The 144,179-nt window shown below is 40.1% G+C and overlaps 3 long non-coding RNA genes and 1 pseudogene across 3 annotated transcripts in view; 2 read left to right on the plus strand and 2 right to left on the minus strand.

The window, feature by feature from the left end:
• Window positions 1–20,600: 20,600 nt before the first annotated feature.
• On the minus strand, window positions 20,601–105,001 carry LOC111093387. The gene is made up of 3 exons (XR_005381368.1): window positions 104,783–105,001; window positions 98,468–98,550; window positions 20,601–21,191 (listed from the first exon to the last, which is right to left on the minus strand). It is a non-coding gene; the product is annotated as an uncharacterized LOC111093387 (long non-coding RNA).
• LOC111093388 lies at window positions 86,425–106,417 on the plus strand. Its single transcript, XR_005381369.1, has 3 exons — window positions 86,425–86,541; window positions 103,372–103,427; window positions 106,125–106,417. It is a non-coding gene; the product is annotated as an uncharacterized LOC111093388 (long non-coding RNA).
• Window positions 106,418–113,865: 7,448 nt separating this feature from the next.
• On the plus strand, window positions 113,866–114,854 carry LOC106558079 (annotated as a pseudogene).
• A 24,134-nt stretch (window positions 114,855–138,988) lies between these two features.
• The window catches only part of LOC119866904, a 5,212-nt gene continuing 21 nt past the window's right edge, over window positions 138,989–144,179 (minus strand). The window contains exons 1-3 of the long non-coding RNA XR_005381723.1: window positions 143,995–144,179; window positions 139,931–140,032; window positions 138,989–139,085 (exon numbers count right to left, since the gene is read on the minus strand). The exon at window positions 143,995–144,179 is cut by the window's right edge and continues 21 nt beyond it. This is a non-coding gene — a long non-coding RNA (uncharacterized LOC119866904). The remainder of the gene's footprint in view (window positions 139,086–139,930; window positions 140,033–143,994) is intronic.

A 144,179-nucleotide genomic window follows, 5' to 3' on the forward strand; every position in this document is an offset into this window, starting at 1 on the left:
AAATAAATAAAACTTTTGGGAAAACACTTAAAATTTAGGGGTAACAACTTGTAAAAAAATAGAAAACTTACTATTTATCATGCAAAAAAGCAGAAATAGGTAAGAAAACAAAAGATAGGTTGAAAGATTTTTCACAGACCTATAAGAGAGAAAACACAATATAAAAAAAATATGATAGAAGTAAAGTGAAATTACCAGTAAATATAAATGGACTCACTTCACAAAGAAAACAACTTTGAGAATGGATTACAAAGGAAATCTAAATTTTATGTCATACATGACAGACACCCTTAATGAAAGGGATTCAGAAAGTTTGAAAACAAAGGATGAGTAAAATATACCAGGTGAATATACCAGGTGAATGCACACACAAACAAGTTAATCATCTTAATGTCAGACAAGACTGGATATAGGATGAAGAATATTAAATGAGTCAAAAATGGGTTTTTTATTTTGTTAGCCTAAAATTTAACCTGAACCCAGTAAAAATACCAATTGAATTTATCTTGACATGAGACAAACTGCCACACTGTTGTAGAAATTAATTAGCAAGTTTAGCTAGGAAAAATCTATTAAGTAAGAGTAAGGAGGAACTAGCCCAAAGAAATAAGGAAATGTCTCATAATACTCTAATGACTTAAACAGTGTATCACATAAATAAAGAGAAATGGCACAGAATTGAAGGTCCAGAGACTGACATACATTCAGGTTTGCCTGCATTCAGGTTTGCATGCATTATAGAATCAAATCTAGCATATGATAAAAATGCTACCTCCAATCCGTGTGGAAAAGAGAGCTTGGGATCCCTGGGTGGTGCAGCGGTTTGGCGCCTGCCTTTGGCCCAGGGTGCGATCCTGGAGACCCGGGATCGAGTCCCACGTCGGGCTCCCTGCATGGAGCCTGCTTCTCCCTCTGCCTGTGTCTCTGTATCTCTCTCTCTCTCTCTCTCTGTGACTATCATGAATAAATAAATAAAATCTTTAAAAAAAAAAAAAAGAAAAGAGAGCTTACTCAGTAAATAGAGGAATAACTAGGTTGTCATATGGAAGCAAAGTTAGATCTATACCTTACACCTTACATTAGAATAAACTCAAAATTGATCAAATATGTAAATATAAAAAATAAAGGTTTAAGAGTTCTAGAACAAGAAAATTATTTTGTAATTTAACAGCAAGGAAGATCTTTATAATTATGACACCAAACTCAGAAAGCCATAAAAGATACTGGATTAGACAACATAAGAAAAAAAAAAGAACATCACCAACAAGCTTCTGAAAGTTAAAATTTACCATAAGCAAGGTCAAAGAACAAACTGGTAAAATAGTATTTGTAACTCAAATTACAAAAGACTGATTTCCCTTGTATAAAATGACTTCCTACAAATCAGTAAGAAGGCCAACAACTCAACAGAAAAATAGACAAAGAATATGAATGGATAACAGAAAAGAAAATAATAAATACTTGAAAAGGTACAAGACATTACTCTTGAGAGCTATGTGAAACAAAATTACATTGAAATATTTTTTCCTATAATTTGGGAAAGATCAGAAAGCTCAATGGGGCTCCTGGGTGGCACAGTGGACTAAGTGTACGACTGACTCTTGGTTTCAGCTTAGGTCGTGATCTCAGGGTTTTGAGATTGAGCTCCATGGCAGTCTCCATGCTCATTGCAGAGTCTGCTTAAGATTCACTTATTTATTTTTACTCTTTAAATGTAGCTACTAGAAAATTTAAAATGGCATAGATGGAATGCTTGACATTATTGTTGGGCAAACGAACTTAGGGAGAGCAGAGGTCATGCTCTATACACATCCATGTCTATAACAAACCACAATAGCAGAACTCAATAAAATTTTGCAGATGCTAAATACATTTTGTTAAGAAGTAAGTTACTAATTCTTTCAAATCATTAGGCATTGAGTGGGCACAGTACATGGGTAAAGATATTGCTTAAGATATTTTTCAGTAAAGTCACAAAAGGAAATAGAATGAAAACATTCACTGTGAGTTTCTTTACTCAACACTGTATTCAAAGATTAGGCTGACTCCAAGAATACTTTATCCAGCAAGGCTCTCATTCAGAATAGAAGGAGAGATAAAGAGCTTCCAAGATAGGCAGAAACTGAAAGAATATGTGACCACCAAACCAGATCTGCAAGAAATATTAAGGGGGACTCTGTAAAAGAAAGAGGAAGTCCAAGGAAACAATCCACAAAAACAGGGACTGAATAGGTATCACGATGACACTAAATTCATATCTTTCAATAGTAATTCTTAACATGAATGGGCTTAATGATCCCATCAAAAGATGCAGGGTTTCAGACTGGATAAAAAAGCAAGACCCATCTATTTGCTGTCTACAAGAGACTCATTTTAGATGTAGGGACACCTACAGCCTGAAAATATAAGGTTGGAGAACCATTTACCATTCAAATGGTCCTCAAAAGAAAGCAGGGGTAGCCATCCTTATGTCAGATAAATTAAAGTTTATCCCAAAGACTTTAGTAAGAGATGAAGAGGGACACTGTATCATACTTAAAGGATCTATCCAACAAGAGAACCTAACAATCATGAATATTTATGCCCCGAATGCGGGAGCTGCCAAGTATATCAATTAATAACCGAAGTTAAGACATACTTAGATAATAATACACTTATACTTAGAGACTTGAAGACAGCACTTTCTACAATCGTTAGATCTTCTAAGCACAACATCTCCAAACAAACAAGAGCTTTAAATGATACACTGGACCAGATGGATTTCACAAATATTTACAGAACTTTACATCCAAAAGCAACTGAATACACATTCTTCTCAAGTGCACATGGAACTTTCTCCAATAGACCACATACTGGGTCACAAATCAGGTCTTAACCGATACTAAAAGACTGGGATCTTACCCTGCATATTTTCAGACAATAATGCTTTGAAACTAGAACTAAACCACAAGAAGAAGTTTGGAAGGATTTCAAACACGTGGAGGTTAAGGACCATCCAGCTAAAAGATGAAAGGGTCAACCAGGAAATTAGAGAAGAATTATAAAGATTCATGGAAACTAACAAGATTGAAGATACAACCATTCAAAATCTTTGGGATACAGCAAAAGCAGTCCTGAGGGGAAAATACATAGCAATACAAGCGACCATCCAAAAACTGGAAAGAACCAAATATAAAAGCTAACCGTGCACCTAAAGGAGCTGGAAAAGGAACAGCAAATGAAACCTTCACTCAGCAGAAGAAGACAATAAAGATGCGAGCAGAACTCAATGAAATAGAGACCAGAAGAACTGTGGTCAACAAAGAACTGTGATCAACAAAACCAGGAGTTGGTTCTTTGAAAGAATTAATAAGATAGATAAACCGTTAGCCAGCCTTATTAAAAACAAAAGACTCAAATTAATAAAATCAGGAATGAGAAAAAAGAGATCACCACCAATACCAAGAAAATACAAACGGTTTTAAAAACTTATTATGAGCAGCTATACGCCAATAAATTAGACAATCTAGAAGAAATGGATGCATTTCTGGAAAACCACAAACTACCAAAAGGGGAACAGGAAGAAACAGAAAACCTGAACAGGCCAATAACCAGGGAGGAAATTGAAGCAGTCATCAAAAACCTCCCAAGAGGGGATCCCTGGGTGGCTCAGCAGTTTGGCGCCTGCCTTTGGCCCAGGGCGTGATCCTGGAGTCCCAGGATCGAGTCCCGCGTCGCTCCCGGCATGGAGCCTGTGTCTCTGCATCTCTCTCACTCTCTCTCATGAATAAATAAATAAATCTTTTTTTAAAAAAAAAAAACTCTCAAGACACAAAGGTCCAGGTCCAGATGGCTTCCCAGGGGAATTCTATCAAACATTTAAGGAAGAAACCTTACCTATTCTACTAAAGCTGTTTGGAAAGATAGAAAGAGATGGAGGACTTCCAAATTCGTTCTATGAGGCCAGCATCACCTTAATTCCAAAACCAGACAAAGACCCCACCAAAAAAGGAGAATTATAGACTAATATCCCTGATGAACACAGATGCAAAAATTCTCAACAAGATACTAGCCAATAGGATCCAACAGTACATTAAGAAGATTATTCACCATGACCAAGGGGGATTTATCCCTGGGATGCAAGGCTGGTTCAACACTCGTAAAGCAAATCAATGTGATTGATCATATCAACAAGAGAAAAAACAAGAACCATATGATCCTCTCAATAGATGTAGAGAAAAAGCATTTGACAAAATACAGCAGCCATTCCTGATCAAAACTCTTCAGAGTGTAGGGATAGAGGGAACATTCCTCAGCATCTTAAAAGCCATCTACGAAAAGCCCACAGCAAATATCATTCTCAATGGGGAAACACTGAGAGCCTTTCCCCTAAGATCAGGAACAAGACAGGGATGTCCACTCTCACCACTGCTATTCAATATAGTACTAGAAGTGCTAGCCTCAGCAATCAGACAACAAAAAGAAATAAAAGGCATTCAAATTGGCAAAGAAGAAGTCAAACTCTCCCTCTTCGCAGATGACATGATACTGTACATAGAAAACCCAAAAGACTACACCCCAAGTTGCTAGAACTCATACAGCAATTTGGCAGTGTGGCAGGATACAAAATCAAAGCCCAAAAGTGAGTGGCATTTCTACACACTAACAATGAGACTGAAGAAAGAGAAATTAAGGAGTCAATCCCATTTACAATTGCACCCCAAAGCATAAGATACCTAGGAATAAACCTAACCAAAGAGGTAAAGGATCTATACCCTAAAAACTACAGAACACTTCTGAAATAAATTGAGGAAGACATAAAGAGATGGAAAAATATTCCATGCTCATGGATTAGAAGAATTAATATTGTGAAAATGTCAATATTACCCAGGGCAATTTACACATTTAATGCAATCCCTATCAAAATACCATGGACTTTCTTCACAGAGTTGGAACAAATCATCTTAAGATTTGTGTGGAATCAGAAAAGATCCCGAATAGCCAGAGGAATATTGAAAAAGAAAACCAGAGCCAGGGGCATCACAATGCCAGGTTGTGGCATTGTCAGGTTGTACTACAAAGCTGTGGTCATCAAGACAGTGTGGTACTGACACAAAAACAGACACATAGATCAATGGAACAGAATAGAGAATCCAGAAGTGGACCCTCAACTGTATGTTCAACTAATATTCAACAAAGCAGGAAAGACTATCCACTGGAAAAGAGACAGTCTCTTCAATAAATGGTGCTGGGAAAATTGGACAGCCACGTGCAGAAGAATGAAACCAGACCATTCTCTTACACCATACACAAAGATAAACTCAAAATGGATGAAAGATCTAAATGTGAGACAAGATTCCATCAAAATCCTAAAGAAGAACACAGGCAACACCCTTTTTGAACTTGGCCACAGCAACTTCTTGCAAGATACATCTATGAAGCCCAGGGAAACAAAAGCAAAAATGAATTATTGGGACTTAATGAAGATGAGAAGCTTCTGCACAGCAAAAGAAACAGTCAACAAAACTCAAAGACAACCTACAGAATGGGAGAAGATATTTGCAAATGACCTATCAGATAAAGGGCTAGTTTCCAAGATCTATAAAGAACTTATTAAACTCAACACCAAAGAAACAGACAATCCAATCATGAAATGGGCAAAAGACATGAAGAGAGAAGAAGACATGAAGAGCCCAGAAGTGAGTGGCATTTCTACACACTAACAATGAGAGGTGACAAACATTGAACTGACAAACAGTGAGGGTGACAAACATGAGAGACACCTAACTCTGGGAAATGAATAAGGGGTAGTAGAAAGGGAGGTGGGCAGGGGTTGGGGTGACTGGGTGATGGGCACTGAGGGGGGCACTTGGTGGGATGAGCACTGGGTGTTATGCTATATGCTGGCAAATTGAACTCCAATAAAAAAATTAAAAAAATAAAAATAAATAGATAAAATTTTTTTGCTCTAAATAAAACGATTAGGCTGACTCTATGCACTATAATTAAATGTTTTCAAAATCACTTTAGGGGTTCCTATATAGAAATTAGGGAGGAGTATTTGGCCATTCTCGATATGAATCATTGTTACCATATGTGATTTGATTAAAGATTACTCTGACAGCTATAAATTTAAAGCCCCATGTAAATCTGAAAATATTTTCAAGATTAAAAAGGAGAAATCTACTTAAACTTTCATATACATCTGTCTTGGGTTAATATGAATTTCTAAGAAAATTAATGGATAAGGCCGTATCTGCAGTATTATTTGAAAGAACAGAATTTTTCTTTTTAAAACAGATAAAATTCTTCTTCTTCTTCTTCTTCTTTTTTAATGTAGGCTCCATGTCCAGTACAGAGCCCAACATGAGCCCAAAGTCATGATCATAAGATCGAGACTTGAGCTGAGATCAAGAGTCAGAAGCTCAACAGACTGAGCTACCTATCTCACTGCCCCAACAGATAAAATTCTTTAAAATATACAACCTATTTCTAATTTCAGTGTTTTATATCAGTTGAAATAAAGTCGCCACATCCAATTTGATAACATAAATTTAACATTTTTCTCATTCGGAAGATATATGCTTTACCTTTTTCATAACTTCTTTTTTTATGGAAAATATGATTTCAATAAATAAAAAGTATAAACATCAAAAAAAGAAGAAGAAAGGAAGGAAAGAAGATTAAAAGGCAAAAAGGAGAGAGGAATGGGTGGGAAAGAGGATGGTTTCCAAACGTTCATCCATTCTCATTTCAGTCCAGTCTAGAAGAGACCTAAATTATGCCCTATCATAAGGTTGGCAATACATATAAAAGCCAGCAAAACAACATGATTTGACTTACATCATGTCTATTAGCATATAAGCAAATGAAGTAATTACTAAATATGAACCCCTAAAGCAAAGTAAATGAGTAGATATTAAATCCAGAATTTGAATTGTCTTTGAATTCTCACTGGTACCATACAGTTTGTGCATTTAAAAATTTAAATAAGAACTTGCATTTTAGGCTTTGAAAGTGCATGACACTGGGCGTATGTAGAATGCCACGCTGCTTCGTATACTTTCATGTATCTTTTTTCCATTATCTCTAGTAATTTTAGAAAATCTTTTATAGCCATCTCTAACTTGATGGTTCTCAACTGGGGATAATTTTGTCATCCCTTGAAGGGCATTTGGCAATGTCTGGGGATATTTTTGGCTGTCACAGATAGGGTGGGAGTGCCACTGGCATTTAGTTGGTGGAGGATGGGGATACTTGTTAACATTCTATGGTGCATGGACAGCCAGCCTATCAAAACAAAGAATTATCAGGGCACCTGGGTGGCTCAGTCCATTAAGTGTGTCCAAACTCTTGATCTTGGCTCAGGTCTTGATCTCAAGGTCATGAATTTGAGCCTGGGCATGGAGCCTACTCAAAAATAAAAGCAAAGAATTATCTCAGTCAAAATGTCAATAATTTTGAGATTAAGAAATTTTGTTCTAATCTGAAAGAGATGTTATTTTTTGTTCAAGGCAATTTTCCCTTTGGCAGCATCCTTCAGGAGGTAAACTGAGCTGGCAAATTTCAAAGAGCTGGCTTCAATTCTCTAAGTCTCCATCACCATGGCTACATATATTCATTTATTCACACATCACTCAACACTTCCTAGCTTTAATAGAATTAAAAGCATATCATATGTAGGTAAAAAAATAATTTATTGTCCAAACTCGGACACTATTGAGGTTTGTTAATAATTACACTGGACAATAGGAGTAAATCAAGAATGTTCTGGGTAAATCAGATCATGTGGTCACCTTAATTTTATGGCTGTATGCAATATCCAAAATAATAAATAAGACACGGAGGAATTTCTAATGACAGCTAATGAGAATGGTGTTTGGGCCCTGGAACTAGGCATCAAGGCTGAGGTCTAAGATCATCCCTCCTTTATGTGTTGAGGAGACCATGACATTAAAAAGGCCAGTGTGAAACCATCACCACTATAATAGGGTTTGGTTTTAGAAAGGAAAAAATAAGCATAAAACCCAGGACATACAAAGGATAAAAATCCCGCTAGAGGCATTATAAAGGACACTTATAAGAAAAGCAGTTATATACAATGCTTGTGCATAGTAGGTACTCAACAGATGTTCGCTGAAGAATAAATCTACACGGTCTGATCTGACACATGAAGAAACTGTTTCTATTTAAAATATATGTCATTTTAAATCAAGTGGTTTCCTAAACGTATGTCTAAGACGCACAAAGTAGTGTTACTACCCCTTCTGCGCCACAACAAAAATTTACAAATTTTGGATTTGTCAAAATACAACGGAACTGTTCAGGCAAGATAAATAATTACAAGTGCCAGCAAAGTCACTTTCCTGTTTTCCTTTTGATCTGTAAGGTTACTAGTGGATGAGATAATCTTTTATTTATATTGCATGTGGTAAAATTTTGAAGCAGGATTTTTGCACCCACCATACTCTCCTTCCATAATTAAGCCTGTAGGGCTGGCTGGCTGATATTTTTTAATGCAGAGCTTGTCAATTTCTGTTAACACTAATTTAGAGTTCATAGCTCCATATATCATGGAAACGTGAGGGCAAAACAATTTGTATAAAAAATATTTTGAGAGGAGTTGAACAAATTGAAGACCATTTCTGCACGGACTACCGAGCATTTCTGTTCTGATTACAGCACCAATTTCGACAGCAGTGCAGGAAGCTCACCTTTCGTGGCACACACATTTGATTTTCCCAGGTCCCTTTGCTTTGCCCTCCCTTTCCTTTCATACATGCGCTCCTGCTATAAATAAACGCCTTTCCCCCCTCCTGCTCTTTGCCATGTGTCGTCTTTTTAATTATGCCCCAAACTCTAATATAGTCAGCCCAGATCTTGTTCGGCCATTAACTTGGGAAGAAAAGAGGCTGCCTCCTGCATTTCACACGAAACATTACAAGGGCAGACCAGGGGCTTTCATCTCTTCCCACCTTCAGCAGCCAGAACAATAGGCAGCTATCATCTTGTGACATCCACGACTAATTTATCCAACCAGAAGACAGGTAGCACTCTGCACTGCCGCTCCTGTCTGAATAGGTGCAGTAAATACTCAGCTTAATAGTAGCTTCTCAGGCAGGAGGGCAACATATCACAGCGTGGCATTTTTATAATCTTCCTGGCATGCCGACAGCCAGGAGCACAGGCCAGCGCGTGTTCCTCCTCGGTAAGGCTTAGGATGCATGTAAGTGTTAGATGGTGACACACTGTGCCTTTAAGCAAGTTTAACTGTTTTATATCCCCTCTGATCTGCAGCTTTGTACATCTGTTAAGCTGCCTCTTAAACTTCTGTGGGCACATCTGTGGAGCAGTTACTTGAAGCTTGCTGTGCGTTGTGGGCCTGGCGTGGGGTTTCTTTGTGATTGCCTCCTGTTTATCTGTGAGGAGTTTCTCTGTTATGCTGCAAGGCCATAGTTAAATACATCATCTTGGCCAAAAAAGATAATAATAACCTTGTGACAGCCAGAAGGAACATACTTAGCAAAGGCTGAACAAAAATCTTGTCTGGAGAAGCACTGATTAAAAAACAAATGGAAAAAAAGCCCAACTTTTAAAAAACATTTATTTCTCCTATGTCTGTGGGTCATTTGGGCTTCAGCTGATTTGTCTCTAAGTCTCTGGTCCTCCAGAGAAACAGAACCGATAGAATAGATATAGGAGAGAAGAATTACGATGGGAATTGGCTCATGCATTTATGGAGGCTGAGAAGTTCCATGATACGTGGTCTGTTTTGCAAGCTGGAGAAGCAGGAAAGCCAGTGGTATAATTCACTTCAAGTCTTAAGGCCCAAGGATCTGGATCTCTGATGACTGAGGGCAGGAAAGGTAGACATCCTGGATCCAGAAGAGAGAGTTTGAATGCATCCTTCCTTCACCTTTTTGTTCTTTTTGGGTTCTCAATGGATCGGAGGCTACCCACCCACATTGGTGAGGGCCCATATTCTTTACTTAGCTTACTGGTTCAAATGCCAATTTCTTCCAGAAACACCCTCAAAGATGCATCCAGAAATAACATTTTACCAGCACCGGGGCATCCCTTAGCCAAGTTACATAAAATGAACAATCAAAAGCCGTAGGTTGGATTAAGTTCTGCTCCATGTATCTCATTGTCCTTAAACAAGAGGTTACTCAAGGCACTTTCTTTCTATGGTGAAATGCAACTTGTTTCAAGTCTTGTATCTTCATCCAATTTCCCACTGGCAAATCACATGGATGGCTAAGCCCAAGTCAAGAGACAGAGTGGTACACTCTGCTTATCATGAGACCATAGCAAGTCATAGAGTCAAGCTCAGCATCAAAGGGGCAGCATAATATATTCTTTCCAGGAAACTGAAAGTGAAGGAGGAAGTAAATATTTGCCAAATAATAGTCTAATCTACAACCCTGTCCCTGTCTATAAAATGAAGAAAAGACAGTTATTTGCTAGATAGTGGGATTACTGAGTCCATCAGTGTTGGTTCCATTTTTGAAAGACGCCAAGAAAAGACAGTTATTTGCTAGATAGTGGGATTACTGAGTCCATCAGTGTTGGTTCCATTTTTGAAAGACGCCAAGAACACCATGAAAAGATGAGTAACCACATAATCTTGACCATGATAAAGAAGTGACCTCTATGACCTGTCACAAAGACTCACTAGAGGATTTTGAGAGCTTGGTTCTGACTCTGCAAGTCTTAGTGAAATATTCCATGGTGTGAAAGTTCACCTGTAAGGAGAAAGGAAGGGAGGCCCTGGCTGAGATACTGTCATTTAATATTTGTCTCTTCTTTTGATATTGTATACTTCATTTGCTCAACAGACCTATATTCTGCTCTTTTAGCAATTCTGGCATCTAAATACTTAAAGAAAATAAATACGTGTAAAGGTACTTGGGGTTTATATCAGGCTTGATATACCTTTGCACACACCAGGAAGGCATACAGCTGGCCTCCGTTCTAAGTGGCTGAGTGATCATTTGGAAAGGTTGGTGCCCTTACCAAACAGTTAAATATTTTGAATATCACCAGTGACTGGATATATTTATAGTTCTGTGACTTGGCTCTTAGTTAGGCATATAAATTATGATTTTGGATCTGCTCATCAATTCTTCTCAGGGAAATTGTCGCCCCCACAGCTTTGACAGAACATCAACTTTTGGTTGAATTACAAAGCCCCACATCCCAACCACCCTCTCCCCTGTAGCCACAGCTGACTGGACCATGAATGGGCACTTGAAACAAAGACAGCTAATGGCTACATTTGGGTCTACTAGGTAGCCTGTTATTAGGTCCCTCTTTAGAGGCATTGGACTAATTAAATTTTTCTATTGTAGACTAACGAATTAGGAAACATGGAATAAATCAGATGCTATCAGTGGCTAAAAGTTCATCTAGAATGACATTTGTCTCTATGCTTTAAAATTAATTTGTTAGAGTCTATCTGTCTTAGTTATTCATTGTAGCATAACAAGTTATCCCCAAACTCAGTGGCTTTAAACAACAACAAATAATACTTCTTCTTATAGTTCCAGGCATGACTTCACTGGGTCCTCTCGTGAGATTGCAGTCTAGGTATTGGTGGAGGCCATAGTCATCCCAAGGCTCATCTGGGGCAGGATCCGCTTCTCAGCTCACTCATGCTTGCAGGATTCAGTTCTTATGGGCTGTTGGACTGTGGACCTCAGTTCCTTGCTGGCTCTCGGCTAGAGACCACTCTCAGTTCCTTGCAGTTGGCCCCTTCCATCAGAAAAAGTATGTGAGAAGGGTCAGGGACAGAGGGCAAGCAAGAGGAAAGTCAGTTTTCATAAATTAGTCTCTGAAGTGGCATCTGTGTCAGTCAGGGTTCAACCAGGGAAGCAGAACCAGTAGAAGACATATGTTAAGAGACTCATCACAAGGAAGTGCTTATGGGGTTGTGGGAGCTGGAAATGCAAGAGGTATAGGGCAGGGCATCATGATGGATAGGCTGGACTCTTGGGTGTGGGCTGAGCTGCAATCCACAGGCTGACCTTCTTCAGGGAAGCCTCAGCTCTGCTGAAGGCCTTTCAACAGATTGAATATCATCTCTCCAGATTATGTAGGGTAATCTCTTCTACTTAAAATCAACTGGTTATGGACTTTAATCACATTTAATACTTTCACTGCAACAGCTAGATTAGTATCTGATTCAATAATTGGGGACTGTAGCTAACCCAAGTCCACACAGCAAAAAATCCCATTACAACATCTTTTCACTTTTGCCACATTGTATTCATTACAAGTAGGTCACTGGGTCTAGACGATACTCAAAGGAAGGGTATTACACAGAGGAAGCTGAGGTCACTGGGAACCATTTTACAAGGCTATCTACTAGAGTTGCTTTTCAATTTTCTCACAAAATAACTTTTTTGCAAGGGCAATTGCCTTTAAAAATGTTCCTAACTCTCGAGAAATTTGCAAAGCCACTTGTAGTTTTTGACTTAATTATAGTTAAATGAATGAGGTCTTGTTCATTGGTTAATTACACAGGTTTGGTGAGTAAACATAGTTTGTAACTTCAAGTGAACAATTCAATTCTGTACAACAAACAGTCTAATAAATGTGGTTTTTCCTAACAAATATTTATAGCCTCAAGGTTATAAGTTGGTGTTCCTCAGAACTACTAAAGCAGGGGATCCCTGGGTGGCGCAGCGGTTTGGCGCCTGCCTTTGGCCCAGGGCGCGATCCTGGAGACCCGGGATCGAATCCCACGTCCGGCTCCTGGTGCATGGAGCCTGCTTCTCCCTCTGCCTGTGTCTCTGCCTCTCTCTCTCTCTGTGAGACTATCATAAATAAATAAAAATTAAAAAAAAAGAACTACTAAAGCAAACCTCTGAATATTACAACAAAGTCCTTTGGTCTTCTCAGTTAAAAAAATATAGATCAAAACTTCTAAAATTACAAAATATAGAAAATAAGTACAGATTTAGCTTAAATTTTATGAGAATTAATATGTAAATATTGACCTGTCTTCTTATTTTTTAAACAAAAGATAATGGCTATTGCAGCACTTTGCATTCTGAAAATCTCTTGTGTCAACCAGTTCCTCACTTAAAGTACTCTGCTAAAGATCATTATAAGCAATGGCAAATGGATTCTACTATCATTTTAACCAAGGTGGAATTAAAGAATTTGGTGCTTAAAATGCTCTACTTCTCCAGTCTAGAGGTTAGAAGAGCCAGTGGTCATTCTGGACCATGAAGGTCCAAAGTTACAAGGAAACTAAAGCCATGAATGAGCAGAAGCTCTGAGATGGAATAAAAAACTAATAGAAAAGAGGCAAGCAAGCACACCAAGATGGAGACAAGGAGAGGAGAAGGTAGATAACAGTAAGGCACCAGAGGGGAATATCCTCGACCTCTCACTGCTAAGGCCATCTTGGGTTCACTTCCTGTCTCCACCATTTCTGTCCTGGTCTCCTCCTCTCAGATACTCATTACATCTCCCTCCATCCCCTCATCCCATTGATGTTACTTGCTTGAGGGAATCTCTGTTCTTGTCTTCAGGAAAATGGATGCTTCACATCCATAAAATTGGCACAATTTTATGATTCTAACTCAAGTTACCCAAAACCAAAGTTTTAAAAAAACCTGTGGTAAAATACACATACCATAAAGTTTATCACCTTAACCCCTTCTTAAGTATGCAGTTCAGTGGCATTAAGCACATTGTCACTGTTGTGCAACCATCACCACCATCCATCTCCACAATGTTCCCATCTTAGTCTAACTAAGACTCTATATCCATTACAGCAGTAACTCCCCTGACCCTAATAACCAATCTACTTTCCATCTCTATAAATTTGACTCCCCTACGTACTTCACAGAGGTGGAATCAGATAATATTCATCTCTTTGTGACTGGCGTATTTCAACTAGAAAATGTCTTCAAGGTTGTAGCATATGTCAGAGTTTCCTTCCTTTTTAGCTGAGTAAAATGTTCCATGTATGTGTAGAACACATTTTGTTGATCCATTCATCTGCAGAAGGACACTTGGATTGTTTCCACCTTTGGCTATTGTCAATAATGCTGCTATAAACAGGGTGTATGAGTATCTTTTCTCTGCTTTCACCTCTTTTGTGTATAAATTCAGAAGTGGAATTGATGGATCATACAGTAATTCTATGTTTAATTTTTGGAGAAACTGACATACTATTTTTCATGCTAGTTGTAGCATTTTAGTGTTTTCTTTTCTTTCTTTTTTCTTTCTTTCTCTTTCTTCTTTCTTTCTTTCTTTCTTTCTTTCTTTCTTTCTTTCTTTCTTTCTTTCTTCTTTCTTTCTTTCTTTCTTTCTTTCTTTCTTAATTAGGCTCTATACCCAATGTGGGGCTTGAACTCATGACCCTGAGATTAAGAGTCATGTACTCTACCAATAGAACCAGGCAGGTGACCCAGTGGTTCTATCATTTTAAATTCACATCGGCATCCCAATATTCCTATATCCTCCCCAACATCTGTTGTTTTCTTTCTTTTTTTAAAAAAAAACATAGCAGCCATACTAATAAGTGTGAGTTCTGGAATTAAATTGGAACTGAAACTAGAAATGACAGGATTCTAAAGGATCAGTTTCTGGCTGCCTTGGCATCTGCTTCTTTCTCAGCCTTACTTAGTTTTCCTTATTGTACTGACTGGCTTTCTTTGCCCTCTTATCACTTTGAGCCACATGGCTCATGGCTACTCTAGTCCACCCAAATGCTGTCACTTCTCAAACATTTCTTCAGCTTTAATACCCACTGACACCCACTTAGGACTCTTTTTTCCCTATCTAAATGACAGGGAACTGATTATCCTGACTCATCATTTTGATCATGGACTTGCCCAATAATGGGCTAACCTAGAGTTAGATGACCAACTCTGGTCTGGTCAACTATGACCAGAAGGGTAGGATCACTTTGAGAAATGACTAATGAAACATTAAGGACAGGAGGTGGGACAGATCCCCTAGAAGGAAGGGTGTGTGTGTGTGTGTGTGTGTGTGTGTGTGTGTGTGTGTGCATATAACAGGCAATGGTTGGCATATACTGAGTGATGTCTTCATAAGATTTCCCATCATCAGCTCATTCATCAATCAGTATACAATCAGTGCATGCTTATTATATGAGAGGTGTTGGGCTAGGCACTATTAGCTGATAGTCAACATTTATTAGATATTTATAATGCTCCAAGCACTGATCTAAGAGAGCACTATAACTATGGGGCACCACAAAATGATAACGGCCTTCTCAAGAATTTTGCAATCTAGTTAGATGAGATGCCTACCCCCACAAAACTGTAAGTGGCAAAATAAAACACAAACACAAATAGTAAAGATGCTGTAAGTAATTTCCTGACCAATTTCCTAATGAGTGATGTACACTATAAGTGCTATGCATTTTGAGGCACTGCTACACTGTGACATTATTTGAGAAGTCTTTATGGAGGACTTGATCAGGGATTTTAAGGATGGGCAGATTTCAGATAGGCTGGAGAAAGCAACTGATCAGTCAACAAATATTGCATGCTTAATCACAATCAGGGGCTAAAGACACAAAAGAGAACAAGACATCTCTCTAATGGAGTTTATAATCTAGAAATGGACAAACAGAAAAGAACAGCTGTAGGCATCAAGATGGCAAATGATGAGCCATCATTTTTATTTGATTTTTTTTAAGTTTTTATTTATTTATGATAGTCACAGAGAGAGAGAGAGAGGCGCAGAGACACAGGCAGAGGGAGAAGCAGGCTCCATGCACTGGGAGCCCGATGTGGGATTTGATCCCGGGTCTCCAGGATCGCGCCCTGGGCCAAAGGCAGGCGCCAAACCGCTGCGCCACCCAGGGATCCCTTTTATTTGATTTTTTAAAAAAGTCTAGCCTTTGTTATATTCATGAGAAGTCTACAAGACACAGTGTTCAGAAATTAAGGTCACCCTTGTAGGGGTTACTCTGGCTTGGGGAAAATGTGTCCTCTTCGAGCCTCACAGAAGTGCCCATCATCCCCTCAGGTCTGCCACTGCCCATTTCTGGGTGGGATAGAGAAGAGGCAGGCTGCTCTTGGGTTACCTTCTACAATACTTTTCCAAAGACCATGCAACACTACTACTTTCTAGAGGCTGCTGGCAGGGGCGCAAGCTCTTGGCTCTGACTAGGGAGACAATGCTAGTCAAAGTAGGAAGAAAGAGGCTGGAATACAGCCAGGAAGAATGGAGCTTCCCAATGGACAAAGGGTGCCAAGTCCACGGCAGTCCCATCTCTACCATGGAACAAACCTCGTGTTCTGATTTGCTTAATATTCTGTAATCAAAAAGCAACCCTGCAGAGGAGAGATGATAATAGACACTTACTATACAGACATTATGTTTTCTATTTGTTTTTAATTTATTTTTTTCTTTTCTAAACCATGAACTGTTGGTTTACTGTAACACTTAGTGTTAAAAAATGAATGGTTGCTTGCTCTATAGTCTAATGCTGAACAAGCATTCTCATTTCTAATAACCCAAGTTTTAATGACTCCAGAGGGCTTAGCAAACAAAAAACCTTTCGCTAATGCCACACAATAATATCATCAACAGGCAACAGTCCTCTGTTAGGAAGGTCCCGATGTTGCCTTTACATTCGATTACCTTCTTGCTCTCCATTCAGACTTTCTGAACATTTAGAACATAAATTTCTGGCCTGTTAAAAGGAGGGCTACTTAATTCAGAAGCAAAACAGGTCCTTCTTTGATACAGTCTCCACTTTTCTCCTGGCAGGCTCCAGGCTGTAGGGAGGTAGTTCCCGGGCACTCACGTGAGAGCAGCTTTAGAAGAAAGGAATCTGAACTTGATCCCATATAAGCTGGGGGACCAGGAAGGGGAACAGGGCAGATGCACTTATTTATTTCAGCGCCTTTACATAGTGATGAGGTCCTTATCTCTGCCTTCCTCTCAAGTCTCAGAAATCCCTACAAGGGCGCAGTGGGATCAGATCATACATTTAAATTATTTTCAAAGATGTCAAGCAATTCCAACTTCTTTATAATACAGCAACCTTCCGAAGGAGTGATAAATCTCCAAACTGAAGAGAGGCTTCTCCCTTTAAAATTTTAGCTGTGAAAGACTGATTATGTATTTAAGCTTTGGAGCTGTGTAAAGCTTTGTTAGGCAAATCAGCAACCAAACCATCTCTGCTAGCTCAAAATCTACAGCTCCTATTTATACATGATGAATTTATGAGGACTCTAAGAACTGATTTCTTAACATAGTCATCATCAGTCCTTTGCATATCATCCAAGGAGCCAGGGACTTGGTTGAGCTGATGGCAGACTTTTCACTTCAACAAGCCTCACTACTATAATGGAAATCCAAAGGCCTGGAAACAATGTACATAGCTTCCCTGACTAATTTTATTATGCAGACACACACTTAATGGCTCCTGTTACAGTCACATCCAGGGTGGGAAACAGTACTGGATTGTGACGATCACACTAAATCGACAAGGATTATCAGTCATTAAAAAGGAACCAAATTAGCATCAAGCAGTAATATTTTATACTTATCAAATCTTCTGCTGGTCAAGGTCCATTACTGAGCGACACCATAAAGGCAGGAACCATCAGCTCATTCTCCAGAACATTTAAATCTCTATTGTATTTGTGTAGGATATAATTTCTGGTAGCAATAAAGCCTAATAAAGGTTATACCCCAATGAATAAAGTGTTAATAAATTGACCCATGACATTTAAATGGATAATTATATTTGAGATAAAGGAAGAATCTCTTGTTTCAGTGAAGAAGGGTTTCAACTTGTGCCCAACCCAAATGACCCATCAGCTACAGAATGGTTCTATGTGGCTTGACAGTGATATAAAATGTTCATTTTGCTGGTACCATTGTATTAGATTAATTATTCCTCAGGTCCTTCCAACAGCTCCTGTCCATCAGAATCATCAAGACTAAATTTAAAATGTTTCTACACGATAAGCAATTGCATGGAAATGAATGATTACCTGTGTTTCCAAGCATGAGTTAGAAATGCTAGGTTTGTCTTCCCCTCAGCCCCCCTGCCACAGCATGTCTGCCTGTCATGAGACGTTATCTTCACTTGGCAGAGAAGTCTATGACAGAATCAGGAAGCTATTAGGAGACTGAAGGAGTTGTTACTGAACGTGATGTATTAGATCCAACTGGAATAGTTCAACATATGTTATGTACTGATGCCTCTCAGTTCTCATTAGGACTGTGCCACAGACAACTAACAAAACCTATCTGAGAAAAACAAAACAAAGCGGAAATGCTGCAGGGGTTGTGAGCATGGCTACCCTTCAGTCTCCTGGGTAAGGCTTCTCTTCTGTATTTCCTGAACTGCACTAGGCTCAGGAAAAAACAAAACTTTAGTGAAACACAACTAAGGCTAACTTGTTTCATTAATCAATTAATATTTAATTTGTGCATTCATTCAACAAACACTTATGCATTCATGTTACATAACTACTAGATTCTCTGAGAATATACTGGCTATATGTTCTCACATAAAGTAAATGCAGGAAACATTATTAATTCAGATAAGAAATCCCAGAGAACTCAGCCCCCAACACTGCCATCTTTTTCAAAGCAGAGACTGGGTTTTATTATTTTTTAAATGCTGGGTGCTTAGCAATAAATCTTAAGTGGGTAAATGAATATAATAGGTTTTTTGAGGAAATTTCCTTCCAACAATATGGTGGACTAGAAACCCCAAATAGAACTCCTTGGATAAACTATAAAAAACTCCTTTAGAAATCCATTATTGAGCTGGAAATAAAATAAGGAATCCTCAGATGACAAAAATATAGTGGAAGTAGGAGTCTGCAGAGCAATGAGGTCAACTTTCATTCTGGAGAGCTTCTGATGAATTCTGGTGACTTTGAGCTTCCATTTTAACAATTGTACAGGCAAAGGGAGACAGAAGATAAAACTTACAGCCCATGCAAGGTCAACAGTTGAGTAGGAGATCCCTGCATATATCTGGGATTCTTAAGAGTTATATCATAAGAGGAACAGTGAACTAAACACCTGCAGAGGGGGACAGAGGAGGACTAAAAGAAAATTGCCTTTCCTGACCTTGGCAATGGGAAGGGGGGAAACAAAACTTTTTATAACCACAGATAGGCCCACATACAGATTTTCACCACAAATCACACTTTCAGAATATTCTGAAAAAGTCAGGCCAAAAATTTAGTTTAACATGGTGTAAGGAATTTGGATGAGCAAATGCTAAACCCTCTAGAGAAGAACATACTCGGAACCAAGGCTTTCAAAATATCTATGAAATTGAAGTTCATAGTAAAATAATGATATCATTATCATCAGTAAAGAAACAAGATGTCACAGATAGCTATTGAAATATCAATCAGGAGAATATTGGAATTTCAGATGCAAAATAAAAATAATTATGTTTTAAACTATTTAATTCAAATAGAGGACCTGGAATCTTAAAAATGATAAATAGATTTGAAAAAGAACCAAATGGAGTATCTACAAATAAGATATCAAATAACTGGAATAAAAACTCAATGGAAAAAACACAGCTCAAGAGAGAACTAGCAGTGACAGAGCTGAAGAAATTATTCACAATGCCACACAGATCAAAAACAATTGAGAAGTGATGAAAATATTACAGAGAAGTTATATGGAATATGGAGTGAAGATGTCTTACTTATGTGTCACCAGGATTACAGAAAGAGGTGAAAGAAAACGTAAGAGAGATTCCGAAGATAACGGATGAGAAATTTCAGAACTGACAAATGACACTAATCTTCAATTCCAAGACCCCAAAACACCTTAAGCAGGAGAAATTCACCTTTGGACAACAAAATAAAATCCCAAAACACTGAGGAAAAGGAGATGATACTAAAAGCAGCTACAGAAAAAAGACGATTCATCTGTAAAGGAATGTCACTGGGGCTGACAGCTGATTTTTCTACAGCCACAATACAATCCAGAAGACAAGGAAACAACCTACTGTCCTGAGAGGAAAAAGATGATTTTTAAAATAGAATTTTATACCCAATAAAATTATCTTCCAGGAGCAAAGATACTTTCAGATGAGAAAAATCAGAGTTTTCCATCAAAATACCAGCATTAAAGGAAATTCTAAGTGATATTCTTCAGGCAGTCAGAGGAAAAATGAACACAAATGAAAGTTGGATGTTCCAGGAAAAAATGTGAGCACAGAAAATGATAAATATATAGGTAAAAGTAGGTGAAAACGTACTCTATAAAGTATAAATGTACTTACTTTTTATTTAAAAACATCAATTACTTATATGTTTAAGGAAGTCAGTAAAAACATAGCAAGTATAAAACTCCCAACTTTGGAGAGAGGGAAAAGAGAATTAGGGAAAAACAAATACAATCAAACCTGAAAGAAAGGCAGGAAAGGAGAAAAAAGATAAACACAATAGGAAGGACAAAGAAAAACACAAAATGAGGGAGCAATAAATGAACTCAAACATCTCACAAATCTTGATAAATTTAAAAGACTAAACTGTCCAGTTAAATTACAAAGATTTTCTGGGTAGATTAAAATATGGAAGTTACAAATAACTACAATAATTTTAATAACTATATTCTTAATAAAATGGCTTTCAAACACATAAAGTATAAATTGACAGAGCTACAAAGAGAAACTGAGAAAAATCCACCTGTATCTTTCTCAATTATTCATAAGACAGATAATTAGTAAGAGTATAGTAGATCTAAACATAATTAAGAAACTTCATCTGGTGGATAAATATGAAACACTGCACTCAACTGGAAAGCTCACATTCTTTTTGTATTAGTTTCCTATTGCTGCCATAACAAATTAACACCAACTTAGCAGCTTACACCAAACACAATTTATTATCTTACAGTTTTATAGGTCAGAAGTCTATATGGGTCTTACCAGGCTAAAACCAAGGTGGCAGGATTGCTATCCTTATTATGAAACTCTCGGGGAGAATGTGATCATGCATGTTATTGGCAGCATATAGTTCCATGCAGTTACAGGAGTGAGGTTCCCATTTCTTTGCTGGCTGTTGGGCTAGAGTTGTTCTCAGCTTCAAAAGGCCAGTCACTCCACATTTTTTGGATTGTGGGCCCCTTCATCTTCAAAGCCAGCAATGGTGGTGGAGTCTTCCTCATATCTCATCTCTTCTGCCTTCTTCCATCACATTTCTGACTAAGAGGAGAAATCTGTCCTATAAATCAATAAGAAAAGGATAACTCAACAGAAAACGAGGAAAAAGTTTTGGACAGTACTTAGGAAAAGAAGAAATAAGGATGTCAAGTAAAAGAACATGAATAGATGCCTAATCTCATGAATAATTAGAAATAAATGAAAACCACAATGAAACCCCACAGGATTAGCAAACATGAACAATGCTGAGATGCTGGCAAGGATGTGAAACAGTGAAAACTGTTACACTTTTTTTGGTGGAGTATCAGAGGCATAACCACTTTAGAAGCTAATTTTGAATTTCAAAGTAGTTACACATATGCATACTCTACAATACAGCCGTCTATCTCTAGGTATGTACATCAAGCAGTGGTTCTCAAAGGGAAAGTCAGTGGACCAAGTGTCTCAGAATCAATGGCGAGATTGAAAAGATGCAGAAGCGTGGACTCCACCTCAGGATTTTTTGTCAGAATCCTTGGCGATCAAGTCTGGGGATTTTTGTAGGTGCTCCAGTCAATGCAAACACACACTGAAGTATAAGATCTACTGCTCCAGGGCATCTCTTGCATGTGTGTAGCGTGAGATGCACACAGCAGAGTTTATAGCTATACTGCTTTAAGAAAGAACAGAGACTACCCAATTATACATCAATAGTAACGGATAAATAAATTGTGGCAAATTCATACAGTTCAAACCAATATAGGAGCTACATGCATCCATAGGTTGAATCTCAGATACATAAAATAACATAGTGGAGGAGAGGAAGCAAACAAATATATACAATATAATTACATTGATACTAAATGCAAAAAAGTGCAAATTCAAACTATATAATTAGATTATTTAGGGATAAATACATATAAAATTCAGGGCTACATCCATAGGGAATAATAAAAACCAATTTAGGATAAAGGTTTCTTATGTGGGGAGGAAGGTGGATGGCAGTAGGGACTTTGGGGGATACTAGTAATGTTTATAAATGGGTGTTCACTCCACTGTTGTTCTTTATAACTTACACTTGATACAAATATATGTAAGTATTCAATATATAGTACATATTTTTTAAACAAGGGGAAAAAGTGGTTGAAGAGATAGTGGTTAAAAGTTGATTGCTTACTTAGCAAACTTAGAATTAATGCTTCTGAAAGTGCTTTTGACAACTCTTTTAAAATGTTACTATTGATGACCAACAAGTTTGCCTCTAGGGTAGAAATTATGAAAAAGGAGAGTTAGCAGGGGAGTGGGGAGAAGAACTCTTGTAACATTCTGACAAATGGCATTTGGGAAAACACCTTTAGACTTTTCAAACAATTGTTATTGACCTGTTAACACTTCAAAGAGTGGGTGAACCACTTGAGATTGTGTGTGCCCTGTCTTATGCTGGATCATGCTGATTGTGAGCAAGTCAAGTGCCAAGCAATAAATATGATCTTTTCAAAGACCAGCTTTCCCATTGTGCAGCCTGCCATAGTCCTTGGATAAATATTTTTCCAAAGCTACTTCTGACTACACTGAACCGATAATTTATTTAATGCCATTGGTGTCATGTTAAATAATGTAACTTCTCCAAATTTCTAATTTTTTTCTTTTTTTGTCTAATTTTTTTCAGTGAGAAGTTAATATCCTGGTTGATATCAGTTCTCCCTAATTCCATATTGTTATAAGTTCCAGTGTAAACCAAGAGCTGATTTTGAAAAATAAAAATAACGAAGGGCAGTATCAATTATGACCATACCCTTCCTTTCTGAAATGGCATTTTTCCTTTCCTTCCTCTACTGTCCTAAAGGATAGAGAACCCATGCCTCATCCCTATGAAATGTTAACAAGATCCACATAGAAGTGCTTCCTAAAAGCAGCCTTGAGATGTGATCTTGAAGACTTGAAGATCTTGAAGACAGGATGGCTACAATGACAAAGTTTACTCTCATTTGTTGGCCTTTGAATTGCATTTTCTGGTTTAAAAAAAAACACTTCACTTTCTTCCGATGGACAGAGGAAATCCAGCAGACCCTAAGTATCTTTGCTAATTTACAATACAGTTATAGTTGTAATCTCTTGATGTATTTGATGTGGACCAAATACAAAGGATGCATTCACCACCTACCAAGAATAGTCACCATGAGGAGCCCTAGATGGGTAGGTTTAGAAAAGCAGGGCCTGTATTTATTTTGCTAACTTACAACCACCACTTCACAAGATCTGTCAACTCCTTAGACCACTAGAACAGTCAGGCCTTTATACATACCACAGGATTTGAGAGGCTTGTTTTCATGATCTGCCTTTGTTACTGACAAGCTGTGTGACTTTGAACAGATCACTTAACTACTTGTGAATTAGTCAGGGTAGACCTCATGACAAAAGGCTCTATCTACCATCTCAGGGGCTTAACATGACAAACGAGGATTTGTCACTTATATCATAGTACAAAGTAGGTTGGATAGATTTCCTCCAAAAAGTGACCCAGGCAGAGACCCAGGCTCTTTCCACTGTGGTTCCACTATCCTCACAGGTGGTCTCCAAGGTCACTGTAGGAGGGGAAGGAAGGAATGAATGGAGAAGCCTCACCCCCACTTAATTGTCCTGGCCCATAAATGACACATTCCTTCTCTCACATTCATTTGGTAAGAACTAGTCACATGGCTCTACTTACTAATAAGGGGCTGGGAAATGTAGTTTAGCTCTGAGCCCAAGAAGAGAAAATAGGGCTGGTTAACATCCTGTTAATTGCTGCCACAATTTCATTATTTGGGGCTTCATTTGCTTTATTTCTAAAGTGGGGATAATTGTTTCTGCCAAGCCTAACTCAGAGAATAATGAGGAACATGTGAGCATACAATAAAATAAGACATGATCTAAATAAGAAATACTGAAAATGCAGGAAAGCACTATAATTTCTAACACTGAGCTGGATCCTGATGCTAGGTTTCAAAATGACTGTCTATGGAGCTTAAGTAGGTCTATTTATTCAATGCTGGCAGAGTCCTAGACTTCATTTATAGGCAGGATTTCGACAGACACCCCCCTTCCATTTTGTTTATGATGAAAAAGATGAAGTCCCAGAGGAAGTGACACCAACAAAAATTCACACATAAGGAACTCTTGGAGATATTTTATATCATTAAAAGTACGAAGGAGAAAATGCTGGAAGCTGACCCAAACTCAGAAAGAAGTTTAACAATTCACCAATGCATAGAAAAGATGTTTGCTCTACATCATAAGGTATGTGATAAAAAGAAGGCAAGCACTGTTTTAACTACTTTTGATCAGTTTTTTTGCAAGGAAACAGTTTAATTCCCTATGTTTCTAATGTTTTAAATTATAATACACTAAGTATTAGTTTTACATTTTTAAACTCTCTTTATACATTTTCAAGCAACAGTAAGACAGATTTTACTGTTTTGACACAAATTTTTAAAGGTCACAAAAACAATTGTAATTTTTTCTCATGGTTATTAAGAATGACTTGCTCAGTTAATTTTACACTTCTTTGCTGCCATAAAAAGTAAGCACTGCCTGTATAAGTATGTTGATTTCGTGTATGTGTTTCACTTAAAGAATTATGCCTAAGAAGAAAAGCATTTTTAATATGGGTAATCTTCATTAGAGTTTCTATTCTTTAGGAGACAGTTTTGCCAATGACAAGATGATTAACACTAAGTAAGCTTATTAAGATCTAAAAAGGACTGTTAACTGTAGAAAAATAGTTCCTTTATTGAAGGGTTGTCAGCAAGTCTAATTTATTAGCTTGTCATATTCTGTGAGTGCAAACATAAATCTTGTATTAGTGATCAAGATGAAAAAGACTTGGAATACTTGCCATAGCAAAATTCTCTACGTACTTTCCAAACGTAAACATATATATCACCTTAGTCTTCTAGGTGGGAAAGTGTGATTACCTACATCCCAAAATATGAAAACTCTATTATGGATGTCATGTGAGTGAAAACTGCAAACCAGAACCTTAATTTATAACAGCACTTGTGATGCCAAAAATTGCCTAAAAATTCAAAATGCTAACAAAACAAACCACATAAAACAACACTTTTAAACACTTAGCAATAGTTGCACCTTGGATAAACCTCATTGGCTATGATACTGCCACTGTGCAAAGCTAACACTTTTAAACACTTAATGTAAATAGTATAAATGAAACTAGCCATAATCTCCTTGGAAAAAGGCACTAGGAGGTGTTTATTCAAAAAAGTTAGGGAGGTTGGGTGTCTGGGATGGATTTTAGGTCTTAATGAATTACTGAGTCATGTCCAATTCAAACCAGCCTGAGAAAAGTAGGAATCCCCTGGCTCAAAGTTCAGTTGGGGGGAGGGGCAGTGTCTAGCCTTGAGTATGGCTCAGTTCAGGTTCCCAATCACTGCCAGCAAACATGCAAGTCACCATCTCTCTGCTCTGCTTCCTCTTCAGGCTTCTCTCTCAAGAGGGCAAGATGGCCCCTGAAAGTCTCAGGTCTACATCTTCTGGCTCGGCAACTCTGGCCAGAAGAGAGCTCTTCTATTCCTAATGGAACCACCAAAATTCTGAGACTTCTCTCATTGGATTAGTTACAGTGGCCAGATTGGATTGGATTAGTTACAGTGGCCAGAATGAGAACATATATCTATCCTGGAGCAGGAGAGGAATCCGGCATGAGCCCACAAGGTTGCAAACCACATTGGCTGATGGTAGAAGGGGGTCCAGAAAAGAAGGATAAACGAAAATGGGCAGGCAGAAAGAACAGATGATCACAATGGAATGACACGAACCTGGAAGTCTGAAGGACTTTAGAGTTCAAATTCCAGACCAAACTCTGGATGAAGGAATCCAGATGAAGGACTACCCCTGATGAAGGAATCTAGTCTACAGGACTTGAAAGCAAATGACTCTGTTTCTGCTCTTCTTCCTCCTGTGGCCAGAAAGCTAATTCCATGGTTGAACAGCTCTGCTTGTGGGAGTTCTTTTTTTTTTTTTTTAGATTTTATTTATTCATCTTGAGAGACAGAGAGACAGTGAGAGACATAGCATGGGAAGAGGGGCAGAGGGAAAGCAGCAGACCCCCCAATGAGAGGCTTGATCTCAGGACCCTGGGATCATGGCCCAAGGCAAAGGCAGATGCCCAACCGAACTGAGCCACCCAAGCGCCCCTGTGGGACTTCTTAGACAGCTGCCCAAATTCACTTTGCTGCAGTTTCTCCCTGGGGCTCAATTTTGGTCTTCAGGAAAACAAGACAAGCAACTCCATGGTCCCTGAACTGGTAAGGACAGCTAGCAGCAGCTTTCCCACCAGTCCTGGAAGGCTTTCTCCCCAGCCAGCATACACACACACCAGTAGGGGCAGATTAAATGTGAAGCCCTCAAATTTCAGACATTGAGGCCTCTCAGCAGCACAGCGAGGAGAGTTCCAGAGGGTCCTAGGAGGGAAGGGGAAGCCAGGGTTCCAACAGGAAGCATTCATACTTAAGTATTTCTGGTAGACTGTCTGGAGCTCAGACAAAAGTGACACGAATATTTCCTCCCTGACAAAGAGCAGACCAGTGATACAGAAGGTATCCCAGCTTTGGACCATGGACATGGTTTTCAGAACTAATCAGAAGAGTACTGGCACCTGAGCTGGGGCCTAGAAAAGATAACTAGACTCAGAATTCAGAAACCTGGGTTTGAGACTTTGAACTGTTTCCTCTTTGCATCTCAGTTTGCTCATCTGTAAAATGGGGATGCTAATACCTTGTCTTCTTCTCAAAATTGTAGAGAGGATCGAATAAAATAAAACACATGAAAGTACTTTGAAGATGATGAAATCTCCACAAAAACAGGAGACATTAGTTCTTCTCTTTAATTCTGCAACTAAGTGGCTCTACAGCTTTGGGTACATCCTCACCCTTGATTTCTTCATCTTAAAACTGAGAAGGTTGGACTAGCTGCTCTCTAGTGTGCTCACAGCCCTCGTGTTATGTACACACAGCTGGGGCTCTCAGCTCTGGCAAGAGGGAAGAGGAGGGCTGGATCACATTCTTTCCTGAACAGAATTTTTTCCTGAACAAATCATTTAATACTTTTGCCCATTTGCAAGCAGCAGCCAATCTGGGCAAATTTCATTCTAGAGAGTGGGCCAGAGAAAAATGCAGTTTGGATACTCAGGAGTCTGGTGCTTGGTCCCCACAGAACCTTCATTTGGGAGCTGGAGAACTTCAGAAACCAAACAAGGCACTCACAGAAAAGAATGGAACTGTGTTGTTTTTAGGCACTTGCTGACTCACGCACTGTGTCAGACACTCTAAGTATATTATCTCATTTAGGGCTCTCAACAATTTTTCAAATTAACAATTCACCCATACTCCAGATAAAAGCTCCCCAAGATTCAGACGTGTTATCTAACTCATGACAGGATTTAAGGAAACTAAGGAATGTCTGGCTCCCAGGTGTTCCTTTTAAGATTCCACTCCTAAGGCGCCAAGCCCAAGACAGAAGATTCTGAAGCAGTACACATATGCCAGAAGGCAATAGCTGTGATGCCAACCTCAGCTGATCCAAACCCCAGGTAGGAAAAACGCCAAACCTGAAGCACCAAGGACCTCCTGGAGATACGGAGAACCAACCTCAGTGAGCACTGACTGGATTCAGACGGAACACATGCCATGAAGGCCATGTTCCCACACCTCAGAATTTCCCATCCAATGCGGCAGTGGGTTCCACAGGGTGGATCTGCTCAGGTACCTGCTTCTGCAGGCTGCAGCCCTCTCAGTTCACGAGGCTGAGTGACCAGATCCCCAGAGGGAATTTCTACATTGCTCAATTCCCTTTGCCTCTACTTATATCCTAATGATAGAACATTAGGATGCAAATTAAACAGAAACTTAGTAAGCAAATCATGTCACTTTCTAATGGATACATCAATAAAGGTGCCAGAGAGGCACCACACTGCTGCCAAAGCACAGGAAGGATTTCAAAGGCCCACCTGCATGCCCCGGGCGCAGAGTGTGTTAGAAATTCTATCTCACCCAAGTATTTATGGCCAGGGGTTCTTTCCCCCTCAGGTAGCTGCACTTCCTGATGCTATCTCCATCACCTCCTCTTCCAATGAGGACCAAGCTGTGCAAATGTGGGGGTCCTCAGGGCTGTAGGTGCTCTTTTGCTAGTGTGGTTTATGAGGTAACAGAGGAGAACTTGATCTCCTCTGAGTAAAATACTTCCCCCACCAAAACATGACTCAATTTCTGCTTGACATTATTATTGCTGCCATTGTCTCCTCCCTCTTTTGTTTTCTTTTTTTGCTATTTTTTTCAAGAATTGACTGTGATCCCCGAAATTAAGCTCGTTTGTTTGCATCTTGTCAATATAAAAAGCCACCGTACTAAAATCATTGGCTTTTATAAGCAAATTTATATTAGCCACCATATCTTAGAAGGTCAAACTGTTAATTATATATTTCAGTATATCTGGCCCTTAACCAAGGACTGGTACAAAATATAGTAGAAAATTCAATAAATGTTTGATTGTAAAATTTTACAATCCCCTCAATTTCAGTGTCAAATTCTTATATGATTGTGCTCTTGGAAAGTCAGAAGCCCTGGGCTCTGGTCATAATTCAGTCCCTAATTCGCTGTGTGATCCTGGACAGATCACTTCCCCTCTTATCGGGCCTTGCTCTCTTCATCTACAGAATGACCAGGGTGGTGGTCTCTGCAGTCTTCTAGATTAAGTTCTATAAGGACAGGGTCTAGATCTGTCATGCTCACTTTTGCAAAGATCTAGATCTACAGGATTTACAACATATCTAGAATACAGCAGGCTCCCTCTGAATATTTGCCGAAGGAAAAAAATTAAGAATGTTGTAATTCTAGGTTTTAAATTGATGGTATTGTTAAATTATACTTTAAACTTATATTTGCTGTTACAGACAAGACTGTTTCCTATTGTTTTAGGTTTTTCAAATTTTCTTCTACCCACAACTCAGATTTCTTGTATTCCACAACTTTGGAAGCTTTTGAGTCATTTTACAAATAAAACTCCACATCTGTCCCTAAGTTGATTCACTGGCTTCATGGTCTGTTTCTCACCAAACCAGATGATTGCCACACGGGCGGTAAGGCTTCTATAGCAACAAAGAAATGGTGCCCATATGGAGAATTCAAGTTTCAATTCATCTCAAAATAAGTGTTTACTGGATGCCTGTTGAGACACCAAATGTGTAATTTTCGTTTGGGTAGGAAGCAAGTACCAAGAGAGCCATTTCTTAGAGCCCTTGATAGTCAAAGATCTGGGACATGTCCATTGGATCACACAACTCCTCGATTGATCCTACTTTTTAATCCTATTTGCAGTGTCTACCACTTTCCTGGAAGTCCTTCTCACATTCAGTTTATATGTCACATACAGACCATTCAATTTTATCTCCTGATCATAATATTGCCTTGGGCTATTTTTCTATTTGTCTTACTTAAGTTGGAGATTTTTAAAACCTGGGCCCAGAGACAGGTTTCCAAAAGGGGGCCATGAGTACTGAGGATTGTGTGTAAAGTTTTATGTATCTGAGCATTTTTCTGAGAGAGAGTTCATAACTTTCAACAGATTTCCAAAGGGATCTGTGACTCCAATATGTGGAAAGTACTCGCCACCCATCAGATGTTATAAGCCCTGGGAAGAATCACTTTGATTCCAAGAAGACATCTTTATTGGGGAGGATAGTCCCATGAATCTCCATTGACTTCTCCAACAGAGCAGTCAAGCTGAATGTACAAAAGTTCAAATTCACCAAGTGAGCTGAAAAGCCAAGAAAGCAGGCAAATGCCAATTTCTCATACTCATTCAAATACTGCAGGGAAAAAGGACTTTTTATTGGGAATAAAACTGGAATGCCCAGAACTCCTTCTTACCAATTTTTATGATTGATTTGGGTGAAGTACCATGGATGAAAAACCTGGGCCAGTCCCATAGATGGCTGAAGTTGAAGTAGATACTGAATCCAAACTGTTGAATCCAATCTTGGGCAAGTGAAATGGAATCTTGGGCAAGAAATCTGCAATTAGAGCATGAAGGCCGGAAGATCTATGTAGGGTGGTCATGCACGCTTGACCCACAAGCACATACGTGCAGAGGACTCTAGGTGTCACAACTCCTGCATTTCGTGCTGTGCTGCCCCATCAGAATTCCCACTGTCATCAGAATCGTGCAAGTAGTAGTGCATTCACCTCTCCTCTTTTGTAAATTATGTATCAGGGAAAGAAATTCATAGTGATTTTTTTGAGGAAAAGTTGCAGACACTGATATCCCCTCAACCAAAGGGCAGTCTAACTTTCTCTTAAGGGTTAGGAGAACCCTCCGGAAGGTAAATCTGGATGCCAAGGTGGGAGTAGAATTGGTAGGCAATAAATACAGGCATTGTTCACGGTCAGCTGGTTGGCTCAGGCCCTTAACTCAGGGTCTTTTACCCATGCTAGTTGTAAATACTGGTAAGAGATTGGGGTGTTGTGGCTCTCTTCTCTGAAAAGCCCCAGTCCCCCTGCCTGGTTGTTTCTTCATTTCTTCATACCTTACTTCCTGGGCCTACCTGGCTCTGAATTTTTTGGCTTCATTTCCCATTCCCAGTTCTCCTCTTGCCTCTTAGCGAGGATGACTAATTAGGCGAGTCCAGTTTTAGCCAATTTCTAGTGTGTGCACTTTCTTAAGGACAGTGGTATTGTGCTTCCCCTCTAGCTGCTCTTTTCTGGCTCTTCCATCTGGTGAGGTTAGGGTGCCCAGGGGGCACAGTATGCATAATTTCAGTAGCCAAAAGTTATTCAGAAGAATCTTAAGAATTTGAAGGTAAATAGATGTTTACTTTATGATATTGAAAAATAATTTTGTAATTAAATGTATGTCAATTTACAAAAAGTTCTGTTTGAATATATATCTTGGTGGTTCCTCCTTCTCTCATCCCTCTCTATCACATGCATGCGTATATGTATGCATGTACACACAAAACCATGCTATTATGTGAATCGCACATCTATGTCACAATGAAGACATCTGTCTAGGGAAAACATAGTAAACACAAAATTTCTATTAACCAGAATATTCAGAAGTAAGGAATTCTAGTTTTCTGAAATTTCCAGTAGAATTCTGGTTAAAAATTCTCATTCCCTGTATCTTGATACCATAAATAGGTTTCAAAGGATTTGCTCTAAGAAAAATGATCAGAGGTACACAGAAACTGCAGCATTATGTATCATTGTGAAGACATATCTGCACAGTGAATAACTGGAATGTGTATCAAGCCCCTTGGATGCACCTGGGACCAGTGGGGAGCAGAAAGCAGTTTATGCCACTCAATTTTGGCAAGCTGAGCCATCAGCCACACCTAGGGGCAGCCAGTTTGCTAATATGTCTTCATATCAGGTTTCTCTTCTTCCCTACTTTAACAACTCTTCCTTTTATTCCTGCTCCTGGTGATTGCACTTACTAATAAATAATAAAGTATAGCACAAGGGCCTGTCCCAAGTCTGCTTTCTGGAAAACCTAGCCCACAAAAAAAGAATTTTTAAAATTAGTGATTCTCAATAGCCTTTGGATAGGATTGTGTGTGTGTGTGTGTGTGTTTGTGTGTGTGTGTGTGTGTTTGTATTTAATTTTGCAGGGAAAAGGCGGTGAGGTTGGGGGGAGCCATTCTTTTGTTCCATATTATCTACAACACTTCTCTTCTTCCCACTACATCATTTAGGGGCCAGTCAGGGAGTAAAAACAATGCCAAGAGCTTGGACAGAAACATTTAATATAAAGATGTCCAGACTAGTAAGCATGATTAATTACTAAAAGAGGGAAAAGAAAACCTTAAGGAGTTCAGAAGTAATACATCTAGAGAGCAGTGAGAGGAAGGAATTAAGGATTTGTTCTGTGTAGGGGTAAGAATCAGCCTATTTGTGGCAAAGACATTTGCCAGAAGTGTAGGCCAGAAATGTAGGAGCAGCCTGCCAGCTGGTGGAGAGACAGGCCAGAGGTTGCAAAGGGGAGCTGGTCCATAGCAATGGTTTCTGGGTAGTGGGAAAACTTACTGGACAGTGCAGGCTAGTGGAGCTGGTCCATGCAGAATGCTGAGACCAACACTACCAGCCCAACACTGATCCACGGGCGCCAGGGCCAGCAATAGGAAGGGAAATGCCACCTCCTTTTTGGCTTTAAAATGGCATACCAGCACCTTCTATTAACAGAGCCTAACACCAAGCCAGCTGGCAAAGGAAAAATGTCCATAGGATCCAGCTCCAGTGTCACCAAGCAAGGAAAAGAAAGGTAAATTCAAAGCTGAGAGGTAAAAAGTCAGTAACTGGCACACCCACCTTCTCTGTGTGGGAAACATTCACTTTATTGTGATAAGTTTAAAAATGTGAAATAAAACTGCATGTTATATATAAGATATCACCAATGATTACCATTTGATAACACAATTAAAATTTATTTCTCAGACTTGCCTGTACTCTGTGAATGTTCTATAAGTAATCATATATCTATTTTTAGCTAGTGAAACAATTACCTTAAAAGATTCTCATTCCTTACAGTTTTACTGAATTCTGTTAGTAAACATGAAAGTCATGATTAAGCAAATAAAGCCATAAGGTTGAAAGGGGCTTAGGGACAGTCAGGGATCTCTAAAGGACAGTGTTTTTGAGGACATGCCAAGCAGTCTTCAGTTTGATTAGCCCAGAATCCCTGACCCTCCCATAATCTGTAAGAGGATTCACCCTCCGGCTGCCTGTCCTATATCCCACAATCTACATGGAACATACAAAGGGTGCAAAGCCACAGCTCCTGGGCTAGAACCAGCATCTACCATACTGATGCCCTTGTAAACAGTCTACTGTCTTGGGGGACCTGCTTATCTAGAGCTTCACAACCTGTTTGCTTGTCTTTGCTTAGGCTAAAAATCCTTAGATTTTGCATCTTTCCTCCTCTCCTTCTGGGTAGCTTTCCTTGGCTCTCATCAACCTCCCCAGACTTTGAATTGAAGCTCGCAGAAATATCAAACTATGGAGGTTTCCTCTGGCCTGACCCTCCCCCACACTTCCTTCCTAGTGTCTGTGTTCATGCCTGTCCTCCACCCAAACTGACCTTCCGAAGCTCCTTTCAACCAGCAACCCTGCTAGTCCTTTAAAAGACCCAGTGTCACGTGTCACTGTACAGGAAACCACCTCCTATGAAGGATCCTGTGAGGCACCATCACATAGTGCATTCTGCATTATTTTGGAATTGTCTGTTTAGGTACCTTATCTCCCAAGGTCTGTCCTTAGGGCTCCTTCTTAGCATCCTCGGCATTTAGCATGATGGTTGGGACAGAGTGGGCATTCAATGCCTGTGTCTGGAACTAAAGTGTCTCCATGCCCTGAGTTGCTAGTCCTTTCCTGCCACACATGCCCTGATGTGAAGTGCCTCCGTTGGAAGGAGAACCCTGGACCAGAGGAACCAGAGGAGGAAGTCTCACATTCCGGTTCTGCTAGCTCCTTCACTTCCTCATCAAGCTGTTCTCGCTAAGTGATAGGCAGGCAGATCTGCAATGGACACACTGACACCTAAAACACACATTTCCATTTAAAAAATACAAGAGGAATAGAAAGAAGCAAATGCCATTCCTTCTGAGAACTGTAGGTGCTTTTTACGGGTTCAACCTGCCATGGTTGAGGGCTCGGGAGAGTGAGCGAGTATTGTCTTCATAGCCGCATTAAAAGCTCCTGTTCCTTGCACTTTCAGGAACCCTGCCCACACATGCAAATAGTTACCCATCTATCACTTTCACCTAAAATATATAAACAGGTGAAGCTGAAATGAGCTTGGATGCCTTGGGCTGTCATTATCATACCCTCAATTTCCCACACTGGAGACACCATCACTCACACAATGGAGCATGCTTTCCTGTACTCACAGGCCTCTTCCCAAGTTACAGACCACTTTCTGCATGTGTCAGCTCATGTGACTGTCACCCAAAACACCATATGAATAAACAAGATTCAGGAGGATGGCTCCTTGTTAGGAGCAAGGGCTGAGGGTGAGCGGATGTCCTGGTGATGTGACAGGTAAGCAAAGTAATCATACAGCCATGGTGCAGAGGCAGAATTTAGTGGGATGAGCTGCGGTGGGGTTGCAGCCTCCCCTCCCCCTGTGTCACCTCTCAGGGGAGTCCCTTTAATAGAGCCACAGGCTGTTCCTAACACTGCTGACTCATGACATCCAGTGAGTACTCAATGAAGAAATGAATGAGTGAATGAAGACTGGTCTCTCTTTAAATACCTTCTCATTCGGGATCCCTGGGTGGCGCAGCGGTTTGGCACCTGCCTTTGGCCCAGGGCGCTATCCTGGAGACCCAGGATCGAATCCCACGTCAGGCTCCCGGTGCATGGAGCCTGCTTCTCCCTCTGCCTATGTCTCTGCATCTCTCTCTCTCTCTCTCTCTCTCTGTGTGTGACTATCATAAATAAATAAAAATTAAAAAAAAAATACCTTCTCATTAAACTAGTTCTATTAGCTCAGCCTGATGGAGACAAACTCTGGAGAAAAGGATTTCTAAACCCAAGCAGAGCTATAGCCATGTGCAAGCTTGCAGCAGAGAATGAAGGAAGCCAGAGGAACATGTTCACCTCAGCCATGCACAACCTCTCCTAGCAACTGCTTCCCTCTCTATAAATTCAATCCTCCCTCTCCCATCTATGGCCAGAATGTTTTCCTCATGACCTTGATTTCAGATTCTCAATGTCAAGATGACATCTTTCCTAGTTGTCTACAAGGTACCCCAGGGGAGACCCATGCCAGGAAAGCTTATGGATCTTTCCAAAGAAAGGACAGTGCAATTCAAATGCCTCAGCCTCTCCAGTATCTCACCAAGTTTCCTTGTTACTATTTTAAGGAAATTTAGATTTCCAGATCTGTGTTTGGCTAGTCCTGCTTAATGGAATGTATAATCCTGTTTCAAAGGTGATCCTGATTAATCAAATTCCAGGCTCATTATATGGGGCTTTTAATCCTAGAAAGGAAGGAAATGAAGGAAGGAAATAAAGGAAGGGAGGAAGGGAAGGAGGGAGGAAGGGAAGAAGGGAGGAGGGAGTGAGGAAAGGTAAGTAAAGCAGGGCAGGAAGAAAGGAGGGACAAGGGAGGAAGGAATGGGGGAAAGGATGCTTATTCAAGAACACAGAGCTGGCCCCCAGTATCCCCTCAGGGGGCATTTTGAGAAACAAAATGGATCATATGGGAGGAACACTGATGAATGTAGGGGAATTTTCCACAAGGAATACTGCAGGGAGGAGTGGATGGTCAGAATGTTGCCAGTATGTGCAATCTCCTTTAAAATAAGCAATACTTGAATATGAGAATTATGTAAATACTCAAAGAATGTGTAAATAATTTAAAATATTTAATATTTAAAAATAAATTTTAAAAAGTTGGTATCAGGAGCCACTACTATTGACTTTACTCAGTGGAAATTTCAAAACTACTTAGATAACTTGAAAGTCACTTTTAGACCCCAGCTGGCTGTCACCCATATGACATACGTGGGTCATATTTTCCCTTTGCATAAACAAGAAGCTCCTGCTGGGTTTTTCTACCATCTTTTTGTTTCTTTTCTACTTTTGTATCCTCAGCCAGCCTCTGGCACAGAAAAATAACTTAATAAACCATTGTTGGATTTATGAATAACATGCAAACAGAACCATAAGTCTTGGATTCTAGTTCCAACCCTGCCACTGGCTTTCTATGTGATTTTGAGAAGGTCACTTTATATTTCTGGGCCTCAGTTTCCCTATCAGTAAACCGAAGATGATAGGGTGGTTGACATCACTGACTGATCACTTCTTATGTGACTGCATAAGAAAATGCAGTGCGGATGGCACTGTCCTCATCTGTACTTGCATTAGGTCACTTGATCTTCACAATGAGCCCATGAGTTACACAGGGATTCTTTCTTTCAAATCAACTCACACACAGCTCTGAAAAAACCCCACATGGGTGCCCCAGTGGTCTGTAAAGACACTTGAAAAAGGAATTCAAATATCTCTGGCTGGAACACACATTGGTTTCATCCAAGTCACTTTTGGGTATTGAGCTTTACATCAACTGTAAAATCCTCTTCTTTGCACATTTCAAATCTAAATTTTTCTCTCATTCAGTAAAAACAATGAGCACAATGAGTATGTAGGAAAAGTGGTAGGGGGAAACTAGAAAGGAGAGAGACATGGTTAGACCTCTGTTTGTGAGAATGAAGGGAGGCAGAAATCCAGGAATCTACCCAAGGAGACTCCTCTCAGCCCCCCATCACTCAAGTCCATAATTAGCATAATCGACAGCCCTAAGATAAATTAATTCACCCACTATTTTGCTCATGATACTTTCTAAAATAATAGACATGGGATGTGGCCATAGGGGTTGAGGATTAATGAAGATATCATTACTCAGCAGACTCCAGGGAGCCCAACCTTGAGCTCCATTCAATCCAGGGAGGGCCACCTTTCCTCAGACTTGCCATTTTAAAGCTGAGCTATGAAACAATAATAATTTTTGTCTAATTCAAGAGGATTAGGTATCTTTGGGAATCCTACAAACATTCTGTTCTCAGTCCTATGCTGTTTCCTCAACGAGCTATACACTTGGCCAATGTGCTTGGGGCTGCCAGGAAAAACAGTGGGAGCAAAAGGGATTTCTTTCATGAGAGCTTTCAATTAATTTGGAAGAAGATATTTGAACAATGACTTCACTGGGAGTCCTGCTGTTAGAATACTGAACAAATTTCACAGTCATTGTTTCAATATTGGCCATGAAATTCTTGGTCAAATTCTACTGGGAGATCATCATCCTCCTTGGGCCTCATTCCATGAGGAATAAATATACTTCTTCTCTCCTATTTACTGTACCAGAAGCCATTTTTGAGAGAGCTGAGTTTAGTGGTTAGATGGACTGACTCAATCCAGAGAGACCCAAGTGAATCCTGGTGCTGTCATGTACTAACTGTGGCACCATGGGCCAGTTCTTTACTGTCCTTGAGCTTCATTTTCCTCACTCATGAACCTACTTCAGTATCTTTCACAATTACAAAAAAGGATGACAAAAAGAGGACACCATACAGGGTTGTTCTGAAGACTAAATGAGAGCTACATGAAAAACTCAGAGCACAGTCCCCAGCACACAGAAACTACTCAATTGTAGCTGTTTATTATTATTAACCTTCATTATCATCCAACTTCTCCCCTTTACTGGAGTAGACATGGTGGCTTATATGAAAGAGTTCAAAATCGCAAACTCAGAATAAAATATATTTGCTTTTTGTGTAAAGTTCTATCATCATAGATAGACTTGTCGGATGCATTTTGAAAGATGATTAGTACATAGAAGTCTCTGTGTATACTGAATATGTATTGTGTGTGTGTGTGTGTGTGTGTGTGTGTGTATACTGAGTCACATTCTACAGATATGGCCCATGCTTCCTAGATTTTCAGAAGACATACAGTTTCAAATATCACATGACAGTGAGTCCCAACTACTGGTATAGAAAACATGGTTTGTCTGGATGATCAGCTTTCTCAAAAACAGGCTAGTTCTGGGGAATTGAGGGGATTGACTTGCAATCCTTGGCATTCTCTAACTTGGAAATCAGAGATAAGTAGGTCAGTCAGGGGCAATTACTCTTTTGAAGAGGAAGATTTGGTATCTCTACAATGATGCTGCGTGTTTCTAGAGTGTCTGCAGTTGCTTATGGAATATTTCCCTCCCTCTTTCCCTCCCCTACTTTCTTCCCTCCCTCTATAATGAATGTAAACTCCAGAAACCAAAATTTCTGAATCCACACCAAGAAGGCACAGCTAGGGCTCTCAGCAAAACTCACAGCAGAGAATGAAGGCAGCCAGAAATGTCGGGGCCACCCACTGGACTACTTAAATTCTGCAATCTAGGTCAACTGAACTTGCCTAGACAAGCCTGACTGCAGGTGATGAGAGACTAGAAACCCTCTCACTGGGGGAGGTAAAGTATGGAAGGCAAATTCCCCAGGTTCTCACCTTTTATTTTGGAGCTACTTGCATCAAACACATGCTGCCCTGCTATAAAATTACTCTGTTTTGAAACTGAAAATGTCACAAGACAACATTACTGGATTGGCCAGTGAAAAAAAAATTAAAGGAAAATTGGAAGATGCAGAACATGTAATTTCTTTTGTAGAGTAACCAGGCAGTGAGACCATTGCACTGCCAGGCTTCATAGCTTTAATCATAAAGCAAGGAATTCCAGATTCCCTCATCTCAGGAGAGCAGTCTACAAAAAAGACAAGGTAGGACTTAGTTCCCAATTTAAAACTTAATTTGGATACTTCCTTATTATTAAGACCTGTTCTTTCCTAGCACAAGAAAAATAACTTCCCTGAAAGTTTCTGTTTTTATACTCAGTTGTCAGAATGATCCTATCAGTCATTGTGCTAAGAGCAGCCTGGGGATTTGCCAGACACCAAAAGGAGGTTACCACCTCTGGCTTCCAGCCAAAAACTCTGGAAGTCACCGTCCATGTGCTGGTTAGCAGGAATGGACCTGTTTTGGTCCGTTTCCCCTATGTTCCTAGCTCTGTGCCATGCAGGCCAAGGTGAGCCTCTAGGAGACTGCTGAACTCAAATCCAAAGGATCCCAGGTCACCTTCTGCCAGTGGCCTCATCCTCTCCCACTTCCTAGGAGCCTCAGAGGTGGGACCAGGTTTTCACAACTCCCAGCATAGAGAGGTGCTGGAGTGTAGGCTCTTGGGTTCTCAATCTCAAGAACTGCCAACTGGGATCTTTCCAGAAACAGTTGTGTTTACTCTTCTTCACTGTCCCCCTTCCCCTTTTTAGTGCTCAGGTCTCTCCCCAGGCTGTTCTAGGTCTCTCTGTCTAGGAATCAGGTCAATCAGTAACACCTCAGCACAAATTAAACCAACATGTCCCCTCACCCAGGGACATGTGCATTTTAAAAAGAGATCCGAAAGAGTGAGGTACCCAAAAGAATGGTGAACTTTCAAGCAATGGGTGGTAGATGGGGGGTAGTTTTGGCAGTGTGTTGGGGGTGTCCTTCCGATGTCCATGTAAACCCTTTCCATGTAAGCAACTGTCTCTTCTTCTGCCACATTAACGCCTGTCATTTCTGGGCAGAACTGAAAGACCAACCCTCCACAAGATAAGGTGGTGCTGAGTAAATAAAGTCTCAAGATACCCTATTTTTATTTCACTGCTCCTATGTATTCATACAGGTCCATGGTCCATGGGAGAATTACAAAGTAAGCAACACGCAAGACCTATGTGTTAGGGGGAAGGGGAGTCATCTCCTCAGCTCCACACTTCTTCCTGGATGGAGGGCAAGTCACCTCACTTGTTGTACCCACCCTGAGTCTGATTCCTCAGATGTGTGAAGAAATGCTAACCCAAGGAGCCCCATAAAGTACCGTGTGAGTCCAGTGTGAAAATTCCTGTGAAGGCTCATCATGAATGAGAAAGCATTCTGGTCACAATGGTTGGTGTTACAAAATTTGTGAAGGATTGAATGCTCTCTGAGTTTCAACAGAGTGATGGGGAAGCAGGAAGGAAGGCGAGGTTGCTTCATATATGGGATAATGTTAAGAGCAAATGAGGCAGGATTCCAAAATACTTTTGTATGTATTTCAGCCCATAGTACAGATTAAGTTGGCTGTTATTTTGAGAGAAAAAGAGGACTTGCATAATAGCTAAACCACTTTTCTCTCAAATCAATGCTTTGGTGCTCACTGAGCACATATGCTGACTGTGCCCTTATTTCATCAGAAGCGAGCAGACAAGGCTCTCCATGCATAGTAAGGGAGGTTGTCTAGTTGAACACCAACAGCTGGCTCTGCAGATGTCAACAACAGCTGCATTTTGTCATTCCAAGATGCAAATCTCAATTAATCTCCCTCTCCCCTTGTTTTTGGAAACTTTGACATCCATGTATAAAATGATTTTATCTTCCTGGTTAAACTCATCATACCCAGATGTATCCAGTCAACTTTACAAAATCAGGCTCAATTTGCCCAGGAATTGGAAATAAAAATGGACTCTTACATCAAATTATTAGTGAGAGAAATCTCAGTGAAGGCAAAGATCTGTTTGCTAATCACTTCTAGCAAGGATCTAAATATGTTAGCCAGCTAAACCACCTGGCCCACAGAGATATTTCAGCAGGAAATCTGTAAATAAAAAGGATATTCAATATCTCATAGTGCATTTTTGTTAGGACAGGTCTGTGTAGTAGGGTAATCACTCTACAAATGTGAAGAAAAGAAAAAATCAGCTTGGTTGGAAATGGAAACAAAGGGAAAGGTCTGTGAGAGCTGAACTATGATTCTAAGAATGGAGACAATTATTCAAGCCTGGACAATTGGCCCTGTCCCTCTCTGGATGCTTGCTCTGTATCCATCATAAAGTACCTAATGCAGTGGCACTTACAGGCACTGTCCAAAATGAAATCCAAATACCAAAGAAACTAGAGCAGATGCTGTTTAGACACACATGTCTCTGGGCAGAATTTGTCAGAGCCAATGGCTGTGCCTGCGCTGGACTTCACTATGTGCATTTGTTGAATGAATGTTCATAAGCTATAGGGTTGTTTCTGTTTTTGCTCGTACGCTCATGGCTAGTAGAAGCTATCTAATGAAGTGGATAATGGGAACAAGAATGAACTAGGGATATTCAGTTATCCTCACATTCAAGGGGTTTATCACCAAGGTAAGGCCTGCCTAAGTCTATGAATAAATAACTTTATTTCTGCCCATTCCTTCTGTTTCCTCAATCCAACACAGAGAGATAGGAAAGAGGCACATGTGAAAAGTACCACTAGAAATTAATCATACTGGGGCCTCTCCAGTAGAAAAAAAGAGGGGGTGGTAACAATGGGGTAATTTCTACAGAATCACCTGTTAATTTATATTGCCAACTCCTCACCATTGCCAGGGGATATGATCTAGAGTGACTTTTCCTTGTCCAGTACCAACCTATTCATCTGAATTGTCTGTTAATAGGATCACTACCGCTGCTAAAAGACATGCTATGTCCCTTGCAGAGGATGATAGGGAAGTATTCAAATCAAAACAACTTGTGTGTTTGTTTTAGCAGAATGTCCTGAATCCAATTATTAGGCAGAAGCTTAATGGTAGTAGAAAGTGCTGGTGCTCTGACCAGAATGCCTCAGATTCTTATTTACTGTGAGTCTGAGAGTAAGTAAGAGAAAGCGAGTGTGTGCCAGCCCTTTCCTGAGTGTTAGGTTTCCACTTCCAACAGCCAGCATCTTCGGCTGGTCTGGGGAGACTGCCCTCAGCCTTCTCTGCTTCACATCTGACAGCCAGCACTGTCTAGTTATCTAGGCCCTTCTGGCAGCTCTTAGCCAACAGCTGATAGAAGTTGAAAGCCTCATTTCCCCAGCCTCAGACTGGGACAACTCTCGCTGCAGACGTCTCTGGCAGAATCAGCCAGAAGCTGCCCTCTGCAGGCTTCTGAGATTACACCCTCCTTGGGCTTCCTCTGCTTGCCTGAAGGAAGATGGAGTTCCTCTAAGTTGGCAGAATTTGTTGTCTGTCCCCACATGGAGGAGGGGAGGAGAAAGACCCAAATAGGTGCAGGGGGCTCAGGAGACTGAACGGGCGCTCAACCAGGACTTCAAATTTATGGCATCCTCATCCTGCTATAGTCCTTGTGCTTCTGAGGCTGTAGACCCACTCTATGTTCCAATGTAAAGCAAAAATATATTTTAAAATAACTTCTGTGGCATTCTCCCATGAGAAGAAATAGTAGCGAATGAGGTCATGGGATGAAATGTGTGCCATGAAGAGGAGTCCTGGCAAGTATCTGTCTTAGTCGATGGTCTAGAAGCAAGTGTTGGCCTTTAGCTAGGTCTGCATGCCTTCTTTAGGCTGCTGGGAGAGCCCTATGCTTGCACCATGGAACTCACTGTTTCCATCTTTCCTGAACTCGGTTCTGATCTGATCTTTTTTTTTTTTTTTTAAGATTATTTATTCATGAGAGACAGAGACAGAGAGAGAGTGAAGCAGAGACACAGGCAGAGGGAGAAGCAGGCTCCATGCAGGAAGCCTGACGTGGGACTCGATCCCGGGTCTCCAGGATCAGGCCCTGGGCTGAACGTGGAGCTAAACCGCTGAGTCACCCAGGCTGCCCCTGATCTGCTCTTAAGACATAATCCTTACACCTCACTCAGTCCCATCTCCAGCTCTTCAGTTCCAAACTTGGCTCTTCCTTTCCTGGTTTTATTCTCTCTTTACTCCTGACACAGAGCACAGTAACTCCTCCCAAAGATCATTCTTCAGCTCTGCAACTAAAGGTCCTTGGAGAAACACCTCTCCTGGATTGGATATCAGAACTCTTCTACTCTGGAATGGACCCTACTGGGATTATCAACCTCTTCAAGCAGGATATGGCCTGATTAGTGGAAAGAATCTCCTTCCTCCCTGCTTTTCACAGCACTTACCCTCATTTGACATACTATATATTTTACTTATTTACTTTTCTGTCTCCTCCTACTGAAATATAAATCTTGTGAGGGTGGGATTTTTGTTTGTTTGTTTGCTTTGTTCTTTACTGTACCCTCAGTTGCCAATATATAGTATATGCTTAAAATATCTTTTTAATTTTTAAAATATCTTTTAAAAATTATTTTGAAGAACCAAGGAAGTGAAGAAATATCACCATCTTCTAAAGGTCCTCTTTTTATAGTATAGTCTGTTTTTTGGCTAAATTTCTAATTTAAATATAAATCACCCAGGTTTTACCTTCTAATATTTCAAGAGAGAGAAGAGGAAGGCAAAAGTAGAAAAATAAGACATATTTAAAGAAAGCATGCCAGTGTATTAGATGTAGTTTTTTTTTTTTTAAAGATCAATGGAAAGAAAAATAAATTATGGGGAAAAACACTTGGATCTGGAAGTGTGTTCTTTTAAAAAAAATGGTGTAGTCCAGGTAAGAAATGTCTGTAAACCAATTAGTTTTAGCATGTTGATATAGAGGATTTTTTCTTATGCAAGACACTAGGTATAAAAAAATGTATCAATACTTTACAGAAAATCTGATGACACAAGCTGTCTAACTGCTTGCCATTACAGCCCTATTGCTACACATTTAAGAGTAAATAGAATTTTGAGTGGCTGACCTTCACCAATACTCCTTTGGTGGTACAACATGACAATTTCTTGTCTTACATTTCTAGTTTGGCTCCACCCTTCACTGTGGACAATTCTAGATGGAATAGCTAATCCAGTTTGTTGACTAAAGAGTCCCCCAAGCAAACTGAATCATACAATAGAAATAGTTCGCATGAAATGTTCAGAGTTATGACTATGTCTGAGTAGTATATACCAGATTAGTCCTTATCCCTTAGAAAGGGTGAATAAAATTAGAAACAAACAAAACCAATTATTTTAAAGTATCAAGAGCAACCAAGGTGGCCAGGACTAGAAGGCACATAAAAATGCCAGTAGGGAATTTGAAAGGGACAATAGGGAAGGTAATAAAGTCAATAAGGTGACTTATGTCAGCTACTACAGTGATTACAGATATCAGTTTTGCTGGGAAACTCTGAGAGACTGTGTAGAACAAGCTTAGGGCTTTCCCAAATAAGAGTAAGGAATCCACCATCTGTCTATTGAGAATTGCTTTTGGGAGTGTTTCAGTTGCTCTGCTGTGAAGAGATGCCCAGCCTGGGTGACTTAAACCACAGACAGTTAGGGGCACCTGGGTGGCTCAGTGGTTGAGTATCTGCCTTTGGCTCAGATTGTGATCCCGGGGTCCTGGAATGGAGTTCCGTATCAGGCTCCCCACAGGGAGCCTGCTTCTCCCTCTGCCTGTGTCTCTGCCTCTCTGTGTCTCTCATGAATAAATAAAATATTTTAAATAAATAAATAAACAAACAAACAAACCACAAACATTTATTTCTCACAGTGCTGGAGGCTGAAAGTCTGAGGCCAGGGTGCCAGCATGGCTGGCTTCTGATGAAGACTCTCTTCTTGGTTTATAACAGCCATCTTCTCACTCTATCCTAACATGGCTAGGAGAAAAGAGAGCTCATCTATCCTGTATTTTTTCTCTAAAGGCATTAATTTTCTCTAAAGGGTAAAGGAGCTTTACCCTCAGACCAAATAGAGGAGTAGGGTTTTGACATACGAGTTTTGGGGAAATGCAAACATTCAGTCCACAGCAGAGGGGCATTAATTTTATGTCACTTCAAGTTCATGTGGGCCAAATATGCAACCATGGCTAAATAGAAGTTCCCCAGTAGAGAGAAGCATATGTTTTCAGTAAGCCCCTTCCAGTGTGTCAAGGGAACAGGGGTATAAAGTTAATGTTAGTGTCAGTGTCTGCTACAGCCTTTGACCCAGGAATTCCACTTCGAGGTATATATTCGAGAGAAATGCATCTATCTGTACCCCAAATGGCAGGTACAGGAATATGCCTAGGAACAGGACTTGCAATAACTCCCAACTGGGAACAACCTAATGGCCATCAACAGGTCAGTGGAGAAACACACTGTGGTGAATGTGTGCAATTTCCACAGATCCAATACTAGTCCAGGGTGCCCTCACGTCTCACGTGGAATCCGGCTGTGGCCTACTAACCTGTCTTCCTGTCCCGTTTCTGCTCCCTACAGTTCATCCCCCTGCCTTAAAAACCTCCAGCGGGGTTCAATTTCACTGAGAATAAAGTACAAGCTCTCTGTCATGTACCCTGCCTACCTCTGTGCTCTTTTCTGTGTGTCCTTTTTGTTGTTTGCTAGACTCAGCCACATGGCCTTCTTCTGCCCCTTAACATAATCACATACGTTCTCACTTGGGATCTTAGAACTTGCAGTACCTACCACTTGGATGCTCCCCAGACCCTCTCAACATGGCTACTTCTTCCCATCATTTTTTATGGAGGTAGAACATAAGTATAGAAAAGCTAACAAAGGGAGCTCCTGGGTGGCTCAGCAGTTGAGCATCTGCCTTTACCTCAGGTCATGATCCCAGGATCCTGAGATCGAGTCCCACACCACGCTCCCCGCAGGCAGCCTGCTTCTCCCTCTGCCTGTGTCTCTGATTCTCTGTCTCTCATGGATAAATAAATAAAATCTTTTAAGAAAAAGCTAACAAATCCTAAGCAATAGAAAGGCACAGAAGACCTTGACAGGGCCTGCTTTGAGTTTTAGAAAGATAGTTCCTGCAGCTAGAGGGAAGGGAAGTGGTATGAGGAAGCCAACATGGAGGGAGACTGGTATTGAGGTGTTTGTCAGGTGTGAGATGAGAAATAAATAAGAGCTGAACTAAGGTATTGGCAATGGGTGGAGTAAAGAGGGAACAGAGATTCAAGACAGTCCACCTGGTATCTTGGGCTACCTGTGGTGCCTTATAGTGACTCCAACCACCTTCTTATGATCAGTTGGTAGATTTAACCTGATCCAGAAACAGGAGACTCTCCAACTAAAACTTGGATGGTAGCTTAGTGGTTTTCACTAATTAGATCTATAATTACTTTTTCTCAGGAAATCTGAGGTCTTGGCCATGCTAACTCTTTGTTTAACTTTCCTTGTCCACTTAAAAACCTGATTATTTTGACACACTGTGTTACTAATCATTCCTTCCTCATCTAGGATCCCAATCTTGCTCCTGCTTTTTCCTGGCCAGTATATGAATAAAATATTGAGTGGCTGATTAATGACCCTATACGCTCCACTTTGAGATGTCTGAAGGAATTATCCAAATGCCCAGACAGCTCTATAATGTCACATTTAAATTAGAGGCTGAATCTTTAAAAAGCTGTTCTCTGTTGTAAAGGCTATATTGTAAGGATGGTAATTAGACCTAATTTCCTTTCAGGAGAAAGAATAGAAATAATATCTTTTAATGCCAAGAAAAGAGCACTACTTAAAACAGGCAAACAAGTAAGTTAATGCCTTGACTCCAGTTATACTTAGTCCCAGATTGAAAGTACCTTCTTAGTCCCAGATTTAAAGTACCTGGATTGAATAAATGGTGATTCTTGCTTTGATTTTTTAGTTTCCTTGGCCTTAGAACTCTGACATGATGCCATTTTCCCTTCTTTGGCTTTTTTATGGGTATTACACTGGCATTGTAGTTTTTCCCATAAAGGGCACTGGTAGTTGGTATCAACTCACCACCTGTTTGGGGGGATGAGGCAGTCAGTAGAATCTTTGATCTGACTATCACTGAGATTCTGTATGGAAATACAACAGAGCAAAGGTCCAAAAGTAGCTTTCTGTCATCTCCATCCTGAATGATAACCAAAACAACTGTCATAACAACAGCAGCAGGAGTAATTGCTCCAGCCACAGGGATAATACAGCTGATGTGATTAAGCATTTACTATGTGCCAGGCACTGCTGAGTACTCTACATACTGCATCTCTTGAATCTTCTCAATTCTACAAACACATATACCACTATTATCCAAGGCTGCTCTGCTGGGAAGAAACAGAGTGAAGATCCAAATCAAGGTCTGATGCCAAAGAACATACTTTTCAACACTGTATTGTACTGTAAGGATGTGAGCTATTACATAGCTTGATACTCATAGACTTAACTCATGATAGCTTTCTCCATTTAAGTTGTATCTTGGGCAGTTTCATCTATATCAAAAAAGAAACACTACTTGGACTGAAACACATAATCCTAAATAAAGTGTCTCAGTCTAGTGGCTCCATGACCAATAGTCATATGGATCTCAAAGTTTCCAGGACAGCTCAAATTCATAACAATATTTCCCTCTATTCCCATAAATATCATTCCACTTATCAGACCACATGTCTCAATTGTTGGATTAGAAAACCAGGTTGAGATAACCACACTGATCTTCTTAAGCCACAAAAGGGGACATTTGTTTTTATCTTGAAAATCTTTTCAGACCTAAATGCTATAAAGCTCAACTGACATTGACCATTCTCCATCTCAGAGGCTCATCACTTCAAATGTTTTCATGTTACTGTATATTAACTCAGCCCAAAGCAGTTTTTAAAGTTATTGCAAAAATCCCAAAGTTTTATTTAAAAAAACAAATTTTCTGAAGTGCAATAAACACTTTTCTGAAAATGACAAAATTGTTCTAGAGTTCACCTTGAAAAAAAAACTTTTTTAAGAATAAAGTTCACCTTGGAGAAAAAAAATGTAAAAAAATCCAAAAAACTGAACAAAGAGAAAAAGAAGGCTTTGTATTTTAAAATGTACTTAAAAGCTTTCATAGTAAAAACAGTATGGTACTGGTGCAAAAATGGACAGATTAAGTATGAATTGATATATACACATATATATCAATATATCTGTATCTATATTGAACTACATATATGATGAAAGAACAGTCACTTAATAGTGAAAAAGTGATGAGTTATCCCTCCCTTGGTATGAGGAAAGTTGGCTTTTGGGAAAAACATTAAGTTAGTTCCTCATCTCAAACTATGGTATACATATATCCTATGTTGTTTGAAAATTAAGTGTAAATATTGAAAACTTAGTCTAATGTTTTAAATGGGAAGAAAATATAGAGAAATATTTCATTTTTCTTAGGTTGGGCAAGGAATGCTTAACCAAAGAAAAATGTATGAAATCACCAAGGAAAGGTAAATACATTGGACCACTTAAAAATTAAAAATAGACATTTAACAGTCAAAAAAACACCAAAAGCACTCTAGAAAAATTGTTTGCAAATACAGTAGAGTATTAAAGCATTTATATATTTTTAAGCTTTCAAATAAATATCACAATACAAGAAAGCAAAGTATAAGAGAAAAATAACCTATAAATATGCACAAAACTCTTCAATCTTATTTGTAATAAGGAGAGTTACTTATGTAAAAAAGTTGTCAGTATAAATTTAGTGAGATAGGCATTCTCAAACATCAGCAGGAATGTATATTATTATTATTACCACCTTTTTGTACAGCAATTTGTCAAGTATTTTAAAAGTATTAAAAAGTTCTTCATAAAAATAGTTTCAAATCTACCAATTCTGGTGAAAATCTTATGTACAAGGTATTCACCAACAGATTATTTATATTGTTCATGACTAAAAGGAGTCAAGGCTTGGAGAAAGGTCTGGCTCCAGAGCAAAGGCAGGAAATGTAAAAGTAAGTGTGGAATACACTGAGCCAAAAAGCAAGGAAACCAAAAGACTAATGGAGAGAGGCCAAACATATGAAGTCAGCATGGAGGCGTGCCATTCAGATGAACTTGAACATCAGAAAGTTATCATAGATGATTGCAAAACACCAAGACAAATCCATGAGTCCATGGCAATACTAAAAAAAAAATAGTAAAATAAAATAGAGAGATAAACCAACATAACATAAATCATTTATCTCACTCATTAAATTAAGACTTAGAACATGCCTTTGGAGAGAGAAAACTCTGCTTTCCAGAAGACTAATCACTATTAAATGTAAGTGAAATAGAAGAATTAGATAAATCACCATTTGAAGCTTCCAATAAAATAACTGGTTTGGTTACAGTTAATAAATAAAATAATAAATAAATAATGATAAATAATAAAATTAATAAAAATAATAAATAACTGAACCAAGGATGAAGAAGACTGTCAGGTGAAAAACTGTTGGGGAATAGTAGTCATGATACCAAAGCAACAGCCCATAGACTATGTAATAATTGCAAAAGGAAAAACATGACTCTAAGTAAAGAAATCTAGTGTTTACCACTTTAACCAAGTAATCAAACTTCACTTCACTTCCCCTGATGAGGCAGTCACCTATGACTCATCCTTGCCAAAACTGTTTACCTAAATCTAATTAAGATTTTAGACCTAACTTTCAGTTTACAGGAAACCAAGAGGCTGGAAGAACAAGTTGAATGACATTACAAGGGAACAATCAGACAAATTCAGAATGCAGAATGTTCTATAAAACAACTGGCCTGGTATTTTCAAAAAATCATTAATAAAAATTTTAAAAAGCTGAGCACCTTATTCTATACAAAAAGAGACTAAAGAATCATAAACAAATGAAGCATGGAATCCTTCATGGAATTCTGGCAGGAAAAAAGATAACTATAAAAATATTTCAGTGACAACTGGGAAAATTTGAATATAGACTAGATATTACATGGTATTAGAGAACTATTGCTAATTTTCTTAGGTGTGATAAGTGTATTGTGATTAAGTAGGATAATGTCTTTCTTTTTAGTAGAGGCATGTTTAAGTTTCTAAGAATAAAATCCTATGATATTTGCAACTTACTTTTAAGTGATCCCGCAAAACAATTAAAAGAACTCAATACTCATATCTGTATCATGTAGGAAGACACACACACACAGAAAATATGACACAATGTTTAAAAATCACTTAAGGGACACCTGAGTGGCTCATAGGTTAAGCATCTGCCTTTGGCTCAGGGCATGATCCTGGAGTACCTGGATCGAGTCCCACATCAGGCTCTCCACAAGGAGCCTGTCTCTCCCTCTGCCTGTGTCTCTGCCTCTCTTTCTCTCTCATGAATATATAAATCTAAAAAAAAAAAAAATCTTTAAAAAAATAAATAAAACAAAAATCACTTAAAATATGGGTATGCTTTGTACTATTCTTTCTACTTTATATGTTTGAAATTTTTCATAATAAAAAATTAGAAAAATATTTTTAAGTACTGACATCGTGTACAAATTAACTCACAAGTATATGATGCTTAATTAAAATAGGGTACATTCATGGAGTTGATTTTATGCACTTATTAAAACACCTTTTCTTTTTTCTTTCTTTCTTTTTTTTTTTTTTAATTTAAGTAGGCTCCATGTGGGCCTAGAGCCCAACATGGGCTTGAACTCATGACCCTAAGATCAAGAGTCAGATGCTTAACCAACTGAGCTACCCATGTGCCCCAATTAAACACCTTTTCAAGGAATCTCTAAACATGTGGGCAAATACTCACAATGCAGTAGTAAGGGAGATAGATAGGATGCAAGACTTTATATATGGTATATATGGCTTGATCTCACTTTTTATAGGCTTTCAACACATTTATTGAGCAATTATAATGTGCCACAGACTCTTCTAGCTGCATAAGAAGATACACCTGAATGTTAACAGAGTTGTTCCTGGCTATTAGAGGTATAGGAAAATTTTTTTAAAAGATTTTATTTATCCATTCATGAGACACAGAGAGGCAGAGATATAAGCAGAGGGAGAAGCAGGCTTCCCACAGGGAGCCCGATGTGGGACTCGATCCTAGACCCCAGGATCACGCCCTGAGCCCAAGACAGACACTCAATTGCTAAGCTACCCAGGCATCCCAGTCTATAGGAAATTCTTCTTAGCTTCTAATACTTTTTGAAAATTTTCAAATTACATACAATAATTTTTTAAAGATTTTATTTATTCATGAGAGACACACACAGAGAGAAGTAGAGACATAGGCAGAGAGAGAAGCAGGCTCCTCATGGGGAGCCTGATGTGGGACTCGATCATGGCCTGAGCCAAAGGCAGACACTCAACCTCTGAGCCACCCAGGCATCCCTACATACAATCATTTTTATAGTAAAAATAACAAGCGAGCACTTTGCTGAAGAGTAGGCATCAGGAATTTGATGACAATAATGGCTAGCATTGGCTGTGCACCTGGCATGTGACAGCCCCCACCCTCATGCTCTCCAGGGGCAAGTCTGCTTAGCCCTTCCAATAACCTCTCGAGGTATTATTTTTATCCCCATTTTACACACACAGAAACCAAGCACTGTGAGGTTGGGTAATTTGCCTCAGGCAAGGATTCTTAAGTGGGGAAGGCGTTGTCCCCAAGGAACATTTGGCAATGTTGTGAGACGTTTTTGGTTGTCACTCTGAGGACAGGGGAATGTAGAGATGAGGGGGAAGTAGAGGTGAGGGACATTGTTAAACATCCTATGCTGCACAGGACAGCACCCATAGCAAAAAACTACCAGTCCCAAATGTCAACAGTGCTGAGGCTGAGAAAACCCTGAGCTAAGATCACTCAGCTGGTAAGTTAGATCCCAGCTTTGAGCCCAAGCAGCCTGATCCAAGTCCACACTCCTCATCAGTCTGTACTGCTCTTAAAACATGCTACCATCCTAATGTTTTGTCATTAAATGTTGCAGTGTTTACTCACCAAGGATAATTATTAACAACGTTAACCGCCACTATATATGATGCTTCGAGATTTATCAAAAAGATTAAAGCAAAATATGAAAACAATAATCTTTTCCTAAAAGTTCAAAAGGTCCATTTGATGTGGTGAAAGGGCATTCCACGGTAAAATTCTTTTAGGAAGCAACTTTGCAGTTTGCATCAAAATCTTAATATTTATAACCTTTGATCCAGAAATTCCACTTTGAGAATTCATTTCAAGAATATAAATCAAAATATGGCAAAATCCTGGTGTGCAAATATATTTTTTAGAGTAGAAACAAGAAAGAAATTACTCAAATGTCTAATAATAGAAGAGCTTAATAAACTGGGCCCTTGTGCTTGAGAGAATCTCCGTGAGGGTGTGGAAAATCATGTAGAGGATGTTAGGTGAACAAAAGAAACAGGGCATAAAATCATGTGTGTATGTCTCCAAGCATGTTAAACAGTAGCATTATTTAAAAGAAGAACATGACATACACCAGAGTTGCCAGATTAGGACAGTAGGGTGAAGAGTTATTTCTTTGTCTTTTTTTCCCTGTCTTTTATTTTCAAAATTGTCTGAAATGTAGCTATGCATTTTAATAGAGTAAAAACAATCAAAATATTTTTAGATGTATCTAAATCCTGGGAAAATGATATCTTTTTTTTTTTTTTAACAGAGGCTCTTTATAAAGCCTGAAATATGTGTAAACAAGCTTATGACCTAGATCTGAGCACTTTAAAAGTAAAAACAAATCTGAGAACAGAGCCAGCGGTCCTCCCAACATATTCTCTACGTCGATATTAGATGAGAAAATCTCCTCTCTGGCAATCTTAATGTCTCCTTCTCCGTCTATAATGACTTGATGCATAAAAATTAATCTTTTCTCTCTGCTTTGATCCCTGAGCTCCTTAGCAGAGATTCCATCTTGCTCTATAACACATGATGAAGCATTTTCCCTGTTATAATGTGACAATGGCCCTACTGAGCACAACAATTTGAGTTTGAATGTGCCACAGCCAAAGAGGAAATCTTAAGAGGCAATTCCACCTAGAACTATTTGGCAAATGCATAAAAAAGACACATTAACAGTGTCTTTGGAAAATAGTGCCCTTAACAAAAGAACACAAAACAGAGCTGGGAATGGGGGAGGAGGAGGGATGGAGAAAAGGGAAAGCAGAGGTGACATGGGGGTTCTACCGGAAAGTGCTTGCTGGTCCTGTAGCTCAGTCAGTTTCAGGAAGGGAAAAGTGCAGTTGAAAACTTTCAATAAAAGAGATGGTTTGTCAAGGCGAGGGAAAAAAAATTCTTTAATTAGTTTACTCAAATATTAAGTCTGACATCTAGAATCTCAATATTAGCAAAAATGTGATAATTATAGCTGGAAGGGTTTTTTATTGAATGTAAATTCATGAATCACACTCTTAGCATATCTCACTCCCTTTTGTTCTTTCTCATACAGTGTTCACACTTAACTGGAAGCCTTTGGGCTCCACTCTGAAATCTGATCTCAAATTCACCATCTCCATACTTCCTTTTGAAGTAATTGTAGTTCGGCAAAGACTATGACAAAGGACATGTCTAGTCCATCCTGACAGAAGATTCGACCTTGAGACACCCTCCTGACTTGGGGGCACCTGAACCTTCAGGTGCCCTGGCTGCTCCAGAAGGGGCTTTCTGCATAAATGGCAACCCTCATCACACCACTTCTCCAAATGAAGGGTTCTGTGTTTTCCAGCAACTGTTTTGACCCATTTGGCTGCCATTTCAGTGAGTGAGCTTGCCAAATCGATCTAGTGACTGGTTCTAAGGGGGAGAACAAAAACAGGGAACATGTGTTTGGTATTAAAGTGGGTCAGGGCTGTGCAAATAGGCATTTATTCATTTTACCCTCACAGTATCCTCATTTATAGAGGATACTGGGACTAAAACAGGTCAACTGATTTGTCCAACATCATGCAATTAGAGAGTGGCACAACCAGAATCCAAAGGTAGGTCTGCCTCCCGTCAGAGCCTGTGCTCTGTCCTCTCTGGATTTGCTGGGACAGGATGAGGGGAGAGAGTGAATGGCCACACAGCACACTGTGGATACCCGTCACAGAAAGAAATTAATATGCACTTGTTCAAGTGTGGGCTGACCATGTAACACCTTAGCCCAAATATCAATATATCATTGTTCTTGTAACAAATATTAAAAATTGATGTTTGGGGATTGAAATTTTGGGGGTAAGGAGGTGGCAGTCACTGACCTACAATTGTAATCTCAAATGCCTACAGGGCCAAGCTTTTATCAAGACATCAGGAAGAGGTGAGGACCATGGCATCCTGGAAGGAATATGTCACTTCTAAAAGAAGGAGCTGCATGACCAGTACCTAATTTTATCATAGGCAATTGTTGGCCTAGTGTGTTGAGCTCTGAATTTTTCAAAAGATGCCAGAAACAAAGATTTTTACAAGTGAGCAATCTGGATTTAAGAGTTGGCAACTATTAAGAAAACATTTTATTTTTTCCAATTATGTGGGCCAAATAAAACATGTCTATTTGGTCTTGGCTCTTTGCTTTGCAACTTCTGGTCTAGATGATATACCCATGCTAGAGGTGATAAGGTATGAAGGACCTCAGGGCAGCTCTCACACAAGTAACAGACTTAGCTTAATTGTTCCCACCACACAGTCAGTGGAGAAACATCTTGTTCATTTGAGGCAGTGTTTCTCATTCTAACATTATTATTCGGAAAAAGGAAACGATTATCACAAATTTTCCATCAAAATATGTAAAAATTTCAAAACCGATGATCAAGGAAGCGGGCAAGAGGTGAGAGGGATTTTACAGTTTAGCAAAACAGAAAAATTAGTGGAAGAAAAAAAGGGCATCTATCAGTATTAAGCAAATGCTTAACAGGAGTTGCATTCCAACTACCCACAAGACACTCATCACAGGATTTCCTGGCAAACGATGTTTCTCAGAGGGAGCACATTTTCACCACACATCCCTTACCTTTTTCCTTTCCACCTCATTACCACCTGGTTTCTCAGGATACTGATTCAGACATAGACCAATTTCAGCTGCATTTTATTACTGAAATCTTCTTCTTGCAAATGAGGAAATTGAAAGTGAAACATAATCTGGTGCTCCTAGCCACATTGGCTCATGCACCCCAAAGTATGTCTTCAGACAACCTTACCATCTAGCAAGATGAGTACTCTCATACAAAAATATGCTCAGACGGAAGCATCAAAATGCTTTTTTTTTTTTTGGCTTACACAGACAGATGTGGGGACATCTCACAGTGCTGTGTTGAGAGGTGGAAGGGATGAACTGTAATGAGATCACAGATAGAAGAGAACATTTGGGAAAATCCTATGTTACTAGTCTGTTGCTAATATTTTTAAATATCTCCTCGCCTGGGCACTACTGTATAATAAATTAATTCTAGCAGTAAAATAGCTCAAATGTATAAATTTCTAAGTCAAAATAAAAACACTCTGCTGCCATTTGTGAAAGGGAAGCTGTGTCTTCTCCCTAGTTCACCAGGAAGAGCAGAAGAGCTCCATGATCTGAGAAATTTGATATCAAGTCCAAGCTTCAGTTCAGGTCCTTGATTCTGAGGTCTGGGATTTCACTGGTCACTTTGGGCAAGGCCATACTACTTACACTGCTATGGAGGGTGTGTCCCAGAGAAAGCTGACATGAAATTTCAATCCCCACCCCACTCTTACTAGCTATGTGAACCTTGAACAAGTTCCTTAATATATCTGAGCCTCATTTTCCTTGTCTCTAAAAGTGAGGGTGAAGATTTAAAAAATCGTAATAGCAAACTTATTCAATAGACACCCTAAGTTAGAAAGCTCAATACTAAATGCATTACATACCTTATCTCACTTATTGTTAACTACTAATGATAACATAACTTAAAAGTTAATTAATAACAATGGACAATAACAACCATCTTCATAGGATCATCATGATTAAATGATAGAAAAATAGTTTAAAGCTCTTTGTCAATCAAAAAGATATACATAGATGTTAATTATAACAAATTGTTAGTAACAATAATAGGCCCCGTATGAAGTCACTTATGCTAAGCGCAGCCCCATGTCACCACATTGAGATTTCATCATGGTTTCAGCTCTCCTAAGAATGAAATCTTAAGCAGGAATCACCTGATCAGCACTAGTGAGGTAAACTGCTCCATAGACCTCTGCCATCCCTTAAAGGAATTTTGCAATAGCCAACCTGCTTTTTGGCCCTAGTATAACTTCCTTGTTCCCATTCCCATCTCCCTCTAACGTTCTTTTATGTTGTATAGCTCCTTGGGGGCTCCTTTCTATCTGCTAGATTGGATGTTGCCTGAATTCAACTCAATTTTTGCTCAAATAAACTTAAAGTTTTCAATATGATTCAGTTTATCTTTCAACAGTTCTAGTATCAGAAGAGGGAACCAAAGGGAACCTCCGGGGTCCCCAGGCACAGAGAGCACTCCCCTCAGCCCACTGCTTTCCTGCTGTCTCTGGAGGTCAAGAGCAAGTTGCTCTAGGATGCTAGCTCCACAGCTTTTGTATTATGAGCTTTCAGGCTTTATCTCCACGTATCTTTTTCCAGACTGGGTCCAGAAACTGGCTGGAGTACGAGTAGATCCAGGGTCAGATTGCTTCTGACTTAGAAACCTAACCAAGTCTGGGGTCCAAATGGGTTTGACTTAAGCTTGAGTCCAATGTGAGGCCTCAGGTGAATAAAATATTGTCTTAAGGCTGAATAAGCAGATTAACCAGAGAAAATCTTGAAAAAAGTGGCCACAGTGGAGAACTTTTAACCTAAATAAGCTTATCCATTTATTAGGTATCCTAGAGAAAAAGGGGTTTCAGCCAAGCACTCTCATAAAAGTTAGAGGAAGAATTCTTTTTCCTCCACTACAGTTTCTGGTGACCAGGATGAGATTACTGGGATACAACACTTGTTCCAGAACTTACAGATAGAATCCTGGGAAAGCTCGCAAGAGCGAGCAAAGGGTAAGAATTCTTACCAAAATCAGTTCTCCCAGATCTTATCTATAGTGCCTGGTTGAGAAAGAAAGGTAAAACTTTATGTTGTCTCTTTCTTTCCAAATTCAGATTGGCAGGCAAAAAAAAAAAAAAAACAAAAACAAACAAACAAAAAACCCCCAAACATCCATAAGAATAAGATCTTTGAATACTCAACATCACTGACCTTCAGGGAAATGCAAATCAAAACTACAATGAGCTATCACCTCACACCTGTCAGAATGGCTAAAATGAACACAACAGGTGTTGATGAGACTATGGAGAAAAGAGAACTCTCCTGCACTGTTGGTAGGAATGCAAACTGGTGCAGCCACTCTGGAAATCAGTATGAAGGCTCCTCAAAAAGTTAAAAATAGAACTACGTTATGATCTAACAATCACACTACTGAGTATTCACCCAAAGGATACAAGAACACTAATTCAAAGAGATACATGCATCTGTATGTTTACAGCAACATTATTTACATTAGCCAAGATATGGAAGCAGTCCAAGTGTCCATAGATCGATGAATGGGTAAAGAAGATGTGGAATATTATTTGGCCATAAAAAGAATGAAATCTTGCCATTTGTAACAATGTGGATGGAGCTGGAGAGCATAAGGCCAATTGAAATAAGTCAGTGAGAGAGGAGACAAATGTGATTTCACTCTTATATGGAATTTAAGAAACAATTGAGCCAAGAGAAAAAAAGAGACAAACCGAGAAACAGACTCAACTACAGAGAACTGATAGTTATCTGAGGGGAGGTGGGTGTGGGAGATGAGTGAAACAAGTGGTGGGGATTAGGGAGTGCAATTGTGATGAGCACCGGGGGATGCACACAATTGCTGAATCACTATATTGTTCACCTGAAACTAATATTACACAGTATGTTAACTAAATGGAATTTAAATTAAAAAAGCAACCCTCCAAAAAACAATTAGATCTTTGAATTGTGACCCATAAATTTACCTTTAGGTGCCCATTGGGCTGATCCTTTCTCTCCCAGGGATAGCTATTGCTTTATTGTTGGTCTACGTGTCCTGAGAACTTGGTTTTGCAATTGTCAGGTTTGGGGCACCCAAAATATGGCTGGACAGAAAAGCAGGTTGCATTCCATTTGCAGCTGAGGTCCTACTGACTTTGGTCAACTCTCAGGGAAATTGTCTAAGTGTTTCTTTTGGCTCTCTTTGGGAGTGGCTTTGGATCCTGGGAGGGAAGTATCTTTTACCCCCTCTTTGGGGATACCTCTTCAATCCACAAGTTCATTCAATACTGACAGGACTACTTACTATTTGTACTGGCTAGAACCTGACAAGATATTTTTGTTTTCTTTTGTGTTGTGGTTTTTTTGACCTGACAAGATATTTGAAAGGATTAGTATTTTTTAGAAATAGCTCTCTGGTCTAAAGTTGGCCAAATTAGAAGTTGATATTAAGAGTCTGATAGGAACTTTTGTTTCAGGCCTTCTCCCCTAAGCTAAAATGAAACTATGTACACAGAAGGAAATAAAAATAGCTGAAGCCTTTAGTGGAATGATTTACTAAAACACTCCGAAGAAATACAGCTTTGAATCTAGAACATAGCAAACTTTTGATTAAAAAATTTTCTGATATAAAAAAAATTGAGGATAATGTAATTGGATGGCTGTGTCAGCCTCTTGATAGCTTTCAGGTTGCAACCCAATTCTTTGAGGAATTAAAGACAATTGTACTTGTCTTACAACTTTAGTCTCTTTGAGAACAGAAATGTGCTAGAAATAATTCAGAGCCCACTATCCTTTTTACCAATCTCCAAACTTCCCAATTCATCTCAAAAAGTTTGCAGATACTGTAAAAGATCTGGATTTAGGGAACAAAACTCCGTCTTGGGAATTTGCATTTCTCTGTGCCTTTGGAGATATAAGTATTTTATGTGGTCTTCTCCAGGAAACAAGGTGATTCTTATCAGAAGGAAGGAAAAAAGGCTATTTGAAAACTCAGCCTATAAAAAATCTTAAGTTTCTTTCACAAATATAGGTAAAAAATTTAAACAGGTAACTTTAACTTATGCCATCTGCCAGAAACACAATTTGGATCCAACTATTTTTTATAAACTAGTGACTTTTGTATTATAATGTCTGTCTTGTAGCTACTGTTTTTTGGTTTTTGTTTTTTTTTAAGAGCAGGAGAGAGAGAGCACAAGTGGTGAGGGTGCTTAGGCGCAGAGGGAGAGGCAGAGAGAGAGAATGTCAAGCAGGCTCCATGCAGGGCTTGATCTCATGACCCTGAGATCATGACCTGAGCTGAAATTAAGAGTAAGATGCTTGACCGACTGAGCCACCGAAGCCCCTCAGTGTGGTTACAATTTTTAAATGAAAGCTATAAGATCTCTCTTTGTATCTGTCTGTATATTTATATATGTCTATGTATGTATGTTATAAATGCGTGATTTTTCTACCCCTGCTCAGTATTGTCAAAATTAATTTGTAAAGAACTCTATTTAATTGACTTAAAAATAAACAAGTGTTTATAGTAAGTATACTCTCAGAAATATGGAAACTAACCCAAATGTTTTTCAGGTTCATATGATTTAGGATAATCTTTGATAAATAAAAAAGTTTAAGTTTGTTACTTTTAATTAAAACACACATCTTTTGAGTTATCGGCATTAAATATAATTTATTTTTATTCTATCTATGATCACTAAAAGTGAAATAAGCTCATGTTATTTGTGTTACAGAATTTGTCATCAAAAAAGATAAGATGATGGTTAGCTGTTTAATGTCTTGTGAAATTTTCATGTAATCTAAACATAATTATTAAGAACAAATGAATTAAATAGATGTAAGATAAAAGTTTGTAAGTGAACATTTCAACAATAATTATGTTTTATGTTATATCTACTAGTTTTCAAAATTTTTTTGGTAACTCGAAACCTTAAAGTTATACTGATACAAGTTAAATGATGGATATTCACTGAGTAGGACATTTTCTTTTTTTTTTTTTTTTTAGGACATTTTCAAATAATATAAAACACTGAAACTTTAATCACTGAACATAGGTTTATATGCTTTTGGCTTCTTTTTACAGAGGAACTAAAGACTTCTGGGTCCATTAATAAACATTTATACCACACTGTAAATTTACTACAGGGAAGAATATGCTTCTAGAAGTTATAAAATATTTTTATAAATTTGCCAATCCACAGAATGCTAGTGTAACAAACAGTCCACCATTGCTTACTTCTTAGTTTTCACTAGAAATTAAAGAATCTAAGGGCCAAAAATTCTAATCAATATGTGTAATCAAACCACTTAGAAAAAATATTAGTGAAAGGAAACAATTGTATGAAAAGTAGGTAAGAAAAGTAAAATGATTGCTTGTTCCAGAATGGGAAAGAAAAAGAAAACTTAGGACAAAATCTGAATGAATGTAAAATAGTTATAGAATATTTGTGGAAAAGAAATCTTGGGAAAGGAATTTTTTGTGTGGTCAGGCTAAGATTGGAAAAAAATTTATTTACACTTTAAAAGGATGCATTTAATATCAGAAGTACACTGATGCAAAATTAGAACTTGGTTTTCTATTTAAAGGACAAAATTTTCTTAGATTATTGGTCTTCTCTTAATATGAAATTGTAATCAAAGGTTTTTCTTCATCTTTTAAGTAATCTGCCTGGGCAGCAAAGATTTCATGCTCTTCTAAAATAATTAAGTGTTCTTCATGTTGTCTTTATCAGGTCTTTCACTACTTATGAAAACCCAGTCTTCTCAATCTTAAAAGAGCTAAATTTTGTTCACAACTTTGTAACTTTCTGTATTTGCCTTTAAGAACTTCTATTGTCACCTTGGTTAAATAGATAACTAGGTATTATTGCATAATGATCTGTGATCCTATTTGTCAAATGTTCAAACATTTTGACATTTCCTTTTTTTAAGATTTCTTTATTTGAGAGAAAACACATGGTTGGGGAAAGGGAGAGGGAGAGAGAAGCTTAAGTAGACTCTATGCTGAACACAGAGCCTGAGACGGGGCTTGATCTCACAATCCTGAGATCGCAACCTGAGACAAAACCAAGAGCTGGATGCGCAACTGACTGTGCCACCCAGGTGCCCACCTTTTGACATTTTCTCCACAAATTCTAAAGGGAGTCTTTTTGAATGCACCTAACTTGGAGATTTCCCAGAGGGTCCTTGGAAAATCTCAAAGGATTTGTCTCTCACCTTGTAAAAGATTGAGGTTAAACTAATTAGGTTTATTTGGTATGTTAAATTACATGAGAAGCATTGTCAAAGAAGGGATGATAAACCTTCTTAGGTTATATTTGTATGAATGCATGTTATTAATCCTAAAAATCCTAAAAATTTCATGAAATTCCTAAGAATCTAATGTCTTGGTATAATGTTATCAGTCATAATTCCAGTTGGTATCTTAAATTTTGTAGGTCACAGAAAGAACCAGATTTCCTTGTCAATTCCTTATAATATACTCTCATCGGATCTTTAACCATAGGCATTTTTTAAGCCCTTTGTCATTTACAGATTGTTACTGTCTTACTCTGAAGTTTTTGCAAAAGTGAGATTCATGGAAAGGATCCTACTAAGTACTCCTGACCACTGACGCTGCTCCCAAATTACAAGGCACTAGACTACTTCTTCCCAAGATGTCAGATTTAGAACATTTGTTTCCATTCCTCCTTCTCTCTCTGATCATCCTTTTCCTAATTCTTATACTATGAAGGTCTTTAGGATTCTTTTGTTTACCTTTTGTCTTGCTCTGGCCTAGAGAGATAATGCCAATATTCGTATATTTCAGCCCATGGCAAGGAAGTAGTAATCCAACTTACAAACAACTGTTGTATTTGTCATAATGCTGGTGATTCTATAGTTATTCCTTTTTTAAACTTCTCCCTGATTTCTAATACTTCAGTGTCTTTGGAAGAAACTCAGCCCTTGGGGGGTTCCTGGGTGGCTCAGTGGTTTAGCGCCTGCCTTTGGCCCAGGGCGCGATCCTGGAGTCCCGGGATCGAGTCCCGCGTCAGGCTCCTAGCATGGAGCCTGCTTCTCCCTCCTCCTGTGTCTCTGCCTCTCTCTCTCTCTGTGTCTATCATAAATAAATAAATAAATAAATAAATAAATAAATAAATAAATACATACATAATAAATATTAAAAAAAAAAAAAAAAAAAAAAGAAACTCAGCCCTTTCTCTATTGGGTCAGGATCCAAAACCATGGAGATCAACTTCCCTATCTGTGGTTAAGAACCTTGTATCCAGACTCTGCGCAAAGAAAGGGACACAGGGCAAGGGTAACCAGAATAAAACCACCTGTGCAGTCTATAGACCCTTGAATTTTAGTGGCCTCCATGGCTATCACCTTTCCATTCCTGAGCCACAAACTCAACTGGGAATTACCAGGAATCATTCATGATTCAAAATATGCTTCCTTTGGCAAATCCCTACTGCCCTGGATAGGAGTATGTACAAGTGAAGCTATGGTCAGGAACCTCTTCTTAACTCTTGAAGGTATTGTAGAATCTCCTGCTAAAGCAATAGCTGCCCAACAACAATCCTGACTCTGGGTAAAGCTGTTCTTGATAATAGGATAATGCTTGATTACTTTTTAAGCAGATTGATGTTTGTGCTATGGCCAATACCATTTGCTGCACTTAGACTGACATTTCTGAGGAAGTTGAGACTCCACTTAGATCACTGAATAAGCCAGTTGACTTAACAAAGTGACTCCTTCAATGAGGTCTTCTTTTGACTTATTTGATTCTGATTGGATTGGGTCTTGGGCGCCATGGCTCTGAAGTGCTCTTCAGATATTAGGAATTATCCTGTTTATAATAATCATAGTAGTCTCCCTGGGACACTGTATTCTCTCAAAAGCTTTAAATGCAGGTTTGCAATCACTAATCACAAAGCAAATGATCTCTCTAATACTAGAATATCAGAAAAGGAACAAGGAGTATGACCAAGTTAAAGTCTGTGAACCTGGTGTTGTGATCTGTGAGTGCCACAAAGAGATTCACCAAAAAAGACATCATGTCCTATGAATACCACACAGAGATTAAGCAAAAAACTATAAAAACTCCAGAGTGGTGACTGGGAGTAGTGCTAATGCCTTAAATTTTGATCATGTCTCTCAGGCTAAAAGTCTAATCAAACAGGGAATTGTTAAAAATAAGATAACAGGGGCAGCTGGAAGGCTCAGTCAGTTAAGCATATGCCTTGGGCTCAGGTCATGATCCCAGGGTCCTGAGACTGAATCCTGCATAGAGCATGGAGCTCCCAGCTCAGTGGAGACTCTGCTATTCCCTCTCCCTCTGCCACTCCAAACCCCCACCCCGCCCCCCCCCCCCACCTCATGCTCTCTCTCACTTTCTCTCCAGTAAATAAATAAAATGTTAAAAAAAAAAAAAAAAAAAGGAACTCCATTTGGGGCCTGTTGTCTAGGCTAAGCCCCATGTCACCAAACCAAGACTTAACATAATTACAGTTCCAGCTCTCCCAGAAATGAAATCTGAGACCAGTCAATCAGGAAACACCTGATCAGCACTAGTGAGGTAAACTGCCTGATAGACCTCTGGCATCCTCTAAAGGAAAGTAACTTCACAATAACCAACCTGCTTTTTTGTCCATTATTACTTCCTTATTCCCACTCCCTTTTGCCTAAAGAGTCTTTCATTTTGTATAGCTCCTCAGAGCTTCTTCCGTTAGATTGGATGCTGGCCAATTCAAATTGATTTTTTTTGCTCAAATAAACCCTTAACAATTTTAATATGCCTCAAGTTTATCTTTTAACAATGTGCAATAAAATTTTAGAAGCACCCAGAAAAGTTGATGGATTACAGAATTCTTGTCTGTGTCCTGAAATATCTTTTTTTTTCTTTAAATGTTTATTTATTTATGATAGTCACAGAGAGAGAAAGAGAGAGAGGCAGAGACGCAGGCTCCATGCACCAGAAGCCCAATGTGGGATTCGATCCCGGGTCTCCAGGATCGCGCCCTGGGCCAAAGGCAGGCGCCAAACCCCTGCGCCACCCAGGGATCCCTGTGTCCTGAAATATCTTTACCAGGGAACAAATTATATTTTATTCCAAAATTGCCACGTGGTTTAAAACGCATGGGCCTGAAATCTTTATTTAGAGATTTTAGTGATCCAAATATCATACCAAGGCATAAGTAATGGGTCATAAGTCTTTTCCTAGATCTAGGCTTTGCTCAGGCAGAGGGTACAGAAAGAACACATGGTCTCTGAAATGTGTAGGGAAATGGGAGGAGCAAGTAATATCTGGATCACAGAGGGAGTTTGAGGCAGAAAGGAGGGCTGAGAGGGCTGGAGGCTAGCTGACTTTGAGAATGGACTTCTCTTAACGGACAGAGAAGATGTAATTCTTAATAATCATAATAACAACAACATAAAATTTTCCTCATTTACAGTACCAAGTACTTCATCTATCAACTAGTCTTATGTAGCTCCAACACCAGCATATCACTATGATTACATTCAAAGTACCATCTTAAAATTTTAAAAGCTGAGAAAATAAATCTATCAAAAGGTTTCATTAATTTGGCCATCAATATGTTGGAATGTGTGGTAACTTGAATCATGGTGAGGCTGATGCTTCTCTTCGCTTGTCAAACTGCCTCTTCATTGATAATGCAAATTGTGACTTGCAAACAGCATCTCTGGGGGGCATTTAAAGTGCTTAAGGGAACACACTGCGCACTTCAGAAGCGTTCCTTTTATATGCAATTAGTCTGTTCATGACACATCATTCTTATCTATTCATTAAAATAAGTCCCTGGCTTAGTTGGAGGCATTTTATGGATTTATAGAATCACAGAAGCTCAGAACTAGCTGGAGCCTAAAGGTCATCCAGTTCACCACCCTGCTGGTGATCACTCCTGTCTCCAACATCTGTGTTTGGGCCACCATGGTTTCTGATCCTGTCCAGCAAGCGGACACTCTTGACCTCCTCTGGCTGCCTTTGGAAAGATCATGGACTCTAGAGTCAGAAGGATCTGCATCAAATCCTAACTTCATCCATTACTAGTTACTTGAGCCTCAGTTTCCTCAAAAAGATTGCACTATGGCTGGCATATAGCATGGTCTCAAAATGTAGATAGAAAGTAGGTTAGTATTTGCCTGGGGGTGGGAATGGGAGGAACTACAAATGAGAGGGACATTTCTTTTGGGGGGGATGAGAACGTTCTACAATTAGATTATGTAAATTGACTAAAGGTACTGAATTGTAGACTCAAAATAAGTAAATTTTATAATATGTAAAGTATGCCTCAATAAAGCTGTTAAAGACAAGATAAAAAAATACATAGGGACTTTTTTTTTTATTATGGAAAAAGCCCAAGGTGCTAAGCATAGTACACATGAAATAAAACCTAATTTGGGGTGTTGCAGAGAAAGTATATGTGGTTAAGAAGCAAAGAGTTTCAGAAAAGATTCTGCTTTGTACTCTCAAGAAAATTAAAGCAAAATTGTCTCTATGAGAGATAAAAATTAGATCATAAGGCAGAATGAAGAAAACATATAGCTCCACAACCTCTTAAAAGAAATTCATGAGACCAATGTGTTTAAGAATTCAGAATCTTTTGAATTTTAGAAAGGTAATATGGGGCATTTTCCATAAATTACATAACACCCCCAACAGGGTATGTGGCAGCATCTCATAATTAAACACATTAATATTTCTTTAATGAAATGTATGAATATTCATACTGAAAGATAAATACAAGACTATAAATAGACTCATGTCAGTTCAGGCTCAGTTTTGCCACCCAGGGAGTTTGCTACAAACTTCAGAAAAATCTTGGTTTGTCAGACTTTGGGAGTGTTAGGAACAGAGATTTGGGGTTGTGGGTATTTTGTCATCACAGTCATCATGATCTGGCCTTTGATGTTTCAGTCACTTTAGTGATTGTTACTTCTGTCTCCCTTTTCCCCATGTCTCATCCCCAGGGACTGTCTCTCCCAAAGGAGACCCTGACGTTGTGAACCAAGCTTGGAGACAGACAGGAATTTTTTGCTTTGCCACTACTGAGCTTAGATGAGAATGAGAAACTGAAAGAGAATAGGGTAAAATGGAAAATTTAAGGGAGACATACTGTTGAGGATGGAGTGGGGAGAAAAGAAAGGATCAAAATGTTTTAACTCAGGAAAATGGGTATATCCTTAAAAAACTAGCACTAAAGCACAGGCAGCAGAAAAATGAACACTTGAGGTCATTAGTGTTCAGGATCATTTATCTGGCTTCTCTATATATTTCAGAATTACCCTGCAGAAGTTTATAAAGCCTTGCCAAAGATTTGCTACCTCTCCTCTCTAACCTTTGATGCACTGTGTGAGTGACCCTATCTTTCTATCTCCTCAGTGGGACTCTGGCTCAGCAGGGGGCCGGGGGGATATGGTGCCATGCCCCAGACAGCCAGACTATTACAGACTATGGGCAAACCACAGCCTATTACCTTGAACTACAGAGCAACTCTTTCACTAAACTCCAAACTTCTTAATGGCAGGAACCTTGTGAATCAATGTTATATTGGGGCCTAGCAAGCTTCAGTAAATACACGTTGGTTAACTGAATGGGTGAAAGAACAAATAAGTTGAATACCAAATAAAAGTAGTTTGATAGTTTGCCATTTTGCAGAATACCAACCCTTGCCCTAGGATCAAAAATTATTTCATGGGAAGGATGCTTTCCTTTGGGTTTTCCTCATGCTACCCCAAATGATGTGTGTTCTTCTAAGTACATGCTTCTCCTTGTGGGTAGCCAATATTAGGCAATATGAGAAGTGAGCCGATTCTGGGGATGTGTGGAATGGTACCCTAGTGTCCTAAAAACCAAATATACCCTCTTACTCTGTGACTCTCATCCAAGGAATCATTAACCACTGGCAAGACTAGAACGGAGCATGCATTTTTATCTTCAGGGTGATACCATATTGGAAAAGTTCACCGAGTTGGAGGGCAAAGCAGCTCCCACTTTTCTCCCAGAGAGCAGCTTAGGGACTGGGGTGAGGGGCAGGGGAGTGCCTGTGTTCATGCTGAACTTCCACCACAAGTAAGCAATTTGTGCTTAGGCTGTGGATTTCTTTGGGTTGTCTTGGGAGACACAGCAGGGACTCTGGAGGGGCTGGTAAGGCCTCCCTAGCCAATGGGTGGCCGCTGCTTTAGAGAAACAAAGCCAACCCCATCAAAGAGATTAGGGAAATCATTATTCAAAGTAGCACCTTTTCCCTTGGACCTTTGTTTACGTTATTACCATGTCTCCCCCCCACACACATGCAAACAGTTCCATCACAGACAAAATCACAGACTCTCAGTTTCAGGTGAACAAATAGCATGTGTGGCTTTCATACACCCTCTGATGTAACCTCCAGGTGCAGGGAACATAGAAGCCAGCGTTTATGCAGTTTCTCATATGCCCGGCACTCTGTGCACATACATATGCTGTTTATATTCTTTCATACTACTTCGAACTACTTACCTCCAAGTCCTTCTCCTTTCTACAGACAGGAAACTGAAGTCAGCTACAGCGTGAGGCTTTCACAGGGCCCGCAGCTAATATGACAGTGATATACAGAGTCAGATCTAAACACATTTCCCACTGTCTGTGGGCCCCACCTCTTGCCTACGGGCTGATTCTAATTCCTCCTGGGCATGGGCAGAAATCACTGTCCTTGAGCTTTCACCTGTGGCCCTGTATCTGCCCTTAGAGGCCTCAGAGCTCAGGTCTAATAACTTTTGCTCAGGCCAGCCCCTCTGATGCGTGAAGACAGACAGGTCCACTCTCCTCCTCAGGTTGAGGGCCTTCAGCTGTTATCCCAGGGCCAGGCCCATAGTGGGTGCTTCCCTGCCTGCAAGATGAGGGTATTAGAGGGAGGCGTGGGCAGAGTCATGAGTAAATATGGTTGATTATTCGGTGACTGTAAGAGCACAAGGAGAAATGGCTTTGACTTTTGAGACCTCTGAGTCTGAAGCCCATGCCAAGAAAGCTGCCCATCTCTGTTCCTCCAACCTCTTGGTGGGAGATAAGCAGACAGGTGCATGCAGGATGCACTGGGGATGTCCCATGCCCTCTCCCACCTGCCCCTAGAATACCAGGGCCTATCTTTTTAGCCTCTTTTTTTTTTTTAAGATTCTATTTATTTATTCATGAGAAACAGAGAGGGAAGCATTACTGCTCAACCACTGAGCTACCCAGGTGTCCCTTTAGCCTCTTCTTTTTTTAAATCTTTTGTTTTGTTCTTCTCTTTCTTCCTGCCTCTCCCCCTTTCTTTTTCTCCTGATAGCATCACATTACAATAGAAATCCCAGTGAATTGAGAATCTAAAAGTTAGGGTTCAGAATCTGGCTTTGAGCCTCACTGCTCAGGTGCCCTGTGGCAAGTCATCACAGCTTGGGTTTCAGATGCATCACTTCTATAAGGAGAATTAGAATGACCCACACCCAGTAGGTTTCAGTTACATGAGAGGAGGAGGCACTGCAGAACTGTAAATGCTACAAACCACAAGGGCTGTGTACCACAAGACTGTGGGGGTGGGAATTCCCAGTGATGGTGCTGGCCACTGCCCAGGGCTTACTGCAGAGGTTCTGCACGTGTCATCGTGTATCATCTCAGGTGGTGTTAGGACCTGAAGGGATGTGGCCTGCAGCTTTCATTTACCATTTAGTAATAACTGGGGAGAGGACAGTGCCTGAGGACATTGTTTTGGGCAGTAGTATCTAAAGACTTCCATTTATCTGGCTGTGGTTTCAACAGAGGCACATTAGGTAAGTTATTAAATAAACATAGCCAATGGGACATCCATTCAATAAGTTATCACGCAGCCAAAGAAAATAGCATTGTTAGAATATTTGATGACATGGCTACAACATTTTTAAGTGAAATAGGTTACAAAACAGAATATACACTATGATCTTTCCATAAACACTACAGGTTTACATAGGGAATATACCCCAACGTGTTTGCTTTTTTTTTTTTTTTTTAAGATTTTATTTATCTATTTATGAGAGAGAGGCAGAGTCATAGGCAGAGGGAGAAGCAGGTTCCTTACAGGAAGCCCAATTGGGACTCAATCCCAGGACTCCAGGATCACGCCCTGGGCTGAAGACAACCACTCAGTCGCTGAGCCACCCAGGTGTCCCTGCCTTGCTTTGGTTATCTCTAGTTGGTAGAACTGAGGGTGAATTTTATTATTTCATTTTGCTTGCTAATACTTCAATTTTCTGCAATAAAAATAAGTTGCCTTTGCAATAAAAGATTTTTTAAAATAAATAAACAAGTCTAAACCAACCTATTCACACCAGGCTGGTTTTGAAGCCAGGGAGGGAGGCTCAGCCTTATTTTATAATGCATATATGGATATATTTCCATGAGAGCAAAGGCGATTAGTAATTATTCTTTGTAATGCACGTTTGTGTGTGCATGTGTGTTTATATCTGGCAAATTATGAATTCACGGTGGCCATTAATACACATGTAACTCACAGGGAGAGATGAAAGTATGGCTTAGTAGAAAGCCAGTGCATTGAGAAGGAAATATTTCTTCTGGTCATCTTCTGCAACTTGTTCGAGACCATTTCGTTGTGTGTGCCTCAGTTTACTCATTTGTGTGGGAGCCAGCACAAACTTTTAAATAGACAAAGCTGAGTGTGAATTCCAGGGATGTGCTTTGGTGGTTGTGTTACCTCAGGCAAATTCTTTCACTTCATGAGCCTCAGTTTTTCACCCTACCCAACGGGCAATAACGCCTTCCTCATGGGGTGTTATGTCTGGCACGCAGGAACTCTTCTGCAAGTGATAGAGAGAATGACCTGGCAATTGCACCTTTCACTTGAACGGAAGAGAAGAGTGTTGGGTTCCTTTTTATTTCACCATTGAAGTTCTGTAGCGTGCCACACACACACACACACACGCACATACACACATACAATGTTGAGCATCAGCAGCAAGGCCCACCATCAGAGCAAGGCTCACTTGAGATGCACCTGCCATAAAAGGGTCTCACATCTTCAGCAGCATCAAGCAACAATTTATTCCAAATATGTGCTTTATCTTGATAATGAAGCTTCCTCTTTCCACAATGGAATTGTCAAATGTTGGCAATGTTAAAAACTTTTCTAAATCATATTTTACAGTAATTATCCATTATCCTGGCTTCTTAAACTGAATACAGTGATCTGTGTGTAAGCTTTCATTGACGTCTCAGGTCCCCATTATTATGCTCTGGGATGACAGCTCTCTCCCTGAGTTAATATGTGTGTGTCTATCCCCTCCCTTCCTTGGTTCTAGCTCTTGTTTCTTTCACTGCTATTGTACCTGTCTTGCAAAGCAAACTTAGTACTTTCCAGTTGTAATAAAATCAGGGCTATAGGATTATCCAGTACAAACTCCCCCTTGGAGAAATAAGAAGCATGTTTGGAGAGGTGAAGAGAAGCAGTGGAGATAAGTTTTCTTCATGGTGTTTAATTGACTATGGATTGGTGAGCTGAGTTAAAGTGCTTAATAGGACTTGCATGGCAAATAAGAATCAATAAGGATAAAATAAAAGTCTGCTCAAAGAAAGAAAGTACACGGCTTGAGTCCAGCCACTGTGTGGTATTTCCTTTCCAGAGACCCTCAGAAATCTTTTCTATACAGCCTCAGATCAAGAGGGCTGAGGGAACTGGGAAACTGACCTCCAGATAAGAGAGCTGCCTGTATGCATACACACACAAACACACCCGTAAGTGCACACATAAATACACACCTATACACAAATGGAGGAGGAAATTGGGTTCCTATGCTGGCTAGCTCAAAGAAATAAGCCCCATTTAACCCCTGTTGGCTTAAACAGGTCTTTTTTTTTTAAACGGTACACTTTGAGATCACCTGGAGGAGATCTGTGCTCCTAAATGTGTTAAAGGGCTTGAGAAATCTACACCAGAGGGAGTCAAATCCTTATTCTCATTTCCTGCCTGTTGTTGCAGCAACTGCCTTACATGCCTATTGAAGAAACATGCCTTTTCTCTCCAATACCACAGAACACCTGCCAGAGAAGGGACAAATATGAAAACTTTAACAGCATCTCAAGAGTGTTCCCCCTTTGCTCCTCACCAACTACTGACAATCAATGTAAAAGTAATCCTAGTTTTTATTTGAAGCTATCTTGGCTTTAAAAGAACCTTCCAAAAAATGATTGATGCGATGAATTAAACCCGTAGGTAACCCCTGAAATCTGCTTTGAATAGCAACAAATTCCTAACAATATCTTCAATGCCTGCAGCAACGAAATCTAATCTCTGAACTCCTAAAGGTCAAGATTTGCTGTCTGGTAGCACGGCTCAAGAGTAAATGCTCCCTAATGCTGCGCTAGGCGATTGCTTTGCACTCCAGACAATGTCAATTTTGTCCAAGTAGCTGCAGATGTGTCTAGCATTAAGTCAGAATGGTGTCAAGGGCCCTTCTTGAACACCGGCTGCTTCTCAGAGAAACTGGTCCTAAAGCCCTAGTCTATTACAGTCCATGCCCAAAAGGCAGACATTTAAGGCTTAGAGGAGGATGGAGAATAAAGCTGCATTAGATTTTTTAATGTTTCTCAGTCAGGAGACCCAGGGGAAGAAATTCTCTGGTGATCCAAATGTCCTTCCCTCTCCCCTCCCACCAACATTCTTTTGGATTTCCTGATTAAGGTGCTGCCACTGTATCTATGAAGTCCTACCCTTGAGCTGCTTTCCTGATAAACCATTCATCACTGCTCTGGCCTGTTCTAGCTATGGAAAAGCGATAATAGACTAATGAAACCATTAAATTAAGAAGTGTGTATGTTACAGGAAGTAATGTACCAAGGGAAGGTATGCGGTGGGGGCAGGGAGTAGAGATGGAACCACCCTCTGAAGGAGTACTCAGTATAATGAAGTCTGCAAATGTATCAACTCCCTCCACCCCAGCCCTGCAAAGAGACACACTCCTGCCTCCACAATACACCTCTTTAGTTTAAACCTTTTTTTAAAAAAAAGCAGGAAAACACTGTAACTGATTCAAAAGCATACTTACCCTGGATCTGGATGAAGGTATTTTGGTTTTTAAAAATTGGTAAGACTCAGATGGAAGTATTTTACTCTTTAAAATTGGCAAGGCTGAATGTAAAGCAGGTAATAGTGTCACATCTTACTGAGAAAAACTGTATTCATCTGCCACCATTAGTCTTTCTGCTACCCTGGAATAATTTATTTTTAATTTCTTTCTGTTCTCTTTAACCTTTGTTAGCCTTAAAATAACCAAATGTATACCTGGGACAGGTTGCCGTGAGTTCCTTTTGGCATGCCTTGCCAGTCTATGGAGGAAAACAGTTTTGTTGCTCCTTATGCTAAACAAAAGACTCTTCTTTTTTTTAGAGAGAGAGAACGACACTGGGGAGAGGCAGGGGGAAACGAAGAGAGAGAGAGAAGCTTAAGCAGGCTTCACGCTGAGCGCAGAGCCCAACACAGGCTCCACCCCATAACCCTGAGATCACAATCTGGGCTGAAATCAAGAGTTGGACGCTTAACTGACTGAGCCACCCAGGCACCCCAACAGACTCTTCTTTTTGGCAGAGCATCTCACATTTCACTTGACAGCATCCATGATCCATGATGAGAGAACATGGCACATAATTTTCCAAACTTTCCTGAGTCTCTCCTTAGCAAAAGTAACAAGTGGCAGAGGTCACCACCAAACCACTCGGAACTGTCCTTGTCTAAAACCACTGTCATCCACAGATGAAATATTTGTTCTGTGAAATCAATAAAGGAGACAAGCCTAACGTCTCTGCATCAGGAAACATGATGTTACTGAAAACCCTGAGTTTTATTTTCTTCATTTCATTCCTAATTACATCATGCTTTTGGCCCTTCTTTTCTGCCAATAACTTGCACTGGATGTCAAGTACCACCTGGGAGGAAGGCTAGCTTTAACCCAGGGTATAAACTACAGAATGCAGGCAGGTATCATTAATGAGAGAAGGAAGCAGGTATAATACGGTAGTGAGTGGTGGGACCTCTGGTGACATATTCAGCTTGAGCCAGGTGTTGCCATATAGAAATGTTTCCTTGCATTGCTGGACTGTCTGATTTTTTTTTTAAGAGAAGAGAAATATGGATTTAATTGGGAGTGAAATTTCCAGATGGTTAAATATTGGCTAAATTTTTAAAAACATGGTACGGGCAAACAAAATTCAGCCCCCTACCAAATCTAACCCTTGGGATGCCATTTGTGATTTCTGCTTTAAATCTATTTACAGCTCAGCTCAAATGGGGAGTCGTCTGAAGTACTGTTAGGGAGTTCAAGAATGGTGGAGAGCCAGCATGCGAACTGCCTATAATTGGACCAGTTGGGGCAAAATTCAACCTGCATGTCCACACAAGCCTGGAGACTGAGCAAATCCCAGGATTCTACATAGGGGAATGGGTTCAAAAGCCTCTTATTCTAAAAGTAGGAATATGGGGGTAGTTAGTGCCAAAAGAGTTCAAAACTAAGAGACATAGCTAAAGAGGTTAAGAAAAGTGAGTTGTAAGTTCATATAGTCCAAGGTCCAAATGAGGATGCTTTTATGGACTGAATGTTTGTGTCCCCTCAAAATTCATGTGTTGAAGCCCTAATCCCCAATGTGATGGTATCTGAAGGTGTGGCTTTTGGGGGTTAATTGGGTTTGGATGAGTTCATGGGGGTGGAGTCCCCCTGGGATTGGCTGGTGTGGATGCATGCACGTACTTGCTCATCCTCTCTCTTCCTGTGTCTCCCCCACCTCCCCACCATGTGAGGATGCAACAAGAAAGCAAACACCTGTAAACTAGGAAAAGGGCCCTCACTAAGAACTGACCATGCTGTCACCCTAATCTCAAACCTCCAGCCTCAAAACTATGAGAAATAAATGTTTATTGTTTAAGCCACTCAGTCTATGATACTCTGTTATAGCAGCCCAAACTGGTTAAGACATACACTAAGCAGGATTTATCACACTGGCCAATTCCAGACGGCCAAAAGGCTGCTGGGGTGGCTGAGAAGCTAAGAGGAAGTGTGCTAAAGATAGTGGTACTTTGAGTGCAGTGATTTCACTATCCCTGGTCCAGAAGACCCCAAGATTGGAGGCACCTGGGCAGCTCAGTTATTGTCTGCCCTCAGCTCAGGTCATGATCTTCGGGCCCTAGGATCAAGCCCCACATAGGTCAAGTTCCCTGCTCAGTGAGGAGTCTGCTTTTTCCTCTGCCCCTCCCCCTGGCTCATGATTTCTCTCTCTCTAGTTTGCTCTTTCTCAAATAAATAAAATCTTTTTAAAAAAGTAAAAGAGCCTAAGATTTGAGGATTTACCAATTAGTTCTTAACATGGGTGGGCAGGGGTTGCCGTTCTACAATAAAACCATGGGCCCTCAGAAGTACCTTGCCTTGTATCTTTAAGTCATGTGTATAGAGATTCTATAGAATACATCAGAATTTGGACTTGCATCATGCATTTTGAAACAATAATGAACATTCATCACATTGGAAAGAAGAGTTAAAAATATAGATTCTAAATCAAACAACTCAGTACCTGTGATTAGAAAGCAAAACATTGAGTGATACCACGTATAAAGATATATCTGCCCCATACCTGGCCCTTAACATTTAAATACTAGAATTAGGTGACTCTTATTTATTCTTCGGAAATCCACTGAAGTGGACACAGCAGTGCCCTATTCACATTCCCCTCCAGGACCTAGCAATTCTCTCTCCAGCTGCTGAGAGTGGTGGCTACTGATGGCTCACAGCTGAGTCCTCTCCAGGACCTAGCTTAAGCCACAGAGCTGCTCCTGGGGGCACCTTCCATTCAATGGCTCATCAAAGGAGGATAAAAAGTCTTGACCTCCCTTGTTTCAATTGGTACAACTTAGAAGGGCCATCGTAGTTCCAGAGCCCCCATAAGATCACCTGAAGCCTCCGTTCTAACCACCTCACAGTTCAATACTTCCTCTGCCCTATCCTACCTCCTTCACTCTCCATTCTGCACCTAAGTCACAGAATCTGTTTCCTAGAACAGATCCATATACAACATGGATCAAGTTGAAATATACATAGAATAAGAAAATATCAAATATACTGTATGCCAGGCAACTTTTAAATGGCTTTCATATTGATGGAACAAAATTGAAAATTTAGGGAAGCAAAAACGATATATAAATTTTATTAAAAAATATTTCCATTTGTCAATAATATCAGTAAAAAATATATGTTGTTTCTGTTTATCTAGGATGCCTCTTTGTTCACTTGGAGGACTTTCCACTCCATGAGATTTGAGGAGCAGGTGCCAACTGTGGTACCCAAGTCCCTGGAGGCAAGAGTAGGCAAGTGACCCTGGTCTGATCTATCATCTAAAATGATTAGTCCAAGAGAAGGGCATGTGACCTAGGCAGAGCCAAGCGGTCATTCCACGAGATTCAGTGGTACACATCAAAAAAGATAAGCTCCTTCTTCTTATATAATAAGCTATGATAATGTAAGTCTGGAGCTGCTAGTGGCCACTCCCACTTACAGTAGAAGAGAATAAGGCCAACACAAAAAGAGAAACAGAGCCAAGAGATGAAGAGATAAAGAGAACAATACTGTCTATGCCCTTAGATCCAACAGTGCCTGAAGTCAGAACCTTGAACAACCCAGTTATATAAGCCAAAAATATTCCCCTTCATTTCGTTAGCTGTGTTGAGTGGGGATGTCCATCACTTGCAACTAATGGAGTCTTAATTCATTACATTAATCATCCCGAGACACATTAAAATAAAACTAAATGACAATTAGGATCATAACAGCAAAGTAGAGGTCTCTAGCATCAGAAGCCAAGAGCTCTACCAAATCTGAGAAAAGAAATGCAGTCATGAAAAAGAGAGGATTCATTCTGGGAAAGCTCTTGATGAAAAGCTCAAACCTAGAAGGCATACTACTTTAGGCAGAAAATAGAATAAAATATCGGCAGAAATAAAATGGGGTTTGCAGTGTAAAAAAAAAATCACTGATGACCCATGAAATAAAACAAATGGGACAATAAAAATTTCACCTAGTATTCTGGGAGTGGAGGAAAAAAGTGTTGAGTTGAGGGCAGGAGATATGGAAGAGGGAGACCTGACCTGGGGGCTCAGGCTGAGAAGGCTGATGGCGGTGGAGAGCACTCAGGACCAGGCAGGCAGTCTGAAGGAAGGGGCCGTCAGACTCATGTTAGTGGAGGGGCCTTTCATGTCAAGAAGGAAGCAGGTAATGAGGGAGAGGCTCACTGTTTACCCATATCCTGCAACTCATAAGGGGCAGGTTAGCTGTTAGATATTAAGCTTCAGTGCCCCCCACATGAAAAAGCCCTTTAAAGATTTCATGAGGGGCTCTTATAACTTGCTTACATGGTCATAGGTGTTTGTAAAATTTGCAAAACTGAGATATATTAGCCATACATAGTTGGTTACTAAGTTTACGATGCTCTTTCTAATCTGATTTTGCCTCTTTCATATTGCCCCCTGTTTTGTGGTGTTAAAGTGGTCATGAGCTTCTTGGAGATCCAACTAAGAGGAAGTTGAGTTGGGGATCCATTTTGATACATTTAATGTATTATATTTATGTTGCTCAAGATCTCTTCTATGTACAGTTATGCCAGTACAGCTTATCATCCTGGTATAAGAATGTCTTCCAGGAATACTTCTATCACCCACTTTGCTGGCTCATAAAGGTGCAGAGCAAGAGGTGCAAGAGCTACAGGAATGTGTCCTTTGCCAACTGATACCAGACATATGTTGGTACAGGAGAAGAAATGCATTCTGAAATAGAGCCAGAAAGTAGTTACATGGGATATCCTTCCAATCATCAGATATAGAAAATTATGAAGATTCAGCTCTCATCACCACCTAGTCAAAACAGAATTTGCATCTCCTATCAACAATAAGCTCAGTAATACAAGGTACACAATTACTACATATTTTCTAGAATTCTGGTAAGAATCACGTGATTTAGAAGATATAAGACTCCTTGTGTTTATAGGCACAAACCTTTAGTAGTACTACAAATAGCTGGGACTTTCTATGTGACAAGTTGTATGCTATATACATTTTCACAAAAATACTGAATCAAGTCATACATTTTGTGCACCTATAAAATATAGTATGAATGAGAATACCACAAAATTAATATACTATAAAGAGTTTTCACAACAAAATTGTTAATGCAGGATATTATTTCAAAGAAAATATAAGACTAGCCCTTGCACAAGAAAATTTTGAATGTTCTAAAGTCTTGCAGGTCTTCAGTGAAAGACACTGTGTAAAGTTCCTCCCAAATTTAAAAACAATCCTAAAAACATATATGACATTGCCAATAATAATTTGTGAAGCTCAAAAAAAAAGTTTCTCTAAATGGTCAATAAGTGAAAACTTTCTGTCAGCCATATTACAGGGAATTATCTTTGAGGAAATTATTTTCCTCTATAGAAAACTTTGCAGAATTGTCATTTGAGAAGGCAAAGTATTTTCAGTTAGAAAATATTGGGGAGAAAGTATTGGGAGAAATATGCCACGCAAATAATTAATGACGGGTCTAATTAATCTTTCTAGATTATGAGATGATTGTGATATTTTAAATTTTATCATTTATTTTGACTTATCAATCTAAACAGATACACCCATTCATACTTAATTTTGTATCTGTAATTTCGTATTTTTTGTTAAGGACCCCACCTCATTCCCCATACTATATAAAAATCATGCCCCACAAAATCTGTTTCTGGGGTTGGATTTCCTCTGCTGGACAAGAGATAAAGGTTAGAGGGGAAGAAGCCTTCAATGAGCCCCCTTGGTCCCACCCAGTAATCATGGCAAAGGTCTAAATTTTTGGTATTGGTATTCACACCCAGTGGAGTAGATTTTGTGTTTATTCCCAAGACTTCCTCCTTCCCACATCTTTCTACCTGCTTGCTGAAACCACCAGGTGCCTGGGATTAGAGAAACCTATTTTTCTACAATTCAGCTAAAAATGCAAATGTTTGCTTTAATTAAATCTTCAGTGTAAATGAGTTTCATTTCTCACTGTTTGTAAGGTGTGTGGGGGGTGATGGGGAGCCTGGGTAGACAAGAGGATCTGAGGGAGGAGAAGGGAAGTAGAAGACAGAGAGGGCAGAGAGGAGGATGGAGAGTGAGGACCATCCCTACTTGGGGGAGATAGAAGGATACAGACAAGAAAAGCCTGGGAACAGGGAACAAGTCTTGTCCCCTTACCCTCAGCGCAGTGGTACCAAACAGGAGCTGTGCACCGGGGGTCGCCAGCACGGTAACAAGGCTGCATGATTTATGAAGTGATTTTGAGCTCAGCCCCACATCCTATAAAGAAGGTTCATTCCCTGGGGATTCGTTAATCAAGGAGCACTGTACAAACACTGCTTCCTGTGGGATGTTAATAGTGTCTAAAGCAGGAGACAGAGAGAGAGAGAGAGAGAGAGAGAGAAGGGAATCATTGTTTAGGGGAGAGAGAAATTAGATCACAGCTGAAAAATAAAACTTCCCTTGTTATAGAAGATGCCCCTTTGCTACCAAGTGAAAAAGCAACTTTCTTATGTAAGCATTTTGACATCTGAAAAGAAGATTCTGTATTTAAGTCAAGGGAAATACTGCCCTCCAGCTCCTAAGCTTCTTGTGGTCCAGGTGTTCTTGGTAACATGGAGCAGGCTGTTGTACCTGGTTTTCAGTGGTTTATTTCCGTGAGTTTGTGTATGTAGGCTATTATGTATAAAGAAAGATGGGGCTTCTGGGAGATGATGTGCCACCTGGCCCCACTCCCCTGGCCTGGCTTGCAGCCCTAGAGGCGAGGCGTGGGGCCAGAAGTGGAAGGAGCTCTCTCCAGGAAAGGTGCTGTGAGGCTCTGAGCACCAGCAGTGCTGAGGTGAGGAGAGGAGAAATACAGCTGGCTCAGGAGCATCAGTGTATTTTCCTAGGGTGCTGTCAGCAGAGTGGCCCTCAAAAGTAGCTGTGCAGGGAGGATACTGACAAGGAAAAGTTAGAGCAGTGAAATGGGATGGGAAAGAGGACCTGAGGTGATTGAGCTGGTAGGCAGACGCATGAGCTAGATGCCAAGCCGGCCTTGTCATCTCTTTGGTCTTATTCCCCTTGACCCACACCCTAACTCGATCTTATCATTCATAAGACCAGGAGAAATGAGATCCCCAAGGAAAAGAAGACAAGAGGCAGTGTTTCTTTTTTTTTTATTTTATTTTTTTATTTAAGAGGCAGTGTTTCTCCCATGCCTAAAACTGCCTATGCAGTCACTCTGAGAAGAGGGCAGCCCAGAGCCATCTCATCACATTGGTTACAGCTTAGGGAACAATCCAGTAGTGTGAAACAATGGGTGAGGACTCCCAGAGCCTAAATACAGAGAATCCAGAGATAATTTTTAAGAGGGAGATTCCAGGAGTCTATGCAGAAAAATCCAACCTCAGTGTTTTTGACTTAACCCCTAACCTTGGTGGGAAGTGGAGAGAGGGGAAAAGAGCTTCTTGAGCCCTTGTATCCCAGATGTTCACCAAAACCTTAGAACTCATTCTCCAGGACTGGGATTTCCAGTGGGTCTGTGGAGTCAGACAGACCCCCTTGGGGTAACACTGGGGCTGGACGAAGGACAAGTCTCTTCCTTCTGTCCCCCAACCTCCAGCACCTTGGAACACTGTTGTATCAGTCAAGGCTCTTATGGTTGCAAATGTCAGAAACTCGCTGAAACTGACATTAGCCACAAAAATTGGGGCGGGGGGAGAGAGGAGACTATTTCATCTCATTGAGATATCATTATTTATCTCTCTATAAAACAAAGGGGCTCAAATGATTCTGTTTGTCTCTAACTCTGGTGGCTCTCTTCTGTTGGGCCCACATGGTAGTGAAAATGGCTCTAGGAGCTCCATATTTATGTGGACCTTCGAGCCTGCAATCTCTGAAAAAGACAGACTCCTTTTTTCAAAATGCAAGCAAAAGTAGCAAGTGGCTTCTCAATGATCATGTGGCCTTTCCTGAACCGATCACCATATCCCAGAGAATGGGATTGATCAGTTGAAAACAGTAATGAGACCAGCTCCACCTGAAGCACATTAACTGAGAGTGGGGTGATTCTCTAAAGGAAAACTGGGAAGTGTTATCACAATACGAGAGAAGAAAAGCTGGACAGGCAAAACAGACATGCATCATAATTGTTATGCACAAAAGATATATTTTAAATGACCAGAAAGGGCAGGTTTGAAGGAGACATGAGTTACCAAAAATACCATGGATGTATGAAAGAGAGAAGGGCATTCCACAGCTATTTGGTGGCAGCAAAAAAGAGTGATAGTATGGGGCAGCAATGTTCACTCTAGTCTCAGGTCTTTTATGGCCTCCATTGGCAAACAAAACCACTTTCTTCTTCAACCTCCTTTCTGTCCCAACCTCCTCTCTGTCCTCACTGGCTGCATGAGTCCTGGGCTGTCTGCTCTGATCATGACAATCAGGGTATCTTCCATGGCCAATATCATATATAGCTAGGAGTGTCCTGTTCTCAGCTCCCTTAAGCAAGAGGGAACACTACTAGACTCTTCCCTGCCCAGGGGTAGCCATCAACTGGAGAATAGATGGGCACATGACACCAGAGTTGTTCATCTACAGGCTAGCAGGTGACTCTCTGAGGTGTCTTGGAGGCAACAGTAATTAACCAAACCAATCCTACTGTGAAGCTGGGTAAGTACCCTGCTCCTGTGGTAGTCTCTGTTCTTGGTGGCTGTCTGCTTCTGGTTCTAGTTCTAGTCTACATGACTCCTCACATTAACCACTACCCCTTTTTTCTTAAGAGGTTCTTAAGAAGTTTGTCATTTCAATGTAAATCTCTAACACAGAGCAACAAAATTCACCACACCCTAGAAGCAGCAGCTTTGGTTGTCCCAAGTCCTCTCTGGTGACAGGCTAAGTCACAGAGCAGTCCAGAGGGGGAACCACAGTAGTAAATTCTCCATGTTGTTTTTGGGACACAGGGATGCTTGCAGCAGCAGACAACACGACGCATACACAGAGGCAGGCTTTGACACTATCCAAGGCAACTATGCGAACTTCAAACTCTCTCCAGGTCAGGAAAATGGACTAGAATACCAAAGAGAGTGGAAGGGGAAGAAGGTCAGGACATCCAACAGCACACAGCCCTTATTCTGAGACAGTGGCTTGTTAAACATGTTGCAGCTGAAGCAGGATGGAAAGGTGTGTCACACCATCTACCTTTGCCCTGGGAGCTAGGTATGCTTCAGAGAAAGAAAAAAGAGAGAAAGCTCTGGGTAAGAATCAGTATCATATATTAGAAAGACATGGCTCCCAGTTGTATGAATACGAATTTTCCCAACTTGTCAGCTTGTCAAAAATGGAATCTTGATCCCTCTCTGTCAACATCAAACCTTTCCTGCCTAGTTAACATTTATAGGTGTAGACAGGGGAGAGGTGAGTGTATCATTTGATAAGTGCTAGGGGAACACTGCTTTAGAGAGGCACATTAACCCTTTTGCCTGTTCCAGCTCCTACGGGGGAGATAGAACAGGTGGGCTTAATTGGCTCTGAACAAAATCCTTGAAATTCCCTAGAAAGCTATGTAAGCAGATGTCACTCTCTGGCACTAAGTGTTAAAGAGGTGTCTTTATAACAAGCCCAGGGAAAGGTGGGTAGCAGATTTGTTTTAATGAAACTAAGCTTCTACCTTCACTTTACAGACATTTGAGGACACCTTTGCCCAGAAAAAAGACAAGGTACTTAATATAAAAATTTACAATTTAATTTCTAGGAGTAGCACATAAGGGTTGAGGTGAGTTTAAATGGCATGTTGTCAGAACAGTAATTCCATCAAAATTACCCACCACCCCCCACACACACTCCCAAACAGTTCTCTCTCACATTCCCCAATCTTTTTTTTTTTTTAGATTTATTTATTTGAGAGAGAGAGAGAGAGAGAGAGAGAGAGAGAGAGAGAATGAGCAGGATGGGCAGAGAGAGAGGGAGGGAGAAACTCAAGCACACCTCTGCTGAGTGCAGAGCCTGATGTGGGTTAAATCTCATGGACCCCTGGAGCCATGACCCGAGCTGAAACCAAGAGTCAGAGCCAACCAACTGTACCATCCAGGTGCTCCAAATGGGAATTTGGATTTTGTTTTGTTTTGTATGTGTTGTTTTTTGTTTTTGAAAGAGAGAGAGAGAGCTAGTGGAGGAGAGGAGCAGAAGGTGAGGGAAAAGGAGAAGAATCTCAAGCAGGTTCCACACCCAGTGTGCCCAGCATGGAGCCTCAGTCTCACAACCCTGAGATCATGACCTGAGCCAAAATCAAGAGTGTGAAACTTAATCCAATGATAGAAAGAAGCAACCATATGCTGGGTGGCCTGTGAATAACAAGCTCCAGAATCAGGATCTATCACTTCAACAGGTGTGTCCCCAGAGCTTCCCCCCCCTCCCCTTGATTGTCTGGGAGACCTCCTGGCCCTGTCTGTTTTATTTACATTTAGTATGAGTAAGATTCTGTTCCTTGTGAGAAAATGATCTGTCTGACATCCTCTCCCAGACAAGCATGGCTCTTGGGCACTGGCCTTAGTCTAACCTGCAATGTCCCAGATGTCTGGGTTTAGCCAACAATGACCTATGTGTCTGTAAAGCAGTGTATATAGCTGTAGCCATTTTTAAAAATGGAAAACATGTAAAAGAATAAGCTAATAATAGAGCTAATCCAGTATAAACAGTCACCTGGTATAAAGAAGCAGCTGAACCAGTGTCAACAATGTTATCTGTCAAAAACATTAAACCCAAGTCAACAGTTTTAGAAGGCAGAGTGCCGTTCCAGGCCATGAAACTGGCCTTCTGCCTCAGTTTCCCGTATTATACTGACAGTATCACCAAAACTGAGTATTGAACTTTGGCAAGAGGCTCCATTGGGCCCATGCTCACCCCCCTTTTCCACGGATATAGCTCCCAGCTGCAAGATGGTGTCCCACAACTCATTCACTCATTATTTTATTTAACAGGTAATTATTTAATGGCTGCTAGATGGCAGACCCATGGTTGGCATGAAGAGTCAAGGGAGAAGAAACAAAATCTCTACTTTCAAGAGTTCTCTGGAAAGCAAAAGAAACCTACCCTTTAATGAGTCATCACATTATGTGACAAATGCAGCTTTTAAAATATGTTCAAGATGGAGAGCTAACACAGAGATGGGAGAAACCTACAGTATCAGGGAGGATGAATGGAAAGGCTTTCTAGAAAAAATTCGCTTTTGAAAACCAAATGTGAGTTCGTCAGGAAAATAGAGTAAAGTTAGAAGGGGAGAAAGAAAACCACTTGAAAAAGACGGAATAGAGCACCACTCAGGGCCATAATCCTTCAACCTCTGCCCCTGTCCCTCAGGATCACCCACCACCCAGTCTGCTCTGGCTGCTATGCTCTACTTGCCAAAATAGTTCCCCTGGACAGCACCAGAAACTGACCACACCTTCCATCTGTGCACTCAGTGTTTCAGATCCTTGGCTAAGAGTCCTTGCTAGTGTGTGCCTTTCTCCAGGCCTTGCCTATGGTCCTTCAGTTGAGATCCCAACATGTTCTGCTTCTAAATCCACCTAAGTCATGACCCTGAGGATGAAGTGAATGTTTCCTGCTTGGGGGCATGACCAGGAAGCAAACCAGGCCTTGGAGAGTGATAAAATTTCAATGGGTGGCAAAGAAAAAAATATTTGAGGTGGGAGGTAGAGAAAAGGTGTGCTCTGAGAGAGAGTGGTATATTTCTTTCTTTTTTTTTTTTAAGATTTTATTTATTTATTTGTTCATGACAGAGAGAGAGAGAGAGGCAGAGACACAGGCAGAGGGAGAAGCAGGCTCCATGCCGGGAGCCCGACGCGGGACTCCAGCGGGACTCCAGGACCGCGCCCTGGGCCAAAGGCAGGCGCTAAACTGCTGAGCCACCCAGGGATCCCCGAGTGGTATATTTCTCACTGAGCAGGATGAGAAGAAACCTAAGAGAGGGATATCTATATTGGAAAAGACACTATTTCAAACAGAAATTTCCTGGGTAACCTGTCACACAAAGGCATCAAGGGCACCATGTATCCAAACAGTCCTGAGAGTGAGACTTTGTCCCACCATGGGTCAGAGTTGAGCAACATTCTAAAGCTCCAATTTGTCCTAAGTGAACCAATGTGCAGAACTAACGAGGTCATCAATTTTTCTTCCAGCTAATGAACTCGTCAGGAAGGGTGTGATACGGGAAGATGATGAGATGAGCAACCAAATCTGATTAAATAGTTTCATCTTCATCAAAGAATCAGACACAGAGCTGAAGCCCCATTATTCACCAGAAGAGGATAATTACACAGAGTAGCCTGCCATCAGGGCTGCCCCTCCCCTCACCCACATGGCTCTACTCCTCTGGGTACAGGGAGTGGGTCAGACCTGGAAATGGCCACTCATTTTAATTCAACAACTATTTATGGGCAACTTGCTTCATGTCAGGTGTGGACCAGAAACAAAGGATGGAGATCTTATCCTTCTTTTAAGTAGTTCATGGTTGATCTAGCATGGAACAGCAACTAACTGAAATATGCTATGACAGATGCTTTCCCAGTGCTTTGAACCAAACGCCGTGGGGACAGAGGAGAGGAAGAGAGTGGGAGTGGGAGGGGACCAAGGAAGTCTTCTCCTAGGAGGTCACCCTTGAGCTAAGCTTTAAAGATGAGCAGAATTTCACTAGAGAAGAAAGAAGGGAACTGGAAGGACACATTGGACTGAGGAGTGGGCTTGAGTAAAGATAAGGTGGTATGACAACACCCAGCTTGTTTGGAGAAACAGCTCTTTCTTACCCTGCTTCACAGACTATAAGCCATCCAAAGCCATTCATATGAACTTAGAAACAAAATAATCAGTTCTTTTCAAATAATCCAAATTAGATCAGTCATTCTCAGACTTTTTGGTGTTGTGAATTTATTGTTTAACTCAGATTTGTGGTTACCAGAGGAGGGTGGTAGGAAGCGGAATTGGAGGAAGGTGCTTAAAAGATACAAACTTCCAATTATAAGATAAGTAAGTACTAGGGATGTAATGTCTGACATGATGTGATGACTAGAGCCAACCCTGCTGTGTAAGGTACAAGAAAGTTGCTAAGAGAGTAAATCTTAAGAGTGCTCATCACAAGAAGAAGGGTTTTTTTTTTCCTTCCTTCCTTCTTTCTTTCCTTTTTTTTTTTTTTTTTTTTTTACTGTATCTATATGAGAAGATGGATGTTATTCCAACCTATTGTGGTAATAATTTCACAATATATGTTAATCAAACTATCATGCTCCTCACCAACCAGAAAAGCAGTCATCAGGGGTTGCAGGTCTTTGGAGTCAGGTTTGCTTATTACTAAGGCCAGATAGGTCTGAAACACGTTGTCGAACTAGAGGGACTGGTTCTGGGCTTTGGCAAATGGTGAGGCTTGGGTAAATGGAAAGGAGGGAGAAGGGTGGCATTGCAGGAAGTGAAAGAAGAATGTATAGTGAGCTTAAGAAAAAGCAAATCAACTTTATAGGAGCAAAGCCTTCTCCCAATCTTTTTATATTAATTCAGCATTCACAATGCTGAATTAATATAAAATCACAATTTTCACAATGTGCAAAGCACTGGCAAGGTGCTGGAAGCTCATCACGTGGGTGCCCCCCAACCCCCCCTCCCCGCTCCAGAGGAGTTACAATCTAAACATGCGCAAAAAAGGAGTAATCAAAGCAGCACTGCATCTCCTGAAGTCATCTCATTCTCTGCTTTGACTTCAACAAGGTGAAGAGTGTTGTCTCTAGGAGACCACTATTAGGAACCACCTTTGCTGCCCTGGTGATGGAAGGAGGACACTGGGGAGGCTGATTACTCTCTTCATTAACCAACTAATACCTTGGTGGACATTAAATGGTGACGTTCCACAGAGATAGTATATCTAGCTAGATAATCAGGGCCTGGGAAGGCAGACAGATAGTCTCCCCACTCTATACTCTCTAGAATTACTTGCCATCTCTTCCCGTCCTTCCGTATTGAATAGCTCTCTTTCCCTTCTCCTTTTCTGCTTAACCATGACTCACGGGACCTAAAAAGGATGAGAGTTACTCAAGGGGCATTTCTTAGGGCAATGCCAGAAAGGATAATAAAATGTCAGATGAAATCATGAGTCACCTTAGTTCTGAAATGCCCTATCCTAGGAGAAAAATGTAATAGACACTACAGTAAGCTGAAACCTATCACGTATACAGAAAAGCACATCCCTTCACCTTGAATCTTCCATCCTCCTCTCCCTCCCCTTCTTCCTCTTTCATACTTTAGTAAAAACTGGCACATGTGGTGGGGCATGGAGAAGTGCACAGGAGTGGAAGGAGAGAGACTCAGGATTCTAAGCACAGCTGGGACATGACTCAAGACAGAGGACCCAGAGGTCAGAAGCTTTGGAGGTGGATGTGGATACATCTTACTCTTTCTGCCTCTGCCCAGAAAGAGCTAATTGTTTGGTCAACATGCTAAATAAACTTCATATAAGTTAGGAGCCTATACAGTAAGTTTCCTTGCCTTTTTCTTTTCCTACTCAAATATGGTTGGTTATTCCACAAGGGATCCACTGGGGTTCTAACTTTTGATCAGAATTATTCTAGAATAATATACATTTTCACAAATGACCTCCTGTGCCTTGAAGAGATCATTTTCTTGATAAGCCCCCTGACTCTCTTTTTGCAAGTCTGGCAGCGTAGTTTATTGGCTTTGTAACATGAAGTTCTTGCCATTAGGGACTGAGCTAAGATCACCAAACTATTTCCCATCCATCCTTAGTTGAGCTTTGAATCACAAAAGTAGTAGAAGGCCCAGCGTGATACCTCTTCCGAAATGAGCAATCCCTTAATTAAACAGAAGTAAATAGAGGTTACAACGTGTTCCTTAATTAAATAGATGTAAATGCCCAATCTCTCTGCTTTCCACACACATCAATTTTGCATCATCTCATTTTCCTGTTTGCCCAGTGGAAATGGGAATTCTGAGGCTCTATTTTGGTCAAAATCTCCCAAGTGTGCCTGCCTGGCTGCGCATTCAATCATGCATATTTACCTACTTGTTTACAGAAATCTGCAGCTAATGTCTACTCTCCCTTTTTTGCGCAGGCTTAGGAACTGCTATGAACCTGACATAAATGAACCATTGAAGAGAAACAGCCCTGCCTTTGCCTAACAAGACATCTTGATTCCTGCCTTGGAAAAAACATACCCGAAGACATAAGGTAAAGGGTGTGGTGTGAGAAGGGGCAACACTGAGCCCTCTGTGTGGCACTAGATGACCTCAGAGTAACAGTATCCTAAGGCTGCTGCCTTTCTTTATGCCTAGTCTCCAGTTTAGGCAAACTCTTTCTGGATTTGGGAATATGATCCATGGAAGCTATGATGATTAATTTTATGTGTTGGGTTTGGCTAGGCTACAGTGCCTAATTGGTCAAATGCTAGTCTAGATGTTGCTGTGGAGGTATTCTATAATTGTCACAAACATTTATGACCAATTGGCTTTAAGTAGAAGAAATTACCCTCCATAATGTGGGTGGGCCTCATCCAATCAAGTGAAGACCTTAGGAGCAAAAAACTGAGGTTTCCTGGAGAAGAAGGAATTCTACTGACCAGATTTTAAGCTGGCCTACCCTACGCTTCTCAGACTTGCCAGCCCCAACAGCTGCCTGAGCCAAGTCCTTAAAATAAATCTCTCTCTCTATATATATGCATCCTATTGGTTCTATTTGTCTGGAAAAACCCTGACTGATATAGAATCCATCTGAATAAGATGAGAAGAACATAATTACAGTTTAGAGAAAGCAGCCCAATCCAATCACAGCTCAAAGTGAGCTCATTGAGAGTGCCCTTTAAGTCACTAAGGAGGAGTAGGGTGGAGAGAAGAGAACCAAGTCCACACCACGTAAAGTGGTGAGCATGTTTAGGCAGCTTTCATCTCCTTGCTAGTTCCAGTGAGGCCAGCAACTGGCCAATCATAAATTGGATGGTTATCAGAGGACAGCAGTGGGTTAACAACCCTTTAACTGAGTCAAACTGTTAATTGGAACAGGATCCATCTCAATTTATTCCTAGAAACAGTTCTGCTTTTCTGAGGCATTAGGAATAAATTGAGGTAGATCCTGTTCCAATTAGAATTTATGATTAAGACCATCATTTCAGGGGACAAGCTAAGCAAAGCCACGCACATTTGAAAATCTGTATGAGTGAGGGGTCTTAAATAAGAAGGTTACTTGTGAGAAGAAAGTCATAATGATCCAACCTCCCTGGTGATTTCTCCCCAGGCCCCGAATTTCCAGTAAGGCAACCGACATTTGAAGGTTAGGTTCAAGGAGTATTTTTCATTGACTCATAGGATTTCAAAGCTAGAATAAACCTTTTATAAATGAGGGAGGCTAAGTTCAGAGCAGAGAAATGACTTGTTCAACAGTGACAACAACCAAGCATGCTCTTTGACCAGCTTCCTCTCCACTTCAGCCTCAAGAGCAAAATGAGTCAAGAGTTGAAACAACTACCTCCGGGTGGCCTCTGCTTTGTTTTTTTAAATCATTACCGAAAAGCCAATGTGCACTTTTCACTTTTGACTGGAGTCAGTGGGTAGAAGGATGATGTGTGGAGCCTGGCTTTCAGTTCCAGTGTCTTCAGCTGAAGGGAAAAATCACACTCATGGCACCTCCCATGCACCAAGCAGTCTGACAGCCATCTAGCCACGTGTATTAGAACACTCACTACTCACCTAGCACTGTGCTAAGTATTTTACAATAAGCCTTTACAACAACCCTCTGAGTAGGGTCCTATTCTTACTCCCTATTCACACAGAGGAAACTGAGGGACAGAGAAGTTAAAAAGCTTATCCAAAGGCACACAGAGAATAAACGGCAGAGCTAAGGCATGAACCTGGGCAATGTGAGGCCAGCAGTCCCCACTGAATCGTGATACTTATCATTGTGATATTATTCTCAACATTATTCAAACTAAGGCTCAGCAAAGTTGAAGAACTGGCCCAAGATCAACGCCTCAGCTCTTTTGCGGGCAATCTGTCCCCAGATACTACTGCTACAGAGCTTTCCAACACTCTCTCTCCTGATGGTCTTCACCATCCCATCTTCCCTCTGACTGCACATGTGACTTTGACAAACTGATTTCCTGAATTAGTTTCTGAATTCATATTCTGGGTAGATTAATCCAGTTCTTCCCTTGTGGAGAGAACAGGTGTCGGGGCCAACATCTTTGTATAATTCAGTCCTGAGGAAAAGACCTATGGGTCACTCCTCATTTCCCATACTTCCTCAAACACAATCACAAGTACAAACTCTGGAACTCCAGCTCATACTCAAGCATTTCTAAACCCTATGGAACCAGCCTAGAAAGCACCATTAACAAGTACCCCCATATGATTCTGTTCCCTCAGGGAAATTTGGGAATTCTGGATAAAAATGACCTTTTGCTACCTCCTTCAGCCCCCAAATGGCACATTAAATGGCAGCACAATGTCAGAGAGACCTGGCTTGGAATATATGGGCTTTATACAAAAAACACTTGATTTGGTCACTGCTCTGTTACTTACCAACTATACATTCTAAGTTATTTAACCTTTTGATACCTCAGTGTTCTTCTCTGTAAAATGGAAATAATAATGGTATCTACTTCATAGCATTGTTCCAAGGAATAAATGAGATAAAGCATATAAAGTACCTAGCACAGTGCCTGTCACAGAGGCAGGGATCAATAATTGCGGGGTGTCTTTTATTATTATTTCTAGTAGTCTAGGAACTTACATTCCAGATGATTCAGTATCTTCAATTTTCAGAGGGGCAATTTCAGCCTTTGGCAGTAGGTACAAGAACCAACTGGTCGGGAAGGGATCAGGAAGATTTAGGTACCCCTAAAATCATACCATACACTCCTTTAGGAGCAGATAAAGCAGTGAAGAGTGCACCCAAACTCCAAGCTGCATGGGCTCTCACTTCTCCCTGGGGCGCAGGGCTCACCTCTGCAGCTCCAGGTCCTATCTGAGCCTGTCACAGTGACCATAGCTCCTACGAGGACTCGGGTCAAGTCCATTGACTTTAAAGAGCTCCTACAGGTCCCAGAAAGCAGAGAGCTGGGAAGGAGTGTTCACTTGTGACTGTCCTGTTAACCTCAAGAGTGGGGAAGCCCTGAGCCTCTCTAGCAGCTCTCAGGTCTGGCTTGGTCAGAAGCACCACCTCTAAGTCAGTTCAAGCCTAACCCCAGACCTAGACCTGTAAGTGGGGTGAGGGTAGGGACTTATCCATTCATTCACTTCCATAAATTTTTTTATTCAGTCCCTGCAATGGATCAGACCTTGTGCTAGCCCTCTGGGTACCTGGTCCTGCCCTTCAGGAGTTTACTGTCTTACAGGTAACACAGACAAATAAGCAAGGGTCACAAAGAGTGGGTGGTGAGTGTGACAAGAGATAACCTGAGACTGCTTAGAAAATTCTTTCCAGTTCTGTCTCAAATCCTCAACACAGCCCACAAAGGACAGGGCCACTTGAGTCCTGGCCAAACCCACAAGCTCCATTTCACACCCCTCTCCCACTTGCCAACTACTAGGCTTCTTAGCCATTCGGTGAACAGACCAAATTCTTATCAGGTTTCGGACCACACTTTGTCCCCACCCAACTCCTCCTATTGTCTAGACTTCCTAACTGTCCCTTCTGCAGGGAAACTACCCTCAATCCCCAGACCAGAAGACTTCCAGTCACATTTATCTTTGTATCCCTAGCATCTGCCAGAAACACACATATTTTGGCTAAATATTGAATAATACATCATTGAGTCCCTTCTCTCTCTTGTGCCATATGTCCAGGCAACAGATGTATCCACACCTCTGCCATCACTTAAAGAACTTTTCTACCTGCTTCAAGATGCCATTCTTTTACAACAAAAATCTGAGTAGATCCTATGAAATTACAGATGTTCTTTTAGCACTAGCCAATTCAAATTCTTATATTTGTGTTTGGGCCTTCTCTAATAGAAATAATAAAGCACTACTTTAATAGGAGAAACATATCCAGTCGTTTTTATATTATTGGTTGTGGTGGACATTTAAAAAAATTATTTATTTATTTGAGAGGAGAGAAAATGTGCGTGCGAGCAGTGGGGAGAGCCAGAGGGGGAGAGAATCCCAAGCAGACACCCCCCCCCCCCCCCCCCCCCCCCGATGACCCTGAGATCATGCCCTGAGCCAAAATCAAGATTGGGATGCTTAACAGACTAAGTCACCCAGGCGCTCTGGTTGTGGTGAAGTTTTTAACAGCAAATCTTTTTTTCCCCATTACCTGCTGGTTAGCTGGAGATGGCTGCTGAATTTCGGGGAATTTTGTGAGCTGATTGTTAGACATTATTAAAAAATATATAAATGTAAACTTAGGTAAACTATATTAAAAGCAAAGGTAATAAACATGCAAAACGCATCACTCCCTATTTATTTAAAGACATTTTACTGCTATCTATAAGTCTTGAGGTTATTTATATCGTATCTGTGTGATAGGTGAACATACTATATAATGGTGTGCACCTACTTCTCCTTTCCTGACTCTGCATTTAGTGACATCACGTTGGTAGCTTGAAATCAACATGGTGGAAGCATTTGCCAAGGAAATCAGCAAATCATACAAAAGAAGGCTTATTAATTTTTTTAGGGAGCCTGTTTTTAAGCATTTACCAGCACATGACTGCCACTAACCAAAGATGAACAAAGTTCTGATTTCCAGAAGTTTGCAATCCAGTGGTGCACAAGCGTTCACACACGCTGTCACACAGTTAAGTGTGATCCAAGGCAGAATGGCATGCATTAAATGGAGCAATGGACAGCAGCCAGGAAGGGGGTGGCTGGGATCTGACTGATTTGCCTTTGAATGTGGGACATAAGATGAAAAGATTCACACAGGAGACCCAGAACATCTGCTTTGCCACCTAATTTTTTTTTCATCCTTATTAATTCTTCAGGAAGATCTTTATGTAGGCACCAAGTTTCAGCCTGTGATCAATTTATATGCTTCCCTTAAGGCGAGGTGCTTAGCTTTCTCCCTTGTCAGAAGATCAATATGTACAGGTCAGCCTGTTTGAATACATCAGAGGGCTGGGAATGCCTCCAAAGATGGGTGCTGAGAACCAGGCAGTCACCACGGTTAGTAGTAATTTGTCCTGTTCATTCCTGGAGCTCAGTAAAGTGTGTATTGATTTTTCTGCCAAAGATTTACCAATTGGAGGCAGTAACCCCCAAAAGCAAGATAAAATATGAAGAGTATTAAAAATACACTGGACTCATTTGTGTGATTATAAAGGCCAAGAAACTTAAACAATTTAAAAGAGGAGTGAGGAGTTCTGAGCCAACCAAGCTGCTAGTGGAGGAGAGGATGCTACGTTTCGCTCCCCCAGCACATTCGTGATGGGGTTGTCACGGTTGCTTTGTTGAACTTTAAACAGTTTTATTCCAATTTAACCTGTTTGTAGCACTTGTTTAAGAGGAAAAGGTCTGCCATTTTCAGGGTTTTAATTTTATGTACAAACCCATGTGTCCATATACGCGTGAGTCAGGGAGTGAAGGGAAATGATACGAAGGGACAGGTGAAAAGGCAGAAAAGGAGGGAAGAAGGGGAAAGAAGAGAGGACGGAGGGAGGCGAGAAAAAGAGGCAGGAGGGCAGGGAGGGCGGGGAGGAGGGAGGCGGCAGAGGGAGAAGCCAGGATGGAGACAGCCGTGGACCAGGTTGGGCAGGAACACCAGCCTCGGCCTGGAGTTGAATCGCAGCGCTGCCACCTGCACAAGTTACTCTTCCAACCTTAGCCTCGGCTTCCTCATCTGTAAAATGGGATGAAAAAGCCTACATACAGGTTTCGGGAGAATTAACCGAGCGCACCTGTGTCAAGTTCAGTAAGTGTGCACGCCGGGGTATCTGGGGGAGGGGGCGGGGGGGGGGGGAAGGGGTTGGGGGTTGGTTTGCGTGCCTTTTTCAAAGAACACAGCTTCTCCGCTGCGTCCCGCGCCTGGCCTCCCTGGAAGGTCAAGGTCGGGCGCAAGCAGCCGCCCAGCCCCGAGCCAGCCCCGAGCCAGCCCCGGGCGGGCGCCGGCGTCCCCGCGGTTCCAGCCGCCAGGCGGCAGCGCGCAGCGGAGGCCCGGCCCCGCCACCAATGAACTTCCCACAAAGACAGTTTGCTTCACCCGGATCCCAATCCATAACCTTTACTGGTCTCTGTAGAGTCATTACGACCATTAGGCTGTGGACTCAGCACTGCTTTAGCTCTTAAGTTAATACAACCGAGACTTTTTTACTTTCCTATTGGGAAGGAACATGTGCAATTTTAGTGATTTCTTAGATCATTCCATAAGTAAATCAAATATTCTTTCAAGCCCAGTTATCAAAATTGTGTCCTTTGATACCACGTCTTCCATCAAACTGCAGTAATCCAGATCAACACATTTTAAACCTCTGCTATCTCCTAATATCATCCCTACTAGATAGAGTAATTAAATTTGTACTTTTTTTTTACAAGTCGTACTCAATAAATCTGAATAAATTAACAACGCATTACTAAGACTGCTACATTAAATTTGCATAGTGCATTTAATGAATATGCAGCTGCAAGTGAAAAGGTCTGCTACTGCGAACCTTCTACATTAGCATAACTACTTCCAGCATGTTTCTTAAATAATGCACTCATTTGCACATCACTGACTTGGCTAATTCTAACTTCAGTCAGGGTAGCCTTGTAATTAAGACTCTTGCTTTAATTTTTAATGAAGTTTATGTTACATCAATCCTGACAGTAATGAGGGGACATGGAAACAAAAAGGCTGCTAATAATTAAATTCACAAACCAGTTTGAGGGATAATAATTCCTGAGGAGAAATTACATGACTAATTATTAATTAAATATTCATACTATTGCACAGCCATCTCACTTAACTGCTCTTCTTGTTGGTAATAATATTGAGATGTGGACGCCTTTTGCCAACCATTCGGAGTTTAAGGTCTCTGGTTAATTTTAGTGCGCCATTAATCAATATGACACAAAAAATAAAATTGTTTTAATTGGTATCATTTTATTGTGTCTAAATATTACTACAGTTGGTTTAGTTTGTGGAGAATTAATCTAGTTAGTCGGTGCCTGTTTTATGGAAACATAAATCCAGTTTATATCCATAAACATCTAATGGCAGGACAACTTGACCTTTTTTTTCGTAACATTACTGTTTACAGATAATTACACCAACTCTTTAAAAGGTTATTTAATAGCTTTGCATTCATCACAGTAAAATGAAAAACATGCAATATTATTTAACTCCAGCCTGTTCTGAGGAGGTCTCTGAGACCCCCATTTACCCCCGCTGAAAAGTAAGCAATATTAATGTGTGGGTTTTTAGGAAATGTATGAGTGCTTTCTTTGAGTGTGCACAAACAGATTTACATGTTTGGGTCTGGATGTTTGAATGTCTAATTCATAACTGAGATGGGGTCTGCTAAGGAAGAAGATATTTCCCATATGTACAACTTTCCATCGCAGGAGAACACGAGGATGGAGGTTTGCTGATCCTGGATGTCAGAAATGGCAGCAGTTTCCCTACAAAACCCAGTAAACAAACATTACAAAACCAGAGAAATTGCTATGATGAAGCCTAATGGGCTGCAATATTTATTGAAGACATGCTTATTTTTTTCCTTCCATTTTCTAAATGGTATTTAGGTGTCTGCATTAACAACAAAGAAGTCCCCATCCGTGGGCAAGTTTAGCAAGGATGAGAAAAGATTTACAATATTTAAATGGATAACATTAATCATTAGATTAAAACAGATCATGGCATTTGTTTCAAGCTCTGATAGATTCCGGACAAGATGCTTCATGGAGACCATTATGCATATTATAAAATTAAATAGACACAGAAAAGGGACCTTTATATCCTGCAGGGGCATTTGGAAATTCTGAGCCAGGGCAAACATTTCATTTCATTTTTCTAATAATTCAAACTAGTTGATTCATCAAAGTGAAACAAGTCTATGACCATAAACCATGGGGCAAGGATTCCCCTCAGCTACTCTTGTCACTTTACTACAAACTGACAGGTTTGTAGGGCATTATTACTGGGCCTGATGTGTATCAATCGCTCCCTTTTACTAAATCTTAAAAATCTTTTTAACTTTTTTTTTAATCTGCTCTCTTAAACCAACACCTGAAGGCAATTTGAAAAGACCACTCACCATGAAATAGTTTACTGGCGCGGGTCAGCGTAAAGATGTCACAGCAAGTCCTGGGTCCCTGGTCCTGCTTTTTGACTCCTTCATTTGAGGAAAGCCTTCTATGTAAGAAACCCTACTTGAGTGGCAGAAAGTCCTCCAAACTGGGTGAAGACCACAGAAGTGACTAGGCTTGCTGGCAAAACTCTGGGGTACTTGTTGGGGAAGAACCTGCAGAGTCCTGCCTCTTTCTCCTTTCATTGCTAAGCCCATAATGTACCTATCTCCCAGGTGTGGTAGGTTGAAGAAACCATCCAGCATTAAAGAGACCAGCTGACCAGAAGGACCTTATCATCTCCTTACAGGGAAGGAGCCAGAATGCCAGAAAAGGTTAGGACTTGGAAGCCAGACACCCCTAGATTCTAATCTCCGTAGGCCTTAGCGAATAGCTTTATAACCTCACCTAGCCAAATCATTGTTTTCTTTTCTGAATGGGGATGATCATGTCCCCTTGACATGTTTTTGGGAGAATTAGTCACACATACAAGTGCTTAGCACTGTGCCAGGCTTATGAAAGACTGCACAAAATGCCAGTGATCATTATCATTGTTATTTCTTCCAAGCAAGATTGTCAGATTTTATCATTATTTGGAATAATTTGTCTCATGTCTATCAAGACTCAGTTGGTTGTGGGAAGAGGGAAGAGGTAGTCTATGTTAAAAAAAGTCTGCCTACCTAAAGGTCCATTTTGTGATGGAATTCCAGAAAAAAAAGGAGCACACTGTCTCAGAAAATATTTAATGAGCATCATCAGATACCTGTCTTAAAAACCAAGTGCCTGAAGGATAAAGCCTTTTCTCCCACTTTTTTTCATGCTTCTATAATAAATGTCCAAGAAAGGACCACACAGATGTTTACCTGTAGCCATACCAGGTATAGTAGCTGGAGAAAAATTTCTGGTGTCTGGCTCTCTCTGGTCCTTTTCTAGGAAGGCATGGAATGGAGAAACCTCAGATTCTGAGTTAGATAAATCCTAGCTCCTTCCCTTTACTAGCCAGGTGATCTGGCTAACTTGGCTGGCCTTTCCAAGCCTTGAGTGTAACATGAGGAGAGCACCAGGTACCCCTCAGGATGATGTTGATGGTTAAGTAACGTATGTATGAAAAAGCTCAGGTGCACAGTAACTGTTCATACGATCCCTTTTCCTTATCCCAGAATTAAGCCAAAAATTTCCTTATGGGGCATGAAGACTCATTGCTGAAGGAGGTTTATATATGAATTTTAAAGTTCTTGAGTCTGGTTCTGTAATATGACATTTACCATGGGCTTTCCCCCCCCCCCCCCCGCCTTGATCAATCATCCCTTGATCTTAGAGGTCCATTTCTGCAGTCCAACAGTTGGCCTAAATTGTTATGAAGATTAAAGAGTTTTTATTTGGGGGCACCGGGGTGGCTCAGTCTGTTGAACATCTGATTCTTGATTTTGGCTCAGGTCATGATCCCAGGGATGGAGTCCCATACTGGGCTCTGTGCTCAGCTGGGAGTCTGCTCTCTCCCTCTCCTTTTGCCCCTCCCCTCACTTGTGTAGGCTCTCTGTCTCTCTAAAGTCAATCTATCAATCAATCAATCTTTAAAAAAAAAGAGTTTATATTTGAGAAACAACAGTGTCTGGTATATAGTGAGTATAAATAAATAAACATTTTGAAACCATGCTCTAACAGTGTAACCCCTAAAAACCTATCCATTCTCATTTGTACCCTTTCCACCTGCTCAATACACTTCATTATCACTAAATGGCAGATGCATGCAATTTCCTACCTCTATGCCTTTGTAAGTGCTGTTTGCTTTGCTTTAATGACTTTCTGTTTCTACTTGACCACCTATCAAACTCTTATTCATACCTCAAAACCTAGCTAAACACTTACTTCTTCCACAAAGGCTTCCCTCGTAGCTCCTTCTCTCTTGTCACTTCTCTATGTGCCCACACTTCTGTTATACTTTGCACACCATACTACAGATAACCTGTTTGCACTTCTCCTACCGGAGAAGGACTGTGCATGATCTTTGTACCTCCAGTTCCTAGTACACTACAAGGCACATGTTGGCACTCCTCAGATTATTCGTTGAATCACATTGAATTTATGTGACAAACAGCGATTCCATGATAATATTTATAAACCTTCAATACACTTTTCACAATAATGGAGTATTTAGTGAACAAAGCTTTTTTTTTTTTTTTTCCTGTTCTTTTTCTTTTTTTTAAATTAATAGGTGGAAAGTCCATGCTAAGATGAGAATAGATGAGAGTAGAAATAGGGATGGGAAAAGGTTGGGAGGAAAGTGCTCAGTTACAAATGGCAATTTCCTACAGGATAGGATAAATTCAGAATGAACTATTCATTGGCTTTATCAATGGTTATTTGGTAACAAATATAAAATTCCTGTCTGAATTTTAATTAAAAGAACCACTAAGTATCCCAAGTCAGTTGGCACATGTGTATAATTTTTTGTTCACAGTTATAAAATTGTCTGTCATGATGTTGAGAATTGCCTGAACCCAAAAGGCTATAATGCAGCCTATAATGTTGACATCCTTCCTCCTTCAACACATTTACATGTGGTATTATTTCAGCTTGGTTCACCTCTCCTTGATTTGTCTGTCTCCCTGTAAAGCCTTGTTGAAATTCACACCTTTTATGAAATTTACTGATTTAAATCATTTATATATAACCTACTTCTATCTCCGCCACCCCCCCCCCCCAACAAAGATTCCTACTCTGCATCCTCTCTCTGATCAATCCTGTCCACCCAGTGCTGTCCTCCTTCCTTTACTCACTATAACGGAAGTATTTGCTCCTTTTATTTTATAATTTTGGTAATACCATTGTAATGATTGTATGATGTATGGACTATCATAGTTTACTTAAATATCCTGTCATTGGTTGAACAGTTGGGTTGTTCTAATTCTTCACTGTTAGGAATGGTACTATAATAAAAAATTTTGGAGCAAGAAACCTTTTTAAACTTTTACTATTTTTTCCCTTAGAATAGAGTCCAAATAGTAGAGATTTCGATATTTTATTTCCCTGGGAAAAAAGCTTTATCTTCCATTAAAACTCAAGCATCTCACACACATTCCTGAATGTATTAGATTTTCTTATCATGAGGGGTGAGTGATAGAAACAGTATCTTCTTAAAGGGTATTTTCTCTACTTTTCCCTTCTTTGTCTCCCTTATCTTATTTTCCCTCAAAATCTACTTAGAAATCAAACCAGAAACACCAAAGTACAAACCTTAGGAGAACAATGCCAGTGCTGCTGCTTCAGCACTATAGTTCCTGGTGAGTCAATTTGCATCTTTACCGGATCCTCTCTTGTGGTAAAACTGTCTCAAGATCCCATCCAGTGCAAAAAGATCTTTGAATCCCTAAACCTCCACTTACTCTGCTTAGACCCAGCGCCCCTTCAGGTGCACGCCTGCCTCTCTGCTTTCATAATCAGCAATTGAAAAGGTTCAATCCCTTGTAACTGAGTAAGTAAGTAAATAACCAAATAAATATGGGTAAATGCTTCATTATACGCAAGTTTCTTTTCTCCTTATCCCACCTGGAGATATAAATTAAGGTTCCATAAGATTTTCTGGAAAGTTGACAATGCCTACTTTTATAGGTCATGGCATCTCCTTTTATTTTGCAAATGTACTCCCTATACCCCTAAAAGTTTAGGATTAAATTCTCAGGATGCTTCTTCTGCCTGTGGCAGTCTTAGTTGTTCAGGGCCAGAGGAATCAGTCCCCTTTCCCATGTTGCACCTCATAACCATAAAAATAATTCCCAATTGCCTCATATTTTATAATTTGAAAAGCACTTCTACATGTTATACCACTTACTCTTCCACAAATCTATGAGTGCCCATCCTTACCCTATGAAGGAGGAAACAAATTTTAGAGTTACCTGCCTAAGACGTGACAGCCAGACCCCTCAAACTTGGATCCAATGACTGCAGATTCAGTGTTCTGTTGCTGGCATACAGCTACCTGGAAAGCAACCAAATACACTAAATGAACCAGATAAACCTGCATTTATAAACATCAGAAATCTTAAGAAGATATTTTAATTTGGAGAAATCTATGGTTCTTTCCAAGATCAATTTAAAAGCAGCCTCACTATACTCTGTTAAACACGAACTTATATAATAAGAAAGATAATAACTTACAGAATTTAACTTTAAAATACCTATTGAGAATTCACTATGTACTACCACTGTTAAACACATTATATATGGATTATTATCTCAATCAGTCCTTATATAACAGCTCTTTGAGGAAGGAGCCAGTACTCTTCCTATTTTACAGATAAGCAAACAGATTTGGAGAGGTTAGTAATTTGCCTGAGTCACACAGCAGACATGGCGGAGGCAGGATTTATACCTGCTGGGGTTCATAGACATGGTTACACATTGCCTCTCCCAATCTCTCATGATGGAAAATCAGATCTCGGGATCAAATGCCTAACTTGAATATTCTCTGATTAAGGTTGTGGATGGGTTGGGAGATGGGTTTAGGTACCACATTGCTCCCATCAGGTACCTGGCTCCTTTCTCACTATTCCTACCAGGTCTCTTCAACACCAACAGAGACAGGATAGGTGCCTGGAACCTCCAGGACAAGCCATTTTACTAGTTTTGACCAGCTCTGATGGTTGAAAATGTCTCTTGCTCATATTGGGCTAAACCTTGGCTCCTGCTGGCTTCCACCCATGGATTCTATTTTAGCTTTGAGGCTCCAGAGAGAAAATCTAATATTTCATGTAAGCATAGTACACCCTTTGAGTCTGCTCTTCTTCAGAATAAAAAACTACAGTTCCTTCAGCTATTTCTCCAATGACTTGATTTCAACCTATTCTGATGAACACATGTGTTTTAAACTAAACATGATTCTTTAGATGTGGTCAGCCCAGAGAAGAACAGTATTATGTCCTCCCCTCTTCTAAATACTCTAAATCTGCCAAACATACCGACTAGCTTCCTTGTCCCCATTCTGCTAGGTCATACTGAGTTCACAGACTACACAAACCCTTATACTCATGTCACACGAGACACTAATGAGTTATATATCCCTAGTGCTTGTGCATATGTCTTCTCCGGATCACATGCAAACATAAACTCTCACTTTCCCTGTTTTACTTTATCTTGTGTTGAAGTAGGTTTGGCTCATGAATCCGTAAGCTGCTAAGATTCTCAGACAGTTTCATTCAGGTCATTGTAGAGAAATCTAATTCAGCCTTTGTAATAGCCACATCATGGTCTCTAGAATTAATGAGTCACAGTTTATTTAGTATCCCCTTACAGACAGGAATAAAGACATTTGTCTTGTTTCTCATTTGTTTGGCCTCTGTAAGCAATGTTACAAAAAATGTACTTGTGTATATATCCTCACATATTGGTGTTTTATTTTGAAAAAATAAAGTCAAAAGCAACAGTGCTAGGCCAGAGGGTATATATGCAGTTATAGAAACAAATTAAGAAAAAAGTAGGAGAGTAAGAGAAGTCTTTGAATTTTCACATAATGTACATGCATTGCTTTGATAAGCTGGAAAAAGAGGTTTAAAAAAAACAGTGAAAAATTCTTAAATCTTTTTGTTAATAAGCCTGCCTCAATAATTGTTTCTTTCTCTGCACTCCTGAAGTATTTACTATTTGCAACACTCACTATTTGTTCCACTCCTGAGGTAATCACAAAGGACATGACCACCAACCCTTCTATTGTAATAATGAGCTGTCATTCAAGACTTTCATTGCCATCAGCATCTTCAAGACCAAAGAACTCAGGCTTGGAGTCAAACCCACCAGAGCTCAAATTCCAGCCATTTACCCATGTACCAAGTGCGTGGCCTTGAGGCATTACTTAGAAGCTCTACGTTTCAGCTTCTTCATCTGTAAAATGGGTATAATGGTTTACTTACCAGTTTTCAGAATTAATAACATGTATGTAAAGCCCCTGGAAGAATACTTGGCACATACTACTACTGGTTGGTTAATAATTGCACGTACTACCACTACAGATAGTCAGAGGTAGCATTAATTGAATGCCTGTGTGCTAGGTACTTTGCAAAGCACCTTGCATGAATTATCTTAAACTTAAAGCTGTAACTCACACAGGTAGCCACTCAATTAATTTCAGAATATGGTAGGTAGTGTTATGACCTCTATTTTATAGATGAGAAAAGAGAATCAGAGAGGTAAAGTAAGTACTCTAAGGTCACACAGCTAGTAAGTTAGAATAGGGACTGGAACCCAGTGTGACTATAAAGCCTTCACTGAGTGAATAGCAATGATCATAATTACTACTAATCTTGTTGATTGCCTTAATTCAGCCATGAGACTTAATGAAACCTCAGGGTGTCCACTTGAAGAATGAGTGAGCAAAGGGCCCAGCCCCATTTTAGGCTGTAACCAGCACCCACATCCCAACAGGCTAGAATAGCCTAGGTAAGCATCATACCCCTCCTCTGGCTAGCCACAGAGTGGAGGGGGAGGGGGCCAGAGCCTGACTGTGAACATCTCTGACATGCCAGAAGGTGGCAGTGTGGTGGTGCCTGGAGCGTCCTGACTGACCAGAAGCACACTGGAGCCACTAGCTGGGGTCAGTAAGATGGCTCAGTCACAGAGGAGAGGGGTTTGGGAAGGTTTACTGTGTTCATGAGGGGACCGCAGTCCTCTGGGCTTAGAGTTCAAATCAGAAACAGAGCGATAGCTCAGTGGTGATGACACGGTCATGGCGATGGGTCATAGAGGGACCATAGGTCTGGGGCCACAGTGCCTTAGGGGCTCACCCCACAGAGTCACAGCCTGAGGGGCCCAATATCCCCGCCAAGAGATTTGGTATAGCTAAGCCAATAGCTCCTGGGCATCCACATCTACTACCAAGGGAAATTGGGAATGGAAGGAACCTGTATTCATTTGGTGGATTCAAAGTCTACATCGACCTTAGCCAGGATTCCAGGGAATATACTGACATCTCAAACTTCGGTTTCCATACCCTGTGTTTTGTGTTCTAGCAGAAGATTCTGTCTCTTAAAATCTTCCTCCTGATTCAAAAGAATGTCTCGATTTAAAGTTAAAACCAAACGACATGTCACATATTGCAGGTGAACAGCAAGGACAAGTCTTTTAGGTCTACTTTTCTATGGCCGCTTTGTGTGTCTCTCTGCACCAATTCCTGTACTTTCCTGATCTCTCACTCGCTCAGTCTCACTCTCTCCCTCTTTGCTCTTACAGTTCAGAAAACTGCAGTATGTGAACCTCAGTGCGTGTATCTCTGTAAAGCAACCACTTATATAACTCTTCCAACCATTATCTAAAAATGTCACTGCACTGTGTTGGTGATTTTTTTAGGCTTATGTTTACACTCGGCACTTCAAACGTATCACAGTAAGCCTGTTGAAACTTCTAATGTAAAAGCTCAGAAATTCTAATAAGTACTAGACTACACTCACAAATAAAAACATTCTTCTGAATTCTCTGCTGAAGGATTTGGGGAAAAGAATTAGAACAACAGAGATACTATTGCTCCAATTAAACCAATTTCTGCTCTTTCCAAGGGTCTTCATTAAATGAGAGGGAATAAGTACCAGGTTAGGTGCCAGAGACATGAGCAGAAGTCCTTGTCTGGCCACTTGCTGGCTGTGTGAGTTGGGGTAACTTGGCTGATCTTTCAGAGTCTCCTCTAAAAGGGGGATATCTGGAACTTCAAGCAGTCATCCGGAGGACTGAATGCAAGGACTATTTTGAAAGCAGCAAAGCTGCCTTAGGCCTCCCAACTGAGAGCCTTCTCTTTCTTGTCCTTTGATGGTAATTATGCTTTGATTAGCTTTCAAGATATGGACCTTTGTTACCCCTTTTGAATGGGCCTCTTGGTAGAAGGAGACTCAAAACTAGGACTCTTTCGTGCCTCCACCACTCACTGAGTTGTCTTGGGAAAGCCATCTTTATCTCTGCATCTCCATTTTCTTATCTCAGAGATATGGGGTTTGAGCAGCTGATCATAAATGTCTCTTCTCAGTCTGCGATTTGGGGTTTAACCTTTGAATTTGGTAGCACCCCTTTGTGAATTAGCTGAACCTATGACGAGACAACAGCACTTCTTTTTCTGTACTGGCAGATAATCTAGCTGGTGGGTTCTGATTCTTATGTGTTTTTCTTCCTGCTTTGATCCATGCTTTCCAAGGTATGATCTCATTTCATTCTCATAAGAATCTGGTGAGTTTGGTTAGGCAGGTATTACTGTCTGGCATCATTTTGCAGATGGTTAAAATGAAGTCTCTGGGGGAATGGAGAGATCCGCCTAGATCACTAGGTACTTTGAGAAGTTCTCTGGACTCTGGGAGACCACTGATTGTGCAGGGAACTGGTGGGCCCAGAGAGCCACCTGTCACCACTGCACTGCATCCACATTTGTCAGAGCCACTGTCATCTCTTGCCAGGGGTATTATAATTTATAATAGCTGCATAACCAGACTCCCTACTTGCACCCTTCCCCACAAACAGTTGCTTCTGAACTGCGGGCCAGAGTGCTGCTCTAAAAATATAAGTCAGAGCAGATTCCTCCTCTGCTCAGACCCCCTCCACAGGCTCTCATCCCACTTAGTATCAATCCTTACACTGGCCCCAGGCCCAGCTGTCCACCTGTGTGAACCCCTACACATAACTGCCTCATTCACTCCATTCCAAACTCATTAGTTTTCTTATTGGTCCTTGCACATGTCAGGCACCCCCAGTACCTTTGCACTGCAGCTCCCTTGACCCGAAATGGCCTCCACAGGTATCTAAGCATTCATCATTCTTTTATTTCCTCCAGGCCTCTGCTCAAATACCACCGAATCAGAAAAGCCTTTCCTGAACACCTGTAAAAAGGTATGTTCCTGATAACCTGTACCTTCTAGGATTTTTTCCGCATAGTACTTATGACCTGCCAGTATATATCATCTACTTTTAAAATGCTTACTGTTTATTGTCTCTTTCTTCTTCTAGAATGTATGCTCTCTGAGGGCAGGGATGTTGGGTGACATGTTGCAAGTGCTTAGAACTGTTCTGGTACACAGTAAGTGCAGGATAAATATTTGTTGAACAGATGAATGAACCAAAACAGGGCTTGAGAAATACCGCCTGAGAAATGTTGAAGAACAAGTGAAAATAATCCATTTGCCAAGCTAAGTAAAGGAACTGGCTATCAGAAAACAGGCGGTTAGCAGAGCCCCAGGGTGGGGCTTTACTCATTCCCCAAAGTTTGCCTGGGTTTACTCAATGGGAGGAATTCATGTGTAGATTGCTGAACCCTGTCAAATTAAGACAAGATTGTATTCAATATGGATGAGGCTCAGAACAGTTCTACGTATTATCATATGCATGTATCTCTGTACTTCTGCCCATGCTTATCCCTCAACCTTCAATGCCCCTCCCCTCTTCATCCGCAGCCCCCAGCCCAGGGAACTCCTGATCAGCCTTTAAAGCTACTTCTAACCTGGATTTTCCTGACCCTCAAGCTGAATTTGCTGGTTCCCTATCTGTACTCACTACCTTGTGTCATATTGGTCTATAATATTCTTTATTCTTCCTTGATAAAGTATGACTGCTAGGATCACACTTTCAGTGCCATAACCAGGACAGGCCCGGCAAACCAGGACAACTGGTCACCCTAAGTGTGAGCACCCTAAGGAATCCTGTATTGCTTTTTTTTTTTTTTTTGTCTTTCCAGAGTCTAAATGAGATCTGGAGCATCGAAGTAGAAAGCTTGTAGATGGACATTCCTGTTTTTAGGGGCTAGGCAGAGTTCTCTTTGAGCCTCTTGAAGATGATCTCTACAGCTCAGAACAAAGTGAGAAATATCAGTATGAACAAATGCTACAAGAAACAGAAGTTCTTTTCATGCTTACCCAGCAGGCTGGTAACCTGAAGGACACAGCCTTCAAAATGCAAACCAGATACACAGGTGGTTCTCAGTCTTTAGGATCTTGCTGCCTAAAGTGTGGGATGTGGTCCACAAGCAGCAGCACATCTTAAGCCTTGTTAGAAATGCAGAATTTTAGGCCTTCCCCTAAACCCACTGAATCAGAATCTATGTCTTCTGAAGATCCCCAGCTGATTCATATACACAGTAAAGGTTGAGAAGCACTACTTCATGGCAGATCAGAAATGCCTGAGGATCAATGTCAACATAGACTTCACCAGCCTAACGCCTGCACATTTTGATTTGGTAGGAATTTTCATACCTAGCAAAGATCGAGAACTGCTAGAAGTGTCTTTATCCCATTTCCTATGTTTCTCAGAATACCATACTTGGATCACCTGCATCTGGTATTTGCAGAAAATACAGATTTCTGAGTAATACCTGAGAATATGGAATCAGAATCTTGGTTAGGCCCTGAAATCATAGTTTCAATAAATTTCCCAGGGGAATCTTATGTATACCAAAGTTTCTGAACCTCTGCCCTAGGAAAAGAAATGGTGGAGAATGAACAAAGGTGCTCCTATTTTTTTGTTTTGTCTTTTTTAACCTGTCTTCAGTTCCTTCACTAAAGACAAAACTGACATTTTGTAATATTACTCTTTTGAAGAATCATTCTCTTCTATTTTTAGTGCATGTGGCTTAGATATGAGTGGCTCTTCTAGAAGTAGGCACATTCACTGAGCCTGATTGGCGAGATGACTTCCTCCTGCCCACCGTGATTGCTTCAAGGTTGGGCACATGACTCAAAATTAGTCCATTTCTAGAACTACTGGGGAAGAGGCAGTCTTCTCCTGGCTTCCTAAGCTGTTGCATGTGAGTCTTGGGCTGCTGGCAGTCTTGGCTAATGTTTGTGGAAGCCTGCCAACACAGAAGAAAGCTGAGGCAGATGGAGGTCCGGAGAGGTAGCAACGTGGAACACCTGCCCATCACAGAGCCCTGAGAACCTACCTCGTTAATTCAGAGCTGACCAGAGCACATCTTGATTTTAGGTATTAAATGAAAAATGGATTCTGTCGCCAAATAGATTGTGAAATAGCACACTAAACAAATTTCCACAGAATTCACTTCTAAGGACTTCTTAGATTCTTTAACATGACAAAGCACACTGTGAGTTTCTAAGGTGTGTTTTACAAACATGGATTTAAAAAATCATACAGCATCTTATGGTACAGTGTCTCTGGAAAAAAGCACAGGTTAATGGTTTACAAAATGTTCTTACACGTATTTTATTTAATCCTTCCAATGTTTTTGGAGGGTATCACTGTTGGTATAGGTGATGAAAATTAAGGTCAGAGATTTTAGGTGGATTGCCCAAGGCTGCCAGCACACACCATCCTGCCCCCATCCCCTACCATGGCTGACCTCGCCCCACAGGGCTCAACCACAGAGTGCGATGGTGGGGGTGAGGCAACCCCCCCCCCCCCCCATTGCCTGAACTGTGGTCTTTCCAGTGTTCTCTGCTACCTGAGGTGGCATTTCCTGGAATAAAGATGAGCCAAGGAGAGTTGGTTGGTCTGTGTAGATATAGCAAGATTACAGCAAATTATACATATGTTAATAGATGCAAACGTAATACAAATAAACTCCTGGCCTTTCTTTTTCAGGTGGCTCTTCAGAAAATCTTTGCAGAGACCATTACCCTAGGAAATCAGAAGCCAGAAAGGAAGTTGCTACAGGAAAAATAAAAGGAAGTCCTAGCTTGTCTTTCCAATTTAAATCAAGGTTCCCATGAGATTAAAAAAGGGCAGTGTACAGGCTTGGAGCATCTCTTCTAGCTGGATAACATTAATCCCGCTGATGCTGTGCCAGTACAATCATACAGTCCAAGGGATTAGTTTTAAGGATTAAATTTTGGAACTTTTATCCAAATCAAACTCAAGAATGCCACCCAGATTGATCATGTGCCGGGTCAAAATCCATCTTTCTATCAATGCTTAAAAGATCCCAAATGACAGGGATCCCTGGGTGGCGCAGTGGTTTGGCGCCTGCCTTTGGCCCAGGGCGCGGTCCTGGAGACCCGGGATCGAATCCCACATCAGGCTCCCGGTGCATGGAGCCTGCTTCTCCCTCTGCCTGTGTCTCTGCCTCTCTCTCTCTCTCTCTCCTCTGTGACTATCGTGAATAAATAAATAAAATCTTTAAAAAAAAAAAAAAAAAAAGATCCCAAATGACAAAACGAGAAAGTAAAATGGGGTCTTCTGATTTAAAACCCACAGTCTTTTCACTACTCCATATGAGAAGGATTTAACAGGAAAGGATAAGGTTGAAATACCAGCTTCACTGAGATTTAGCTGTGTGGCCTTGGGCAAGACACACAACCTCTCTGGACCAGTTTAATCAGCCATTGAACGGAGGAAATAATGTCTGTTTGATAGCAGCACTGTGGGCATACATGACACAAGTTATGTGAAACTGCAGTTTGAAAATCATGGCATGGCAATGTTCTTTTTTTTAAATTTTTTATTTATTTATGATAGTCACACACACAGAGAGAGAGAGAGAGAGAGAGGCAGAGATATAGGCAGAGGGAGAAGCAGGCTCCATGCACCGGGAGCCTGACGTGGGACTTGATCCCAGGTCCCCAGGATCACGCCCTGGGCCAAAGGCAGGCGCTAAACCGCTGAGCCACCCAGGGATCCCCATGGCAATGTTCTTTATTTATACCTCTACTACCGTTCTACAACTAATAATAAGGTCATAACAGAAATAAATATGAGAGTATTAGAATTGGAAAGATGAAGATACAATAAAATTGAGACTCTTCCCCCTTGACATTGTCCCTCATCCAGGTGTTAGAAACACAAACATACTTGTCTCTATTATCTATGACTTGATTTAGGAAAATGACGGCAGACACCGGTCAAAGTTGCTCCTCATTGACAAAATGAGCTCACACCTATGATGTTGTTTCATTAATTCCACGAGATTTCCAAGTACACTCTCTGTATCAGGCCCTGTGCTGAGAACTAATGAAGCCTTTTGGTCATCACCCACGCCCACATGAAGAGGACCAGGTGAGGCAAGTCTCTGCCAGGCAATGGCATTCCGCACACAGGCGCTTGCCTGCCTTCCTAAGCCCCATGCAGAATCACACAGTAACACAATTTCTTCAAAGAGAGTCCTTTTGGGGGGGAATCCCTGGGTGGCTCAGTGGTTTAGTGCCTGCCTCCAGCTCAGGACATGATCCTGGAGTCCTGGGATCGAGTCCCACATCAGGCTCCCTGCATGGAGCCTGCTTCTCCCTCTGCCTGTGTCTCTGCCCGCCCCCGACTCTGTGTCTCTCATGAATAAATAATAAAATAAAATCTTAAAAAAAAATGAGTCCTTTTTTTACATGGTATCCATTAGGGGGACAGTCCTGGTTTAAAATCTTTTCCCTCATTTTCTGACCATGGGCTACGTTTTATTTTGCGTTTTTTTTTTAATTAAAAAAAATGTTATGCCGAGAATATAGTTATCATAATTCTTGGCACTTTGAGATTTCTTATCTTTTTACAAATTTAATTTGGCATTCAGCATCTGCCTTTTGGCTCTCAGAACCAAGGTACAGGCAGAGGCTCCAAGATGAACTTGGCAATTTAGTTCAACCAACACTTATCGAGTGCCCTTGAATGGGAGGCCCCACAATCTTCACCACATAGGTCAGCAACTGAGGCCAGCCATGCCAAGGGCAGTCAGACAGATGCTCTGAGCTCGGCCAGCCAGGGAGTCTTCTTTGATGGAGATAACATGTAACCTAAAGGAAAACTTCAGCCCTTGTCATTACAGGTCTTTCTTTTCTGCTAGGTCGTGCGTGCTGAGGAACACAGAAATCTTTTTTATTTTAATTGTGAAACATTCCAGTTAAAAAACATCCTCGTGGCTGGCATGTTTAATTGAGCTCCTGAGAGGTTGCGTCGGTGAGACTTCGGATGAATCGCCCGCAGTCCCATTGGTCTCACCAAGAACCCATTGATGTTTCATAAATCCAAGTCGGTACAAATCTAATTGAGTTACCATGCTGAATTAGCTCACATCTAAATGGCATTCATGTCTACAAATGGAATAATTAGAGTCTAGAAAATGGGATATATCAAGTGGCATCCCAAGTGACAACAGAGAGGCATTTGTATTCATTCAATCAACTGCTTAAAAAAAAAAAGCTGCTGTTAAGACTTGACTTGGGCTGGATGATTAGATGTGGTGTATGGGCGCTTTGTTTCTCTTATTTTTTTTTTATATTTATATTTATTTGCAAGAGGACCCTCTACTCATTCTTCAGATATGTGAAAAAAGAAATGTCAGGCCTGAAGTTATTTTTGACCACCTAGTTTAAAAAAGAAAACAAGAAAAGGGAGAGAGGGATAGTCCCATTTTAGCTTACAGATCTGTTTGTTTTCCACAATTGGGAATAGCATCTTTATTTCATTCCTTTTGAGCTGTATTTTTTTTCTTCTGCATTTGCGTCTAAGTACCCTGGTCAAGATGAATTCACATGGGGTTGGGGGGGCGGGGTGGCGGGCAGGTGGATCCTGATGTGAATGCCAGGCCATCCTCTATTTGAAAAGCACTGAAGTACCTAATCATAAAAAATAAAGTTCACATCTTGTCCAGAAAGAATCTCATTAAATGGTTTTATTTCCAAGTTATTTTAGTTGTGAAATTTTAGGATATTTGAATTTAATGCTTCTTTGACTAATAGTTCAACTCAGCAAATATTACAAATAGGAAGAAGGCATTTTGACTATGCAGGCTAATAGTCTCCTTCTAATTCACACTGTAGTCTTCAATCTCATTTACATGCTTAGTTTATTTATTACCCCAATTAAGTTTTGCAAATAGTTTGCAATGAGGTCCCCATGACCTCATAACTCACAATTACTCTTGGGATCTCCTGCCCACTTTGGCACGTTTTGAATAATACTGCAATATCTTCCAGGAAAGGATTGTACTTAGAAAGTGATAGATGGTGATTGAGAGCATCTTGTCCATAAAAGACCGGATCTGAGATGTGTCTTTGGTCTGTTAACTGGTGTATAGTTCACAAACCTAAGCATTTGGAACGTTGGGATATCAGTGCCCCCTGTGGCCATCATTTTTCTCATCTTAACCACTGACAATATCCATTGCCTCTTTTATCAAGGGTGGGATGCTTCAGTGTTAGAAATCCATGCCTGCTGTAAGGTCAGCCCTTGTGGCACACATGTAGTACATGGTATTCTCTGATGGGGGCCAGAAGGATTTATCTCCCTAACTCAATTTTCACTCTCCCAATTTATGCTGTCCATTAAAAATCTGAACTGGTGAAATCCAAATTAAGTCTCTAGTATAGTTCACAGTATTATTATATCAATGTTAATTTCTTAGTTTTGACAAAGGTACCATGGTTATATAAGACATTAGATTAGGAAAAGCTGGGGTGCCTGGGTGGCTCAGTCAGTTGGGCATCCAACTCTTGGTTTTGGCTCAGGTCATGATCTCATGGATATGGATCAAGCCCCATGTCAGGCTCTGTGCTTAAGTGTGGAGTCTGCTTCAGATTCTCTCTCCTTCTCTCTCTCATTCAAATAAATAAAAAAAATCTAAAAAAAAAAAGATTAGGGGACAGCCCCAGGGAGGCAGCGGTTTATTGCCACCTGCAGCCCGGGGTGTGATCCTGGAGACCCGGGATCGAGTCCCACATTGGGCTCCCTGCATGGAGCCTGCTTCTTCCTCTGCCTGTGTCTCTGCCTCTCTCTCTCTCTCTCTCTGTCTCTGTCTCTATGAATAAATAAATAAAATCTTAAAAAAAATTAGGAAAAGCTGAGTGAGGGGTATCTAAGAACCCTCTGTACTATCATTGCAACTTTTTTACGTATATAAAATTCAAAATAAAGGTTAGAAAAATCTTTCTATCTACAATCCTCAAAACTAGAACTATCTTTATGAGTTCTATTAAAGTCCACTCAAGATCAGACCAACCTATGACTGGAATGTGTCAGGAGGAGAGATTTGTAGAGGGAGGAGGAAAGGGAAGGGAACCTGGTCTCAAGTCCTGGCTCTGGCGTTCACCAGCTAGGGACCTTGGATAAGCCTCTTGATCTCTCTGTACTCTAATTTCCTCATCTGACTGAAGATATCACCCATAATGCCTCCATTATGGCTCAGAAAGGAACAAATGTGAAAAAAAAATGACTCTGCTTTAGGAAGCTAAAAAGCTGTAGATTGTAATTAACACCTCTGATGGAGGTGAGTGTCAAGGGCAAACTGGCATATGAACAATACCTTAAGATGTTATAGAAATTACTAAAAGAGTCTTTGGAGCTCATTAGACCAATCTACTTTTACAGATGAGAATCCCAAAGTGCAGAAAGTGACTTGTCCAAGGGTGATAGTCAGAAATAGAATTCATACTCCTAATTCCCTGGCCAGTGCTCTTTCCACCGGGATGTGATATTTCTCAATGTGTTCAGGACTGGCCCTTGCCAAAGGTCAAGCAAAATGATCTGCTGGATGTCTCCTTTCCAGTTTTGATTGGAAAAACATTCTTCCCCTTCTAATATTTTATTATTGTGTAAGCACAATGAATTTCCAAACCAAAGGGCTTTCCTGTGAAGGATGGTCTAGTTATCAATGCAGAGAAAATTCGTTAAAATAAAAGCAATCAGAGTAACTGCACAGAAATGGAAGTTCAAACAGCCTGATGATACCAAGCAGCATAGAACCTATCCTACAACTGAGATTAAACACCCTGAAATCTAAGCTTGTTTAAAACCAGAAACCCTTCCCAGTTTCTCCATTTGCCCCACAGCATCACTTCCCCACAGTTCTCCAGGTCATTTTTCTCTTTCAGGAGTCTTTTTTTTTTCTTTTTCTGTCACTATCTTAAGTTAATATCTTATCTAGGATCCTCTTGGGAGTAGAATGTAAGTCTGACTCATCTTCATAAACTCCCCAGCACCTCACGGGATGCCTGATGCCTCTTACCCATCAGGTGTTCAAAACTGTTGCAAGAATGTGTCTATACAAAACCTCTTGTGAAACCTTTCAAAAGCTCACATCAGGCTTCCCTGAGGTCCCAAGGAAAGGATTTCACACTTGAAATCATGCAACATTAAAAGACAAATTAAGCTACTTCACTGCAAGATGAGCTAATGGATAGACTATCCTGAAGAAATCAGATCTCAAAACAATCCTCCGAAAAGAATCTCCTCAGCTGCCAGGTTATAGGAGACCACACTCTCAATATTAAATGTTTTCACTGTAGATTACTAGAAATTTCATTAGCATATTTGCATTCTAATCTGTGGATCTATTTATCACCATACTGTGATTTACCTTGTGCTACTTCCCTTATTTGTGTTAACATCTCATATTGGTAATTCAGTCCATGAATGTGTACTTTTTGAAATAATCAAATAATGATATGCAAATCAGCTTAACATTTTGAATGCCATACCCGGCAAAGGTGCAGAGATATGGAAAAGTAACTTGGTTAAAATGTTAAGTAGGCTTTCTTAATTCCGAATGTTGGCAACACACTTGAGGAGTTTGCATCTGTCCAAAATAAGTGCATCCTTCACCTGACCTCTGCAGCAAAGAACTGACATGGGAACAGCAGTTCACTCTACTCAGATTTTCAAGAGAAAGTTTTCTCAGGATCTATGAACCAACAAAGGAAAGCTTCAGGGAAGTGGCTGACAATAATTGAGAGAATTGGGGATCCCTGGGTGGCGCAGCGGTTTGGCGCCTGCCTTTGGCCCAGGGCGTGATCCTGGAGACCTGGGATCGAATCCCACGTCGGGTGCATGGAGCCTGCTTCTCCCTCTGCCTGTGTCTCTGCCTCTCTCTCTCTCTCTCTCTGTGACTATCATAAATAAAAAAATTTAAAAAAAATAATTGAGAGAATTCCGGTACTGTTTTGTGTATCCATTAACTCCTGGATTCACTTATTCAAGCGATTTATCTGAAAAGTAGAGAGATGGAATCAACAGTCAAAGTGGAAGTCCCAGTTCAAGCTTGGGGAGCCCTACCTTGTCATGTACCATCAATAAAGTATACTGTACCCAGCCAAAAAAAAAATATATATAGTATCTTGTTAAGAGCAAGAGCTATGTATAGAGGACTCAGAAGGAACCAAAGTTTCAGGTTGCATAAGGAAAAAAAAAATGTAGCTCTCTTCGTCAAGGAAAAAAAGTTTCTATTGCTTTTAGCTACACTTAACAGGGACCTAGGTCAAATCACATAATAAACATGGAAATGTATCGGGCAGCCTGGGTGGCTCAGTGGTTTGGCGCTGCCTTCAGCCCAGGGCATGATCCTGGAGTCCCGGGATCGGATCCCACATCAGGCTCCCTGCACGGAGCCTGCATCTCCGCCTCTCTCTCTCTCTATCTCTTCCATGAATAAATACATTAAAAAAACTTAAAAAAAAAAAAAAAGGAAATGTACTGCATGCTAAAGAAGTCTTGAGTTGGCTGGCCCCTCAGTAGCTTGGGGCTGTCATGAAGAGCCCTGGTCCTTCCTATCTTTTCCCTTTGCCCATGTCAGCACATCATCTTTGCCTTCATAGGCCAACAAATATAGGTTCATTTTCACTGGAAGAAGTGAGTCGTTTCTTCTTATGTCTATTTGTAAGACAGGACATCACTTCTAGGAGCCAAAGCAGATTTCCACTCCAGATGCATTGGCTGAAATTCAGACACATGCCTTCTTCTAAACTAATCACTGGCAATGGAAAGGAGATTATCAGGCTTGAGTTAGACTAATAAAGGATTTGCCCTTGAGCTGTGGTCACATTTCTTGAAGAGTAGACACTAAACAAACTTAAGTTTCTGTCTGCAAAAAAGAAGGAGGACCAGACTTTGGTAAGTAGCCTACAGTGGAGTACTCACTCAGTAGAATGGCATAGGAATCATAGCTCTAGGATGCAACTCTTCTGCCTCGACATTTCTGCAGTTGCAGAGAAATCAGTGATCCTAACATTTTACAAGATATCTTATTAATTAGAGATAGAAAGGGAGAAATGAATTCATATTAGTAAAAGTTCTCCAAACTCTGACTTTACATGGGAATCATCAGAAGTTTTTTCACTCAGGGATTGTACATAGAGATGACAATTAGGTAGCTGCTTCTCTGAGAGCTTAGAAACAAAGTCTATACTATGTATGACTAATTGTGGGAGAAAACAAGGAGATTGGGCTTAAGAAGATCCAAAATTCAGTCAAGGTGGCTTGGGTTGCATTCCTTAAAGATGGACCAGGGATGGGTTCATAGTTAATAAGACATAATCTAATCAACAATATTGCATCCTGGGCTCTCTGCTCCTCCCCGTTAAACAGACAGCTGCTGCTTCTGGTGCAGTGCCAGCTGCGTCCCCGAGACATGATGGTGAAGGTCGGAGTGAACGGATTTGGCCGTATTGGGCGCCTGGTCACCAGGGCTGCTTTTAATTCTGGCAAAATGGATATTGTCGCCATCAATGACCCCTTCATTGACCTCAACCTCATGGTATACATGTTCCAGTATGATTCTACCCATGGCAAATTCCACAGCACAGTCAAGGCTGAGAATGGGAAACTTGTCATCAATGGGAAGTCCATCTCTATCTTCCAGGAGCGAGATCCTGCCAACATCAAATGGGGTAATGCTGGTGCTGAGTATGTTGTGGAGTCCACTGGGGTCTTCACCACCATGGAGAAGGCTGGGGCTCACTTGAAGGGTGGGGCCAAGAGGGTCATCATCTCTGCTCCTTCTGCTGATGCCCCCATGTTTGTGATGGGCGTGAACCACAAGAAGTATGACAACTCCCTCAAGATTGTCACAATGCTTCCTGCACCATCAATTGCTTGGCTTCTCTGGCCAAAGTCATCCATGACCACTTTGGCATCATGGAGGGCCTCATGATCACTGTCCATGCCATCACTGCCACCCAGAAGACCGTGGACGGCCCCTCTGGGAAGCTGTGGCATGATGGCTGAGGGGATGCCCAGAACATCATCCCTGCTTTCACTGGCACTGCTAAGGCTATGGGCAAGGTCATCCTTGAAGCTCACTGTATGGCCTTCCGTGTCCCCACCCCCAACATGTCAGTTGTGGATCTGACCGGCCGCCTGGAGAAAGCTGCCAAATATGACAACATCAAGAAGGTGGTGAAGCAGGCATCAGAGGGCCCCCTCAAGGGCATCCTGGGCTACACTGAGGACCAGGTTGTCTCCTGCAACTTCAACAGTGACACTCACTCTTCCACCTTTGACACCAAGGCTGGCATTGCCCTCAATGACCACTTCGTCAAGCTCATTTCCTGGTATGACAATGAATTTGGCTACAGCAACTAGGTGGTGGACCTCATGGTCCACATGGCCTCCAAGGAGTAAGTCTCCTGGACCACCAGCCCCAGCGAGAACAAGAGGAAGAGAGAGGCACTCCCTGCCCCAACTTAATCCCCCAACACACTGAGAATCTCCTGACCTCCAATTTACATCCCAGACCCCGAGGAAGGGGAGGAGCTTGGGGAGCCCTACTTTGTCATGTACCATCAATAAAGTATACTGTACCCAGCCAAAAAAAAAAAAAAGTATATATATATATATATATATATATATATATATATATATATATATTGCATCTTGTTAAGAGCAAGAGCTATGTATAGAGGACTCAGAAGAATCCTAAAATATTTTTTTAAAGAATCCTAGAGGCAATCATTGTCAGTGCCTATCCATGGAATGCTCTGGGGTAGCCTTCCTTGGCAAGGTTAGAGTGTCTCATATTATCTTAACTGAAAAGTCTCCCTAATATCAACCATCTTCTGATAAGGGGCCTCTTTTAACCTTTTCTACAGAGAATGAATGTACTGGGCAGGTCTATGAAAGCAATCTGACTTCTAGACAGATAAACTTCTTGCTGTGGTATCAATATTTGTGTACTACACAAATTCATATATTAAAATCCTAACACCCAAGATGATGATATTAGGAAAGTAGAGTCCTTTTGGAGGTGATTAGATCACAAGGGCCCTGCCCTTAGTGCCCTTATAAAAGAAGGCCAAGAAAGCTCCCTGGCCCTTTCCACCATGTGAGGTCACTATAGAAAGATGGCTGTCAAAGAGGAAGCCAGCTCTTATCAAACACTGACTCTGCTGCCACCTTGATCTTAGGCTTCCCAGCTTCTGGAACTATGATAAATAAATGTATATTGCTTATGAACCACCTGTCTATTTTATTCTGTTACAGCAGCCCAAAAGGACTGATGCTTCTCATTGTAAAACAATGAACCGACTTCCTGATAATGTAGCAGATAATTAGGATTTCTGTGTGTATTTGGAAGAGGTCTATACAGACACACCCAAATGCCAGTTGATATCTATGTTTTTCAGTTATTGTCTTTTCTCCCCAAGAGATAGATCAGCTGTACAGCAGTGAATAAAATCAAGCATGTGGATCTGAATGGTGGTGAGTTTACTGAGACACATGTCACCTGCACAGCCTCTCAATTGATTATTCAGTCATTTGGTTTTGATACCCTCTATAATTAGGAATTCTCCAGACTTCCAATTGGTAATTAATGAAAATATTCTGAGTTTTGTTTAATAAGGCAAGACAACAGTTCAATTTTTGTGCCAAATGTTTTCAACTAATTCAATTTGACAGAATCTACTTCACATCATTAAACCTCACTTGGCTAAAAATTCCAGTGTATAATTTTTGTTTACTTTTTTTTAAAGGAACTAGTCAAATAAATATATATCTGTTTTTAGTTTTTTAAACACAAGTGTTTGGTTTTTTTAAAACCCTTTTTCTAGGATCTATAAAGCTTCAGCTCAACCTCCTGCACCTCCTCCATCTCCACCCACAGGCTCAGAGATACTAGTTCACACTGGGACCAGGGAGCATCAAGGAAAAATGCAAGTACTTTCACAGGACTATACTATGGAAAAATAATCTAAGAAGCATTTCAACAAGAATTGCAACCAAAAGTGGTTCTGATTAACTTCCCGGCAACTAATCAAAGCCCTGAGTAATCTGTTTCTGACATAAAGCTGTTTTTTTATAACCATTCAGTTGTTCCTCTTTCACCAGATTGAAACTCCTCAGCTGTGCTTTCCACTTTTTGCAAGATCTGTCCTTATTAAAATACAGTCTGTGGTCTTAATTTATTCAAATTTGCACTCTCTAGCCCCTGGCACACAGGGGGCACTACTTATCAAGTGGCAATGAATAGTTGTTGCTAAAGGTTGTGGGGTTTCCTGTAGGGATAAGGTGTTTCTTGCCATGAACTGCAACACGCAGGAAACCCAATGTCAAGACAGGTTCATTGATTAACATGGAAAATTAACTTTTTCCCAATATCGAAAGTGGATGTGACAAGAAAATAAAGATGTCTGTCCTCCAGTTTGGCTGCAAAGTGAAGCTGCTTGTTTCCCTTTAAAATTTTGCATAAAACCAACATCTCTCTCCTAGATTTAATTGTGTGCTCGAACAGAACCTGAAGTCTTTCTTTTACTATTGTAAATACCATCTCATAAATCTGAAACTAAGGCAAAACAGAGAACCGAAAGCTCAGTGATATTTAAATCAGCAAAATGTAGACCACTCATTCAGCTGTGTTCACGTTTTGTTAAAATGATATGCTTTAAGAACCAATTAGTAGAGTGCATTATGTATGGACATAAATACTGTTACTAACACGCCTGCATGAGAAGACCAGGAGAAAAACCACTTGATGAGAACTCATGAGTAGCAGCCATTACTGAAATCAGCTGATGCTCAGACATCTCTAGCAATAGTGGGTGAGTTTTCATCACCAAGATAGCTTGCTCTCTACAGCCCATCCTGAAGCATCATATCTAATTCTGACAGTTTATAGGTCTACTTCAGTGTATGTGCTTATTGCTCAGAGTGCGGTCCAAGAACCAACAGGATCAACACTACCTGGGAGCCTGATAGGCAGGATCTCAGCTCTTGTTCGTACTCATGGCCGAGCACACCAATGCACACGAACACACCTTATGCCTCTGCCCCAGTCACCACTTCCACTCCCAACATACTGAATCATAATCTTCCTTTTAGAAGATCCTCGAGGGATTCAAATGCATGTTAAAGTTTGACAGGCACTGTTGTATATCACTGTAAAAGTAAATAACTTCTTTAGTGTCCCCCATTTTACTAGGTTCCACCACAAAAAGCACATAACCCAAGTGATTGTTTATCAGTATACAAAACACAGAGAGAGGAAATTTTCCCCAAGGAGGAAGACTGAATAGTATTAACAGTGCTTTAAACTGTAATGAATTCCCAGTCTAATTCACTATGAGGTTTCAATTTATACCACATTTAGAGTACTCCAGGTTCAAGTAATCACTGCAGTAATTAGCTTACTTCCAGTCCTCCAAAATAAACCCACTAATTTTTGCAATCAGCCTTCATTTGGTTAATCACCAGTTTAATTGATTTAATTAGTTTGATCTGCAAAATTAGTCAAGTGTAAATACTGTTTTGTAAACAGAGTTTAGCTCCAAGCTGTAAGATAGGGAATTCTAATTCAAACCTAGAGTTAATAACAAAACCCACACATACAGGATTTGTCATGGAATACAGCACTTGCAAGTTTTCAAGACAGAGGCCCTTGGAGGTTCTGTTGCATGTTTGGGAAATGTGCTATTGTAATTACAGTATTGACTAAACTATGAGGTACCTCCCCCCCAGCTAATTCTAACAGATATCACAATTACCATACAGTGATTGTGTTTTAAAGATTATAAGATGAATTCTTTCCATATCTCTTTGTAAATGAGCTGGCTCAAATAACTCTAATGTTCAGAGGGTTGCTCACATTTGAATTTCATGTTACTTTTAATATGTCAAGCCTTGCCCATTAAGGATATTTTAAACCTTTCCTGAAACAAATTTTAATACAGTAATTAAGTTTTTAAAGCAAACATGTCTACTTATTTTAACAATATGGAATTCAAAAGACGTAGCACACATAGTGTAATACAAAATACTTCTTCACTTTTTAGTAGTTTTTTCATACAAATTTGACAACATAAAAATTCCCTTAAAAACACCCCAAGTGAATTCATTTTTAGTGCTAAACTCGGTAGATTCCCTATAGAGTAAGACCATCTTTCCATTTAAAATTTCTGCCTAGTATATTTTAAATGAGGAAGGGATTAGGTACAAAGGTAATTGTTTATAGACTATTTTCCCAGATTGTTTCTCATTACTGAGCCACTGTCAATGCTACCTCTTTGGAATTTCCCACACCTTTGCTTGATTTTTTTTAAATTTAATTAGTATTATGTGAACACTTTGGGATTCAGTTAGTTGTGCTACTAACTGACATGTTTAAACTGGATTAACAACCATTCAGGGAAAAGTGGTGTTATAAATAATTGATCAAATTGTTAAGGATACAAAAGATAATGAACAGGGCTACCTGCTTACAATTTTTACGGTGCACTGAATGCTGAGACAGAGGCTGGGACCAGGGGCAGGGAAGCAGCCTGTGAGTATATGTCCTATTAACTGTCATTTACACTTTTAAAAAATCTGTGTATCAGTTTAGAAAAAGGATACGGTCTTTTCTGTTTGTTTCAAACACAGTGTTGAATTTATCTGTAAAGCGTATATTTATTGGGCCTATACCCTTCATATCGCCTCAGCAATGCTTTCTTCCAGCTCAAGCTTTTTCTGTAATGAGTCAGACAGTAAATATTTTACGCTTTGTAGGAAATCAGTCAGAGTCAATATGGAAATGAATGAATGGGTACGGCTGTATTCCAATAAAACTTTTTATGGCCTCTAAAATTTGAATTTTAGGGACACCTGGGTGGCTCAGTGGTTGAGCATCTGCCTTCGGCTCAGGGAGTGATCCCAGGGTCCTAGGATGGAGTCCCGCATCAGGCTTCTTGCAGGGAGCCTGCTTCTCCCTCTGCCTGTGTCTCTGCCTCTCTGTGTCTCTCATGAATAAATAAAAACAAAATCTACAAAAAAAATTGAATTTCATATAATTTTTATGTCATGAAATATTCTTTTGATTTTTTTCAAACACTTATGAAGGTTAAAATAATTTTTAATTCACAGGTTGTCCAAAAACAGATGGCAACCACATTGGGCCATGGTTTCCCCATGCCTACTCCAGTTATTATGGGACAGGCGGCTCCTGAAAGTAGAGACACATTTCCAACTCAGCCACTTCAAAGTCCATTTTAGAACCTGTCATTTACAATTTCTTATCAGTTTCCTAATGATTGCTCCTTGCTTACAGAGTCACTTCACATACTAGATTCAAAAGGCACAGGGGCAACAAGGAATTAAACGTGGGGGCTCAGCTGGTGTTAAAGGAAAAGAAAAAAGATCAGAGACTTATATACAAGCATGAGGTACTTAGTGCATCTTTAAGAGTCTTCAGGGCAGAGTTGGGACCCCTCCACCTCCGGCTGCCTTATGTTCACTTAAACCCTTTTGGTGACATTTTCCCTATTGAATATTGTTCTAAATTATTTTTACTTTTACTTGGTTTCATTTGAAGCAAAAATACCGTAGTTGTGGGAAGGGGAATTGGTTGAAAATCAAAGTGTAATTCTTCTATTCGTATTCTTCTGTAGAATGACTCTGAGCCCCCAAATCTCTTCCGGAAGGTTTTGCAGATATACAGTTGGGTATTATTACTCATTTCCTATTATCCCTGGCAAGGCACCTGGAACCGTCACCAACGGGGTTTGATAACTATGTTTCAATAAGCACTTAATTTTCTACATATTCCCCATAGGGAAAAGATGAGGAGCCTGAAATGTATTCATTTCAAATTGTTCCACTAATATTGCTAGAGAATTCCAAAAGACAAAAAAGAGCATTAAAAAAAAATGAGTCTGATTTAACCTATACCATTAAAGCAGCCACGAAAGTTTGCTTGGAAATTCTTACTGCATCTCAGTGGGTGCATGACTCTGGGGAGGTCATTCAATCCCTCTGAGTTGCAACATCTTTTCTGTAAAGTGGGTTCACAGAATGTGCCTTGCTGAATTTGGGACATTGCACTGATGACCTTGGAGCATTCTCACATAGGAAAACTGCATGTGGAAGTGCTTTGTAAAGGGGACAGTGATTCCATTAAAGAGGTTCCATTACAACACATGTGCTGATCTTCTTCTAAGCTTAGGAGGCAGAAGTGAGTAAGTGGAGGCAGAGGAGGCTTAGGGCTAAAAAAGCAGTGCAAGCAAACGCTGTGTAAGTTGGAACACCCACATTTCCTGGTGTGTGGTGGCCAGGACAGTCTTGAAAGAGGAAAGAACTATGCAGAAGGAGGGAAAAACATTTATGGGGTGAGAAGGGCAGTGTTCTTTCATCACTTGACATCTGATGACAACCTTCTGCTTCCTCTTCCTCTTCCCCTTCCTCTTCTCCCCCTTCTCCTCCTTCTCCTTCCCCTTCTTTTTTAATGAAGGCTTCCTGCTACAGCTTGGGATATTTGTCCGAAATTTCTGCAGGATTTGTACAATACGCACTCACTCCTGACTACTACTTCTTCTTCTCTGCAGGATTTGTACAATACGCACTCACTCCTGACTACTACTTCTTCTTCTCCTTCTCCTTCTCCTTCTCCTTCTCCTTCTCCTTCTCCTTCTCCTTCTCCTTCTCCTTCTCCTTCTTTCTCCTTCTCCTTCTTCTTCTTCTTTTTTTCACTAGGAGTGAAAGCCCAACTTCTTGTTGGGCTTGGCAGGGCTACCTGAAGAAGGAAATAAACCAAAACCGAGCTGAATGCTTTGAAAATCTCTTATTGCTTCACCAGGCGTGTTTAGATCTATTAAGATGTGCAATTGTTCTATCTTATTACAACTTTCCTAAAGTTTTTAGTTATAACTAAGTACCCATAAAACCTTCAGATTGTTTGTGTGCTATCTATATTTCCTAACAAAGGAAAAGATGTAAACTGCAGACTTTAAGCAACTTGGATATTAAAACATTCTCAGGGTATTTGTGTGAAATTGGTAAAGGATTCTGTGGGGAAAGAAGAAAACTGCCTCCTAGATGAAACTGCCCACCTGGGAGTTCCAAGTGCAAATAGCAGTAGGATTCCAGAGTCTTAACTTTTTTTTGATGCAAAAAAGTCCCAAAATTATATGCCAGAGTACATCCAGGTTAATACATATGTTTGGCCAAGCTACCCAGGGCCCTGCTAAATTCCCCATTGTTTTTACAGTCAGTATACTTTTCAGATCTTGGGTGCTAATTTGTATCACTCACAAAAACAACTGTGAAAGCTATTTGGTGCTTGCAATGCAATTACCGCTAAAGAGGTTTTGGGGTATTCTCATTAAACTGAGTCCCAGATGTTTTTGCCCTCGTGATTTGTGTTGATCTGTTCTTTGTCGGTTCTAATTATCAATCAAGATGAATGAATTAGTCATCCACTTGGTGAAAAGCCTATTCCTGCATATGATCAGGACCCAAGCTAAAAGAGCCTTCTGAGATTTCTAACCTGGGAACAGGCCATTTCCTGTGCTTGCATGCACAGATGGGTGAACAAATAGCATTGTGCTTTAATGCATATGTTTGAGGTATACATGCGATTTACGATATATGTGAGTATGCGTAAAAACATCCACACACAGATATATACACACATTTCTGGACTGACTATAGATCTATATGTAGCTCCTTCCTCTTCTAGTACAGTATTTTTGATGTGAAGACTTTCATATTAATAACCTTTCCAGGGGGAAATCTCTAATTGCTGAGCCAGGAAAAAAAAAAAAAAAAACTGTGCCCTAGGTGGCTGATTACAATATTTTAGTATGTTTGCTTCCCTTGGAGTTTCCACCAGTCTGTTCTTAACAGAGACACAAACTACCCAGTGGGCACTCAGTACACCTCACAGAAGATTAGGACACCTTGTGAATAGGCATTAAACCATGGTCTTTACCTCCATAGCCCTACTGTTCCCTGGGTGAGCATGCTGGCAAGCATTCTCAAAAGCAATGTTTGCGGTATCAGACTGGCACGAAGCCACCGCAAATGAAGTATGAGCCTCTTTTTATGGCTGTTTCCGATGCTCTTGGGAACAAATTGGCCATCTAACAAAGATTCTTTGAACTGGGAATTCAAATGGCTTTGCGTAGGAAGAAAGGTCTGTCTGGGAGGCAGAGGGAGGGGGAAATACCACCAAGCAGCAGGTACAGTCATTTGTTAGCAAATTCCGATGCTTCCATTCATCAGTGCATAACATTACAAAGGGGAGAAGAGTCTTTATTTCTCCAGTAACAGCAGGCAACATCACCTATCCTGTCTAAAGGAAATGCATGTGTGTGTGTTGAAAAGGGAGAAATTAAGTCTGCTTCATCAAAGACAGATGATAAGCATTTTCATTCAGTTCATTTGAGTCTGAGTATGCATACATTACAATATACATACGTTTTAAGTTATGGATGTTATATAAGTATGTATATATGCATATATATATATATATATATATATATATATATATATTAAAAGGACTGTTTTTCACAAAAGGTCTGTCCTCCAGTTATCTAGGTGAGCTAACAAAAAAAGTGTCATTAATGTACACTGACATAAATTTTAAAAATCACTGTTTTTAACATTTGGAAGATAGCTCTGGGGAAATCTTGAAATCATACAAGCACGTCCTTGGTAGATTGGTTAGATGTTAATTTGCCTTTAGGAATGAAGGAAGCAGGCTGCACTTCTGAATGCAGGTCACTCACTAGTAAGCCATTTTTTAGCATGTAAAAAAATTTAATTTTCTTTTGTTTTAAATCAGCTAAGGGGCAAATCCTTTCCCTTGAATCAGTGAGAGCCTCTATAACTGTCACAAAACATTTTCCTAATGTTCCTTTAAAAAGTCCAGGGAACTTTGACAATGGCATCAAGAAGTCTTTAAAAGGTTTATAACCTCTGACCCAGTTATCCCCCTTTATTGGAACCTACTGCAAAGGAATTAGCCTAAATACCTAGAAAGTGTTTATGTCCAAAGGTGTCAGTTACAGTATTAATAATAACAGGGGAAACTGGAAATAGAGTCCCTTATTTAGACTCATTTAGGTTAAGTAAACTATCATATATCCGATGAATTATCATGCATTCATTGAATGTATTTACAAATACATTAAGTATATTTACAAACTTATATTTGTAAATATATTTACAAATATGTTTATTTTTTATTTTTATTTATTTATGATAGACATAGAGAGAGAGAGAGAGAGAGAGGCAGAGACACAGGCAGAGGGAGAAGCAGGCTCCATGCCAGGAGCCCGATGTGGGACTCGATTCCGGGACTCCAGGATCGCACCCTGGGCCAAAGGCAGGCACTAAACCGCTGAGCCACCCAGGGATCCCCTTTAAATATATTTACAAATACTTATTTATATATTTATATATAATTATTACATGTGAAGTACACTGGCAGAAACAGCAAACCAGGTGAGCTTAGCCCCTGCCTGTCCTGGAGAAAGCCAACTGGAAGCTTTTTATATTATCATCGCTTGGTTAAGGCCAAAAGACCTTTTGAAGAAGTCTATGGATAACTTTTTAATTTATATTTAAAATCACATGGCCATATTTTGCGATAAAATAAAAAGCATATTCTTAACTCAAAGTCTGAATTTCAGCTCAAGCTTGGGTCAAACTTAAATAAGTTACCTACCTCTTTGACTCCTTGGTGGAAGTGTCCTAAAGATAACATCTGCAAGGGGCCGGATCCTTGCTCCACCATTTGGGAGGCTGTCTACACTAACAGCTCTTTTTCATTCCATCGTGGCCTCTTGATTATAGCCACTGCCTCATCTCCTCTTGTGTTCACTACCTTCATAGTTCCCTTCTCCCAGATGCATTTACAGTGAGCTCTCTCCAGCTTGCTGCATGTCACCTGATTGTCAGATGGGCAATGGTCGGATAGAAGCTCAAAGTATAGGAGATCATACAACCCACCCTGATAAGTAGTTGAACTGCTCCTTCCTCCACCCTGCCCCCAGAATAAAAAAAAGTCATATCAGTGAGAAAATATATGAAGGCAAAATAAATAATAGCGTGTGTGTAGTGTGTGATTTAAGTTTTTCAGAAACTATTTTTCAGAACAAGATTGGCAACAGTCAGGAAAAATTTTAATTTTATATGATAAACCATTCACAGTAAAAGCAAAACATATGCTTTTTCCATTGAGCTAAATTTTACTTTCAGATTTTAAAAAATAATTCAGAATTTAAATGTAAAGGAAAAGGAATTTTTAAAAACAATGTAATTGTGACTCCACAGTTCACCAACTGCTGTGTTTCCTACTACAAATCACAGCTCATCTTAAAAGACTTAACTTTGTGTTAAATAAGAGGCGAGAGTTAATTTAGGAAGCGATTACAGTGGAGGCGTCTTAGAGCAACAGTGATTGTGGCACAATTAGTCTTCAATTTGTAATTGAGAGTAACTCCCAGAGGACTAACTCACTGATGAATTTCAAATAAGCAGACTTCAAAACTAAGAAGAAAAATGGCTAATTATAGGCTAAGAGGGAAAAGAAGGTGGGGAAAGAAAAGAAGCTGAATCTATAGGATTCAAGTGGTGTTTTCTTCAAACCTGGGATCGCCAGGAGGATGTGCAATCACATACTGCTGGGAGAGCCACACACAGAATAGGAATGGGGCAAAAGGGCCAATGCGAGGTTTACAGACTCTATCTGCTGTTCACCAATCATAGAAGAGGCTGTGGTCTGAAAATGGACAGGTGCCAGGTTTTATGGCAGTCACTGACCTAAAAGGCATTGACAGCATACAGCAAGGGATACAGAAAGAGGCTTTGCTTTGCCCATCCTGGACTTGAAGAGGCCCCCATATTTCTTGCTATGGGCTAGGTCAAGGGGGCCACCAGCCTCCTACAGCAGCCAACACATGCTCAGAGGTGGGAGATCTGAAGTTTCCCTACCCAGCAGCCTCCAGATAAAGATGCACATGCTATGCGCATATAGCCTTGGTCAAGGCTTCTATTGGTTAGTTGTCTTTTGACGGCCAAGCAGGGGACCAATTTCCAATTCATTCTTTGATGTGTCCAGAATTTTATAGGGTTGGGAAGGTGTCCTTGCACCTGACTCAGCAGCAGACAAAAGAAGGCAATTTCTGCTCTTGGGAATGTGCCCAAGAATGAAAATCTTATTGCTCCCTCTTCTTCCTTCCCTGGCTTGGGAAAAACTCCAATTACTCCAGACATGGGTGGCCTTATTAGGAAAATCCTGGACATCACATTCAACCCTGTGGTGCCTACCAACCAGAGAAGGTGCAAGACCCAGCTAATTGGGACATCTATAGAAGCCTCTAGAATTATACCCAGAGCTTCAGTAACTATGACCTTGAGACAGTCTCCTTATCTTTGGTAAATCCAAATAAACAAACATCTGCCCTCCACTTAAGAATCTTATTTTGCTCAGAGATAACTTCCCTACTCCTAGAAAAAAAAAAAAGGCAAGTACTTCTTGCTGTAGCCTTGGGATCTCTATAGGTCTGTACTTAGTTCTAATGTCCCAGGATACTGGGCTATTTTGCTTCTAGTGACAGTGGCCCTATTTCACTGGGGAGGGGGTTTACCCCAAAGAGCTAGGGATTAGCATGTGATTCAGTTGTCTAGGGTTTCCTATCCCCTTGGTTGCATGATTGTTTCGGGGTTAAGAACACAATCTTAGCAAGCCCAAATTCTCTCCATGAGACTTTTAAATATGAGTATTGGGAAAGAGACAGTATCTTCATTGCTGGGGTCATGAGACAAAAGCACGGGATAAGCCCAGACCCATTGGGAGCGATTTTTTTCTCTCATATGAAAAGACCTGTCTATGGGTAAATAAAGCAAACCCAAAAGAATTAGATGGGAGAAATGAAGACAGACAAAATCCTGATAATCTCACAGAGACTCAGGATATACCTATGCCTGAAACCAGAGTACGATACGTTGCTGTTTGGCTCAGGTTAGTTTGCGATTATGTCACTTATAACACTGAGAGTCTAGGTTTAAAGCAAAGAGAGAATGGGATCCATGCCAGATACTGTATTAGGCCCAATTTGTATAGTTATATAATCCAGTGGGTCATATATTCCTACAGAAGTCACATGCAGCTAAGAGAAGGGGAATAATGGAGGTCCTTAACCAAATTTTCTTGTTCTGTAACCCAGGCTTAGGAAAAGTGATCCTTCTGATGGACTGTGTGCTCCCTGTGAACAGGAACCACATTCATTTTGTGTTTTGTAGTTCTCCCAAAACCTGGTGGATACTCAGAAATTTGGCTGAGTTGGTTTTACTTCTAACAGATGAAAGAATGACGTGACAATTAACTACAATAACTCTATTTACTTTTACTGAGTTCTCTCCATGTGAGGGTGGTTCAGAATTTGGGGGAATGTCCTAGATCGGGTTCCTCTGAAAGCAATCCCTGAAACAAGGACTTGGGTGCAGGCAGTCTGTCTGGGAGGAGAAAGTAGAAAGGGGGAAAACCCGACAAAGGGTAGGCTCATGTGGCTAGTGAACACTGAGGCAATTGGGCTCAGCTCCACTGCAGAGCTCTGAGGAACAGTCCACCACAGCTGTGATGAAACCAGACAAGCTGAGGAAAATGGCATGGTGATCATGCAGCAGCTCTAAACAGTCAATATTCCTAATAAAATTTGGAGTTGAGATACCTAGAAAGTTATATGGCATTATGGGTGGTATTCTTGGAAAAAAGGACATTAGGATATTGAAAGGCCTTATAAAGGCCAGGTGTAGTGTCTCCCTGGCCTGCTTCAGATTCCACAGTAAATCTTGGGAGGTGTACTCATGAGCATGTATGACTGTGCACTTTTTGAGTTGTTCAAACAGTACTGGCCCACAAGATTTATAAGGGCAGGAACTGCTACATTTGGCTCACTGGTATATCCCATTGCAGAACACAGATCCTAACACATAGTACACATTGATAAAATATCTGTTGAATGGATTAAACAGTAGTAAGAATTTTAAAAGAAGTATGATGGGCACTATGTATTATTTTTAAGAGATTTGGAGTTAGCTGGTCATTTATGCCACATCATTATTTCAGGTACACATTTTTAAGGCCTGAGCTTTATGAACATTGCACATCATTTGAGTCAGGTAGATCATAAGCACCATAAAAGAGAATACTAAGTTTCTGGACAGCAGGGAAGTAACATTGGACTTAAGTGATCATGTAGACAAGTGGATGGGAAAGTGGGAGTTTTCACAGGAAATTTCTCAGTCACAGAATACATATAGCCATGATTCACTCTTAAAGATTATTGGAGTCCATTAAGAAGAAAATGTTGGGAAAAGCTGCCAAAAACAACTCTCTGCTTCCTATGTTTGTGCAAAATATTTTTATCCCAGAGAGAAACAGTAATAGAAGAAAATATCCATGTGTTCGTTTATTCATTCACTTAATCAATGAGCATTGAGTCCTGCTATGTAGCTTGCATTATGCTTCTGAGGGTGCAACAATGAGCAAAACAGACACAATCTCTGTCCTCAGGGAACTTATAGTCTGGTGTGGAAATAAAATTAAATATTCATGTAAATCAGTATGTAATAATACACTGTCATGGTGGCTGCAAAGGCAATTACAAGATTTTATAAGAAAGGATGAAAAGAGACATTTTTGCATGGGGTTCAGGGTAGGTCACTGCAGAAGGGACATTTACAAAGAGATCTAAAACATGAACAGGAGTGAGCTAGGCCACAGGGAAGGGGATTAAGTCTCAAGGAGAACATATGCAGAGATCCTGATGGGGGAAGGAATTGCCAAACTCGGTGAATTCAAAGAGGACCAGTGTGGCTGGAACACAGTAAGTGAAAGAGTGCAAAACATAAAACCAGGAAAGTGAGTGGGTGGCCTTGGGGACTGCTAAAGACCTTGAGTTTGCCCTAAAAGTAGTGAGAAGCCACTGAGGAAGTGTGAGCGGAGAAGTGCAATGCCCTTGACCGTCTGCTTATCTTGAAAGCTAGCTGGAGAGGAAGTGGGGAGGTCAGTGAGTGAACGGTCTCCATAGTTCAAAACATGCCCATGGCTAGGACTTGAACTGAGGCCAAGGAGATACAGTGGACATGTTTGGGACACGGTGAAGTACAGAAATGACAAGACTGACTGGATATGGAAATGAAGAAGAGGAAGAATGTAAGGATGACTCCTTAGATTTCTGGGTCAAGTAGCAGGAGGTTGGAGGTGTCAGTAACTGAGATGGGGAGACAAGGGGATTAGCAGGTTAAGGATTAGCCAGGGCTCAGTTTGGATATACTAAGTGCGAAATGACAAGTTGGGATGTCTCATGAAGTTGGGTTGAGACTACAGTTAAATACCAAGGAAAGGAAAGTGAGCAAATTCACCCATCAGGATTCTTCCGGCAGTTTCACGCTTATTATAATTATTTATCGGCTTTTATGAGAATTCTGAAATGTACTAGGTTTCTAAAAACCAAGAATGGAAATAACTGCATGTAGATTTTTAAAAATGGTTTGACTTCTCCGATTGACTTATGTTCTCATTCATTTGGGGAATATAAGTAATAGTGAAAGGGAATATAAGGGAAGGCAGAAGAAATGTGTGGGAAATATCAGAAAGGGAGACAGAACATAAAGACTCCTAACTCTGGGAAAAGCTAAACTAGGGGTGGTAGAAGGGGAGGAGGGCGAGGGGTGGGTGTGAATGGGTGATGGGCACTGAGGGGGGCACTTGACAGGATGAGCGCTGGGTGTTATTCTGTATGTTGGCAAATTGAACACCAATAAAAAATAAATTTATTAAAAAAATGGTTTGACTTCATACTGTTTGATGACTACAGCAAGGCTCAGTCAACGATTTCCAGCACTCTCACTTATAATGTGAATCCTTTAAATGTGAATAATTAACCACTATCTCCTTTATTTTCCCCTGAGTGGCATTTGATGCACAATTTATTCTCCTTGGATCTCCACCAAGTTTCTAGTATTGAGATGCTCACAATATAGTGACAGAAGAAAACTGGAAAAAATGCACCAACATTAACAACAGTTATCAGTAGACGGTCAGATAATGAATGGCTTTTAGGTTCATTTTTTAAATTTCCATGTGTTTCATTTGAAAAAAATGATTAATTATATGATATTGCCTTGAGGTGCTGTGCATTTATCTAGTTTATGTTCTGACTTGAAAATAAAACACAGAATTATTAGAAACGCTAATTAGAATCTGGAACTATTACATTTAGCAGCATATTTGTTGAATGAATGGGTTGTTTCATAAAGAAATGGCAGCTTGAGATTGCCTGATTGATTGATTGATTGATTTTGTAGTAGTAAATTGCTGCATTAATAACTTCCCACTACTTTGTTTTTAAGCACTAGCACACATTCTTATTCTTTCTTCCCAAGGAATTATAAGAAGGTTTTAGAAAGAAAACACCATGGAGGTTTTGTGTATGTCTGTTTACACATACATGTACACTGACATATGTATATGTATACAGATCCATGTATATGTATATTAATGTGTATGTGTAAATAATACATATAAATATATTAGTTTCTGCATAGTCACTTGCAATCTGAAATGCAAAATAGTATTTTACAATGTTTATAGTAAAGATTTATGGCCATGTTTACACCATGTCACAAAATCCAGTAAATTTATATAAAAACACAACAAAAATTATTGCTAGGCATTCTTCAAGCAAAGCAAATGACTAGCAAATGCCCCTCCTTCTTATCCAACTGATCTCACCTACAGTGTGTGGGTTTCTACCCATCAGCATGACCCATCTGTGACAGCCCAATTAATAAGTTCACATCTGTAAAGGGGTTGAGTCTACATAACATCTTCCCAGATGTTCTTTCATTCGATCCTTTCCAAAGCCTGTGAGCCAATCTGTAATGCTGACTCACCATCTTTCTAAGCTCCACTGATTACAAAATGGGGATGATGCTATATCTACCCCACAAAGTGGCCACCAAAGAGGGCAGTATAGTGGTCCTTGAAGTAAAAGAGACCTAGGGTCTGAGCCCCAGCTCTCACACATGAGGACAAGCAAAGTACAACACCTCCGAAGTTCCCAGTTCTTTTACCAATAAAGAAGGGGTTATTTCGGGGATAATGATACTAATAGTACCGGCCTCAAAGAGAAGAGATGGCCTATGCCTAACTTAGAGCAAGTGACTGGTAAATAAGTATCACTCTGCTTGATCCGTAGTACCTTGAATATGCATAAGTTATTAACACGGCAGCATCTTTTCACTATTTTATTGGTGGAGACACTGAAATGCTAAAAGGTTAAATGACTTACTGAGTGATCACATGGCTAACGATTGGTAGCAGTCTCAGAAGAATCCTCGTGTCTTACGCTGACCTGTCCCTTCCGGTGCCCAGGCCCAGAGCTATGTAACATGCCCACATGTGAGTTCTGAACAAATACTTGGTGAGATTGTGGTTAACTTTCCAATTGATTCCAATATCTCCCCCGCCAAAGTCAAAACTGGTAACACTTGAGACTCTTCCCTTCTCACTCCACCTCTCAATAAAGGGGCAAGGGGGAATTCACTAGATTTTCCTTCCCTGAAATGCTGATGAGGGGTACTGGTTATTGGTCATTCTTAAGCAAAATGAGTATCCTAGGGCAGCCCTGGTGGCTCAGCAGTTTAGTGGCGCCTTCAGCCCGGGGTGTGATCCTGGGGTCCCGGGATCGAGTCCCACATGGGGCTCCCTGCATGGAGCCTGCTCCTCCCTCTGCCTGTGTCTCTGCCTCTCTCTCTCTCTCTCTCTGTCTGTCTCTCATGAAAAAATAAATAAAATCTTAAAAAAAAAAAGAGTATCCTAGAAATAGGTTGCTCCTATTACTGAAAATAAGGTATAATTTCTTCCATATCTCTCACTGCCATTAATAAAAAAGGGAGGGCTTGTCATTTGCCTTTGCTTCTTAATCTATATTTGATGAAACAAGGACATATTTTAGAATTAAAAAAACAAATCCTATAGACAATGGCTTAGAAATAATATTGAAGAAGTACAAAAACACCGCCAATTACTTGTGCTAACAATTAGAAAATAAAACACTGAACATTTATACTGCCAGACCATTTGCAAAGCACCCTTTGAAGGTATCGTGGACTATATGTTGCCGCCAGTGTTTTATAGATGAGAATTCTGACACTCTGAAAGGTTAGGTAACTTGCCCAAAGACACATTCCAAAAGGGACAGGGCTGATATTTGAACTTGGATCAGTTGACTTTGAATTTAATATTCATTTCATTTTATCACAACTGCCTTTTGAATGTGACCAGAATTCGTGCCACTGATGTGGGGGAACAGTCGGATCCATCTTGCATAGGATATTCACACACTGGAAACAGTCTGATGTGCTAAAAAGAGGATCAATAGAACCAGACCCCATTCTACCTGCCATCAAATGCCATTAAATATGTGGCACATAAGCACCGAAAGCCTTGTTTTTCTTCTGCTGGACTAAACCATCTCAAAGGCCTATGAATTTCTAAAGCTGTATGGTTCTGTTCATTTGTTTAATTTTAACATTTAGCTACTATGCTTTATTGTATAGTCCTGTAGGTTCTGAGAAGAGTAATTTGGAAAAAAGCAGATTAACTCGGTCAGGATATTATATGAAGTTTTCTATTGAGTCTCTATTAAAAGTCAACACTAAATGGCATGTGTATGGGAAGATTGGTATTCTATTACTGGAAGGTAGGTAGATTGGTACCTTTGGGGGCGGGGCAATCTTGACAATGTCTTTTTTTAAGATTTTATTTATTTCTTCATGAGAGACACACAGAGAGAGGCAGAGACATAGGTAGAGGGAGAAGCAGGCTCCCTGCAGGGAGCCCGATGCAGAACTCAATCCCGTGACCCCGGGATCACAACCTGAGCCAAAGGTGGACGCTCAATCACTGAGCTACCCAGGTGCCCCAATCTTGGCAATTTCTATAAAAATCTGACCCAGATAATCCATCTCTGGGAATTCATCCTACAGCTATAAAAATACCCTGTGGCCATTTTCACGCATGCACAAAGAAAGAGTTTCTCTGTAGCACTTTATATGACTTCAAAGGATTAAAAGCAACTGAAGTATCCACTAATAGAGGACTGGTTAAATAAATTAAGATAGACCCATAGTACATAATACTATGGCAGCTATTAAGAAAAGTGAATCAGATGGTATAATCTAATGTGGAAAGCTTACAAGATATATTGCTAACTTTTCAGATACTGAACAGTGTGGACAGTATACTTCTGCTTATGGGGTGTGCCATATGTGCTTGCATGTACATGGAATACCTCTGGAAGGACATAGTAACCACAGTAACCACAGTCAGCTCTGGAAACAGGAACTGAGGGAGGACTGAGGAGGTGAGAGACAGACTTCCTGTTTGGGAGTGTTTTGTTTGTGTATGTGTGTATGTATGTATGTGTGTATTTATACAGACCATGCATATGTATTGCTAATTGGATGTGTGGAGGATGGGTGCTTGGATGGCTGGATGAACAGACAAATGCATAGAGGAAGAGATAAAACAAAGCCAACAGAGAACTATGGCTATTACATGAAATCAGAGCAAAAACAACTTGCTCAGACTATATGTTCAACCTCTAGCCAAGACTGCATTTACTTGGCACAACCACATGCCTTAAAAATCAGCAGTAAAAACAGCAGTAACTACCCTGTGAGTGTTTTATGTACATCACTTCAATTAATCTACACTTCATTACCACAGAGCAACACATTATTGCACATAAACCTATACCTCCCTCATAGATGGAGACACTGAGGTTCAGAGAGGGAGAACTCACTCAAGGACACTGAGCTAAAAATAGACAGCATCAAGTTTTGAATCTAGGCTTGCTGATTACAAAGCCACTAACTCTATCACTGACCAAAACTGATGATGACATTGCACACGATGTGTGCACTTCGTACAAAGTGGACTTTGCCCATCGGCAAACTGCAGGCAAATGTGTCTGACAGCATTCTCTCCAAAAATTTTTTTAACCAAGTAAAAGTATTTGCTTCATCCCGACTTTATTTGGAAGGCCAGGACAGTTGTGCTTGGTCCCTAAATGGCCAGATCCACAACACACGAAATAAATTCCTTCAGTGAAGCTCGCCGTGTTCCTCATTAATTCGCCTTCGATTTCACCTCGTGGGAAAGACTGGGGCCCGGTAGACTAGTGGGCCGTCTCTAATGTGGAGGTCCAAGCTGGTCCCGACAGGGCGCCAAGGACCTACAGTGCTGGAAGCAGTCACTGCCAGCCGGACAGCAACTCATCATTATTTCCTGGAAAGGCCCCTTGAGACCTTGAGCATAAAAGAGCCCATTTCCAACCAGAGGATCCTCTCTGGTCTGTGCTATGCCCACAGGGATGTCGCAGCAGTTGCAATATCAAGACGCTACTGACACAGGCCTGAGATGACTTTGATAACAGCAGTAACAAAAAAAGCCCTCAGCTGTCTCTAGGAATGCAAGCAGCCACCTCACCTCACTAGCACAATTATGGGGCTCACCTGAGCTCCCCACGTGCAACAACACTGAGGGCTCTACTCCCGCCTCCCTGCTTTCTGTGTTCTGGACACCCTAAATTGCTTTGTCTGAGAATTAGCAAGCTGCTCCAGATAAACATTGTTCTCTAGGGTTGGTTACTTTTAACATAAGCCACCAAAAATCTGTCTGAATGGTACTCCAGGCAAGTAACTCAGTATAATGCTTTAAAAAAAAAATTTTTTTTTTTTTGGCTTAGCAACAGTACATGTACTTGTGAAGCAACTGTGAATATTCAAATACTGTAATTGGAGATGATTTACATTGTTTTGAATTAACTAAAATTCCATTGTTAAGCACAAATACTGCTCCACTAAATCATCATGCTTTTAATAGGTCCACGTGAGCAGGTTACCGAGCGCATTAGGATTTATAACGCTCCTGGGGAGCTGACCACTGTATTATGCTTCCTGCTGCTAGGTAATATGCATGACACATTTCTGGACACTAATTCATTTATTTAATAGTAACAGTATGCAAAAACAGAGTTCAAAATGAGGCTGACAAAGGAGGTATAAAAGTTTTATTAATCCATAGCTAATCAAAGGCCAGTGGAAGGCATATAATGGTGGCATTTACAGACCATATCGAATGTGAATAAATTAACTTTTTGTTTCCTAAAATCTTACTAATAGGATGTATTCGACTTGAAACATTTATACTTTTAATTACAAAGGAAGGCAATTTGGAGCAGGTTTCCAGCTGTACTTTCCTTAAAAGCTACAACTTCACATCAAGGATCAACACAAATCCTGTCATCAGCTGTTGTGTCAAATATGATCAATTACAACACAGGCTGCTTCATACTAAAAACTGCACTGTTGTTTATTTTATTGCTGCTTTAATTGCATGCTGTCAATCATTAGAAAATGATTTTCTCTGAAAAATGAAGAGTATCTACTTGGTTTTTCTCCCATCACTCTGATCACTACACAAAGCATATAAGCAGGTGGCATACTGCCTCTTGGAGAAAACCTTTTTTGCAGTTTGATGGCTCAGTTTTGCAACAAATCAGAGCAAGGCAAGAAAGAGATTTTGAAGTACAAGCAAAGGAGAACATCAGGGAAGACCAAGAAACAACTCAAGTGTGTGGGAGAATCATTTCCTTGACTTATCCCAGTAGCATATTTGGGAGAATATTTGCTCATCACTTCTAAATAGAAACAAAAAAATAAAGACGCCTAAAAGATAATCCTTTATCCATTCTAGAATTCTACCCACATTCTATTGCTCAGATTATTTTGTAGCAATCACTAGTTCTTACATAATAACCTTATATGAGTATTGTTTTCATACTGAAGGTAAGAAAGAGATCATAGAACTATCCATGGCCCAAGGTTCCTGAATGTATTTTGCAGAGCATAAGCTCAAGAGCTTCTGGTTATTAGGAGGGCTTATATTAAAGAAGGGTTCCATGGTCAAATGAGTTTGGGGTATGCTGGATTAAATAAAGCTGTGTAAACATGTATCTTCACTTTAGGTTTTCTCACAGCCTTTAATACACTAAGGGACACTGTAAAAATCCAAAAGGAGGATATGGTTTGAAGTGTTTCCCAAATCTATTTGATTGTGGAATTTTTACTGGGAAGGAAAAGGAGACACCAATCTAAAATTGAAGGCTTATGATTCACACTGATAATTAGGACATATACCACTGGATCTTAAATCTTTCCTGGAGGGTTTCCAAATTCTGTCCTCATCACCTCTTTCTCTCTTTCTGCTATGTATCAAGAGAAGCCCACCCCCCTCTCCACTTCAGGAACTTTACAGTCAGCATCAAAATGCATACCCATCTACCTTAGCGCACACACATACAATCTTCTATCACCAGTATCTTAACTTCTAACCCAGGAATTCCTGTAAATACCTATTAGTCAACTTGGGAGAAGTAACAATTTTTAATACAGTACAGAAGATGTACATTATGTTTTATTTTATATACGGGGATACTCTCAGAGCAATAGGCCTGAAAGGGTGTGTAAATATTTCATGGTCATTGTAAAAGTTACAACAATCTCTATCACTCTTTAATCAGGCACTCATGGGTATCAGACAAAAAATAAATAGTCTGTGCCACCCCTAAGATTACTGTTGTATTTTGGCACCAGGATATGACTCATTAAAAAAAGCATTGGGATGTTACTAAAACACTAATAGTTAGTTAAGCAAGCTTAATAAGGTCACAGAAGATGAGACAATATTAGGACACCAATTGTATTTCTCCACACTAATGATGAACAACTGGAAATATTTTAAAACAGTACTATTCACAGTAGCATTAAAAAGTGGAGATAGGGCAGCCCAGGTGGCTCAGTGGTTTAGCGCTGCCTTTAGCCCTGGGTCTGATCCTGGAGACCCGGAATCAAGTCCCACGTTGGGCTCCTACATGGAGCCTGCTTCTCCCTCTGCCTGTGTCTCTGCCTGTCTCTCTCTCTCTCTCTCTCTCTGTGTCTCTCATGAATGAATAAATAAATAAATCTTTAAAAAAAGTGGAGATAAATCTAACAAAATAAGTACAAGACCTGCAAGCCAGGAAGTACCAAATGTCAACAGAAGAGGTGATAAAAAGGCCAAAATAAAGAAAAAGTTGTATTATGTTCATAAAATGCAAGATTAAGATCTTAATTCTCCCCAAATTGATCTTTATGATCATCAAAATCCCAGTCAAAACATCAACAAGTATTTTGCTAGATATCAACATGCTGATACCAAAATTTATATGGAAAAGCAGAGGATCTAGAATGGCCAAAATGATTTTGAAAAGAAAAATAAAATTGGAAGACATTCACTAATTGATCTCAAGACTTACTCCAAAGCTACAAGAATCAAGTCAGTGTAGTACTGACATAAGGATAGACATGTAGATGAATGGAAAATCCTGAAATCAGCTCATAGAGATATGGTCAATTGATAATCAACAGAGGTGCTAAGGTAATGCAATAGAGAAAGTCTTTTCAATAATGGTGCTGGGATGATTAGATGTAATTAGGTGTCAAAAAGCGAACCTTGATCTTTTTTCTTACTATGTATAAAAATTAACTTGAGATGGGTCACCTGGTCGGCTCAGTTGGTTAAGCATCTGCCTAAGGGTTCTGGGATCAAGCAAAGCAGGGAGCCTGCTTCTCCCCTCCCTCTGCTGTTACTCCTGCTTGTGATCTCTCTCTTTCCCTCTCAAATAAATAAATAAAATCTTTAAAAAATTAACTTGAGATGAATCATAGACATACATGTGAAACCTAAAACTACAGAACTTCTAGAAGAAATATATGACCTTAGGTTAGGTAAACATTTCTTAGGACACAAAAAGCGCAAATCATAAGAAAAAAAAATCAGTAAATTAGATGATCAATATTAAAAACATTTGTTCTCCTAAACAGTTATGAAAATGAAATGGTAAGCTACAGACTAAGAAAAATATTTGCAAAAGAAATACCTGATAAGGGATTTGTATTCAGAATATATACAGAACTCTTGTAAATCAATAATAATAAAATAAACGAATCAACTTTTTAGATGGGCAAAAATGTGGACAGATACCTCACCAAAATATGATGGCAAATAAACACAGAAGTCATTAGAAAATACATATTTAAAGCACAATGAGGTGCCACTACATGCATACCAGAATGGCTGAGCATTAACAAGTCTGAAAACATGAGGGGTTGCTGAGATGGAGCAGCTCTAACTCTATTACATTACTGTTTGGAATGCAAAATGGTACAGTCACTTTGGAAATCAGTTGGAGGTTTCCTATAAAGAAACCATGACCAAGCAACTCAGCAATCCCATTCCCAGGTATTTACCTAAGAGAAATGCAAACATATGCCCACACAAAAAACCGTATGTTAATGTTTATAGCAGTTTTATACATAATTTCCACAAAGTGAAACACCTCAAATATCTTTTAAAAAGGTCAACGGATAAATAAATTATGGTACATCAATACAAGAGAATGGTATTCAGCCCTGAAGAGGTGCTGATGGATGCGACAACATGAACAAATCTCAGAAGTACTCTCACTGAAAGGTACCAGACACAAAATAGTTCATACTGTATGATTCTGTTTATATAATCATCTTGAAAAGGCAAAACTATAGGTACAGAAATCAGATCAGTGATTTCCAGAGACTGTGAGTTATGAAAGAGGATTGACCAGAAAGGGGTACAGGGTAAAGTTTAGAGATGACAGAAATATTCTGTATCTTGATTTTGATGGTAATAGGACTAAGACATTTATGAAAACTCACTGAGTTTTTTAAATTAAGTGTATGAAAACTCAAAGAGTAGATTCTTCTATATGTAAGTTGTACCTCAATAAAACTGATTTTTAAAATAGATCACAGGACACCTGGATGGCTCAGCAGTTAAGCATCTGCTTTTGACTTGGGTCATGATCCTGGGATTGAGTCCCATATCAGGCTCCCTGTGGGGAGCCTGCTTTTCCCTCTGCCTATGTCTCTGTCTCTCTCTCTGTGTCTCTCATGAATAAATAAAGTCTTAAAAAAATAAAATAGGTCATAAATTCACACCTGCTTTGGCTTATCTTACATTTTATCTAATATATCCAAATTATCGTTCTACAACTTAGTAGTATTAAGCATTTTATATACAACTTTAATTTTAATGTGGAGGATTCACGTTGGTGGATTCTTAGAGATTCAAAATTGTTTGACATATGGTCACAACCACAGTGCAATTTCCCCACACAAGTGGTAAAACACATTGGTGTTATTATGAGAATTCTTAATTGAAGGAAGTGGCCAACGAAAAACCACAAAGAAACGGAAAGTGCCAGATGTTGTGGTTCTGCCTACCAGGTCTGAAACTTCTCAGTCCTGGCCCCGATCTGGGGAACTCTGAGCATCTAGGCTAGACTAGCAGATAGAAAGCCCTTCCCAATCAGGGACATAAAAGATAGCACTTTGTAGTTCCCAACTTACATACTGGTTACCTGTTTCAATAAATGTGCTCCCACCAGTTCATTTACTGCCTCTGGCATCATCCCCATGTCCTTCGCTTTTTTCTCATGCTGGCATGTTCATCTAAAAAGCCAACATTTCCAGAAGTATATAATTATAAGAAAATATTATGAGCAATTCTATGCAAGTAGTTAAAAACCAGGAGGAAATGGATATTTTCCAGAAAAATATGAATGACTAAAATTGATCTATATTACTAAGTGTCATAGAATTGTCACTTATAAAATGGCACATTACTAAAAGTAATTGAATTTTGTGACATGTAAATTATACCTCAATAAAACTGTTTTTAAAAAGTTTGTAAAAGAAATTGATCTACAAAAAAGGACAAAACTTGAACAGACTAGTTATCACAGAAGATGCTGTAAAAATGATTGAAGATCTATCATTTTTAAAGAACCAGAACTAAAGAGTTTCACAGCTGAGTTCTGTCTCACCTTTAAAAAACAGATAATTCCTTTATAATTCAAAATATTACAGGCCGTAATAAAAAGTTGGAAAGTGCCTCAATTCATTTTATGATTCCGACACAACCTTAATACCAAGACCTGATAAAAAATGGTATAAAAAATAGGAAACAATAGCCTTTAGAAATTTCTATGCAAAATTTTAAATTGAGTATTAGCAAAGAGAAGCAAGCAGTTTATCAAAATAACTCTGGTCTATGACCAAGTAAGGCTGGCTTCAGAAATGCAAAGATAATTCAGAATCAAGAAGTTTTTCAACATAATTCATGATATCAACAAATTAAAGGAGAAACATTACATGATCATATCATTAGATGCTAAAAAGCCTTTTTTTTTTTTTTTTTTTCTGAAATAGTTGCATTCATCAGATATGGTCCATTTGGGCTCAGGAAGCCTTCCCTCTCTGGGAATGAGCCACTCTGTCTGTCAGGTAATGCTAACCTGGGGAGGTTGGAAGTTTTCATCTCTGTCAGATCTTATGGCTTCAGGAGATGGGGCATTTGTTCTTCCTCACTTTTCAGGGAAAGCCTCTCAAAGTGACACCTGTGGGAAACACTGCTGTGAGTGGTGTGGCCCATACCTGTGGAAGACTCCAGTATAAGAATTATACTATCATAAAGAGGAGGACAAAGCTGGAGTGAAATGGAGGAAAACCGAGCCAGGGTCCAGACACCAACACAAGTCCGTTTGTGTGTTTTTGTCCAGCAACTCAGCCTTTCTAGGCCTCGGTCTGCTCCTTCGAGAAAGGAAGAGCTACTCTATGCCTTAGTTAGGTTCCAGTCTACTCCATAGTTAACATTTCTTCTGCTTGACCAACTTCTTTTAAAGAGACACAGGGCAGCATTAACTGCACATTGACATAGTGGAATATCAACCTTTGACATGAAGGTAGGAATTCCTCCCTGATATTTCGATTATGTCTTATGGTTGATGTTTTCCTCCCATAAGAAGTCACCTGCGGGCTTTTAGAAATTAATGGAAGGGGTGCCTGGCTGGCTCAGTGAGTAGAGTGGGACCTTTGTTCTCAGGGGTGATGCATTCAAGCCCCACGTTGGGGACAGAGATTACTTAAAAATAAAATCTTTAGAAAAAATTAATAGTAAACAGCATTCAACAGGGAAAGTTTTATTTTATACACAATTTTAAGGTAGCATTTACCAAATAGGAGAAGAGATATAGCAGGTTTTTAAAAAATGGATTGTAGAGTCAAATATGACTTTCCAGGTTTTAAATAGAACACATTTCTCAATTGATGGAGCTAAACTTTAATTTCCAATGAGCACAGCAAGCTCCAAAAAGGGGTATCATATGTCCCAAACATGATTAACCTCAGCTAGCTTACCTCCCTTCCTCTCTCCTTTCCCTTCTCTCTTCCCTCCCTCCTTCCTTCCTTTTTCTTCTTCTTCTTTTTTAAAGATTTTATTTATTTATTTGACAGAGAGCGCATGAGTGGGGACAGAGGGAGATGGAGAAGCAGACTCCCTACTGAGCAGGGAGCTCAATGTGGGGTTTGATGTGGGGCTTAATTCTAGGACTCTGGGATCATGACCTGAGCCAAAGGCAGATGCGTAACTTGCTGAGCCACCCAGGCATCCTCCTTCCTTCTTTCATTCCTTCCTTCTTAGCAGAGTCTCAAAGGACTAGCATTTTTCAGAAGGGCTCTGGAAAACACTAAATGCACAAGGTGGAAACTTATGCAAAATTAGAAATAAAAATAAAAGTAGTTTTGCTCTGAGTTATCTAGACTCTGTGTTTGCCTTTTGGAGGCTGTTTAAGTCTTTACAATTTTTTTTCTCACAGTGAAGTGAGAAGTCCTGTTTTCCAAAGACAGGTGTTTCTTCTACCTCAAGAGGTTAAGTCTGAAATGAGAGATGGGAGTTGGCAGCTCAGAAAAGCACAGAGGGCAACTACTGCCTTGGATTTGCTCACCATTTCTGGATGAGAGCAGTGAGCATGGAGAGACAAAGTCATCACGGCCCTAAATCCCCAATCATGCAGGCCTCCACTCCAAAAACCACTGGGGCAGCTGGCCCTGCAAGAGCCTAAGGTTAAGCACATACCATTGACCTTAGAGAAATGAGTTCTCACATTAAATACGATGTGTTCTCTGGCTTTGCCTGATTACACTGAAAAGTGCACTGGGAGCATTATTTAAGGCTTTGATGTTCCACCTGCATTTATATGACACAAAATCAATATCTTTACACTCCTGTTGTTCGCCTGTATTATGTTCAACTACTGAGTGGCTTTTAAGACACCAATCAGGTTTAACATCTTGTGTGTTACATAAGCAAGTGTGTGAACAAGAAAAATACTTCTCTATGTTTTCTTTCCCTCTAGGTTGTCAGGACAAGAAACATGAAACAGCTTATTTGGAGTATGTGGATATACAGATACACAATTTATAATCTTGATAACAGAAAAATGTTTTCTCCTTTAAAAGATTCTTGACGATGGTGCTTTTAGAGAACACTGAAAGAATGGATTATTCAATAAATAGCATGGACTGGCTTTCCATTTGGGAGAAAATATTAGATCTCAAGATAGACACATATAAATATAGATTCCCGGATGGTTTAACTTTTTAAACACAGAAAGTACAGGCATTTTACAAATACTAGGAAAATTTTTAAAAATTTTAATAAAGTCATAAAGGAAAGGAGTAATGTATTTGACTATGTAAAATTTATAAATAGCAAAAAATAATGCAAATAAAGTTAACTTCACCTAACCTTTATTCAATACTATGTGACAAAAACTAAGAGGTATGTATAATAAAGGGATTTATGATAAGGAATTGGCACAAGTTATTATGTAAGCTGAAGACCCAGGAGAACTGATGTATAGTACCAGTCCTGGTCTGAAGGCCTGAGAACCAGGAGAGTCAATGATGGAAGTTTCAGTCCAAAGGCCACAGAGATGCAAGAAGAGCTGCTATTTCAGCCCAGGTCTGAGAGCCAGAAAAGACCAAGATGCCAGCTCAACAGTAAGGCAGGGAGGTCTTATTCAAACTTTTTGTTCTATTTAAGTCTTCAATTAATTGGATGAGGCCCACCCACAGTAGGGAAGGCAATCAGCTTTACTCAGCCTGTCCATTCAAATTTAATCTCACCTAGAAATACTCTCACAGACACACCCAGAATAATAATATTTGACCAAATGTCTGGGCACTGTATGGCCCAGTCAAGTTGACACACAAAACTAACCATCATGCAGATACTGTCTCCTTATAGTATGTGGGGAAACTAAGGCTTAAATTGTTTGGAAACTAAGGCTTAAATTGTTTCACCAGAATCCCACAGCTAGGATGGTAGAGGCAAACCTTGTTGCCAGCTCTATCTAAAGTCATAAGGGAATCAACAAACTGGGGGAAATGTGTGCAAAATACAAGACAAAATAAAAATATCAATAGCAATAACAGTCTTTTATAAATCAATAAAAATTATAAGTACCTCTATATTAGAATTGGAAAACAAAACATTTAGACAAAACAAATAATGAAAGAGGAAATGGCTATTAAATAAGTATGCTCAATCTCATTAATGATAAAAGAAATGCAAAACAAAACAAAAAGTATCATTACAGATAACACATCTGTATCTGATACGACATCAGATTTGAAGATTATATAGAATGATCATATCAAATGTAAACTCTTCCTCTCATGTTAGGTGCTTTAGAATGATTTTTGTACCGAAGTATTCCTCTCAGGCAAAGTTTGAGAATGCTTTGACTTCTATTCAAATGCCCCCCCCCCATCTGTTTTCTTATTATTGTCTATTACAGGCCCTCAATCTCTTATCTACAATTCTAAAAAAATTTTTAAAAAGCTTTGAACAGTTTTGTAATACTTTAGTAGCAAAACTTTATCTGATTAGAGTTTAGTTAATGGGAAAACCTGAGTTGAACTGCTAAGATACTCTGAAAGATTCTATTTATCACAGAGTAAACGATTCATGTTTTGCTGTAGAAATAATTATGCCCTTGATTATAAGGCATTGCCCATTCTTCAAGGATTTTTTAGGTAATAAATATATACAATAAATTATCATTTAAAATGGAAAATTCTCAATTCCTAAATACAATGGGCCTCATAGGTTTTAGAAAAGAGTAGTGAGTCTTTATTTTAGTTTTGTATAAAAAGATGTCTTTTAAAAATTTTACTGGGTGGCTCAGTTAGTAAATTTTACTGGGTGGCTCTGTCAGTTAAGCATCTGATTTTGGCTTCATGACCTCAGGGTCCTGGGATAGAGCCCTGTGTCAGGCTCCGCACTCGGCAAGGAGTCTGCTTCTGCCTCTCCATCTCCCTTCCCACTTGCTTTCCCTCTCTCTCAAATAAATATATAAAATCTTTAAAAAGATAAAAATAAAAATTTTACTCTTAATATTTACCTTCCCAACATATTTAAACAAACCTCAAACTGGTAAGAGGATCTACCAAAAATCCTACTACTACCATCATACTTAAACTTAATCAGAGAGAATTCAAGAATGTGTATTCTCACCACTCTGTTCAATATTGTACTAGCAGATTCTCCTCTGTTCAATCATTGAGATGATGATGGCCATGGCTAACACTTTCATTTGAGCCTTTGAGCTGGAGGAGTCTAGTCAAACCACATCCAGACTCTTGGCCTACAAACACTGTAAGATAATGGATATCATTTTGTTAAGCCATTTAAGTCTGGGT

The sequence above is a fragment of the Canis lupus genome, chromosome 30 (assembly GCF_011100685.1).
Source record: "Canis lupus familiaris isolate Mischka breed German Shepherd chromosome 30, alternate assembly UU_Cfam_GSD_1.0, whole genome shotgun sequence".
Classification (NCBI taxonomy): domain Eukaryota; kingdom Metazoa; phylum Chordata; class Mammalia; order Carnivora; family Canidae; genus Canis; species Canis lupus.